Below are 117881 nucleotides of genomic sequence, written 5' to 3'. Positions count from 1 at the left end.
GAGAACCAGTCGTGGAAATTTTGAGTAGTCCGAAGAACCAGCAAATACCCCTGATTGGAGATTTTACAGTATCCTTCTTCCCCTGTCATACCCATCAAGCCAGAACTGGTAATAAAAATTTTTGAATCCCACCACTGGCTTGCTCCCTCAATTAATTGGCTTCTCTCAGTTTGTAGAAGGACTGTGCATGAAGCAAGGGTTTTGCCTGCATCTTCTTTCAAACGAATCTTAATCTGAAACCTTGTTTGATTTGCAGTATTGTTCAACATGTTACTAAACAGTAAATCCTAAGCGGATACTGTGCTGCCCAGAGTTTTGCACTCATACATTTCAAATAAATCCTGCCATTCAACAGGATAACATTCAGGTGCAAAAGATGGTAATAACAGACATACCATTACACTTTTGTAAGAGAGAGATCCTTAAGAACCAATGTCGTTTTTTAAAAGTATTTTTTCTTTCCCTTTTCAAAAAAGAAAAAGAAGGAAAAAGAAAGAAAGAAAGCTTGCAAAGTTGGGCCAGAAGACGCGTATTCCAAAAAGCTCAGAACTAGTTCTATGGCTGTCCTTCTGACATCTGCACTTTGTCCAGTTTTTATTTCTCTAACCAAGAACTACAGTTCCCAGCGGGGAGGATTCTTACACTATTCTAACCATTCAAAAATACTTTCCTCTCTTTTCTGTTTAACTATTATTTTTATTAGCAACAATCCTATGGTCCTATTTTAGGGTTCCCTAATTCTGGGGCCCCGTGATTGGCTCCAAAGCAACTTAGTTCTGATTAGTCAAGGAGTAATTAAGGAGAGGAGCAACTTAGAACTAAGGAGAAATTTCTTGACAGAACAATTAATCAGTGGAACAACTTGCCTCCAGAGTTGTGAATGCTCCAACACTGGAAATTTTTAAAAAAGATGTTGGATAACCATTTGTCTGAAGCGGGTGTAGGGTTTCCTGCCTAGGCAGTGGGTTGGACAAGAAGACCTTCCAACTCTGTTATTCTATTTCTCGTGAGTAGTTTTGGGGGAGCATTTTCAGTACCAACTTTAGAAATGAAGCTTTATTATATGTATTGTTCTTCAACTATCTTTTCAAAACAAAAAAGACGTGCTGAAAAAAATTATATCAATATTTCACTTCGCTAAACAATTATTTCAAAGGCAGTGGTGTCAACTTTACCTCCAAGAAAAAATACCGCTGCACACTTTCTATCCAACCAAATTGTGAGAACCACTTATTATTTATTCATAATGTTATCCTTCTGTTCCAATGTGCCTAAGGTAGCATGTTTATTTTTTAAAAAATAACAGGGGCATTGAATGTTAAACAAATTGAAAATATGCAAACAAGATTTAGGAAGGCTGCATTCTCCCTTTACAAAAATTGCATGGATTTTAAGAGTAAGAATTATCTACTTGTAGGTTTTCAGCCAGTTTAGAAAAGATGTTTGAAATATTAAATAGCATGTCCATTCTTAAAACAGATTTTGGAAAGGACAGAAATCCTTCACAAATGAGGAGACAATAGTTAGGAGAAATGAAAGTTGCAATGGGCAGGTTAATGATGATGATGGGCAGGTAAAAATGATGGTGCCAGGATTTCTCGTTTTCTTCATTTTTGGTGGTGGGATATTCCAGAAGTGAATTAGGATTTTTGGCTGAAAGTTCCCTGCTCTAAAGTGAACGCTATTGTGCAGTGTTGGGGAAAAAAGTCTGCAATTAGAGTAACTACTGGAAATGTGCAATATGCATTAACACTGGTTTAAAAACATCTCTCTGATGTAACAGATTACTCCGAAAGACAAAATCTAGCTTTCTACATAAGAGCCAATTTGGTTCTATTCCTGCCTTAGACACAAAGTCAGCTGGATAACCTTGAGCGACTATCTGTCTCTAAGCAGGAAGAAGCAGACAATGACAAACTATTTCTGAAAAACCTTGCCAAGAAAACTGTAGGATTTTGCTTGTCCAGACAGTTATCACAAATCGACTCATACCTCCTCCAAACTTATTAATTCCACCCCCCCTAGAATATCGGTCTTATTTTCCTAGCCCCGAAAATATGTTCAGGCTTTTTGCTCCTGGTATGTAACCAGTATCCCACGCAGAATGTTTCACAGCCAAGGTAAATAAGACTTTCTTCCATGGTGGATGTATGAGAGATAATATGTTGTTTGGTGACTCAGCTGCAGCAGCTGTCACAAAACTGCCAGCCAGCTCACTTGTAGCTGCCATTTAAAAAAAAAATGTTTACATGGCAGAGTTATTTTTATACAATGTTTTCCTCCACTGTGAACTTTTAGAATGATCAGGGTTTACTATGGTCCAACAGCTCAGGCAGCAAACTTATTTAAGATGACCTAGATTAAAGGAAAGCTTGTTCTATGATTAAACTATGATTTATTACATAAATCTTAACCCAAACTGTGCCAAATGTTTAAAATTTAAACATACTTCAAAAGGTACATAAGAAAGACATAACACAAACATGAAAAAAGCATTATTTATTTTTCAGTACAACTCAAAAGTTGTATTGGTAAAAAAGCACAAGGAATCTTGTGTCATCCACAAGTATTGGCTATGCACATTTCAGTTCAACATAAAAATGCATTCAGGTTTACAAATGTACAAACAGACACATAAAATGTATAGTTTGAACAGAATGCTCTTAGATTCAGCCATTTTTGCTCCTAATATTTTTACATTCATAGAGTCTTTTAACAAAGCTTTGTTTTTTTTAAAAAAAATACTCTGCATTTTTAGCACGAGATGCTCCTTAAAATTAGGTTTGGGGCATAATACTGGAAAAAAATTAAATCTTGCTTGGTAGATGAAAATCATTGTATTTTTTTTAAACCTAGCAAATGTTTAAAAATTTAAACAGTAGATGGTAAAAAGCCAGAACCACAATCCTAGCGCAGTAGATGACTGCACATAAAGATTCGCCAATCAGATCAGCAATTTCACACTACCATAATTGTGAGACAGACTTTTAGAGGAGTAAATAATGAATGTATGATTAGACTTTAATGGTTTTGTTGGGAGGAACAAAGAGAAAGAATAGGAACAAATGGCTTGTGAGTTATGTTTCAGGCATGTTACAGAATTTACCATGATCGCATCTGAATAATTACAGTCATTTTATTTTGCTTAATTTCAATTTTCAGATGGGTAATGCACATTAGGCCAAGGATCTGAGCTTCTTCTCCCAATTGCAGGACTCCAAATTAGCCAAGGATTATACGGTTGTCCCAACTCTTCCGAACTGTTTACTGTGGATGCAGTAACAGGGGAGGATGGGGTGTTTTCACTCCCAAGGTCGATCCCTGGCAAATGGTGAGCTGGAGTGTTGAAAGGAAGGGAATTGTTCAAATTGCTTGACCAAATGGAACTGCTGAATGGAGTGGTAGACCACAGGCCATTTGGGTTGCCAAGGATAGTCTGAATTATTTAAAAAAGAAACACAATATATTTATCATACACATCATCATAACTACCAGGTTAAAAAATGTTATTTTTTCAGATTTTATTGAATATTTTTTAATATATTGAATGTTAAGATGCAGGACTCATCTGCTTACTCAACAGTTTGAACCATAGAATTGACTTGGAGAAGAAATGCAAAGGCTATTAGAAAAACACAAATTAAGTCTGAGAGCATAAGAAATAAACTTGCCTTGGCTATCTTTGCTATAAGAAATTGGAAAGGAAAATGGTGCTGGGCATTCAAAATCCGGTTATTATAGTCTATCAGTAAGGTGGAGTTCCAGCATTTCTTATGGAGTCTATTTCCTGACCTGGCCTGTCTCAAAGGACTGACATCATTACTGAGTGCCTGACATCTTAATTCATGTTTTGCTAATACCTTTTGCATTTCTTCTCTACTTACCGTAAGAAATATTATAGCATACAATAGAAAAGAAAGAGATTTTTTTAAAAAAACTGCAATCAATCCAAGGTATACCTAGATAGTTTTTAGTTCAAATATGCTATTGGTTAATGCAACTGTCCATAGAGGACATAGAACTTACTTCAAAAAATCTATTACTTTAACCCTGACAATCAGAATCATCCCCTGGAATACTTCCGTATCACTAGACTGATATCAAGATATTGCCCACTGATATAGGTCATTCTGAGTTGGCAGTAGCCAAGGATCATTAATCCTGCTCAATAAACTTAACTACATAGCACTTCAGAATAGGTCAGGTTTCACATCAATCCCCTGTCGCTCATAATGACCCTTGCCTCTCTGGAAGTGTACCAAGATCTTCCAGTGCTATTTAATTTCAAAACTGTCATCTGACTCTGAATAAACATGATGCATAAAGCCCACTAGAATTACTTATATCTACATCTATATTCAATATCTACATACAAGCAGATTCAAGCTCTCAAACATTTAGGTGAATTCTTGAGCAGACTCCACTGAATCTGTATTTTATCCAGCTTTTCCTTTTTTCAGTGGAGTGCAAAAATCTCTGTAATCTGGGAAAACTTAGACTACTCTTCTTGCTAAAATGAAACATGAATATCAGCAAGCAGTGTCTGTCTTGGGCGAACTACAGTGAAGGTTTATTCTTTTTTTACATTTTTTACTCCATTATAGCCCATCCAAGTCTTCAAATTGGGCAGGGTATAAAAACTGTAAGATAAATGCGTATATAAATGAAATAGTCCAAATTTATTTTGCCCAGTACTGTATGCAAAAGGTCAGCAGAAACCTGAGGCTTCTCTTGAAAAACAATTCCACTATCCAAGTGTCGCGAAGCAGAGTTGCAAGCTAAGAAAGACAGTCTATGTGGATGCATAGTATTATAACTAAATCTTACTTGCTGATATTCAGAATGAAGTTTTGAAGAATCTAATTCTGAGCGTTCAATTTGCACTTTATCAGACATGAATGACATGGCTTGTAATTGAAAGATAAACAGGAGCTGTGCCTATATTTTACCCATCTTAGGTGGATTAACCTTGAACCCAGATTTCCAGGGTTCAGTCCAGTTTTTCCTTTATTATCTAAGAACTTATTGAGATTACTGTAGAGTCAAAATTTAGTATTATTGAAAATAGAACAATTAAGTCCAGGTCCCAAAATTGTCAAATAAATATGTCCCCAGCAGTCCACATTATTGAAGAAATCATCTTAGACACTTAAAGACAGTAGTGTGAGTAACATATACTTACTGAAGTTGTGTGAGTTGGGGATCCTGAACTTGTGGGCCAGGAAGGTGCAAAATCTGTAACTGAAGAATCCCAGATGGATGAGGGAACATTGGTAATCTCACTCCAGTTTCGCTGAGCATCCTGACCATAAACAGACTGTGACACTCCAAGTTTGCTGAAAACTTCTAAGAGATGGCAAGAAAAGTAAGGCAGATGTAATTTCTATTTTAAATACAAGGCCTTGAATTTGAATAAATTAACAAACACTGGCATCCTGAAAGCAAAATAGAAGCCTTCACCATCAAGGCTAAATCTAATCAGATATCAGCTATATAAGTGTACTGCAGATACTGTTGGAGAAGATCAAAATGTTTTTGCTATAATTTATATGCTGCCATAGAGCAATTCAATGTAAACATCCTTATTTTTTTTATTTTTATGATGGTTTTAGAAGTCAGCCTTTTGCTACCATTTATACTTTACTTATTAAATTATGTTTTTTTTTAAATGTCTTAATTACTGAAATTTTGCTAAACACCTTAACAGAGAGAAAGATTACCCTGGATTTAAAATGATTCCCCCCAAACAAAACAAAACAAAACAAATAACTATTTATAAACTTAAAGAGAAAAATATTATGAATGCTTATCTTTTCGCTTTACCAATCTATGGTTGTCAAGTCTAAATAAACATAATCCTGGAATTTCTCTACAAAATGTGTACATGTCTCACATTTGGGTTAACCCTAACCCTAACCCTAACCCATACACCTCAGAAGCCATGCTGCAATAAAGGGAAGGGCCAGGATAATAAAACCTACTACTAAGAGATTGATTGGTTATAAAATGTACATAGGTAGTCCTTGTTTAGTGACTGCCTCATTTAGCAACTGTTCACAGTTATGAAAGGAATGAAAAAGTAACTTTGTGATTAACACTCACATTATGACCTTTGCAGGTTTCACTTAGCAACTGCTTCTCTTAACAATTGAGTTGCCACTCCTACTTTTGCCACTCCTCATGCACAGGATTACCTGTGCATCATTATTAAATAAACTTATTTTCTAACTGTTGTCTCATACATAGGAACACACAAGAGAAACACCTACATATTCTATTCTCTCCTCCTAGCAGAAACAGCCATTTCTCTCCCCCTCACCCCATGCAATATAAGTAAAAAATCTTAATATTTCCATTAGCATATAAATGCAAAACTTGAAAACATCAGTAGTCAGAATAATTAACTACTGTCTGAAGCAGTGTTGATTAAAAATAAGTATATTAGATTATTTTTGGATTTTTTTATCCCTATCTTTATTATTTCCACAAATAATTCAAGGCAGCAAGCATACCGAATACTCTTTCCTCCTCTTATTTTTATCACAACAACTCTGTTAGGTAAGTTGGGCTGAGAGAGTTACTCAGCTGGCTTTCAGCTTTCAAACAGAACTAGGAATCTGTCTCCTGGCTTCTAGCTTACTGACTTATTTTCTGAGTTATGTTTTACTCGCATCCCTTACCTCCAGTTAAATTAAAAGAGTTTCCAAATGCTGAGAAAGAGTTCAAAGGTGTAAAATCTGGGCTGCTAGGATCACTAAGAGGACTCCACAAACCAGAACTAAGAGAAAAGAGGGGCATTTTTTGTTAAGAAAAACCATTTCTGTAAGATAACCCCCAAAATACAATTAAACATTATACGGATTATCAATTTCAGCATCTCAAAATCATATTTAGTGAACATACTAATAGAAAAATTCCTACTCTGAGTTATTGATATATACCATGAGAACTGCACTTTAAAAATTAGATAATTAACAAAATCATTAGATAACTGAATTAAGTCATTTTTGGTTTAGTCATAAAAGTCAGAATTATCATTCAATATCATGTTGGATTTTTGAACTAATAAAACCCTGTAGACATGCAATACTATGCTAATTGGCTTGCCCTACAGATTCAGAAAATTTAAATAAGGAAAATTTTTAAACTTAGAAAAGCAGAGATGGAAGCTTCTGAAACTTATCTTAATAGGTTTAAGTTTTTCTGTTTCAAAAAGATTACCTGTCAGAGCCATCGCTGTCCACAGCTGTGTGTGAAATGCTCATACAGCCAGAAGGCTCAGCTTTAATTGGTGAAGATTTTGCTAGGCCACTGCCACCTGGAAGTTTTAATTAGCAAATAAGATGATATTGGAATTGCAGGCTACCACAAAAATTGCTTCTCCAAGTTTCTGTGTTACCTGGGCTTTTATCATAACCAGCAGCTACAGCAGCAAAAGTAGGATTTCCATTCCTGCCAGGCAGAGAGGCTGCCTTTGTCACCTTATGCTTGCCACCGCTAAGTAGTTTGCTTTTCGAGTCTCTACAAAGGATGGAAAGACATTTATTATTCCTCATAATGTACTAATATGGGGATTCGTAGTGACAATTTATATCCTGAATAGAGAGCAAAACAATACGAACTGTTAATATGATTATAAAAGCTAACTCTTACAAGTACAGGCAGTCCTTGTTTATTGACAGGAATTGGGACTGGGACCTCTGTTGCTAAATGACATGGGTAAGGCACAATATCACATACCAGAGCAGTTTTGGCACTCCTAGTACAGGGTATTGTCATCCAAATCCACGCCTTTCATATTTTCTGTTAATTAACGGTTACTAACTCTTGTCAAATTATTTAGAAATCTGGCTTGATTGCTGAGAATGTAAATATATCTCAATCTTCTATGGAAGTTTATCTTAAAAGAATCTCTGAATAAATTGCTTCATACATTTGGAAAAGAAGATAAATTTTCAGAACTTTCAGCCACAAAGAAAAGGCATACACTAAAATGTATTTGACAAGGGTACAAAACTCTTGTGTTTAGTTTTTATCTGAACATACTTGCAGTTGTTCACAATACTGCTGTAACTATTCCGTGTGGCATAGGCCAATGACGCAGGTGGTGGAGATGGAGAGGCAGATGTTGGTGAGGTCTGTCTTTGCTTCAGAAAAGCATCTGCACTAATTGTTTGCAGAGACAACTTATAAAGGTTGTCAGAAGCTGGAATAAGAACACAGCTGTTAAAGTCCCTCACATTCATTTTCCTAACAAACATTTAGTAGAGCACCAAACTCAGTGTCCTTTAAGCCAGATAGATATACTACTTAAAATTGCATGCTGTTCAAGACAAACTAAGGAGGACAGTGAAGCCCAATACATCTAATTTGCAAAAAAAGTTTCAAACTCCCAACAACCTCCCCTTCTCTTTTTATAGTAGTTTTTCCTAAGACAGTTCAGGGTGGTGGTGGTTAAAAAAGATACACTGAAAGATACTCTTTCAAGGTATCTTAGTTTCAGTGTATCTTACTAAAGGACTGTGTGAATACCCTTTTACATTCATTTTAAAGAAAAATCTGTCTGAATATTGAGATATAAAGTGCTAATTTAAAAGTTTGAACATTTTAGCAATTTTCCTTATTCAGTGAAAAACTGAAATGGGTGTTGGTCTAGAACTGCACAAAAGAAATTCCGATTATTTCTTCCACTAACAAAAGAATGAAAGTCTGATTTCTGAGCTTCAGAAATTCTGTCAAGCTCTCACTGCAGAAGAGTTTACTAAAGAGATGAGGCAAGGTTTGAAAAACAGTATTTCTCATGTAAGTACCTTTTGTGTTAAATTAGACAACCCTGTGACTCCTTGGATGCTGGTTTCAGAGAAAAGCAGTGTGAATGGGAACAACTTCCAACTTCCTGCCAGCTCCTCCACAGACTTTGCTTGCAGGAAGCTGGCAGGGAGCATTGGAAATCACAATCATGTGACCATGGAAATACTGCAATGGTCACAATCTTGCAAATAAAATTAGTCTAGGTATTCTGGAAATTTCAATTCTGCTGAAGTAATGAGTTCCAGATTTTTATACATTTATACAAGAGTGGATTTTAGGCACCTTGATTAAAAAAAACTGTAGCAGTGTAATGCACAGTTTAGCTTGAGGGTACAAACAGATGAGCACAATGAGAATTTTAGAAGTATGTAGATAACTTTCAAAATAGGTAGGTTTCACTTTAACTTTCCCTAGATCGTTTTGTTGAAGAAAAAAAAAAGAATTCTATTTGAAACAATAATTAGGCTGTATCCATCATAAAGTTGAACTGACACATGGTAAAAATAAGATGGAAAATATCCATTTAAAAAAAAACCTGAAACAAAAAGTAGCATTTTGGAAAGTTTTGCTGTATTGTTATAGACTGGTTACAGTCTTGCAGAAATGTAACCTGAAATAATTTGGTTGTTCTGTGCTTTAAATGAAACAAAATACAGAGGGGTTCTGTAGTGATTTTACCAGGGGAGGAGGAAGTTAAGGCTGGGGAGATACCTCCTCTTCCTCCCCATGGCCTCTGTGCTGACTCAGCCAGCCTCTGAACTTTCCTCCCCGCAACTGTCACCACTGATGGTCCCCCTGCAGGGTATTAAGGGAAACCCTCAGGATTCTTCTTGTTCTAATTTTTAATCCATCCAACTCCTTGAAAAGAATTCTATTTTCATTTATACCAGCCCTTTTTATGCAGGTCAAATCTAATGTAGCACGTATTTTTCAATTTGAATGTAAGCCAGTTAAAACCAGCCGCTTTGGGTACAAAATGTTTGCATGTCCATGACTTGCTGGATACTTACAGCTGCCTTCTTTGTGAATTGGTACTGAATCCCACTCTGGTGGTGGCGAATCTTTTTCTCCTTCTGAACTGCTGGTATTGCCTAATTCTTGACCAGAGGCACTAGAGAAAAACTTCGCTAATGATGAGGGCCTGCTATCCATCATTTTCATGCTTGTACCTACAGAGAAATAAAAGTTAAGCTGTAATTACTAAGATAGAAACTTCTTTAGCCTCACGTGTAAGGTCAATAGAGAATAAAAGAGAACTGAAGCCCTTTTCAAATTATTTCAAAAATCCCCATTTAAGTAGTGTTAAACCATACCTTTCATTTTCTGGAAGTTTCTTGATTTGAATCCATTTGTGCATGTATGCGGAGCAGATAGCTTTGATGAAAAGTTTTTGTGCTGCTTACTTTCCAGTGATGAACATGATCCCTCGAAGGAACTAAAGCAAAATTACAAACACACACACACACAAAGTCTTTGCAACAGACTGACTGGTGAAAAAAAATATTATGTTCCTAAAATGCAGAACAGATTATCAGCTTCTCTCATCTTAATCAATATGATATTCTTAGATGTAATTGTTTTAAGACCAGAAAACTAAACTGTTTCCATTTTATTTATAAAAAGACTTCTGTTGAGCAAAATACTTCATTAATTATAATTCTCCTTTTCGCAGTTTGTATTAGAAACTTGTTTCACATTTTCCAGAGCTTCCCTAGCATAGAAGATATCACATCAATATTCACTGATTTATTTCTCTAAATCATGTAACAATTGAGACCAAGGGCCACATCATTTTCCATATACTTAGTAAAGAATGTAAAACTATTTGGATTATACTATGATGGTATGTAGTTACCTTGGCCTTAAACCTGTTGGAGTATCCTTCTTGCTCATTGATAATTTTTTGCTTTTCTGCTTCACATGTATTTCATTTTCCTGTTTCTCCGGTATCAACTGTTTTCCCTTTTGCTTTTCTGGCTCCTGAAAGTAGAAATGGCATGATTGAAACCTTTAAATATATTCAAGTTGTGAATTAGGTTCTAGAAGGCAGCAAAAATCAAGAACATGGGGTGAGGGGTGGGGGCATAATCTCAGATTGACAAAAGCAAAGTTCAAAAGTAATGTTAGAAAGTATTATTTCAAAAAAAAAAGAGTAGTGGAAGATTGGAACCAAGTTCCACTGGAGGTAGTGGGTCAATAATTAGTAACTGAGCTTAAACATGCTTGGTATAAATACATGTCTATCATCTGACAAAATTAAAAATAAAATAAAATTTAAGAAAATATAAAATATTTAAAAATAATAAATACATTAAAAAGGAAAAAACAAATTCAAAGGGCAGACTTGATGGGACTATTACTGTGTTTCCTTGAGAATAAGACCCGGTCTTATATTTTTTTGGACTCTAAAATAAGGGCTTATTTTGGGGAAAACACGATTTCAGGGCGATCAGCCTGGTTGGGCGCCCCACTCCGGCACGTGCACAAGAGGTGGCAAGCACGCCGAGACTGATGGTATCTGGCAGCAACTGCAGACCACCGGTCCCTTGCTAGGCGCATTGTGGGGCTGCACAGCCTGCAGAGGAGTTGATTTTCTGTCCAAGCAGCAGATGGAGGGAGAGGCGCAGAGGAGGGCAGGGAGGCAGGCGATTCAGACACACCACATGGGCTGCGGGAAAGCCAAGAGTCGGTGGGCTGGAGTGGGAGAGCCCTGTGGGAGGCTTGTCTTCACGTGGTGGCACTGGCAGCAGAGGGAGGCATAAGCGTGGGTCGGCAGGCAGGTGATCCCACAGCGCCACTCAGGCAAGCTGGGAAACACAAAGAAAGCCTCCTGCAGCTGCGTGCCCACTCTGGCACACTAAGTCTTGGCTTTTCTGCAGCACATCCAGATTGCATGCTGCTTGGACAGGGAATCAACTCAGCTGTGCTGCAGCTGCTGTTGGACACCATCAGCCCGTGTGTGCTTGCCACCTCCTGTGCTGGCCATGCTCACCCCCCTTCAGGGTTTATTTTTGGGGTAGGGCTTATATTAGGCACACACTTAAAACTGGGCTAGGGCTTATTTTTGGAGAAACATGGTAGGCCTTTTTATGCCATCAGTTTTCTATGTTTCTAAATCAAAAACACAAGAAAATTTTAATTGGTTTTCATATTTTTTAAAGGAAATAATTTTATTATACACCAATTTTTTTCTCCAGGCCATTTCACAAAAATAACCACATACTTATTAAACATTATGAACTTATATGACTTCATTCTCATCTAAAAAGTTGGATTAATATAATTCTACCCTCCAGAAAGAGCCTTTTAATCATATAATCTAGTTTTTCAGTCTAAAATTAGCATTTAGACATTTGAAACCTGCTTATATCTGATTTCTGAGTATTCTTCTTAAAATCTATTTCAAACTTTAAACACCACTTGGACAGATTTTTAACTAAATAATCACTTTTCTATAATGCTATACCTTATAGCTATGGATCGTTTGTCCACAGAACATGCTGTATCTCTCTAAAAACTCTGGATATTTACTGTTGCCTACACTGTCAATTGGCCCTAATCCCACTCTAGCAGTGGTAAAACTATTTTTCCTTCCAAACGGATGGTTTTGTGAATTAACTGTGAATCAGGACACAGGAAGGAACTTTGCTAAAGGTTCAGCACTAGACTGCCTCATATTTTAACACCATAAAATATAGCAACTACAGATGGAAGAGGACCACCATATCAAATAATATACCTGCTTGTTTATTTCTGAAACAGATTAATATAAAACTTAAAAACTGCAGTGATGTTGATAATTTAAAAAAAAAATCTACTGAAGGCATCGAATAGACAAGATTCTATTTTAAAAATACTATCCAAGCTATTCCTATTAAAATTCTGTACCTCTTTCAGAACGGCTTCTGTATCTGGATTTGACGTTTCTGTTGTGGTTGAAGAACTGTCATCATCTGCTAGAGCATCTCTTAATTCATCCTCTTGTTGCCTACCCTTTCCCCTGTGTTCCTTGTCTTCACGCTTCTTTGGGGGCTTAGATTTTCGCTGAAATGGTTTTCCTTTCCCTAGGATGATAAAGGTAGTTACATTGTTTCAAGATTTATTAAATGTCACAGACCAACATTCTTTATAAAATATTAAACAAACAGATGTCAAACTAAAATAGTAAAAGAGAAAACCATAGCTAGATGCGTTCTGACATGACACATTCTGATATAAACTAATTTCTGCTTTGGATTGTTCTTATAGTGGTCTATATATTGTTCTACATTTCTAAGGAATTATAACTAATAGAAAAAATGTATTCTCTTTCATGGTAATTTAGTCTGGTGAACGTGGTTTAAAAAAAATGATAATATGAATTCAGAATGCCATGCATGATACAGTAGATAACTCAGCAGTACATATGATGATGATTCAATGATGACTTCCCTGCGGGAACAGATTTGGTGATAAAGCACAGCCTAGAGCCCGGGTGGGCTCAACAGCTGATTGTCAGAGCAAACCGAACTGGTTCACTACCAGCTGATCCTTGGAGCTACCGATTTGCCTGAACTGGGCCAACCCTGGTAGAATCCCACCCCTGAACCAATGGTATAAAAATGTAACTACACCAAAGAAAGTTTGTGATGTGGATCTAGAGACACTGTCAACTGCAAACTCTTTTAGTGCCATGAGATTTCTCCTCATTTATATTGGGTGGGGTATAGTTTGCATAAACAATGCATTGTAAACCCTAGTTGACTAAATCTTGAACAGCGATATCCAGCCAGGAGCTGCCAAGTTACTCTCAGCATGTCAGCTGTCTCATTAGAAGTTAGAATATTTTATATCACTGCTACCCAACATTAAAAGATGCCTATTGCTCTCTATCAAGAGCAGTTGTGGAACACTGATCATTGTAGGATTCACCTTGTATACATGTTTAGAGAAAAGACTAAAAAGCATAAAACTGATAGTTAAAACAGTGAAGTCATGGACCAATCAGGCAAAGTTAAAGCTATAGGCTTGCCTTGACTGACAAGACTGGAGTGTTTTTGAAGCTGCCTCAGCAGACTTGGATGAAATCACTAATAGTGTGACATCATATGTTAGTTTTTATGAGGAGTTATATGTACAGACCAAATGTTTATGCATATATAGTAACAATAAATCTTGATTCATAGCTAAGTTCAAGAAGCTACCTCGTGCCAAAGAGGAAGCCTACAGGAAAGGTGATAGAATGCTGTAGAATCAGGCTAAGAATATATTAACAAGGGAGATCAGGGCAGCAAAGAAAAGCTACTCTGAAAAGCTCAAGAATCAGCTCTCAGCAAATGAACCAGCAAATGTGTGGAAAAGCCAGACAAATATCATTGGCTACAGCAGACCTCCCTCTCTTACTGAAGGGAATTCGCAACTGGCAGATCACCTGAATATGTTTTACTATAGGTTTGAGAGGAGACCCCAGTCAACTATTGCTACACTTCCCATCTCAAATACACCAACAACAGTCAAGTCTCCTACACCTGACTCCAACCTTTCGGGGCCCCCATCTCTGGTGATCTAGAAAAAGAGGTGTGAGGTCTATTTCACAGACAAAATCAATAGGCCCAGAGGGAATAATTCCTTCTTGCTATAATGATTTGGGCGCTTGGCAATCAGTTCACACTTTGCAATGTCCCACAATCATGTGTTCACCATTTGTAATTCTTCTTGCTGGATTCCCAAAAGCAAAGTCAATAGGGAAACCAGCAGGAAAGACAGCAACTTAGTCTGGCAAGTTTCCCCCACATTTACAGCAGCCACCCCCCCCAGTCCCCATGCTGTCCATACACACACACCCTTGCAGTCCTCTCCTACTTGGTAGTAGCCACCCTCAGCCCCAATAGCACCAAGCTGGCCACTGCATACCTTCCCCTTTCCTGGCAGCAGCCATTTGTCTGTCCACCAACCACTTGTCAGCTGGCTGGGACTTGCTGCTTCTTGCTAGTTTTGCCACTCTGGATATTGAAAACCAGCAAGTAGGGTCACAAATGGTGAAGTGGTTGCAATGAGGTTCTTGCTTAACGAAAAGCAATGGGGACTGCTGGAATTGCCATTGCCAAGCAGTATGACCATGTGATATTCTGCTTTATAACTGCATTGCTTAGCAATGGAAATTTCAGTTCCAATAAACATCATTGCCCAAGGACTATTTTATATATAAATTACTTCATGGAAGTTAGAATAGAATAGAATTTTGTATTGGCCAAGTGTGATTGGACACACAAGGAATTTGTCTTGGTGCAAGTGCAGTATACATAAAAGAAAAGATACATTCGTCAAGAGTCATAAGATACAATACTTAATGATAGTCATAGGGTAATGTTAGTTAGCCCTAACATTAAATTTTAAAATAGATAGCAAGGATGCCAAACCTTGAGATGTAACCTTATGTAAATGTGAATAAAATAATTTAGTGATAAAAACTATGTCAGGCAGGGATACCATGGAAATAAAGAACCTGAAACATGGTTATATCATGTGGGATTTGAATGCACTCTTGTATTTCTCTTTATATTTACATTTTTTAATGATCAATGGCTTGGTTTGAATTTTGTGTGCCATCCAGAGTCATATATATGAGATGGCTATATAAATTTTGTAAATAAATAAATTTCACCAAAATTTTCATTTTCAGGTTAACTGTATCCTGACACCTCAAAGTTGCTTTATTTAACTTACCAAAATCAATCAAAATGTTACTCTAAAATTCTACCAACAAGCAAATCCAACCATAACATGAAAATAACAGTTTATGTTAAAATTATTGGTAAATACTGTATTTTATTGATTTTATGCCATTATTATTATGTTGTTTTCGACTCCTAGTGACCACATAGATTGACTTTCTCCATGATAATCTATTCCTATCCTGTTCTTTCCAGTGTCCCAATGGAATGTCTATCACCACTTTGCTGCTGGACATCCCCTTCTTCCCTTCCCTTCCACTCGTCCTGCATTAGAACCTTTTCTAGGTTCTAGAGAGCTGTGTCTTTGCAGAATGTCTCCAAAGTACAAGAATTGGGGCCTGGCCATTTGTGCCTTTAGTGAGAGTTTCGGATTAGTTTGAATTATCAAATTTCAAAGGTGCAAATACTCTTCCTATTCTGCTTCTTTTAAAGTCCAACTTTTGTTTCGTATCATAATCTCCTGGGTCATTTACCCACCAATCCACACATTCCAGTAGCCAAACATCTAAGTCACTTTGATGACTCAGTGACTATCACCATCTCCATGATCTGATGTTTCACTTTGGATGGGATTGTAGGATAATGCCAAGATATTTCTGCTAGATAACTGTTCCAGGGTTGTGTATCTAATGCTTTAGTCTGAAATCCCTCTGGAACAAAGAATAAAAATGGATGATGGTAGGCCATGCATGTGAAGTAAAGTTTACTTGTCAGCCATATGAACTGATCAGCTCTATTTCTGCATATTAGGGACTTAAAGTAGGAAAGTCCCATTTGTAGGGAAAGAATATATGGAGCAGGTCTGTCCCAAATATGTAAACTAACTTTAGAACAATTACACTCAGTTTGCAAAAGTAGCCGGGAGTGAATTAAATAAGTTCAAATGCGCTAAGAAGGATTGTAGCTAGAAAGAAAAATGGCACAAAGGCAGCTGGAGGATCAAGTCAGTTTTTAGAAGTTTTAGGACCTGAAAAAAATATCAAGGATGAATTGAAGACCTCTGGGTCCATTTTTGGGTGGAGCGATCAATGTCCCTGGAGAGGGACAATTTCCAGAGGAGAGGTCCCAAGAAGAAGACCCAATTAGAAAACGAACATTGTGCTACCCACAGAAGTTTGCTAGTTAAGTTTTTGTTTACAACCCTTAAGCTAAGAATGGGAATGCATTTAATTGAAGATAAAACCTGGGTTTAAGATACATACACTGGTCCCTGACGAAGACCACAATGTTGCAGGCAATGCTGAAAAGCAGAGCAATTAAAATCATAGATGACTTGTTTCCTTTACTACATTCCAAACTTTTAATGGCAAACATGCAGGGCAGAGTAGCGCAGAACAGAACAGGGTTAAGGCAGGGCAACATAGGTGTTAACTGCATGCAGTTTATAGAGTTACCAAGATATAAAGACCAGGTTCAGAAGTATTTATCTTCCAATGTTACAAATATAAAGGAGAAAACTGGACTGATTTAGAAAAAGAATCTTGTGTGCTATGCTTTCTCTCTTTAGAATACCTACATTCTCCCCTGACAATGCAAATAAAAAGTATTATAATGGAAAGCACATTCTCTGGATTTCTCAGGCTGGGGAAAATGGCCCTATCTTTGAGGCAAATAAAAAAAGACCTACGGGCAACGTATTTTGATGGACAATACGGTAATACTGTAGTTTCAAAACCTTGTACAGTGTTGACCCTTTGATCTGTACTGTATCCAAAAATCATAGAGAAAATGTGTGCGTATGTGTGTGCAAGCAATCATTTGTGCATGCTCACATTTTTTAAAGCTTGAAAACACATCACTAAAGTTTGTTTTGGTTCCCAGGATTCTTCTGCAGAGAGACACATGTACACATATTAAAAATGTTAGACCAACTGCCAAATTCTTCTTGACCTCTAAAAACAATTCTGGCCCATTTCCAAAATATGCAATAGGGCATATGCATTTCCTAAAGATAGTGGAAATACAGAAGAAAGTGGTTCGCTTGCTTCCCCGTCCCTCCCCATTATGGAAGGAGTATAAACAGCTACCATTGTAAGTTATTGCTTCTTCTGTCATCTTCATTATCTGGCAATATTTCTCCAAATCACCAATACAGAGATACAGGTAGTTTTCAATTTTCAACCATTTGAAGTTACAACGGCAATGAAAAAAGTGACATGACCATTTTTCATGACTGCTGTAGCATCCCCATGGTCATGTGATCAAAATCCAAGTGCTTGGCAACAGGTTCATATCTGTAATGGTCTGGGGTCATGAGACCACCTTTTGTGAGTCAAGAATTACCTGTACATTAGTGGTTGCTGACTTGGATCAGTAAACCTTGTACTGTGCTTGCTCATAAAGAAGAAATGCATGATACAGGCTTGTTTTGTTTAGAAATATTTTCTTTCAACAACCCAATTTAACTTCATATACTTACTTCTATACTACTTAAAAGTACAGTTAATCAATAATTTATTACCTTTATTTTTTGCTACTGGAGAGGGTGGTTGTTCTGTAAATACCTCTGGAGAAGGTGACTCTGGGTGATCAAAGTCTTTATCCATGGTTTCCATTAGAGTGGCAATATCAGAATCTTCTGAACTATGCCTTGTATTGTTAGCACATTCTGAATGTGAAGGTGTAGGATGCTGCATTTGTAATGAGGAATTTTCATTCTGCTGCTCTTGTTGCTGAGATACCACTGGTAGCTCTGGTAAATGTTGATCTAGTAAAACTGATGCATGCTGCTGGTTTGATTGCAAATTTTGTTTTGTACTTCTAGATTTCCTGCCTGCTGTATGACTTTGAGTTACAGCATTAGAATCCAAGCAGACAGAACCTGCTCTGTTCACAGACTGTGCAAAACCTGCCTGCACAGAAGTTCTGTTTGCAATATTAGAACTGTTTTTAAATCTCATATTATCAACTTCAACTGAATTTCTATTGCTGTGTAGATTCACTGATGAGTTACATTGCTTATGACTTCCTGCACTCGATCGTGATGAGGAATTTCCTGGTCCATAGATTCCTCTGGAAGAGCTGTGATTTGATTCTGATCCAAGGGGATTCAAGCTGAAATAAAAATAACCGCCTTTAAATCATACAATACAAATATTTAAAATATGGGGATCAACCTACTTACTAAAATGCCTGAGATGTTAATGACTAGGTATTAAATTTAATTTTAATGCAGTGAAGACATATGTGAATTAATGCTTAATTTAGATCTTAAAGCTCAATATATTAAATAAGTTTCCATTCCGTAATCACTGCTATCCCCTTTTAAGATTCCATTCCATTTCATGTACATATTTTCTATATAACAGTTTCATCATATATTATCCTTAGAATTCTATAAATAACTAAAGGCTGGTCTCATGCATCACTTATAATATAGTCAAGAATATGATAGAATCATACCAAAGGATCTGTATATTAGGATAAGGATAAAGCTGTTCATTATTAATTATTTTTGCATTTTGATTTATTTTCTACTTTTATTGCTACAAAATATAAGATTTATACCACGGATTTATGAATTGGACATACATCCAGGATTAAAATAATATTTAACATTGTTTTCCTTAAAATTGATAATCCAATTTTGGGAAAGTAATGTATTAATTGGCATTTATTAGGCAAGATAATATAACCTAAACAACACATTTGTGATTGTTTAGTGATTTTTGCCCAGTGATTTTCAGTTCCATAATTATTCTTTATGTACACAGATTTGCTCAAATATTGCAAGTCCAGGCCAAATCCATTCTGAGGGCAACATACATTAATGAAACTGTCACTTTGAAAGCATTAAATTTCCAAGTAAAGCCATACTTTCCATCGGATGAAATTCCAAGTATTCTCCTGAGATCAAATGGCCTTCCCATATCAAAGGGAGGATTGGATGCTTCAAAGGAAAGGCGCCTTCTAAATGGTTCCCAAATTCCTTGAGCTTCTAAATAGGCTGTTCCAATTACCAAAAGGAAGAGCACACTGCGAGAGAATTGTAAGTGCTTTTATTATTTTGATACTTAAAAATCAAAAGATACAACGGTAGTCCATTTGTACAGATACTAATTATAAAATTTCTTGATTTACTAAACTATAAGCTATACAAAATAATCTTAAATATTGATTCATCCAATAGGACAGGATTTGTTTTAATTTTTCCTGCTTCAATTTATAAAAAAATAGATAAATGGCAACCAGTGCAAGTATTTCAGAGCAATCCTTTTATGACTGATTGCAACATTTCAGTCACTTGATTACAATTTGTGATTTCCCAGTCAGTTTCCAACCAATACACAATTGGGGAAGCTGGATTCACTTAACAACAATGTGATCACTTAATGACCGAGATAGTAAAATGGTTGTAAAATTGGGTCTGGTTACATGATGATTCAACTTATTACCACATTTACTTATGATGGAAATTCTGGTCCCAACTGCATAGGTTGAGGACAATCTGCATGAAGACTTATTTTCTTAACAAGTAGAGAACACCAATAAACAAAATACTAAAAAAAAAAGATGCTTAATACCTCATTATTCCTGAGACTACTATGTACAGCACCAACTCCCAATTTGGTCTTGGCAAAGCTTCTGCACAAGTTGCTAACATATGATAGGGCAGAGATGCATTTAATACAAATATAAATTCTGAGCCTCCTGCTGTAGTTAATTTCAGTTCACGAATGACTCTGGAAGTAGTGAAATCTGGTGTAAACCTGTTGGAATAAAGAAAGACTTTCTACTTATCCAGGTTATATCGTGTCAAACTCAAGGCCTGTGGGCTGAATTTAGCCCCTGGGGTGCTTAGATCTGGTCCATGAGGCCACCCTGGAAACAGCAAACAGCTGGCCTGTGGTGCCTCTGCCAGTGAAAACAGAGCTCAGGAGGGCCGTGCATGGCCTTCCCAAGCTCCGTTTTCTCTGGCAGAGCACTCAGGCCACCATAAACACTCCCAATATGAGTGATGTTGAGCTGGCTATGCCCATCCGGTCGACCAAGGTCAAACACAATCCTGATGCAGCCCTCAATGAAAATGAGTTTGACACCCCTGATTTACAACAATAACAGAAAAACAATTTTGCACATTCAAATTAAGTTAGAGCCATTCTAAAAGTCAATGTCATTTTTGATAGTCCAACAATACTTCTGTCAATTCTTGTTAAAACCACCATGCAACAATTTTGAAAAGGTGAAGCATGTGAATGTTCTATTTTAAATAGGAGAAAATCCTTTCACATTTGGGCCCTGCTTGAATTTTGCTTTATTTCTTTCACTATGCAATCATGCCATTTTTTATTATGAAACATTTTGGGTGTACATGGCAAGGTATATATAAGTAAAATAACATGGGAGCGTACAAAACTATTGAAAAATCTAAGAAACTTAACAGAACATCCACTATAATTTGTTCCTGTCCCAACTGTAGATAAAGGAAAGGAATAGTGAGGATACGTCTAACGAACTTTCTATAATCCACAAGGCTCTTGGATATTTAGGCTATTTAAGAATAGGCTATCCTCTATCTTGGTCTGAGATAGAATACTGAGTCCAAGATTGCTACGTTCTGTCATGCACATACAGTATCCAAAAAGACCCCAGAGTAAGGCATTATGATACATGAACCACTGTAAATGAAGACTCAGTTATCCAGGCCAAAAGTATCTAAAAAGTTATATCATGGCAACTGGGCCAAAGTTTATTAAACTGAGACATTTCATTATTCATCTATTTATTTTGGATGAGTAATGAAACATCTCAATTTATTAAACTGGTCCAATCGTCATGATTTAACTTTTTTATATACTTTTGGCCTGGATGATTGAGTCTTTATTTATATATTGCATTTCATTTTGGAGAGAAACCATTTGCAGTCAATTTGGAGGAGTTAGTACTTTCCAACAGCTCTCTGTCTCTATGCCTAATCAAAAATTTTCATTTTGACTGAAGAAGTTACTTGAATGAGTAATGAAACATCTCAGTTCAATAAACTTTGGTCCAGTTGCCATGATTTAACCTTTTTAGATATTCTGGAATAGTCTGATAAAAATCACATCAGAGTGCGATTTCTATTTAATGTTCTTTTGGACAAGGACTCAAAAATAATTTCTCACATCACTTAGATTTCTGTTACCACTTGTATGAATCGCCACTTAGATTTGCAACTTTCTATAATACTATTTTATTTGGATTTATTTTAGTATCTTTGTTCATATTTATTTTTGGAATCTATTATACATTTTTCTGTTAAACATATATTTATAGAAGGATGTAATACTTCTTTTATTAGATATTTTGCTTGTATCTGGCCTTAGGGCTGTAATAAATTTGATGTGATTTGACTATGGAGTATCTGGTTATTAAAAATGTTATACAGCCTACAAAAACAGGAAGGCATCAGGGCTTTTAGTATGGACCCATATGCTATTCCAGTGAAACACAAATACTTTAGTATTGGATGCAGATGCAGCAAACCTAAAAAGGGGACAAGGATGCAATTTCTTTATATAGGGTTGTAAGAATTAGAATATGCATGATTGGATTCAGCATGTGATGGTAAGTGATGATAAGGTCAGTGAAGTAATTAGGATGAAATCTTTGAGGTAATGAGCTGGAACTAAGAACAATAGTGCACACAGAAGCAGGATTTCATGAAAATAATTACTTTCTAGGAAGTCATTTTCAAGGATTTATCTTATATTTCTCCTGTTTCCTAGAGCATTTTGCTTGCCTCCTAGTATTTTCTCCCAGCTTTATCAACATTCTTTGCCCTTTTTAAGTGCTTTCTGGCTAAGCTGACCAGACATTATTCTTGGCCAAGTTCCTGGGAAGATAATTTAGGGGATGGAACATTACTTGTCCTAACCAACATCCTATTTTCTGCTGATCTACACGTAGGTTTCTTTATATAATAAAAGGTAGCGATGTACAAAGCATTTTATTCCTGAAATGTTCCATGTATGGATCAGCTGCTTTGTTCTAGATAAGAACTGAAATGGAGTTCAATCTGGGAAGAAAGGATTAGAGGGACGAGGGAAGACTGGGGAAAAAGACCCAAGAAATTTCCTTGGCAACTACGTTTATGTACATTAGCAGCAAAGGTTTATGGCCACATAGACCAATGCACTAGCAGCAGCTGCAAACGAAAAGCCTGGGAGAGACTGAGGGAAGACAACAATGATATAGAATTCAGAAGGATGGGCAGGCCAGTCAGACAGATCTGTTGGGATGCTAGGGGAGTCTGTGGAAGTGAGAAGGAAAAACTGGGGAGAAGTAGGGGCAGGCCATGCAAAAGAAGAGGGAAGGAATGAGTGATGGGCACTAGCTTTGCCCTACATCCCCTGGATTTTGTTACAAGCTGAAACATTGCAGGTTTTATTTCTGTTGAAGTGCAGCCAATCTAAAATGGTGTGGCAGAACACCCGGTATACAACAAGTTCATTTCAGGTCTGAAGCAAAATGTATGTCTGGATTTGTGTAAATCCCTAGAAAAGAGATTATTTATAAGCAAACCAAAGAACACATACTTTAGGGTAATCCTGTAAACTGAAATTGATGCCAGTATTCAGCACAAGAACACTTACAATACGACAATGTCTTTAGAGGCATTGGCACTTAGTGCAAACTCTTGGCAATTGACTATTTTAAATCCATATCCTTCACATAAATATCCACTGATTTCCATGGATTTTATGTTAAGTTGAAGCTGTCCTGTATTTTCCACTTTGAATGTTCTTTTCAGAGTAAAATTTGGCTCCTTTAACTTTGTTTCTGTAAGAAACAGAACAAAATAGTTAATATTATAATCCATAAGTTGTTTCATAAAAAAAGATATGTCCATATCTGTTTTCTTTATTTTTTTAATAAAAACATCATTGGGCGTTGTTTCACTTAGTCATTTTTTAAAGAGAAAAACGTAATGCTCTATTGACTATCTTTCTTGAGCACTTTTTCATGGAATGGACTGGTTTAACTCGTAATTAAAATACTCACTTTCTGTGCAATCTTTTAGTAACGCTTCAGTGATTTTGAATCTCAATGAACTGGCTACTCCGGGTGCTTTTCCTGCAATCTTCATGCTTTCTGTTGTTCCTTGTCCTTTAACCATTACAACATCTATTACTGTTAAATTATTTCTACAAAACAAAAGCAACAGAATCACCATAAAATTAACCACATAACAATGTTTAATTATTTTAAAGCTATTCCACAATTTCGATTTCAATCAGAATACAGCTGGAAGGGACCTTGGAGGTCTTCTAGTCCAATTCCCTGCTCAAGACCCTACACCAGAGCTGTCAAACTCATGTCCCACGGGTCGGATGCGGCATTTGCTGGCCACGGTCACGCCCGGTTTTAGTGAAGGGAAAAAAAGTTGTGATGTGTCACGTGATGACGTGAGTTTGGCAATCCTACCCTATACCATTTCAGACTGGCTGTCCAGTCTCTTCTTAAACACATCCAGTGATGAAGCACCTACAACTTCTGAAGGCAGGCTGTTCCACTAGTTAATTGTTCTTACTGTTAGGCAGTTTCTCCTTAATTCCAGGTTGCTTCTCTCCTTGATTAGTTTCCATCCATTGTATCTTGTCTTTGCTTTCTAGTGCTTTGGTAGTAATATTTCACATGTTTTTGATTCTATGCCTCTAACCTAACCCTAACCCTTGCAAGGACTGTATTAGCTTTTTTGGCTGCTGTCGCATGCTGCTGGCTCATGTTTAAGTGATTGTCCACTAGGATTCCAAGGTCCCTCCCAAATTATTAGTCTTTGAATTACGATGGCAGTTGTGCCTGGGATTTCACTAATGTTCAGCAATGTGATCATATAGTGAAAAATTACGTGATCACATTGCTTAGTGAGGGCAATCCCGGCAGTCCTGGCTACCATTATAACCCTAGGACAGGGGTGGGCAATTTTTTTGGCTCGGGGGCCTCACTGACTTTTAAAATTTGACAGATGGGCCGCCACCTGATGTCGAAATGCCTGTCATTACAAATCAAAATCAAATGAATGCAATCATTCAATCATTCACATCAAACCTTAATTCTGTACCAATCTTCGGCGGGCCGGATTAAAAAGACCAACAGGCCGGATGTGGCCCGCGGGCCATAGTTTGCCCACCCCTGCCCTAGGACCATGCGGATCATTAAGCAGGAACAGAGTCCCAGACAAGCAAGTTGGAGAGTTCACAGGAGCCACAGGAATGCCACAGAAAAGCACACTGGAGTATGGATGGGTACTCAGGAGTGCTGCAGGACATGCCATGGGCAGACGCTGCAGAAAGCAACAGGCAAAAAAGCAGAGGTAACAAATGCAATTTTGAATTTCCTACTGGCTTCTCTATTGACTTTGCTTGTGGAAAACTGGCAAGGAACACTGGAAATTGCAGTCATGTGACCACAGCTCACTGCAGTGTCACAATTGCAAGCCAGGTACTGGGTTTCTAAGTCACAAATACATGACTGTTCTGCTGGCTGGAACTCTGAGGACTGGTTGTAAGCACCCCTCATTCAACATTGTTGCACAACATTGTTTGAACAACATTGTTTAAAAGTGGTAGTAAGCATATGACTATCTCCTACAACACTAATTAACGGTTAATTTAACACTAGACAGGACAGAACCTAAGTGAATTAAATTTAAGTCCATTGCAGGCTAGTTGCTTTCTATGGTGTTCTTTCTATGGTGTTCTGACTGCCTCACTGAGCAAATAAACGTGTCAACTGGACAAAGAGCGTGCCATGATTGCTTATCATTGGATCAAATGTCTGGTTAAAATGCAGCTGTGTCTCTTCATGCAAATATGTCTTAGCTTAAAGGCAATCTTAGCTAATCATCTTTCCTCTTATGCAAAGTATTTATGAAAAAGAAGTATATAATTGATTTGATGGCATCTATCTATTTATCTATTTACATTAAAGATATTTTAGGAGGACAAGCTCTATAAGTTGGATCAGGTATATATACAATACTTGTAACAAAACAAAACCTAATTTCTTATATAACTACAAAATAATTGCAAGTTATCTTGAATAATATAAAAAAGTGTAGTCAAAATTCAGAAGTAATATTTGTGTTACTTATATTCAGAAAACATACTGTACCTGATAATTATTAGGGATGAAACAGTTTTATTAAGGATTGGAGTGAATTTTATTTTAACAGATTTTCTCTCACCAGGTTTTAAAATTACATTTAAAACTGACTGGCGAGACAATCCTTCTATAAATCCTGTGGAGCTCTGCAATGTCTGACCCTTTGAAAAGAGAATAAAATTCAGAAGTTAAGAGAATTGTATAAAATGCACTATATATTAGAAATCTTAAGTTTCAATACATAAAAAGTAAATCCATACATTTAGGTAAATACATGACAGTCCCAATGACCAAAGCACACTTTGTAGATGTGAATAATCAGATAGAATTCAATATTATTTTTGGTTTGTCACTGGCTTCTTCCAGCAGCAAGACTAATTTTGACATAGATTTATATTTTTAAAAAATAAATAAAATCTCTTTGATTTCTGAGAGATGTATAGAACATGACATCAATACAGTGATTTAGCAGAATAGAAATTTTGTTTTGTAAACTTGTTGGGCAACTTAAGACAGCAGGCAGAGGAATGGGTCCATGTTCCAAGAGCTGCTCATTCTGTTTTGGGATATTCATTAAACGCATAGTGGAAATACAATTTGAACCAGGAATTCTAAATATATAGTTCTTATTTTTAATTACTATATTATACCAAAATTGACATCTGAAGAAAATCAAGAAGTAAGGGTTACTTACACAATTTCTAGAAACTTGAAATTCTAATGTCTTCAAATTGATGTCTCCCATCTTACTTAAATTAAATCTAAAAGAAAAATATTTCATTTAGTTGCATTTTATCTATTTAGAAAAATATAAATTTATTTGAAGAAATAAGCCCTTTGAAAAGATATATTAAAATATATACATTTGAATAGTATCCTAAGTTAATTACACTCTATATTCAGTAAAACTGTGAAATATTTTTGCTTAAAGAAGCTTGTTTCAAAGTTGCAGGTGCAGCTGCAATCAAAGATCCATCCCTTTTTATGCATATACAATGCATATCAAGCAGAAGCAGAACTTTGATCCCATGGTCACCCCTCTCGTTTTGAAACCAGTGACCATCACTAAGGATTGTTAGGCAACGATCAGACAGAAAAACACACAAGGAACTTATAATTAAAGTATAAATGACATCAAGGCAATAGAGCATACAGATAATCTCCTTATCAACCCTGTTAATATCAACCCTTACCTGTCAAGTAGCTTATCTATAAAGACTGATGGATTAGAGTATAGTGCTATGGGAAGAAGCTGAGCAAAAACGGGAACATCCGCAGGATTTTCTAGAACAACTTCTTCTTCCTAATGGAACAAATTTAGATTCAGATTTATTGTATAAAAGAGATAAAAATATTAAGCTTTACTCTATTAACAGTGCCAAGACTTACAGATGAACCATTTGTATTGGTAAGTGAAAAATCCAATTGGTGCTGTGAACCAAGTAAAGAGGGCCAAGCCAATTCTGCTGTGATTTTGGATGTCACGGCCTTTTGAAGATCTGTGTCCACTTCAAATACAGCACTCAGCCTAGACATTAAAAAACGTTAAACAAACAAAAAATAACAGTAGTTCATGGAATTCGTGTACTAGAAAAACCATAATTTCACAATTCTGCATTACACTTTTGAATTAAAAAAGGATATTTGATTAAAACATATTATCAACTCTAGTTATAGAAATATAATCATACAAAGGAGAAGAAATATAATACTGAGAAATACATAAAACATTTTCCATGGTAAAATGATGAAATAATTCGATATATAATTGGCATATGTCCCTCTCTGAGGGAGATGGGAGTTTAAAAATGTGAAAAATAAATGAAAACAAATAAATGTGGAAATTAGAAGATTTGTTTAAAATGGCTGCTGGGCATAGAGTTAAGCTATTGCTCACACATTTAATGAACAGAACCATTATTAATAAAGGTCTCTATTAGTGACACATGCTTTTACAGTACGGAATCAAGAGAGTTTATGAACCACAATATGGCTAAATAGAAGCATTCACAAGATGCTAAAATCAACTATCTGATGAACACAAACTCTGATTCTCTGAACTGTTTAAAAGACTAATAGAATCAGAATTGTGCCTTTGTACATGTGCACATTTCTGTGTGTCAAAAAGATCAAGACAGCAAGTATGAATATACAATCAAAACCCCACCTATTTTTTGCATTAAGCACTCATTTATAAAGGTGAAGCATTGTTGCTCACTTATTTCTATCTTGACTTGTGGCCTTCTCTATGGGCATGCCTAGTATAACTGAGGTAAAACAATTGTTACTGTTTAATCTGATAACCTCTTCAGCATATTTGTTGAATGGTTTATCTTAAGTTTCTAGTTTCTAAATTGATTCTTGTGATTTCATTAGAAACTAATTTCTTTTATGTTTCTTATTTGCTTAACACATATCATGTACAACATTTTAACAAGCAGTTAACCCAAATGTGACTATATTTTAAAATAAACTCACTGATTGTTTGAATAATCTCTTATTCCAATCCATTCTCTGAATAAATTATCATGCAACTCCCAATCTGAATCCCATGCATCTTCTTGCATTGATACACTGTGCAGTACTTTTGATTCAGCTAGGAAAAACAACAACAAACAATAAATAATTTAATCCAAAATGCCTTCAATAATAACAGCACTTTTAATAGGTTATATAAATTATTACTTACATTTACTCAGAAAAGGCAAACCTACGTAACAGTGGTTTCCACACTGTAAACCAGGATCAAAATAAATATTAGCTATCTGAAAAATATAAGCAAGAACACCCTCAATAACAACAACATATCTTGGGATAGCAAATATAAAATGTTTTAGTTACTCCCAATACCGGCAGAAAGCTACTTGAAATTATAAGGTAAAACTGAGAAATACTTCCCATTTGTATATCTGAGAAACCCAGAATTCAGTTAGTGGTTTTATATATGGAATAGGAGATTTCAAAGATGTGTGAGAGGGTTTGTAATCTACAGAAGCCCTGTTCTTACATGATCCCCAATAAATACACTCAAAGTATTCAGCCTTTTAACCAATGCAATAATGTCTTTCTTACTGATTCTAGTAAAAAGAGACAAAAAAAACCTCCCATATAGACAGAAAACTAAAGAAAAAAACCACCACCCTTTCCTTTCCCTATCTCCCTTCATGCCTATAGCAGTCTTGATAAATGATGACAATTCCAAAGATAACTCTGTTCATATGAATCATATTCAAATGCTCAAACCTTTGATTTTTTCCCTGGTTCTAGATCTTCTTTGTTACTTCGTATTCTCTTGTAATAAAACCGAACATCTTCTGATAATGATCGGATCTGCTGTATTTTTACCTTCTGTGAGAAATAATTCATAAGACTCAAACTTTGATGAACTGCCTTGCCCTAGAAGAAGAAATGTAAATGTTTTCCTTTTAATGCTTTTGTGCCTATGGTAATAACATTCTGACACATTTATTAAAGCAGACAAAACATTTAAATTGTTTGAAGTGTTCAAAGACCACTATAAAAACATTCTCTATAACATTTCATTTAGGCTATTTAAACCACACCAGTTGAATGATTTTCTATATAGTACATGATCACAAGTTAAGAAATGCTTTAACGCAAATGTTTCAAAGTCTGCCAATTTATTAAAACATTTAAGATTGAACTGTTCAGTCAGAAGATAATGAACTGTAAAAGTAGATAAACACTCCGAAAATCTTTCAACATTACAGCTAAGCTGTTTCCTTTCTGTATATCTCTCCAAATACAGTATGTAATGGAGGCTCAGAAATCTTCCAGCAAAGACACGACAAATACAAAGATGTTCAAAGAAGTTAAATAAGGTAAGTTACTGATATAAAACTGAATTTAGCTTATTCTCTCTTTTCTCCATTTTACAAATTATTCTACAATGGAACTTTGACAACATCATTAAGAAAAATTCCGCTGTAATAGAATAAGAACAACAACTTGTCATACATATGGCAGGTTCCTTTCTGTTTAGCTCTGTGTGTGTGTGTGTGTGTGTCTGTATCTGTGTTTCCTATTGAACAGGCATTGTACACATATTAAAATTCAAGTTTATAAATGCTACTCATGCGAAAATTAAAGTTACAGAGCATAAGCATTTATATTTTTGAATGTGCAATAGCACAGGTATAAAAAGAAATTGTCTTTAATAAAAAATAAGGCCAAAAAAGTAGCCTTTAACAATAGATGCTTATTAAGTCAGAAATGTAATTGAAACACTTAATATTAGCTTCTTAGTGATTAGATAGATTCAGATACTCAGCATACCTTTATAATTATGAGCAAGTTAGGAAAGCACTCCAAGTTTGCTCAAAAATTAAAACAATCCAATATCTAAATGCCTCATAGTGCAAAGCATTCAATGAATTCCTGCAGTATAGCACACCATTTATTTAGCAAAACTTTCCTCTAACCCATCATAAAAACCAAAAATGAAGAAGAATCTTTTGAAAATTCCAAATAAAAGCTTACTGGAAAAGAAGGTGGAAGCAGAATGTGTTTTGGAGAGCAAGTCAAGGACCCTACAGCAATGACAGCCTTCACAGGAATTGTTAGAATCTATAGAAAAGAGAGGAAGAAATATAAATGTACTAATCTGAATCTTAGATTAATTTTTGTATCAACACATTTCCAATATTTTATGCACTATGCAACACAACACCAATAGTTTATGCACTATGAAAATCTATGTTATAAAACATATGGATGCTTATGTTTATTTTAAAAACTGAATTAATATCCACCATTATTTTTAAAGATCCATTATCCCAGAATTGAAAATCAGAAATAAAAGAAGTTCATGATGCCATCCTGTATCAGATTTGTGATTAAGAAGGCAGTGCTTTTAAAGAAATCAAACTGCCCCATGCTTTGCATTTTTTTGGTCTGGGTCAGTTTTGTTGTGGCAATTTAGCACTTTTCCTTTGTACTTGAATAAAGTAACAGAAATATCAAATTAATGTAACATATTTTCAGAAAACAAACTTACAAAAAGAAGTAACGCTTCTGCTTTTGACATCCAAAAAGTTGTTCATACAGGCAGTTCCCAACGTACAAAATGTCAGCCACTGAACAACACAATCATTAAGCAAGATGCCCACATAATTGCTTCACTCAACAACTGCAATTCTGGCGCTTCCAGTTACAGTCATTAAATGATCTCCTAGAAGTGGAACTCAAATCCTTGCCACAGATAGCCCTTTCACTCTCAAATGTTCCTGCAGCCCGGCAAAGGATTTCATCTAATTTCTGTACAAGTTTCATGTAGGATGTACAGCAGACTGCAGATACAGAGCTGGAACCCTCATGATTTCTCTTCTTTTCCTGCAGCCTACTGAACAATTTCAGCTCCCCTCCATCTGTAACCCTCCTTACTGGCTTCCCCATTGGAAGCTGGCAGAAAAGATTGCAAATGTTCCTCCCATGATCATGGGGATCTTGGCAACCAGTTGTAAATATGAGCTGGTTGCCCAGCACTCAAAATGCAGTCAGTAACAGTGATGGAAGGGATGTTTTAGGGACTATGAAGCACTCTTTTCAAGGCAATTATAACTTTGAACAGTGGTTAAATGACCATTCATAAGTCTAGGGTTACCTGTAAATGAGTAATCAAGGATTATAACAAATAATGAATATACTGGCAAGCAAAAAAAGATCAGTAGTTGCAAATCAAAATAGCTACCTGCAAGTATATGGGTTTTTCCTTTTTAAATTTGTTTAGTTCAGTTTCTAACTTTCATACATAATACTTTCAGGATCAATATAATTTATATAATATAATTTATAATTTAGAAGTACCTCATAATCTGTTGTGATTTGTATAGCTCCATCATGGATCCCTTCAAGTTCTTTCGGTAATAATCTTACTCTGAATACAGTATATGAACCAGGCATCAATGTTACCTGAAAAATAAAAGTAATTATGTACTCCAACTTAGTCTCCTATTCCGCCCCCCCAAAATTAACAGTCATTTGAGTGATCTGTATGTTGAAAGAACTATGATTTATTCTTTGTTTTAAGTCTAAATTGCCCATCAATGTTATTTGTATCAGACAATATATTTTAGAACAGCTGTGTTTAGCTCAAATTATCTGGAAAGCTGCATGGAAGATTTATTATTATCGCAATGGACACAGCACTGAAATCTGGTAAGAAAGACTCTGAATTCTTGTAATTAAAACCAATGCTGCAAAGAAGTGTACAATTTCTCCTATTTCCTTCTGTAGTTTTGTGGCAACAAGGCATTTCTTAATACTGCAGCAGCAATAAAATTAACCGAGATCTATAATCAGCACAATGCCAGCATAACTGCTTATTTTTTCTGAGAATGACTGAACATCCACATAGTGAACCTAAATGGCCTGATGGATGCACAGGGTTGGCAGATTCTATTATTGCTTCTCTCTACATGAGTTTTTTTTAATCTAAGATACCAGAAAAAGCCTTAGACCAATGCAGGAACTTGACCCACCTGTCATTACCACAGTTCTTACTGCTATAGCTGTAAGATGAGAAGTGTGGTTCTGTACCTGTGTGGGTTAAGCTGAGGGGTGACTGCACTTTTAGTTTCATATAAGGAAATGCCTGCTCCCTGCTCCCACTGACATTGTCACATTTCTCTTTGTTTTAAGTTAAGAAATGTGGTGATGAACTTGGAGTGGCCCTAGCAATGGTGTGAAGAGGTCTTGATATAGAGTTAGGAGTGCAGCAGTGGTGGTATTCAGCCAGTTTGCACTGGATCAGGTGAACTGGTAGCAAGAATTTGGAGTGGGTCGCCGAACCAGTAGTAAGTTCTGGCTGGCCACGCCCCCTACCCGGTCGCCCTCCTGCCCGATGCTTGCTCACCCCGTGTGCCTCCCTGACATTTGCCTAAGGTATTTCTTTTATTTCCCTCCTGACAATCAGATGTAGATAAGATCAGCTGTGCTGGGATTTCCCTTGCTGAAGCCCAGGAAGGCAAAAAATGGAGGAGGAAGAAGCTCGCCCCCCCTCCATTTTTTGCCTTCCAGAGCCCCAGAGGAGCCTTCGAGGAGCAAAAACGCCGCCCCAGAGGCTCTCTGAGGCTAGGAAGCTCCCAAAACAGAGCTTGGAGGGGTGCTGCGTGCTTCTTGCTCTTTTCCTTTTCTTCCAGAGCCCTAGAGGAGCCTTAGGGGAGCAAAAACGCCCCCCCAGAGGCTCTCTGAGGCTAGGAAGCTCCCAAAACAGAGCTTGGAGGGGTGCTGCGTGCTTCTTGCTCTTTTCCTTTTCTTCCAGAGCCCCAGAGGAGCTTTAGGGGAGCAAAAACGACCCCCCAGGGGCTCCTCTGTGGCTAGGAAGCTCCCCAAAACAGATGGGGGCTGCAAAAAAGCCATGCCCACCCAGCCACACCCACCAAGCCACGCCCACAGAACCAGTAGTAAAAGTTTTTGAATCCCACCACTGGAGTGCAGGCGTTCCTGAGCTTACCTGGTCCAGGAAGAAAGCAGTGCTTGCTACTCTAATGTCATAGGAAGGTGGCAGTTTAACAGTTGTGGTAGAAACTAGCTGCCCCTAGTCCGTTCCATAACAAGCTGCAGTTTGAGATCCCTGCATGGCACACTTTATACTCAAACTAATAAAAATTGGAAATGTGCTGCATTATTGCTTTCTGTCATTTTTTTCTAGGAGTGACATCAAGGCTCACAAAATTATTTTGAGGTTGGATGCAGCATGCAGTCTCTGTTTTAGACATATTCCTGCACTTTTGTTGGGGACATTATGGAATTGGTTTGCCATTAACTTATTTCAGGATATTTTTTTATCTCCCTCATCAAGCCAACAGCTCTGGAATCCACAGAAACTCTCCCTTCACAATATTATCAAACAACCTTGCTTATCTTCCAAGATTAGCCAAGATTAGATTGACAAATTAGAGTCTCTTTATTTTTATCATTTTGAAATAAATTTCTATTTTTTTTGAACAGATGGGAGAGCCAAGGCTACCAGGAATTACTTCTTACATTGTGAACATCAGGCACAGTAAATATACTGGGATCAATTATGTTATTTATTAAAAATGTAAATCACAATACATGTGTTTTTAATCAAGAGAATACAAGAGGTAATGAACATCAAGAAGTATGTAACTTACCGAACTTTGATCCAATATACTGGCCTTTTCCAAGTCTGGAAGACTAGCAATGATTGTTGTTCTATTGCCTTTTTCAGCAGCTAGGAGTTCTATGGTCAAACCATCACCTATAACATTCCAGCTTTTTAGGAAAAGCTTAGAAAAATAGGATAGTATTAGCATAAATAATGAAATTGATGGGAAGGAAGAAAGGAAAGAAGGATGATTCTTACCTGAATTGGATTACTGTTAAGAACTGCAAACATAATGGTGCTAGTTTCCGTGGCACTTAATATACCAAAATCAATTATTTGTTCATCAGGTTTTTGGGGCAATATAAAATACTAAAAAGAATAACAATATTAATTGTATTAAAAGGAGGATACCTCATATATCTCTTTACACTAACATAAATCTTCTTGTCTACACACAAAAAAATTATTCACTAGAATCTTTAGGTATGTATAAATAATTGTAATAACACTGTATTTGCCTTTCAGCTATCTAGCCTGAGATCACACCTCTACAGAAAAGCCAGTATCTGAATTCACTAATGTGCCAAGACAAGATGAATGCAGTAAAAGTAACTAAACTTATGATCTAAAACCATTATGTAGGTTCATTTCTATCCCACTCACTTTGAATACAATTATATATACATATTAGTATGAAACTTTTATGCACTGTACAGATGGTCCTTGATTTATAACTGTAATGCAGTCTGCCATTATGATCGCAAGTGGTGACAACCATTAAGTGAGACAGCCTTGCTCAACAATTCCCACCCCGTTCTCCCTGATGCACCATTAAACAAGTGCACAAGTTGTTAAGTGAGCATGCTGTACCTCATGCATAGGGAGGCCCTGGGAGGCCCACCACCTAGCTGGGTTCATAAAGGAACAGACAAACAGCAAAAAGGTTTGTAAATGAAAAAATAGCCCAGGAGGAGGGAAAACCCCATTTAGATTAGGACCTAGCACTGCATTTCGATCTCAGAGAGGCTTCCAAACAAACTTCTACACTTAGCCAATGAAGCTATGGCTTCTGCCTTGATTAGCTAACTGTCAGGAGACTACAAACCTCTCTTAGGCTTTGGGGAAGTCTCCTTTGCCTGCATGAAAAGAAAGCTTCCCAAAATCTTTCTCTTGCTTAATCCCCTCCCTTCCCCAGAAACTCAGATTTCTTCAATAAAGAAAAGAAAAACAAAAAAGCTGGGAGGGAAAGACTTGTTAATTTCACCCCATCCCCAAAATAGGCGCTGAAACAAAACTCCATGCCTCTCCATAGCATTTCATTTGCTTTTTACATAAAATGGGGGAGAGATAGAAGGGCGAAGAATGAGGTTGAAAAAAATGGGTAAATCCACAGTGTGGCTGGTAAATCTATGATGAAAGAACAAATCAAAATATTACATTAGTCACATACTTTCTTAAATTATGGAACGGTTTACTTACAGAGCAAGTAATAAAATAGCTGCAAGTATCTGATTTCCTCTAGAAACATTCTTTTAAAAACGGAATTTAAAAAGGAATAAAGGACCTGTTTCTTTTTTTCCCTTTTTTAAAATAATGCTTTATAGGGTTTTTTTCTGAGGACCTGTTTCTATGAAACCATAGTTGTCTTGCAAAAGGATGCTCAGTGATGCCTGCATATTTTCAATCTCTCCTTTCCATGTGGCCAATTAATCGAGGTTTTTTCCCATTTCAAATTTGCACTTTGCATGAGACGTATTTCAAGTATTTACTTGAAAATTAAAAATATTTAAAGCCTAGATCCAAGCATGTCTCTTTCTGTGAAACAGGTGAATTTTTTAAAAAAAAGTCTAGTCTGCTTGCACATTTAATTATATTCTGCTAAAAATCTAGCAGTAAAAAAGTTGTGTATACCTGCGTTATTTCTGACAATAGCCAATAGGAGAAGGAGCTTCTCTTTGGATTTAGATTCCTCCTAAATTTGGCAACTTCTGATTTCATCAGGCTATTTTCCAAAGCACTAAATTAGGGCAGAAGTGAATTGTGCAGCTAGTGCATATCCTTTAATTTGGATTTAAGTAAACAGAAAGACTAAATTTTAAAGTTTCATTTTCGGTTTAGATAAAAAACACTTCACTACATATAAAATTACAATGAAACTCTGTGGTTTTCAAAACAAGGAAGGAAAAAAAAGTCAAAGAATATAGTACTCACATCTAAAAACCCCGTATATGCTCTCACAGGTAGATGAAATTTAGAGGCATTGGTAATGAGCAGAATATTGTTATCAATGTGGAAAGATGATAAAGAAGCCACAAAATAAAGAGTGAAAATATATCTGGATTCATTTGATGGAATTAAAACTGGTTTGCTGAAGTTGTGAACCTAGTTTAATAAATAAAACAACAGTTAACTTTAAAACAATTTGTGTAACACTGAATAGTTATAAAATAATGCCATATATAATAGAATTTACTTTAAATGTTGCTTTGATTTCTTCTGGAAGTATTATATCATGAATGAAGACTGCAAAATGGAATGTGTTTGTTAAAAAGATTGATCTTTCCATAGAGTCTGTTGGACTGTCACGAATATGAAACAATGTTGCTGCATGATCAAATCCCAAATATCTATTTCAAAAGAAGAACATTGAGGGGAAGAATAGTAGTTATTATACATTTTTTTCTAACAAGATTGAATTAACATTGTTTTGGTAAGTTTAATAGAGTACTTCCTCAAAAGGTTTTAAACGTATTCTTCATTTCCAAATTAATATCCCTATCAATATATTCTGCCAAAATTAGGCATACAAATCATTCAAATAAACAAAGAGTGGGCAACTTCCACCAAGGCTTTATAGCAATGGTCCCCAACCTTTGTGGCTTGGCAGCCTGGAAGGAGGGGGGGGGGGAGGAACTGCCCTTCCAACTGGTGGGTTGGTGCACACAGGCCCATCGCTTGCTCATGTGAGTCAAGTTGCGTGCGTTGGTTTGCCACTTATATGGCTCACTTCCAAACCAGCCACAGCCCAGTACTGGGCCACAGCCCAAGAGTGCCCCACTGCTATACAGACATACCCTCTATTTGAATTTCAATAATATGATTCTGATAAATTATTTCATGCTACCCAGTTCAATTACATTGGATTTAATGGAACTCAGTTGTGAAGGATATACCACTCTTTTCCCAAATCCAGGAAAACATAATGGAAAATCATAATCTTGCCTTCACACTATTCAAATAAACTATATCCCACAATCCTGAAGTCATTTCACATTACTATCAGGAGCTATGCAATTGTTTAACTACCTGTCTATAAAATGTTGTGCAAAGTCTAAAATACAAAGCAATTTTCAAAAACATATGCTAATGTAACCTTACCCATCCAGTACTTCTGCCTGATATGGAATTTCAAGTTTTGAATAGGTCTTCTCTTTCGCTTTCACAGTTATTTTTCCAGAAAATTGTGGAGGTCGTTTTGCTTTTGATGCTATATGTACACATTTGCATACACATACATGGATAAAAAGAATCAATGTTACTTTACGTATATTTTTAACTACACACATGTGTTACAATGTAACTATTTTGATATTTAAGCATAATACTGTAAGACATTAACTACTAACTAAAAGTGAAGTACTCCTTTATTTTTTTAGTCAAAAGGAGAAGATGGAGTCTTCAACAAATTCTTCACTTTGAATTGTTTTGTGTAGCTAGAACAGGATCTGAGATTTTATTTGGTCTGACAAATTCAAAGTAGAAAAACAATTACTTTTATTGATCTTGACATTACACTTCTACACAGCCTAGAATTGCATTTATACTGTAGCTGTATCACATTGTTGTCTTGTGTTTAGATATTCAAAAATATATCCAGATACTTTTTACGTGTATTATTATTCAATGTGATCTCTCCCATCCTAAGCTTTTGTCTTTTTTCTATTCAAATGTGGGACTTGTCTGTCCTTGCTGAAAACCAACTTGTTTGTTACTATCAATTTGTGATAATATTCCTGAATCGTGATAGGGTTTGCCAATACCCTGTTTTCATTTTGTCTGCAATTCCTCATCAATTTCATGCATAGATAGATATGTTGAATGGCACAGAATGGAACTCAATGTTACACCCGATATAAGTCACTGATGAACACTCCTGAATACAATAATTAAGCTGAAACCCAATCAATCATGTTGAATCACATGAAGTATTGATTGTAATTAGTTATGTCCCCTAGACAAAGATTTGCTAAAGTATAGCATGACATACTGTACAAATTGACTTTTTGCATATGTATTGAATGGCAAGATGCTTATATAGCACTTCAAATACTCTGAGTGACAAAATATATACATTCCTATCTCTATTATATTAAATAATGACTATTTTCACACTAAAAGCAAATAGTATATTTATTTATAATCATTAAAATATTCTTAGCTTTGAATAAAAACTAAAATTTAAAAATATATATTAAAACATATACTTTAACATTATCACATACCATCAAAACTAATAGTTGCAACTTTGGTATATTTATTTTCAGAAGCTCGCAATGTAATTGGCTTGAAATGGATTGTGATAGCTTCATTTTGTGGTGTGGGTCTAACACTCTGAAAAAGAACCAAAATTGTTTTTGCAAACTAATAAACACTACTATTATTTTTACTTATAATTATTTCAGATCTTCCATTCATTATTGAAAATATTCGTTAGAACATTATGTTAAAAAAACTCCACAGTTCACAGTAATTTTAATTCCCAAACACTTACTTATTTCATTGTATCTTTTCAGCTTTTATTTCTTAGGTTAGAAAATATGATGGCTAGAAGTGTATGCTATCACCAAAATATATTAGAATGACAACAATCCATAATAATTTTGATTCCAAAGAAACCTAAAGCCCTTACATTTTAGATTTTTATAAAAGTAATACTTGGTAGCCTCCTACATTACATTAGAAAGAAAATAAACTCTTAGGCATATTGCACATGATGGAAGAAAACATACAACATACATAATTTTAATTTGCTTTAATCTTCAATATCTGTTTTTATATGATTGAAATTAAAAATGTATTAAGTTATAGCATACAAAATGACAATAAAACCACCTTCCATCCTGCCTTTTTAGCATTGTTTTGAATGTGGTTGAAGTGCTTTAATAAACTTCTTCTAAAAATAATAAAATTTATTGGTTAAATAATAGGATAGGATCCTACCACAGATATAGTTTTATCCTTTTCCTATTTTTGGTGTTGCCATACAATAGGAATTTAAAATATTATGGTAACAACCAATAGAGTTGGTCCAAAAATGTAATGAGCATTGTTGGTGGACTTGGTTGCTCCTTTTACCTGTGCTTCCTTACCTCCACATAAACTGGTATACTGGCATATCTGAAAAGAGGTTCAGGATATCCCATATCACTACAAGAATGCATGTGGCATAACAGATCTTGTTATGAGAGATGGTTGTCTGCATATAAAAGAGCTAAGTCACGGAAGCCTAACTAGCACTTGGAATTGGATTCAGAAACTGAACAATATCCAGGGCAGTGATGGTAGCATAGGCTGAAATACTATGCTCAGTTTTAGCAAATGGGTTATTCGACTAGATTAATGGAAGCTTCTAGGCCTGGGTATCTTAAAAGGCAGCTCATGTGGAATGTGTTATAGTAACCTGACTGATGGATATACCATTTTCCTCCTTGCACGGCAACTGAAACTTCCTACTAATGAAGAAATGGAACCACTGCAGAAAAATTATTTTAATCACAAACCCTCACCGGCTGCAGTCTACCTTGTTCCTAAGGCCTAAGGGCACTTACATCCAATCACCTGTGGGACAATTCTTCTGGTGCAACTAAGATCTCACAAACAATAATCACCACCTGTTTCCCCAGCACGGAGCTATTGGAAGAAGCATAAATCTGGTGGACAAGTTTTTGGTTGGGTTATATGGACAGTTTTGACACACCAATTAACTCAAATATAAAACCAAACTGCTAGTATAAATGTAAATATAAGGCAAAAAAAGGCATTATTATAGCATTCATCAAATGTTTTGAACTTTCATTAAGCTCAGCCAAAGAAATCACTGGCAGAAATAAACTTGTAGTGCAAAATATTTGGAGGTTCCTGAGTTACTTATTCTTGATTTATTGTTTTTGGCATAGAAACCAAATAATTACAACTTTTTGGCTACTTCAGTATTAACATTTCCTTTTTTCTGAAATGCATACGCTTTGAGATAAATGATTATAAAAGAATAAACACTTTAGTGGCTATAGAAATTGGCTATAGTGTCAGAAAGTACTGAAAGAATTTAATCCTAGGACTTATCTAGATTAGATTTCAGCTAAATATAGTGTTGGCCTTTCTCATGACATTCAAATGAAGTTTGAAATAGACTTCTTTGCTCTCAAACAGTGCTGAAACAATGTCCACAATACAAAAAGTTGTGCTTCCCTACTTATATGAAAAATATTTTAGCCTTTAAGGGTAAGTTTAAATATATATACCAATTTTGCTGTAAAGTGTCAGAGATTAAACTGTTAGGATTTTACAGGATATTACTATCATTATTATATTTTTATCTCACTTTATAGCCAAAAGTAAAATACCAGTGAATAAGATTATCAAATAATTACAACAAGAGAATTGGCTAAATAATTTAACAACAAACATGAAAACAGATTCTGTCAAGCAGGATTATCTGTATTTTTCTACTATTATGATTAACAACAGCAGCTTTGTATTCAATTACTGTAGATTTATTTCTGGAACTCAATAGTGTATTGTTTATAAAGTATCCACAGATAATTCTGTATTTTTATTGATACCGTTTAAACTACACGATGGGAAACAGATCAGATCCAGAGATTCATGAAATGTTTCTTAGGCTACAACTTGTGTCAAATTTATTTAAGCATCTTCTATAACATTAATGTGATTATGCATATTTTATCTTATTTAGAGAATTGCTACAATGCTGGATGTTAAGAAATACATTTCTCAGACTTCTAAACCTGAGTCTAGCAATTGCTTTTGTATTTCTTTTTGACAACGTTATTATCAATTTAGAGAGGCCAAAAACAGTGAACTGCTGGCTATGCAAGCTACTAATCATAACCCAATGATATAATTTTCTGTGTAGAAGATAGGAAAAAAGAAAGCTACATTAGATTTAAAAGAGCAATTCAAGAATGTGTATAAGCAAATGTACAAACAATCATTCTGCTCAACCACTATACTCTGCTAATTAAAACAATAAATGAGAAAACTGATTAGGATACTATAAAAAACACTGCTACATTGCAAATGTGCCAACACTATTTTTTGCACTCTGGTAAATTTAGACCGAATGCACACCTATATCACCTCCAGAACTATGATCTAAAAGTGAATACAGGTAGTCCTAAACTTACAATAGTTCATTTAGTGACTGCTCAAAGTTACAACATCATGAAAAAAGTGACTTATGACTGTTTTTAACAGTTAAAACCGTTGCAGCATTCCTATGAACACATGATCAAAATTCAGACAGGCTGCAACTGTGTCATATTTATGATGATTTGCAGTGTCCCTGGGTCATGTGATCTCCTTTTGCAACCTCCTGATAAGCCACATCAATGGGGAAGCCAGATTCACTTAATCCTGTTACTAACTCAACAACTGCAATGATTCACCTAATTGCTTTGGCAAGAAAGGTCATAAAATGGGACAAATAACTGTCTTGTTTAGCAACAGAAATTTTGGGCTGAATTGTGGTCCTAAGTTGAGGACTACCTGTATTTTGTATTTTGATTGGCTATAGTTTGAGCAAAAATAATTTGGGACATGATTCTTTAGGAGCCAAGCAAAATTCTGTGAGATATTAATCACTTCCTAGATACATGAGCCTTCTCTTATTAAATGTAATAAATCAGAGAGACAAAGAAATATTAAGTCAAATGAGGCATATTCTCAAAAACAAATTTTTAACCTTCAACAATCAGACTTCTCTGCAACCATTACCCAAACTCAAATAATATTATATACAAATTTAGACTTAAAATGCTTAGTAAACAAGAAACTTTCATGGTCTAGAAACTTGCTAGGTCCGTCTGCCTGCAAGGTAACCCTAATTATATAAAGTACTGTAAATTTGTATTATAAACAGGTAGCACGAATCTCTGGCAAGATGTGGTGCCAAAAGTGGATAATCTTGCAAAGGTTGATACTGGCTTGGTAAAAGTAAATACTATGTATAAAGGATAGGTGACAATGCAAAAGGTGTGTCAGGTCTCAAGAAATAAAAAGGGCATCTGGAGTTACCCTAGAGCAATTTCCCTTATTGATCCTCACCTAGAGACAAAAAACTTGCAAACTAAAGCAACTATTTGCATCACTATAAGTATTCACTGGGAACAGTTAAGGATGATCCTTCTTAACTGTCTTCTTCCCAAAGACCAAAACTTCAATGGCTTCAATGCCTCTTTGCGCTCTGGAATGTAGCCCCTCCTTCCTGGGAATCCAGATTACATTGCACCACATGCCATAGAAAAAGTGGAGCCAAACTTTCAGAATCCAAGCTTTGACTTACTTACTTATTTTTTCTTTCTTTCTTTCTTTCTTTCTTTCTTTCTTTCTTTCTTTCTTTCTTTCTTTCTTTCTTTCTTTCTTTCTTCCTTCCTTCCTTCCTTCCTTCCTTCCTTCCTTCCTTCCTTCCTTCCTCTCCCTTTATCTCTCTCTCTTTTCTTTCACCCTTGTTATTTTTATAAATAACTCAAAGCAGCAAACATTCCTAATACTACTTCCTGTTTTCTACACAACAACTGGAGGGGTGGGGTTGCGGATTGGGCAGAGAGAGTTATTGGCCCAAAGTCATGAATAGAAATTTAAGCGTACAAAACAAAGGAAAGTTATAATGAACTGTGAAATTACACAGGCAGTACTTACAGTTATTGGTACATCTTTTGTTCCTGAATTTAACAAATGTAGATTTAAAATTTTTGGCAAATCTGTTGAGACACATAGAAGGTATTATAAGTACTTTAGTACCCAAAGTCAGAACTTAATTAATATTTTTATTTTTATTTTTATTTTTATTTTTATTTATATATGTATGTATGTATGTATGTATGTATGTATGTTTGTTTTCCAAGGACAATAGTATTTAATTGTCCTAATTAAAAAACTGTAATTTTAATTGGTAAACAGATTATTTAAAATGCTCCTTTTTTCTTTAACATAGCAATTAATATTAACCAAGGGCATAACTACAGGTTGAAAAGTCAAATGCAAATCCCTTTCCTATATATTTGAATGGGAAATTATAACGAACTGAAAGCTTTTGAAGTAAAATATACAAGTCTTCAAATCTTTTTAAAATGCTTTGCAAACAGTATAGCACTGTTAATCCAGAAAACAAAATGCAACTGAAGTTTTAACTCACAGTGTATAATCATAGAGTCACATGGTTGGAAGAGACCTTGAAGATTTTATAGTCCAACTCCTGCCCAAGGCAGGAAGTTATTGCTGGTATATTCAAATACAGTGTACAGGCAGCCAAATGAATTTGTACATTAATCTGGAGATACTTGGTTTCGTTTACTTAATTTTACTTTATCTGTACCACAAACATATTATACATAACTAAATAAAGCATGCATATAGATAAATATCTGTACCCTATATCTATAGACTATCTATCTGAGAGATGATTATTACATAAAAAATCTAAAGAACAGAGCAAAAATGATGCATTAATTCAATAAGGCTGCATAAGAGGGTTGGGAGTGGAAAGCATTTGTTTGCATTAATGACAGATATGTAATCTTTTAAATTATCATTTTTGTAGTATATGTAGGTGCCATCATAAATATGTGAAATCAGATAGGATGTAAATCATGTAATTAATCAGTAATAATTATAAGAAATATTCAAATATAGGATTTACCTTGTGTTCTTAAAATACCAAAATCTAGCATTTCTGTTGATGAATAAATTCCTGGAGCTTTAAAAGAAAATAAACAAAATTAGCTTTTTTTACGTGGGAGAAGAAAAATACATGGAACTGATTAAAAAATACATCACAAACCTGTTGTAACTTCTACTTCTACTGGAAGAATAATGAACTCTGTAGTATCTGAGGCATTTGTTTTTATTCGAATAAATGCTGTGTAATTATCTGCTTCTCTTGAAGAAAAACTTGCTCTCATTACTCCTTTAGTTTCATAGGGAGGGATTTCCTGTTGAATAGACAATAGTGGAAAATGTGAGTCAAAAAAATTAAGGGTTCAGAAATCCATTTAGTATAATATTGAGTATATTTTGATCTTTTGATTATATATTTAGTAGAAAGTCACCATTAGTGATTATTATCACTACATAAAAATCCATAACCATGCTTCTAATCATAACAACAAAGAAACCTAAAGAGGTTTCAATTTGTACTACAGGTGGGCTGTGACTTACAACCATCTGTTTAGTGACAGTTTGAAGTTACAATGGCACCGAACAATTGCTTATGCCCAGTTTTCACACTTACAACTATTGCAGCATCCATAGGATCACACGATCAAAATCTGGCAACTGTCATTATTTATGACAGTTGCAATTTTCCAGAGTCATGTGATCACCATCTGTAACCTTCCTAACTGGCTTCTGACAAGCAAAACCTATGGAGGAAGTCAGTTTCGCTTAACAAATGCATGACTCACTTAACAACTGGAGTGATTCACTTAGCAACTGTGGCAAAAAGGTCATAAAATAGGGCACAGCTCACTTTCATTGCATAGCAATGAAAATATTAGACTAAATTGTGGCCATAATTTGAAAATGTATCTGTATTTCCTCTTCTCTATGCTTTTCACATTTCTAAAAACTGTACACTTCATTCATACAAACAAAAGCAATAATAAAACACAAAAAAAACCACATATGGTGTTTTGATAGTAAAGTAATACCAAATTTCAAAGTTGCATTAAATGTTGGCAGTTCATTTTATGTTACAATGCCATTTTCTTTTATACTATCTAATCATTGCAAAAATCCAATATCGCTTAAGAGAAATAGAACAAAGGTGATTTAGCGGGCTGGGGGCTAAAATTTATGAAGAACGGTTGCAGGAATTGGGTATGTCTAGTCTGGTGAAAAGAAGGACTAGGGGAGACATGAATAGCAGTGTTTCCATATTTGAGGGGCTAAATATGAGGGGATCAACCTATTTTCCAAAGCATTACATGGCAAAACAAGAAACAATGAATGGAAACTAACCAAGGAGAGAAGCCTAGAACTAAGGAGAAATTTCCTAACAGTGAGAACAATTAACCAATGGAATGCTTTGCCTTCAGAATTGTGGGTGTCCTGGAGCCTTTAAGAAGAGACTGCACAGCCACTTGTCTGAAATGGTACCTGGTCTCCTGCTTGAGCAGGGGGTTGGACTAGAAGACCTCCAAAGTCCCTTCCAATTCTATTATTCTGTGTTCTATTTAACTATCCTACCCCTTGCTTTAGAGTAGGCATGTCCAGTCTTTTGCTTGCCTGAGTCACACTAAGTGAAGAGGAAATGTCTTGGACCACATATAAATATATATATAATATAGTTAATGCATACATTTACATATGTTATCAATAATGTTAAAAGTTTACAATCTTGTGGGGCCTCATTACTAGTTGCATGAGGCCCATGGACTGTAGTTTGGACACCTGCTCTAGAGTAGCACTCCTCAACCTTTCTGGCTTGGGGGAGGGTGGTTTTATGTTTATTGGGGGGGTGCAGCTTCATTTGCATAAATGGAGGATGTGTGTGCCCATTTGCACAAATGGAGCTTCATGCAACAGTGTCCACGGCCCTGTAGTGATCACAACTCAGGGATTGGGGACCCTTACTCTAGGACCCTTACTCTAGGGTATCTCATCAACAGCAGATAAGTTATTTGGGTAAAGGAAATAATCTTTGGTCCTTCTAGTAGAACTATTTTGGCATACAATTCCATTAGCAGGAATAACACCCATTCCTATTTTGAACATATGCATACACTACCATTTCATCCATCTAAAGATCCAGTGCTTTGGTCCATAAAAGCTTCTGCCATATTTAATTTTGCTTGTCATCAAAAGCAGATAATAACATCAATGAATTATCACGTACCCACAGTTTTTTTGTTCCTCCTTGTTGGCCAGTTGGAAGCTCTAGATGAAGATCACCCCCACTTGAATACATTTCTACTACCTGAGAAAAAAAGGCAAAAAAGGGGGAAAAATAGAAGAAAAAAAGTTGTTAAAAGTATTAATAAAACTTGAATCCAAATTCAAACTGTATGTTTCAAGGTGGCTAATAGCTTAGATACAATATTTGTGAGATAACTCTTTTAAAAATACCCAATTTTGAAGTGAGAAATCACCAGTAATTACAGTCTTACACAGTATTTCCTTGTTACTCTTTAAAGAATAAAAAAATCTAATTAATCCATAATTTAGTGAGAGTTCTATCTATAATATTAGATTCTCCTTTTACTTTCTAGTTAATTTCCAAGTTTACCTTTCCAGATATCAAGAAATCCTAAGCTTAGAAAAGTAGAGGGAACCATGTAAAATTTGGGAATGGGAACATTAGAAGGACCTGTCAAAAGTTCCCAAATCCTAGCAACCTTCCATTATATCATGCCAGGAAAAAATAAACTAGCTCATAGTAGGATAGAATGTGCTTCAATTTTTTGTACTCTCAGGCAATTGCCAGCAGAGCACTGGATCTGTCAGAACACCCTGATGTCAGAACACTAGCGTAGAGATAATAACCTAGCCTGAAAATAAATAAATAAAACCAAATATTTCAAGAACTGCATAAAATGCAGGTCTCACATAACAACCATTAAGTGACTGAAGTTATGATGTGCTGAAAAAAATGATTTACAATCAGCTCTAGCACTTACAATCATTGCAGCATTCTCACAGTCACAACTGTGATTTAGGGCCTTGGCAACTGTCATGCATTTATGAGAATTATAGCATTCTGCAGTCACATTATTACCATTTGGAACCTTCCCAGCTGACTTTTGACAAGCCAAGATAATGGGGAAGTTGGAAGGAGGTTCCAAGTCATGGTCATGATGTCTCATTTAACAATCACTTAATAATGGTGGTAAAAAAGCTCGTAAAATCGGGTGTGGTCATGTGATACCTCACTAATGAATGCGTTGAATATTGATAAATGTTCCAGCCCTTATTTTGGTCATAAGTCAAAGACTACTTGTATGTAATATATTACAAGTCTTTAACATACCTATAAATATGAAAATGCTATTACTTGCCTGCAAAGGTTCACTATGGGGATTGTGTATATTTATAATAGGAGAAAAACTGCTGTTCACTGGAACTTTTGCTCCTATAAAAGGCCGCAGTCTGTAAGGGTTTGGTACTCCTACTCCAAACACCTGTTTAGGAAGAAACATTTTTTTAGTAATCAATATGGTTATTTTGTTTTTCCTAGTTTTAAAATTCACCCAATTCTCAGCACTAAAGAAACTCCCACATCTGTTTCTGAATCTGAAGTTCATCACTGCAAGGTTTAAAAGCCACAGGCATTACTTAATTTCCTAATCATATAAAATTCAAGTATATAATTTTACTGCCTTTCACTCTCAGAAGTAATGAGAGTTTTATGTTATTCTCTATCATCATCTAATTCAGTAATAGTAAAAATGTTTGATTTGTTGATATATATTAACTCCCGATTCCATAATTTAGAATACTGAAGTGTGTGTGTGTGTGTATGTGTGTGTGTGTGTATGCAGGTCTTGGCATGTTCGGGTCTTTTCCCATGTAAGATTGAGAGTATCTTGGCAACGTTTTGACGAGGTCCCACTCGCCATCTTCAGGCTAGTGCTTTCGGCTTCGTGCTTGTGTGAGCAAAGCGTGATCAGAGCTGCCGTCTCCCTATATATACTGGTGGGGAGGTTGGCTGTGTTGTCATTTCTTGATTGGTTGATGGACACAACCAACCTCCCCACCAATATACATAGGGAGACGGCAGCTCCGATCACGCTTTGCTCGCACAAGCACGAAACTGAAAGCACCAGCCTGAAGATGGCAAGTGGGACCTCGTCTAAATGTTGCCAAGATACTCCCAATCTTACACGGGAAAAGACCCGAACATACCAAGACCTGCATACCTATACCCATGAAAATCTACGAGAATGAATACACACACACACACACACACACACACACACACTGAATTTTAAGACTTTTTGATAATTTCTTTTCATACACTGAAAAATATTTTTGAAACACCTATGTTAACATTCAAAATGATTGCAGAAGTTGATGGAGTTGGCTGAAATGGCAAAACTGACTACTTTGATTAAGGAAAAGAAAAGTACTTTTGTTTGCACATGGAGACAGCTTCTGAACTGCATGCTTGATGTGGAAAAGAATAAAACTCTGACTTTGGGTTTTACTGATTAGACTGATAGATCTTTATAGAAATGGCTTGTTCATACAATTATGGAAAATCAAAAAGTTGTGATTTTATGTTATTGCCTTATTTTATTGTAACAGAGTCGGAAGTCTATGCTTCTTTTGCTCCCCCCGCATCTTTCCTCACTTCTCTATTCCCTCTTCCCTCCCTGCTCTTCTATTTACTTTTGTATTTTGTATTTTATAATACTCTAACTCAGTAAAAATGTTAAAAAGAAAAAGAAAAACTTACTTTGACATTCAAGTATCTTTCTCTTATATTTTTAACATCATGATTAGAATCATAAGGGCCACAGAATGTTCAACAATAACCACACTTTTTAAATCAAGTTTTTATATTGTTAAGTGCACAAACTTTGTTGTTCTGTTGCATTGCACTATTGAGCATATTTCCAGCCATCCTCATCTAATGTGTTGGAAGTACAAATCCCAGTACCCTTAGGCAAAATAATTATTTGCTACACTGGCTGAGATATATTTGTAGTTCAAAATCTCTAGACATTACATGTTGGAATATTTTTCCCCCCATGGATAATTTTTATTTGAGAAAAAATGATCACTAAGGAATCACAAATTACAGCTATCCAGTAGAATTCAATAAGAGGATGACCATAAGTATTTCTGTCTTCTGAGGGCTATGTGTTCAGGTGTAAAGGAGAAAAGAAATCTTCCCCCACAGACTGAACATTTGTTGATTGCTCATTGGGAATGATTGAGTAATTGCATAAGCAAAGACTATAAGAGATACATAAAGCGGTAATTTTCCAGGGAACAAGATCACTGAATGAGCAAACAGAAGTTTAACAATGGACTTAGCAAGAGTATTTAAGGAGGAATCCCTAACCATTTTTCCTCTAAGACCTTGTTTCTGAGAGCCTAAGAAGTGAACAACAACAACAAAACCTTCTGTCAGTAATGCACTAGAAATAAAAGTATACATGTATAGAAAACATTAACTATAAGCAGCGTTTCTTCTAACGTGTTTCCATTTCTACCCACCAACAATCTGGCAAATATTTTCAGTAAGTACAACGCTGTAACAGTGCTTGAAGGAAAAGTCATAGACTGGGAGCAATAAGTGCCTCCTTTAATTCAAAGTATGAAATAAAGATTTACCCAATTTTTAAAAATGAGACATTTCAAGATGACTGACAGAGGAATGAATTCTATTTAATGAAGAAAGAAAATCAACCAAAGGAACAAGCTTCTGGATAAGAATGACAACCAAAAACAAGACATATTGTGTGGGGTGGGGGGGAGACAACTATTTCTACAGATTTCAAGCTCTTACAAAACAAACAGGCTTTGAATTATAGGGGAAGAAAAAGAGATACTGCAGAACAGAACAAATAGTGATGGATTCCTGAAGAAGACAGGACTATAAAATGAATACTGTATAACCTAGAGATGAAAATTCAGAAGTTAAAGGCTTATTCTTAAATAGGATGGTACAAAAGTTGCTAAAATGGGATCTTTCACATCTCTTAATAAAATAAATAAAGAAGAATACCAAAGTCAATATTCATAGACTTTGTTATCTATTCTTCTATAATAATAATTACTGGGAATAACAAAAAGAAATAGAATTCTGTCTTATAACTGGTGACATGACTCCTGCGATTGTATTGAAGAATACAATTTGTTCAAAAGAAACTAGGTAATAGAAAAGAATAGGGACTTGAACTCCTAAAAGAATTTATTCCCAAGAATATCTAGTTAATATAAAGGAAGGAATAAATAAAACAAGAATTGTTGTTTACTTGCACCCTAATCCTAACCCTAACCCTAACCAAGCAGAAGACATGTATTTTCAAAAAACAAAGTACTAGTTTTTTTTTCTTCAAAAAACAAAGTACTAGTGATGGATGGCTTTAATTATTTTGATATCTACAGGCAGGCAAGCCTGCCAAACCTCAGCTTTCCAAGAAATATATTAGAATAGTGTATATCAATGTATCCTTATAAAACTGGAGGGAAGTATCAAGTAGGATGCCATAGTCTTAGAGGCCTGTATTCTTCAACATGTTTATTATTGACTTGGATGAAGAGACAAGAGAATGCATATTAAATCTACAGATAAGGGAATCCAGAGTAATACAGCTAATATCCTAGAATAAATTCAAAACAATCCTGATGTGCATCACCATAAACTGAAAATATAATAAAATTCCAGTGAAACACATTAGGAAACAACGCCCAGAATGAGGGATAACATATACTGTAATAATTCCTATCAAAAAGACTGTAGAATAGTTAACATATTGAAAAATTGTTCAACATCATGATGTGGCTGGAAAAGAAAACAGGAAAAAAAGTTGTGTGGGAGAGCAATCATGGGAAATAATTATTTTACTTTAGTCAGTCAATTTCCAATGTAAGTAGGGTTTTTATTTCTGGAGCCTGTACTTTAGGAAAGATTCAAAACACAGCAACATGGAAAACTGGTATCTCTCAAATACCAGTTAGATAGTGAAACCTATTCTCAGAAAGACAGAATAAGTGTTCAACCTATTCAAGGAAAGCCTAAGCAGCAACTTGCCAAAGTTGCTTTACTTTGGATTTGGGCAAATGGTTTGGACTCTCTGACCAAAATGCCTGCTTTCAAGACTCCAATTCAATGAAAAAGGACTTCAAATAATATAAACTGTTCTTAGTTTCAACTGTACAGTGTTAATTTAATGTATACTATACTGGAAAGAAATGTCATGTTGTTCTTACCTGGTAAGTAAACACCCCATGATTAGATGTGTTAATAAATAATGTGTTTTCTACATTTCCCACAACTCTTGCAAGAAAAACTACATCAAATGATGTATTTCCTCCTGGGATAATTTTCTGAAAAAGAAAAAAAGCCAGAAGATTATGCCATGCTGTTGATTCAAAAGCAGTATATTAAATATGCAAAAGAAGAACTGATATATGCAAGCTATCTGTTAAGATCTCTGAACTAAGATTGCAAAAATCCAGATTGAAGTCCACCCTTAGTCGTGGAAGTTCACTGGGTGACTTTAGACCAATCACTTCTCTCATCCCAATCTACAGGTGAAACTTGAAAAATTAGAATATTGTGCAAAAGTTCATTTATTTCAGTAATGCAACTTAAAAGGTGAAACTAATATATGAGATAGACTCATTACATGCAAAGCAAGATAGTTCAAGCCATGATTTGTCATAATTGTGATGATTATGGCTTACAGCTCATGAAAATCCCAAATCCACAATCTCAGAAAATTAGAATATTACATGCAATCAATAAAACAAGGATTGTACATAGAATAATATCGGATATCTGAAAAGTATAAGCATGCATCTGTACTAAGTAATTGGTTTGGGCCCCTTTTGCAGCAATTACTGCCTCAATGTGGCGTGACCTGGAAGCTATCAGCCTGTGGCACTGCTGAGGTGCTATGGAAGACCAGGATACTTCAATAGCAGCCTTCAGCTCTTCTGCATTGTTCGGTCTCATGTCTCTCATCTTTCTCTTGGCAATGCCCCATAGATTCTCTATGGGGTTCAGGTCAGGCGAGTTTGCTGGCCAATCAAGCGTAGTAATTCCATGGTCACTGAACCTGATTTTGGTGCTTTTGGCAGTGTGGGCAGGTGCCAAGTCCTGCTGGAAAATGAAGTCAGCATCCCCATAAAGCTTGTCTGCAGAAGGAAGCATGAAGTGCTCCAAAATCTCCTGGTAGACGGCTGCATTGACCCTGGACTTAATGAAGCACAGTAGACCAACACCAGCAGATGACATGGCTCCCCAAATCAAAACAGACTATGGAAATTTCACACTGGACTTCAACCATCTTGCAGTGTGTTCTCCATTCTTCCTCCAGACTCTGGGTTTCCAAATGAGGTGCAAAAGTTGCTCTCATGTCAGAAAAGAGGACTTTTGGACCACTGAGCAACAGACCAGTTCTGTTTTTCTTTAGCCCAGATAAGACGCTTCTGGTGTTGTTTGTTGTTCAGGAGCGCTTGACAAGAGGAATATGACATTTGAAGCCCATGTCCAGGATCTGTCTATGTGTGGTGGCTCTTGATGCACTGACTCCAGTCTCAGTCCATTCCTTGTGAAAGTCCCCAACACTTTTGAATGGTCTTTTCCTGACAATCCTTTCCAGGCTGTGGTCATCCCTGCTGCTTGTGCACCTTTTTCTTCCACACTTTTCCCTTCCACATAACTTTCTATTAATGTGCTTTTATACAGCACTTTGGGAACATCCAACTTCTTTTGCACCTTTCACACCTTTTGAGGCTTTCCCTCCTTATGGAGGGTGTCAATGATGGTTTTCTGCACAACTGTCAGGTCAGCAGTTTTTCCCATGATTGTGATTCCTACTGAACCAGACTGAGAGACCATTTAAAGGCTCAGGAACCCTTTGCAGGTGTTATGGCTTAATTAGGTGATTAGAGTGGGACACTTAGAGCCTAGAATATTGAACCTTTTCACAATATTCTAATTTTCTGAGATTGTGGATATGGGGTTTTCATGAGCTGTAAGCCATGATCATCTCAATTATGACAAATCACGGCTTGAACTATCTTGCTTTGCATGTAATGAGTCTATCTCATATATTAGGTTCACCTTTTAAGTTGCATTACTGAAATAAATGAACTTTTGCACAATATTCTAATTTTTTGAGTTTCACCTGTACCTCCCAGTCTAGTTGTGCAGAAAAATGGAAGGACGAAGTAGCATACCTTAGATCCTGAGGGAAAAAGCCAGAATATAAATCTAACCCCCTCCTCCACCAAAAAGAAGTCCTTCCTCAATTATCAGAATTAGAACTACAGTAGCATAATAAAACTGAAGTCATTCAGTTTTTCCTTTGCAATATTTAATTAATGAATGTAATCCCTAGAGAAACTGATCTCTAATTTTTTTTACTGAACTGTTCCTCATTGGAGGAATGATATAAACACATTTCATCACAGCACAGCAGCTACTAAACGTATCCCGAAAAGAACTGAAATGGCTCTACTCAGGAACGAGCTCCACAGAAAGAGATTCCAACTCGATCAGTTAAACAAAGATTTGCTAGCACTACACCTGGAATTGAGCAGCCAAATTCACCCTCTATTTGGGACAAGATAAAACAACTTACAACTTGGAGAGCTGAAACTGAAACCACTTACAAAAATGACAAACTCTTGAAGAAACTAAAGAAATTAGAACATGACAAGAAAGCCCCCAACAACTCACAACAACACCTGAAACTATTAGTATATAACGTTTCCAACAGAGAACTCACCAAAACAGATGTCCTAACCAAAGGATTCAATTATGCTATAGCAACCCCAAAAATCCCCACAGAATCCATCATATGTGCAGTAGAATCCCTCCTAACCAAATTAAATACAGATGAAGCTGATAGAATAAGACACCAAGTTACTAACATCCTATGCACAAGCAAAACCACCCAAAAGCAACTTGCACAAAAAACTAAAAGCGCTGCAAGCCCTAAAAAAGGATAGCAGCATAATCATACTTCCAGCAGACAAAGGGAATGCCACAATAGTAATGGATAGAAAAGACTATGAAACAAAATTGACAGACCTACTCCAAGACTCCACATACAAACCCATAAACACGGACCCAACCACATATCTGGAAAAATTAACCAAGAAGAAAATTATAACCAGCCACATGAGCAAAGAGATCCAACAGATGATCATCCCAAGAGAAAAACCTTCCAAACTATACGGCCTCCCAAAAATACACAAAGAAGGCATACCTCTCAGTTCCATAATTAGCTCCAGAGAAGCACCACTACAAAACCTAGCCAAATACCTAGCAAAGCAGCTACAGCCCCATGCTGAAGCAGCAGCTTCACATGTACAAAACTCATACCACCTCTTGGAAATGATCAAAGATCTACATGTGGAACAAGAAGATCTGCTTGTAAGTTTCGACGTGGTTTCACTATTCACTCAAGTCCCGATAAAAGAAACTCTAGAAATCATCAAAAATAAATACCAACCACCTGTTCATGGAAGAATTTGAATCCAGAGCCCTAGCCAATGCCACCCACAAACCCAAACTATGGTTAAGATACAGCGATGACACATTTGTGATTTGGCCCCATGGAAAAGAAAACCTAAACAATTTCCTAACACACCTAAACAGCACACACCCCAAAATCAAGTTCACCATGGAAACGGAAACAAACAACTACCATTCCTAGATGTACTAATCTACAAAAAAAAAACAGATGGCACACTAGGACACACCATATACCAGAAGAAAACACACACCAAACGCTACCTCAACGCCCAATCCCACCACCACCCAGCACAGATAAACTCCGTGGCCAAAACACTACTTGCCAGAACCCAATGCCTGGCAAACAAGTCACACATAAAGACTGAACTAAAGTACTGACAGCCAATGGCTTCCACAAAAGCAAAATCACTGGCTTGATCCACAAAAACACACTGAGACATAATGGAGACCTAGAAGATGAACAGACCTATGGAACAGCTGTCCTGCCCTACATAAGAGGTACTACAGACAAAATCAGTAAGATATTACACAGGCATCACATCAAGACTGCCTTCAAAACAGACAGAAAAATAGCAGCCATCCTTAGAAACCCCAAAGATAAAATTGACCTGGAAAACCAAGGCATATACGAAGTCCCCTGTGCATCATGCCCTGCCACATACATTGGACAGACCAATAGAAGATAAGTACCTGCCTGGATGAACACAAAATGCAGTAAAAAAGCTGGAACAAACTTCTTCACTAATCCAACACATGAAAGCCACAGGTCATAGCATCAACTTCAATGGCACCAAAACCCTGGCCACTATATAAAACCCCAGCCACAGAATTATCAGAGAAGCCATAGAGATTGAAAAAAGACCTGAAAGCATGAATAGAAGAGATGACTCCACCAGACTGTCAATTATCTGGAAGCCTGCACTCTCAAACAAAAAAATCTCCACACCACAAGCCAGCCGTTAAACACCTGGGCACAAACAAACTCCCCCTGATACCTCCAGCTCAAACACACCCCAACCAGGCACCCAGATGAAACCTAGCTTCCTAATAAATGATAGCTGTCCATTTACTCAGAGCCAAGCCACACTAAAAGCCTCCAATAGAGGAAACACAATGTTGCCAGCCAATCAAGACAAAAAAAGCTACAAAACAGACAGAAGATATTAGAAACACCAATCAAGCAGAACATAGCAAACGGCCGAAACTTTGCTGCAACTTTAAAAGTACAACTATAATGATGTGGGAAAATACCCGAACAAAGCTGAATACCAAACATATTTTAGTTTATAGTTTACAGTATCCCATATTTGGGATTTTGTTTAAAGTACTGTTTATTATGAAGGGGTAAAAAGATTCCACAATAACAGCAATTTCATAAAGCAAAGCTAGCTCACCCTATTTTGAAAAAAAGAAGCATGAAAGTGTGACGTCGTTGCAGATATTGAAACTAATATAATAGTCTCTTCTGAACTGGGATTATGCAAGTAAACTTTTTCCATTTTCGGCATCCCAACTGGCCTGTAGAAAAAGAAAGACCAGAAAAAGCATTTAGAATTTTTTTATCTTTTATCTTACCACAGTAAATTTATATTTGCAGGTCATAATGTATTTGATACATTGTGAAAAAAGATTCTGGTATACATATTATCATTATGAATATCTGTCTTATTCATTTCTATAGGTGGTATATTTAGTATTAAATTAACAAAACAAAGAAATGCAAATGTACAAGCAGTATTTAGCTCTTTGTCCTAAACCAAACAAGAATTTGCATGATGCAGCAACACTGAATGGCATGTTAAAGAATTACTAACTTTAACATGTGCAAAGAAATAAAAATGAAAGTTTTTACATGAGAGACAAGCTTTATATAAAGGAAATTATACCAATAAAGTTATTATTCCATAATAATCATAGGTTATCACTATGTTAATTCTACAATGTGAGTTACAGCAGTAAGCAAGTAAGATTATTTAAGCAGGCATTTATGCTAGGGACTATAAATTTATTTATAAAATTGTTGGCATGCTGCTTTGAAGCGTCAGTTGAAAATGGAGTCAACTAATATTCCAATTAAATATTATTTCTTCTATTAATAATTAAGAGAACAAGCATATACGCTGCTTTAAAGTACTGATATATTTTTGATCTGAAAAGAATACAGCACTGCAATTACAATTCTCAAAAATAAGTTTCTAGAGTTCATGTTTAGGATTAGAGACAGTCTTCGGAACTATCAGCCCTTTGAAGAAAGCTAGGTCAGAAAACAGACTCCAAAAGTACTATAACAATCCTTTTTTATTGTAATCCTTTTATTTATGTAGGCCACCATAACAGAAATTTGAAAGTCATTTAAAAGCATTTCCCCTTCTTCCCTCATACTCAACAGCGTTAAATTAAGGTGGAACAAGCTTGCATTCCAATGTTTTTTTCTATCCTGGACTTAAATCATGTTTTGTTAACTAGGGTCACATGGTATCTCCAAGTCATCTTGGTTTTTCTTAAATAAAAACTAAACTAAAAGCTGTAGAAAAGAATGAACAATATTAATTTAGTTAACAAGGTTAACTAAATTAATATTCAATAGCCAGTCACAGTTTGATTACTATACAATCTTGATTTCAAGCAACTAATTGTGATGAATACCTTCACTGAAATAACAAACTTCATTTGTTCACCCTCCCCTGGATCCTCAGGACTGCTGGCATAACCAGAGGGACCTTCTAATCCTCAGAAATGATGAAGCTGACTTCACCTTAGGAGCGGGAAAGGGGAAAAAGATTCTGCTATAATAGAAAAGGCCCACTGCCTGGGGACTCCCAGATATAGCTCCCTAAATCAGGGAACGAAAAACATGCCCATTTTGTTAGATCTAATGGATGAGCGGGGTAATCTCTCAAATAACCTGATCCCATGCCAAACAGGGCTTTAAAGTTCAACACCAGCATCCTGAACTGGACCTGCAAGCAAACTGGTAACCAATGCAACTTACAAAAAATTTGTAGTCACATCCTGTGTACTAACTGCAACTTCCGTGGATCAGGAAATCCTGTTCACAGCCAATCACTTAAGTCACCTCCCTCACGGATTATTGTAAGCTCTGGATGAAAATAGCCCTGGAAAGCATTCAGAAGCTATGGCTGGTAACAAGCCTGGACAATGACGGTTTACCCACTGCTTTGGGAGCTGCAATGATTGCCAGTAGGCCTCTGGATGTAATTCAAGGGCTTGTTGCCACCTTTAAGATCATATATGGATTATCTGGGGGCATCTTCTCCATTATTCATCTAATGCTAGGGACTATCTAATCAAATTGAACAGGGTCAATTACCTCCAGGTCCTGTCTACACAAGAATGACACTTGTTTTGGGCCTCATAATTTTTCCCATACCTCTCTAGGAAATTCCCTTCTCTAAAGAAACCAGTCTACTAATCCCCTTTTGGGTCTCAGGAGAGTAGTCATGACTAAATAATTTATCAAGTGCAGGAAAAGAGCATGGTATGATTGAAGATTTGAACATGTAGTTGCATGCTGTTGTACATTTATTTATTTTATTTGTCAATCGCTTACAAGATAATAGGTATAAGTATATACATAGTTATGAATACATGAAATGGGTACATATAAGAAAAATAAAAGAAACAATAGGACAGGGACGGTAGACACATTGTTGCGCTTATGCACGCCCTCTACAGACCTCTTAGGAAAGGGGTGAGGTCAACAGTAGACAGTCTAAGGTTAAAGTTTTTGGGGTTTGGGGAAGAAACCCCAGAGTCAGGTAGAGTATTCCAGACATTGATTACTCTGTTGCTGAAGTCGTATTTCCTGCAATCAAGTTTGGTGCGGTTAATCTTGAATTTGTATCTATTGTTTGCTCTTGTGTTGTTATGGTTGAAGCTGAAGTATTCGTTGACAGGTAGGACAGTGCAATGTATGATTTTATATACTATACTTAAATCAGACTGAAGATGGCGTAATTCAAGGTTTTCTAGGTCTAGAATTTCAAGTCTGGTGGCATAAGGTATTCTACAATGAGTAGAGGAGTGGAGAACTCTTCTTGTGAAATATTTCTGGACTTTCTCAACTGTGCTAATATCAGATACGTAATGTGGGTTCCAGACTGATGAGCTGTATTCAAGTATTGGTCTAGCAAATGTTTTGTATGCTCTAGTTAGTAGTGTGATATTACTAGAGAAAAAGCTATGTAGGATTAGTTAACAACTCTTAATGCCTTTTTGGCTATGGAGACACAGTGGGCTTTAGCACTTAGATAATTAGAGAGGAGTATTCCAAGGTTCTTTACAGAGCTTGGATCATCAACAAGATCTTGACTATTCAGCTTGTATTTTATTTTCTGATTTTTTTTGCCAATATGTAAGACAGAGCATTTATTTGTTGAGATTTGAAGTTGCCATTTGTTTGACCATTCTGATACATAGTCAAGATCTTTTTGAAAGGTAACAGTATTGTCTGTGGTATTGAACAGGTTTACATCATCAGCGAAGAGAACGCAGTTGCTCTTAATATGATCACAGAGGTCATTTATGTAGAGTATGAAGAGAGTTGGTCCTAGAACACTGCCTTGGGGGACACCACTATTGACAGGTACAGAATTTGATAGGACGCTCCCATTTTTGACCATTTGTTGTCTGTTTGACAGGAATGCTTCTATCCAGTTATGCAGGTGTCCAGAGATACCATAAGATTTTAATTTTAGGAGTAGTTTGTCGTGTACCACTGAATCAAAGGCTTTACAGAAGTCTATGTAGATTGCATCTATTGCTCTGCCCTGATCGAGTTGTGTAGTCCATATATTTTTGCAGTGTTAGAGTTGCAAATTACAGGATAGTTTTTTCCTGAAACCAAATTGTTTATTGGAGAGTAGGTTGTTTGTCTCTAAGTGGAGGATAATGGATTGGTTAATAATTGATTCCATGACTTTACAGGTGATGCAGCATAAAGAGATTGGTCTGTAATTTTCAACTAGGCTGGGGTCTCCCTTTTTGAAGATGGGGATGACCGTGGCTTGTGACCATAGTTTTGGCAAGGAGCTTGTCCTGAAAGATTTTTCAAAGATTATGCTTAAAGATTCGGCTATGGAAGTGGATAGCGTTTTTAAGAAGTAGGCACATATTCCGTCCAGTCCAATAGATAGAGATGGTTTTAGATTGCGTAGTGCTTTTTCAACATTGTATTTTGTAAAATCGATATGTATTAGATCATTGTAGTTGTCTGTGGTTCGGCTAGGAAATACTGGGCATGATCCATTGCTGTTTACAAATACTGAGCCGAACAATGTGTTAAAGATGTTGGCTTTAATGGTGTCGTCGTTGCAGTCTTTACCATTAGGTCCTATTAGGGGTGGGATGGACCTTGAGTCTTTTAGTTTGTTGTTTACAAAATTGTAAAAAGCACGGGTGGAATTGGTGCATAGAAGGTTTTCTTCTTGTTTAATGTGATAATTGGTGCATTCGGTCTTTATCTGGTGGCATAATTTTTTGTATCGGCTTTTGAAATTGGCAGATTTGTTTTTCCGCCAGAGTGATCTCTTTTTGGATTGAAGTTTCCTTATTGTTATAGGTAATCTATTTTTTTTGTTTTGTTTTCGGAGTTGTTCTTGGTACATATAGTTTGATGACTCTTTTGACTTCAAGTAAAAATATGTTGTAATGGTCTTCAACAGTATTGCATCCAGTGAATAGAGATTGCCAATCAAGGGATGAGAGATCGTTGTCTATAAGATCATAGTTACATAGTGATGATTTTTGTGTGGGCGTATGTTGAGACAAAAGTCAATCATATTGTGGTCACTGCTGGAAAAGGGTTCTTTTAGTTTGTATTCCGTAAATTAAATTCAAACTATTGCAGAAGATGAGATCGAGGCAGTTGTTTAGCCTAGTGTTGTTGGTTACTAGTTGTTCCAGTCCCAGATTTGTAACAGCATTGTAGAAGGTTGTGTGTATGGGCTCAGTTGTACATTCATTTAGTCAATATGAGGTAGATTGAAGTCACCAAGAAAGATAAAAGCGTGTGGGCAGGATGCTGCCCATGTTAGTAGTGTATTTAGCTTGTTTACATGTTCGATGTCATAATCAGGTGCTCTGTAACATAGTAAGAATCGAAATGTGATATTTAAGGATAGTTCACAGATGATGGTCTCAGGAAGAGCAAGCTCCTGGGTAACTTGGATGTTTTTTAGATGTAAGGACTTTTTATAGAAGATAGCAACACCACCTCCCCTACGAATTTCACGATCTGATCGGTAAACATGATAGTCTCTTACTGTGGTAATGGAGTCAGGGAGAGATGCATTAAGCCATGTTTCACAGACAAATATGATGTCGAATTTAGCCATATTTAGGAAGAGGAGAAATTCAGGTATTTTATTCGCAAGGTTTCTTACATTGAGTAGCTTGCATTTAAGGCCAGTTGTGGTTGGAACAGAGGTAGTTAGGGGTAGGCGTGCCTAGTTTTGAGTGATGTTGGATTGGATGGGGTGGGGTTGGATGCGGAGTTGTGGGTTGTGTGACTTTCTTTTGATGCAATAGGGTTGGAATTGAGGTAGTTAGGGGCGTGCATGCCTAGTCTTGGGTGATGGAGGATTAGTTGAGGTAGGGTTGTGGTTGAAGGTTAAAGCTGAGTTGCAGGTTGCGTGACTTACTTTTGATACAGTCTAATGTACAGGTCCTTCTCTCCATTGTCTAGATGTTTTTTGAATTCAGTGCGGAGTACACAGGAGCGGGCACATTGCTGTATGGTTAGGTCAGGGCGACAACGGAGGTTCTTATGGTTGGTGTTGGTTTTGGCGAGTGAATTTATAGTGTAAATGAATTTACATTTGCTTGATTCATTTTTGCAATTGACCCTGCAGAAGCGTGGGGCCACAGAGCCGTCTCTGTTTTTGAGCTCTCGGCCAATGTGGGTAATGTCAAGTATTTCATCAGGGGTGGTGGTTGATGCTTGATAATCACTGATGATGTTTCGGACAGTTGTGATATCATCATTATCACTGATGTCCTTTAGATCAAATAAGATGGTGTTTGGATGTTTCTGTTCACGCTCAACAGCTTCTCTGATGAGGATTGGGATATCATTATTTGTCTGGCTTATGTTTTTTTGTGGATGTGGTTGTTGGGTAGAGATGTGGTTTGTAGCTATTGGATGTTCAGGTTTTTGCGTTGTGTCTTTTTTTTCAAGGTTGGATAATCTTTCTTTTAAGGCGTCCAGGGATGCTACTATGGTGTCAAGGGATGTTATTCGTGTTTCTATGGTATCAACTCTTTCAAACAGATCCAGTTTGGGTCTGCATGATTTGCAGAGATATGGAAACTCATTGGATGATTCTAGGTATTGAATCATTTGCTTGGGTAATCCTAAGCAGTCATGATGAGCATATTTGTTACATAGAGAACATTTGATGGAGTTTTCATTATCCTTTAGAGTTTTGTAGCATTTAAGACATGTGCAGGAATCTTGTGGTTCATTGGTGGGGATTACTTTCTCTTTAGGTTGTGGTTTGGCATTGGATTCTTTTCTTGGCATGGTAGGTTTGTTAAGATGGTACATTGATTAAATTAATTAATGGAACAATTTTGGGTAATCAATATAGCCAATATCACACCGATCAATCAATTGCAGTAATCTCTCTAGTCAAATAATTTTCCTAAGCAACAATCAGCCTCATCAATTAATTACACTAATTGCTAATCAATTAATTACACTAATCATTAATCACACTGTTCAATTAAATTCACTAAATCACTGATTTTACTAATCAATTAAATTACATGAATCATGATCTTTTAAACTAATCAGTAATCACACTATTTGCACTAAACACACTAATCAATTAAAACAATAAATCAATTAAACCATTAATGAAATATTTTATAGAAATTGATTATCTAATCATTGATATAGGTGATGAGGTACAAAAGTTGTAAGTTTTGAGGTAATGAATTAATCAGTGTTTGATTAAAGTAATGAGGTGGTATTGAGAGTCTGCAAGGAAAGGGTTAATTGTTTTACTAGCAGCTGTGATTTACTAGGTCGGAGGAATTTATTGCTCTGATTGCTGCTGCTATTACTCTGTAAACAATAGGCTATAACAAGATGTTCAAAGCACGCTGGATTTTTGAAAGAGAGCAAAACTCGCTGAATTAAAACACTTTAACTACAATCAATATGTCTTTGAATAAGATTGTTTTCCAATAGTTTCCTAAAGTTCACATTTGTGTGCGTGTGTGTGTGTGTGTAATATTTTGATATTGCATTTGGTTTATTTTATGATTCATTATTTCAGACATATTTTTTACTGAGGTGCTGCCCAGATGCTTTCCAGAATTGGGTGGTATGCAAATAAAGGAAAGGAGTTGTAAGCAACTATACATCTCCATTTCAAGAGCTATGAGCCAGTGCTATCCAAAGATATTTCCGTGGTCATATGGCGAGCATGATATCATGGAATGCTGTTTCCTCCCGACCAAAGTGGTACCTATTCATATTTGCATACTTTCAAACTGCTAGGTGGGCAGGAGCTAGGTGAAGATGGGAGCTCACCCTATCATGTGATGCTTGGGGTTCGAACCCAGACTGTCAGCTTTCCAGCCAACAAATCCAGCATCTTAACCACTGAGCCATCATGCTGCCCATGCAAACAAAGTAACTATACTGTATAATTAAACAACACCAAAGTAGAGCATTAATAAAACTCTTTCCTCATTTCCTTATTTAATTAGGGGTCTCATAATCTTAATTAAGAATTTACCCGCTTAATGCACTCCCCTCCTTTGGGGTGAATCTGATGAATCCTCCTTTGGGGTGGATCCTTTGGGAGAATCCTCTGGGAAGCTTGGTGCTAAGGGTCTGTAGGATGATTCCCTTTCTCTTCTGTTTGGATTGGAAGGTTTGCCTCTGCTCGAAGGGCAAAGTGGATAGATGATTCCCGTTTTAAAACTACCGGGAGGGGTGGAGAGGAAGCTGCCTGGCCAGTCTGCATTCTTAGGGGACTGACGGAGGGAATGAGAGTAAAAAAAACTTAAAGAGGTGGAAAAGGTCCAGGGGGCGTCGGGGGGGCTGGAGCAAGAGGAGAGTTCCTGACTATACAGGGGACAAAACCATGACCCAAAGCTCTGGGTCGGGAAGCAAAGTGAGGTGTGGAGTGGGGAGAAATGATGGCATCACCCTCCTGCCGGCGCTTCCACCCACCGAAGTCCAAAAGACTCACTGACTTCCAGGATGTTGTCGATGCAGCTGTCGTCAATCAAAGTGATGCCCCGTGGGAGGGTAGGCAATTCTCATCAGCAGCGGGGTCTGTCCCACTGATGCTGCTGTTGTTGGAGACGGCACTGGTGAGAGAGGCGCCAGCGCCGGCAGGAACTGTGGAAGCTACGGAGGTCACTTCCCACCTGAGAAGTGACTGAAATGAGGCGCCAGCGCTGGCAGGAACTGTGGAAGCTACGGAGGTCACTTCCCACCTGAGAAGTGACTGAAATGCTGCTGGCGGAGGAATTCACAGCACTCCAAACACGGCAGCAGTACAGGCAAAAGGGAAAGCAACGGCGGTGGAGGAAGCAGCAGTGGTGGGCACGATGCAAAGTGCCCCACCGCCGCTGAGGCCAACATCCATGCTGCCGCCCACCCGCTGACCCGGCCTGCAAGCAGCACCATACCCGGGTCTGCAGCAAAGGCACTTGGCAGGGGTAGGGAGCCCTCCGTGCTCCGCCATGATCAGCTGTTAGGAGCGGCTGGTGGCGAGGCGTGGCTGCCCACGGGGTGCTCTAGGTGGGGGTGCGCAGGGGGGGAGAAATTAAGTCATCCCCAAAAGACGGCCTAGCCATTTTTTCGGGGGTCAAAAGAAAATAAGGTCTGGCCTTATTTTCTGAGAAACACAGTAACATCATGTTATTATCATTTTTGCTCTTTTAACATCAATGCTGCTGCTACTACAACTATTTGATTTATTACCTTCTATTTTATGCAACTTAGAGTATGCACATAATGCTTCCTCCTCCAATTTTCCACACAACAACCTGATAAGATGGGTTAGGCTGGCCCAAAGTCATCAAGTTGACCTTTATGCCAAAGGAAGAATTAGATATCATGGTCACCTGGCTTATAGTTCAACATCTTAACACTTTACGTTTATATAACCCCTGATTTATTTCACACCTTCTATTCAAGGGATGTAAAAATGGCAGCTGTTGCTTTGCACCATGTGCACAAAGTGCAATCTGACATAATAAAAAATAAGTTTATGCAATAGTTTCTAGAACTGAAACCTTGTACTTTTTTTTTTTTCTGAAGGCATTGTTTAGTACATTAACTAAAATATTTCCAACTTACTGTTCATGAAAATCCAACATTGGTGGTTCAAACCGAATAGGTCTGCAATTTCCTCGATACATAGATACACTGTTATACAAAAAGAAAAGACATTCAGTTTTAACTAATGCTCAGATATATAGCTAAAAATTTTATAATCTAACTTTAACAATAGCTAAACATTTTGTGTTATAGTGGAGCCATTTTTTACATAAAAATACATCTTTTTCCTACAAATATAGGCAGTGTCTTAGACCATACAGACAACTTACATTCAGAAATCTGGTTGAAAAAAGGCTATGGCTCACATTATGAAGTACTTCAAAAAAAACTTTTGAGTGGCAGCAAGCAGTGCAGGAGCACTGAAGCAACCAATAACCTATTTACCAAATTTCAACTCCATGAAAGTCATTGGTCCCAGATTTTGGATGTATTTTGTAAATTAGCTCATTTGAGGTATTGTGGTTCAAAAAAACCTTTTGAATAGCAGCAAACAGTGCAGGAGCATTGAAGCAACCAATCACCTATTTACCAAATTTCAACTCCTTGAAAGTCATTGGTCCCAGATTTTGGATGTATTTTGTAAATTAGTTCATTTGAGGTATTGTGGTTCAAAAGCTGTTGCCCTGCGATGCCTATTTCATCTAGTTAAAGGTTATAGATATGAGAGTTTTATGAGTATACAGATTATGGATAATTTAAGATATTACTTATAATATAATATGTTGTATTAATGGGACCAGTGTGGACCTTTGAGTATTCTGTGCATATATATATATATATATATATATATATATATATATATATATATATATATATATATATATGTGTGTGTGTGTGTGTGTGTGTGTGTGTGTGTGTGTGTGTGTGTGTGTTTTCTGAGGTTCTCGCGGTATTTGTATGTGGATCTTTGGTTGTTGGGTTTTCTCCGCGTAAGATTCGAAGTATCTAGGCAACGTTTCGATGAAGTCTCATTCATCATCTTCAGGCTTCTGTCCTCGGCTCTTGCTTCTCTGAGAAGCAAGAGCTGAGGACAGAAGCCTGAAGATGAATGAAACTTCATCGAAACATTGCCTAGATACTTCGAATCTTACGCGGGAGAAAACCCGAACAACCAAAGATCCGTATATATATATTCTTAAGTTTTCGCGGGTACTTAAATGTATGGCGTTCAGCTTTGTTCGGGTATTTTCCCACGTCATTGTAGTTGTGCTTTTAAAGTTGTAGCAATGTTTCGGCAGAATCTCATCTGCCATCATCAGGCTTCTGTATAGTGTTCATCTGTGAGTCAGACTGATGATGGCAGATGAGATTCTGCCAAAACGTTGCTACAACTTTAAAAGCACAACTACAATGACGTGGGAAAATACCCGAACAAAGTTGAATGTCATTTTGGGAAAAAGAATGGTTATTTTTCACTTCCAGGTAGTTTTAGATGACACAAATTATTTCTATCAATTTTAGTTTAGCTAATATCATGATTTGGAGATGGAAATAGTCTTGGTTGGACTTCTAATTACAGATATAAGAAGAACAGACTTCTTTCAGTGGCTATTATTAACTATGATATCTGACTGGGTCAACTTGCCACAGTAGTATTTAAGGGTGGTAAATCAACTCCTGGAATCTGCAGGAATGTTCATGAATGTAATGCTGAGAAACAAGAACAATGGTATTTGTTCTTTAAGGTAAAATGGTTCCATTCATAATTTCCAACCAACTTTTAAATTAGCAAAAAGAACCATTGGGGAATTTAGCTTAAGTATCATAAAGGCACAAATCTTATTATAATTATATATTATACTATCTATTCAGACAACTTCCAACAAGACATTCATTACAAAAGCTGTAATAAAATAATATGAAAATGAACTTTATTTTATTTAATATAATATAATATAATATAAGACTGGATGTAATTCTTATTCACGGCCAAGTGAAATTGCAATGGCGGGGGATGCTAAAGTCCGTCGGCATGAGCCTAGGCTCTTGCGCCAGGATCACTTACTCTTGTTGATCCGATCGTGGCCTCAGCGTCGGGAGCCCCTGACACTGGAATTAACAGTAGGCAGGGCCGAAGCCCTACCTCCACAAATGGTGGCGGCTCAACCGATGCCTCAGGAGTGCACCTCTTCAACGTTTGAGTTGTTTTTCCTCTCCAATCCTGCTGATTTTAGCTTTCTTTAGAAGTACTCTGAGAGCTAAGCTGACGCACGTCCAGCTGAGAAGGGAACGGAGTCAAAAGCTGGGTAACCATGGCAACAGAGGCAGGTCTAAACAGTTTGGCAGACTCAGTCCCAAGATGAAGGAGGTGGAGTTTACCCTGTCCTGGACTCTTGCAGCATTATAATGGAGAAATGTAGGTATATACTGTGTATCTTTATTATGGTCAGTATAACACCAGTACAGATAAAACAATAAAAGTAGTAACAGCGGTAAAAGCAATAGATTTCATTTGTTCATTAAGTCAAAGCTAAAATAGAGATGATGCAGGGGCTATTGCCTTCTAATAGAAATTGGACACAGGCTTAATCTAGTTTATAAGGATCTCAGCCAAGCAAGGAAACCTTTTATCTCTACAGAAAGGGCAACAGAGGATGGCATGTCTCCAAGTTTTTACCTCTCCTGTATTAGAGGACCAAAGCTATTATACTACTGGGTGCTGTTTATACTTGCCCTTCAGTACAGTAGAGGGGAGGATTTAGCATTTTATCAGCATAAAAGGTTTTCTGTGGCTTGGTGTTTCTAATTATGAAAGTATCCTTGCAGGAATCACTAAATATTTGAACCACTCTAAGGCTAAACAAACCTGGTATCTTTTCAATTTTCCTGGCATTCTATGCCAAAGATTCTTTATTTAGCCCTGTCATAATCCAATTTTAGAGGAGAAATCCAGAAGGGAATAATTTCAGTTGGACTGATTTGATCCAGAAAGATTGATAGGCATTGTGGAGGAGTGGGGTGTCTGTGCAATCCTCTAGGGCCATAATTTTAAAGATACAATATACACCCTTGCCTCTACCTTAATTGATATTTGTCTCCAGCCAAAGGATAACTTTTGGGGCACTTCAAGAGAGCTATAAAGTTGCTCTAAGAGACTGCACTTGTTCCAGAAGGGCGAAATGAGGAGGCAGAGCCTGCCTGCATCTCATAAAATAATTCTGCCTTTGATTTTGCCTGAGAGATTTATCACTGCTGCTATGAAGTATTCTCATCCCTTGTATAGAAACTTAAGGATGGCATCTGAGGCTTTCTGTACTATTGTGGTTGTATACCAACTATGGGTCTTTTTAAGCCAAGGCATGCAATACCACTTTAAAATATTTAAAACTAATAACCTGTTTAATTTGCCAGCATCTATGTGCCATATGACTCTTGGAAAAAAAACCAAGACTTTCTTTGTTTGCTTGTTTGTTTTTAATAACTGATAAGATTGTCTTGCTTACAGTATTCTGCCAGTTCCTCCAGAGACCTTCTGACTAGATTAGTGAAAAGAAATAACCACTGCATGGTCTGCATAAAATAAAAGGAGATCTGGCAGCCTTCCAGTTGAGGAGTGTGAAACGCTGCCTTACTGAGGCAGAGATGTTACTGCTGTCTTCTAAATTTTGAGATAACACACTGTTTCCAATATTAGTGGCCACCATATCATTCCTGTTCATGATTCATGAATAATATAAATGGACAGGTGCATTTTTTACCAAGGTTTACTGATTTGGCTGTAAAATAAGGATCACTAGTTATATGCAAGCATGAAAATTATTTTGAAGGTTTAAAACAGTTTCATTTTAAAGCAGGTAATAATTGATCTATAAAATCCAAATAACCTAATATATGGATAATTGTATATGCCAATATTGAATACTAAGATTGATTTACTTAAAAAAAGATTGGCAGATATATGAGACATGGCATTTTCAAAGGGTCCCATGGTTATGGCATTTTCTCCTGGAAAAAATGAAGAAATCCAGTACTCTGTCTTCTTGATCTCTTGACTATATTTTATATTTACCTAAGATTTTATCATTCATATTCTAAAACTGAGAAGTTTTTTCTTAAAAGACAAAAATATGAGTTTACATCAGAATTCATCAGAAAATTTGAGATGGGAGATCAAAAAAGTTTAATTTTTTTAAATTAAAAAACTTTTTAAAGTTGGATTCATTAGAACTTCATATGCACAATTATGCAATTTCCTTGGCAATTATACAAAAGTGGGCTCTACTGTTTATTTCTGGGATCTTTTTAAGACTTTCACCTTTAAAGTCTGCAGCCCTGGATTTTCAGGTAGACTCTCATACTCATATGTTCTAAGTTTGTTTAACTTTTCTGAAATCAATGAAAATTAGCTTAGAAGCTGCCACCTCCTGAAGATTCAATTTATAGCTGTAGAAAAGAGTATCTTAAGATATAATTTTTAAAAGGACATATTACATTAATAATTCTTCAATAATCTTCCCCACACCCACACTACAATTAATATCACTGCTTCATCTGTGTGGTAACTGGCTAGTAAAATGAAATAAAACAAAGATCAGTCATTAAAATGAAATAAAAGATCAGCCACTGAAATGAAATAAAACAAAGGTCAGCCTCAGGCTACAAAAAGGGTTTCCCACCCATAGCCTAGATGGCTCTGGGTGATTCAGCATTTTCCATGAGCAGCCAGCCACCTGTTGGTTAAATCAGATTACTGAACATAAAAGCAAAATTGCTTTATGTGTTGTGAAAGAAATAACCACTCTTGAGAGAAATTGGTTGCAGATGAACAAGAGCAAAATGTTAGAATGTGGGCAAGTCTAAGATGCTATCCAAGGCTGATAACTGTTCTAGAAATTAAAGGCCAAGTAGGACAGAAAGAATCAACATGATCAAAATGATGGAATCAGGGGAAATTAAACCTAAGATATTAACTGGACAGTAATGTTAAACAACTGAGATTTCTGAAGACCAAGAATTTTCATTTAGTTAGGATTTAGCATGGGTAAATCCAGAAATTAATTTACTGTAGTTATCAAATATGCACTTAAGGGGCTCTCATTGTAATTCAATACCCAATAAATTGATCTGTTTCCTCCCCTGAATCTTTAAGAACTTCCACATGTATTTGCCTTGATTAACAATAACTTGGATGGTTGCTATCAATTCCAGAAGATCCCCATCTAAATCAGATAAAGATTAGCTCGTGCACTGCTCAGCTATGTGGTGATTAGAATAAACCCAGCCTGGAACAGCCATCAGTACTTTGGTTTTAACTGAATCTAGGGAGATCCAGATTCAAAGATTCCACTTTTAGCAATGGAAAGTTATTGGGGCAATCCTTTAATCCTACTTATCTTACAAGAGGGTTGTTTTGTGAAAAATAAGGATTTTAGGTTTGCCACTTTGAGACTTTGAGAAAAATTATATGCATCAATTAAATACATAAAAGAGATAAATAATAATCTCACACATTTTCCTGTTTCACCTGGACAGTAATTTTTGCTTATCCTTTGCTAGTTCTTTGAAACAGCAATGCTTCCTGAACAATCATGCAAGAAGGTTATATAACATTTTAAGGCCAAGAGCCACAACTGGCCAAGAGTACATTCCATACTATCAAATAGTACTAAGGGCCAAGACAAAAATAAAATCTAAACATCAGACTGGCAGCTTTTGCAGAGGTTTACATGAAGAACTGCACATGATCTTAAATCTGCAGATTATGCATTCCTGTTACAAGGAAAAGACTGCAAGGGATCTTGTATTCAGATAACACAACTCTAAATTGCCCTGATGAATCTAGACTGAAGTAATGTTAGTACTTTTAATACTCACTAAATATTAAACAGTGAATGCAGGATTTCTTCACAGATAAAAAGCCTACACAGTTTCTATCCTGGATAACTGGCTGGGGAATTCTGAATTTCTGCTAGTTATATCTGCCTTGGCCCTCCCTGAAATGGCAAGCAAAAGCTAGAGGATATAATATTAAGAGAGAAGTAATCTGCTGTAACTGTATTCTCTTCATCCAGTGTAAAAGAAGAAAAGGCTGAAAAGATCTGGTATTTGAAAAGGTCATGTATAATGCAAAAAGAGATACAACAAAATATGGGTAAAATATTGAGAAGCATGTTTGGGAAGCCAAGTGTAAAATAATAATTTGATTATCAGCAAACCCTGAGAGTCATTTTTATTGCAGTAAGATATAAATGCAGCAAACACATACATTATGTAAATTTAATAAATAAAGTCAAATTTGGTTATGCTGCCAGGCCTGGAGATTCCAAGAAACTGGAGATTTATCTGATGATTCCATTGCTGAGTCAGGGGTAGGATTCCAATTTTTAAACAACCGGTTCTGTGGGTGTGGCTAGGTGGGCGGGCCACGTGACTAGGTGGGCGTGGCCTCTACTTTTTTTTGCAGGCCCTGGGGGGGGGCGTTATGGCTCCCAGGCTTCCCTGGGGCCCAGGAAGGCAAAAAACAGAGGGGGGGGGCAAAGCACCTCCTGGGGGAAGCATAAGACAGTGAGGGGGATCCTTGTACAGCTGATCATCGGAACACCTGATTGTCGGGAGGGGAAAAGAAAGAAATACCTTAAGGAGTGACGGTGGGGGAGAACACAGTTAGTGATGTCGGGCATGCATGCAATGTCACGCATGTGTGATAAGGACTAACTGGGAGGGGAGGGCAGAGAGTGGTGGGCCAGCCAGGACACAATTTGCCAGTTCTCCGAACTGCACAGAATCATAACAACCAGTTCTACAGAACCGGTCCGAACCGGTAGAATCTCACCCCTGCTGAGAGGGTCATTTTTGTCTTCCCTCTGCCCAGGATCAGTATTTTGGTTTTTATGTTATTTATTACTGTAGCTTTTAGATTTTTTTATCTACTTTATATTGGCTGCCTTTATGTATTGTTGTGCACTCTCCAGAGTCCTCTTTGGGGGGAGATGGGCAATTATATAAATTGGATTAGTAAATTATTTTATTTACTAAGTATACTTGAAATAAAAAAGCTGAGCAGAAACACCTCCAGTCAATGTTGTTAGTTAATTTAGGAAAACTGAAGTATGGAAACTCTTGCTATGAGGAAATCTCTACAGTGAAGAATTTACTAATTTCAAAAAAGATTGTGTACTAATATAAAATAGTACCTAAGTATTTAATAGTATTAAATAATAACTATCTGAGGACCATACAAAATATGTCTAGTGCCATTTTGTGACTGGCTCCTTTGTTGTACTGCCATCCCATAGTTATGATCAATTCTCTCAAAAGCTATAAAATTTAAAAACTTCTCATAAAGGGGATTAGTAGCCATTGAAGAGATTTACATATCCCACTTTTTCTTTACCCATGCTAATTATATCTGAAAGCAGGTGGGATTCAAAATGTAACTATAATTAAAAATTTGAATCCTAGATCTGTGCAAACTGTTGAAATGGTTCTTTTGCAGATTCATATATAAAGAAGACACTTCTAAAATATAGTACATATAGTAATATAGTACACGACTATCTTGGAAAATCCTCAAAGTAGTTACTTGATATGGCTATTTGAGTGCTTTGCATAGCCCTATTAAATCACATCTTACATTATGTAACAGGAGTTATTGGCATGTTCATTAGAGCCTATGAATTAGTTTTACTGAAACACTGATAGTGTATTTATATTGATAGTTGCTTTTTCTTGTGGGTTTCTTTTTAAAAAAATTGATTACCAATTGTATTTATTTTGTATGGAGGTGATGTGTGATGATTTTTGAATTACTTTCTACCAACCAGTCATTTGTTCAGATGGGCATCCATATAAATTAAATAAATGTTATACTAGACCAGTGTTGGTGAACCTTTTCGGCACTGAGTGCCAAAACGGAAACATGCGTGAGCGGGTGGGAGAGTGCCGGAAACCAGAAGAGCAGCTCCCTGGTGTGGGAGCACCAGAAACCGGAAGAGCAGTTCCCCTGCATGCATGTATGCGCCGGGAAACTGAGCTTCCAGTTTCCAGCATGCACATGCGCACCAGCCACCTGGTCTTCTGGTTTCTGGCACACATGTGCATGTGAAGACCAGCTGGCCAGCGCACATGCGCACGCTGGAACCCAAAAGCACAACAGGCAACGACTGGTGTGCCCGGAGAAATAGCTCTGCGTGTCACTTCCAGCATGTGTGCCATAGGTTTGCCATCACGGTACTAAACCATAGTTATCTCTCAGCATTCAGAAATAAGCCCCACTATACTCCCTGGTATGACAGTAATAGGAATGCAGATGTAAAATCTTATATCAATTACAATTATAATTAAATATCTAAATCTAAAGCATTTCCCTACAAATGCACTTAAGTAACAATTCGCTTAAAAAGGAGTTCCATCCATTCTATCATCTGATTTTATTTACACTTTTATACTTTGTGATTATGACGTGGACATAACCGAAGACAAATGCAATCTGTAAAATATTATTTGTTGCAAAAGGCCAACTTTAGACTCCACTAAAACCAAGTAGTTGAACATAGTTGATTTTTTTTTATTGCAACTGTTCATATGACTTTTTGAAAATTGCAGGACATTTCAAAAATAAATAGGAAGTGAAATTACCAAGCACCTGTATGTCTATTAAGAGACTTTGTTTAAACTTCATTTTTTGTGGTTTTAGTTTTTGTTCAACTTTTTAAATATAAGCTTCATAAATAGCTTTTTAAAAACATATTTTAATGGACTGGTAAATTATTTTAACCACAATGTATACATGTTTATACACAGTGCACTTTTTTTCCTATTTGAAAGTCTTGTATTTTGTTGATCTGAATTTTTTTATAGCACAAACATGTTTTTATAGCATTACAGCTGCAAAATATTACGGGAGTACTATCAGATTTCTCTCTGTATGACCAAACCACTCTAATAGATTTTATACCAACTGCACATTTCTACATGCAACACTGAATATACTATTGTTACATTATTCATTTGTACTAATTAATCATCCATTCATTCTTGTCCCCATCTCCACTTACATATCTTGAATAATCCCTACCAGATTCCTGAATCCACTTCTTTTGATATACCCTCCTTTGTATGCACCAAAATGAACAGAATTATACTTTTCACTATTTCTGCCCCTTTTAACAAATTACAGGCCACATAATATTCACTACTTTCCTAGCAATATTTGCACAATTTAATATTTCTCCAGCTTTAGTAAACACTTCCACAATAGGACACAAATTCTTTCATTTCTTCTACATTGTCCCCAAACAGCTTTGGAAAATACAACTTCCAAACACCCATACTCCATTCTCCCAAGAATGATGAGCCAATGTCATGGCCAGGAGGGCCTTTGCACAACTGTGAGTTGTGCACCAGTTATGCCCTTTCCTGGACCAACCGTCCCTACTCACAGTCACTTCTGCCCTAGTCACTTCCTGTCTTGATTATTGCAACGCGCTCTACATGGGGCTGCCCTTAAAGAGCATCCAGAAGTTCCAGTTGGTGCAAAATTCAGCAGCCCGCATGGTTTTGTACAGACCCCGGTGTGCATCTGTTTCACCTCTCCTGCGGGAGCTGCATCGGTTGCTGATTTGCTTCTTGATGCAATTCAAGGTACTAGTTGTCATCTTTAAAGCCCTTCATGGCTTTGGGCCAGGTTATCTGAGGGACTGTCTCTTGACGGTCTACATCTATCCAACCCATCAGAGCAGGGAGGCAGGGAATGTTGTGGGTCCCATCCCTGAGGGAGATACAGCTGGTGGGATCCAGAAGAAGGGCATTCTTCGTGGTGGCTCCCTCTCTCTGAAACATCATTTCCCCCAGAGTTTAGGATAGCCCCCTCTCTAATACTCTTCCAGAAGGCAGTGAAGACCTGGTTCTGCCAGTGGGCCTGGGGAACCAAGAGCGGGATGGAGCCCATAAAATGGCTTGTGTGATCTGCTGTCGTCAGGGTGGAGGTTAGGAGTTGGAGGGTGATTTTTTTCCCCAGATTTTGTTCTATTGTACTTTATTATTTGTTGCAAAAGGCCAAGTATTAGACTCGGTTAGTTACTTTATTGTTTGTTTGGTTTTTTTTTTTAAACTATGGTTTTACATTCTGTAAGCCGCCTCGAGTAGCCATGGGTGAATAGGCAATATAAATTAAATAAATAAATAATATCCTTATTTCAGGTTATTTTTTATTTCGTTATCATGAGGGGAAGTCTGTTATGAGTTTTAAGACCTTAATATGGGAGGTGAAGGTAGGCAAGGAATTCAAACACTTCTGTTTTTACTCATATTTGATAAGGACCATTGTCAAGCTGCTATTTACTACTTCATTATTAATTACATGAATTGGGGAAATATAATCTTGCACTTAGTTCCATTTGCTAAAATTTCTTTTCTGTATGACTTGTTGCCATTGTTAAATCTTGTTCATGAGCTCTTCCTTTGAACAAGCCAAATATTCTATTAATTCAATTCAATTTTACTGTGTAATTAATGCTCTAGGTTTTTACCATTTATGTATGTGTGTGTGTGTATGTATGTATGTATGTATGTATACACACACACACACACACACACACACACACATTAATACATACATATACGCATATATACACATATATACACATATACGTATACATACATATATATAAGCAGGTCTTGGAGTGTTCGGGTCTCTTCCCATGTGTGTGTAGAAAATATTTTGCCATATTTAATCTGAAGTCATTTAATTATAATTTGTTACTTTTTTCTTTGTATCTTGCTCTTTAGCTAGTTCAACAAGTCACTGAACACATAACTTTAAAGAAATGAAAACCTTGCTTGCTATTAGGTAAAATTTTAATTGCTAATAAAACATAATTCATTTTATAATTTCTGTGATTCTGAGAAGAAATGCACTTGTTTGGGAAATGTTGCACAATATAAAACCATGTTCTCAGTTCCTTAATTCAAATATGTATTTTCCTGGCACTATGGTGCCTGTAGTGAGAGCTGAAAAAGGGGAAATGTTTGTTAAGGAGGAATGCTCACAGACCCTTCAAAGCAGCTCTTCCCCTTCTGAATAGTTGCACATCCCTAGCTGTAAGCCATTCAGAACTTTAAAAATTAGTCTCCAAATCCTTTCTTAGGCCCTAGAAATAGATTATTTATTGGCAGCTAATTCAACTAACAAAAAACAAGTGTAATATGATTAAATTAGCTAATCCCATTACAAACTTTGAAACTTTCTTTTTGATGGACTTAAGTATAAAAACTACATTGAATAGTAGTCCATCTTACTCTGATTGCAGTAATTCAAGTGAATGGTTACCAAGGCACTTAAAAACAATGTTGCAGTATTTCTGCGTAGAATCATCAATTTAAAACTTACAAAGGTATTCTTAGACACCACTGTCATAGATTTAGAAAAGTACTAATTAGAGACAATGTGGTAGATTTATCAAACTATCAAAATAATTCAAAATACAAAAGTTCTTGAAAAAACTGCTTACCTAAATCAAATATTCTATTATAGCAAACCACTTACCTTTTCTGTTGATATGAATTGAGGCCAATAGCTGTCTCAGTCTAAAAAAAAAACAGAGAACTTCAATTGTAAAGCATTTTAAAAAGAAATCACTTCTAAATATTCAAATTATTTAGAACTGAATATCAGCTGTCTATCCCATTAGAAGAAGTCTCCAACGTACGACTGTAATAGAACCCAAATGATTGCCTCACTTGTTGACTATAATCCCCACTCTCCATGTTGTGATTGTTAAGTGAAGCATGGGATGGGCAAGGCCCTTAAAAGGCTTGATGCAGGTCCAGGGCCACACTGCAGTTCTCCAACTCATATGTGGTCTGAGAATTGTGATTACTCCCAAAATGGCCTGAATTTTGCTCATGTGACCCCGGGGACACTGCAGTGGCTATAATTTTGGATACATAAGTCCCTTGGTTCAGTCCTGTCACAATTTCAAATGGTCACTGAACAAACAATTGTAAATTGAGGACTACTTGTAACTAGAGAACATATAATCTCATAAACATACTAATAATCTTGTAGATAAACAATAAATGCTGCATATTTTTACTTTTAAAAATCTTTTGACAAAATTTCTCATCAAAGCTATTTATTTAATAGATTTTTATCCTGCCTTTATTACCTTGTAAGTAACTCCATGTGGTGAAAGTACATAATACTCCTTTCTCCTCTTTTTCCTCAAACAACAGTCCTATGAGGTGGGTTAAGCTGCCAAAGAGTGACTGGCCCAAAGTTACCCAGCTAGCTTTCCTGCTTAAGACAGGACCATTATACGCTAACTCAGCAGCACTGGGATAAAAATACAAGTTTTTGGCTAGAAAATGGGGAAAAGAAAGTAGGAAAAAAACCCAGTGCTCATCCTACATATAAGGGTGTCATAGGAGTATGTATTAGGAACAAGCATAGACTAAACTTTACACAAGAAATTGTTTCACATACAAAAAAAATTCAGATTTTGGAGGTTTTTTTAAACTTGACATATGATATACATATAATTTACATTATTGCTTATGCACTGTTTATCAGTAATAGTATCACTGTTTTCTTTTTTATACTGACTTGATTATTTTAATCAAGTATATTTAAAGTTTAATAAGCATGTCAATTACAGCGTGGATGTGAAATGTCCATGAAATAAGTATAATTTTTAATGATATAACATTAAAACCCACTTATGGGTTAGACTGTTAGATATCCATCCACATTGATCAGAAGCAATTTTCCTTCCTCCTCCTAGCAGAAAATGGGGAGGGAATTCTAAAGGAGAGTTGCACTAAGGAGAAAGAGAACTGATTAAATAAAAATGAGGTAACTGAAAGAGGAAGTAAAGTCCTTATCAAGAATTATAAAAAGAGTTAATATTTTACTAGGGTGGGACAGAACTTATCTTCAATATTAGAGTTACAGTAGTGAGGTTTAACTTTGAATAAGGTTATGCTATTTAAAAGATGTAAGAGATAAACAGAAGAAAGAGGGAAACCATTTAAATTGTTTTTGCCCTATTGAGAATGAAGATTTTTAAAAAAGTGCAGATGCATGGATAGAAACTCAATCACTGGATTTCCTAACCCTTTTTTTAGAATCCTCACTCATGGTCAGAAAAAAGCAAACCCCTTTCAATATCTGCCAGTATTCTGAGAAGGGAAGACAATCAAACTTTTTTCAAAGGTCATGCTTTACAGCAGGCTTGTCCAACCCGCGGCCCACGGGCCGCATGCGGCCCAGGTTGCCTCGTAATGCGGCCCAGTGCCCACCCCAACCTTCGTGTCAGAGCCAGCGAGGAGGAGGAGGAGAGGCAGGCGTGAGGCGGGGTGAGGCGAGAGCCAGGCCAAGCAGCAACAGAAGAGGCAGGCGCCGTCCGAGTGCCACCTCCTGCTGTTGCCGCCGCCGCCACTGCCGCTGCTTCTGCCCCCGGCAGAATAGAGGCCTACCTAAAGTACCGCAAAATCATGTGAGATTAGTAGAACGAGATTGCATAGTACTTTAGGCCTCTGTTCTTTCCAAATGGAGGCCTGGATGAAATCTGCGGTAAAAGGCTTTGTAAACAGAGGGAAGCCCTGAAACACTAAAGCCTTTCCTCCATTTGCAAAGCCTTTTGCTGCCATTGCAAAAAGCCTCTGCTGCCAAGAATGGAGGCTGGGAGGGGTGCCTGTATACCAAAGGCCACTGGAAATGGCGACACGGAGGGAGGTGTGCATCCCTCCCAGCCTCCATTCTTGGCGGCAAAGGCCTTGAGGTCAACCCTTTGCCGTTGTAAATGGAAGCCCAGAAAGATGTTCGCGCCACTCCCAGGCTCCATTCTTGGCAGCAAAGGCCTTGTGGAAAGCCCTTTGCTGCCATAAACAGAGGTCTGAAAGGATGTGTGCGCACCTCCTGGACTCCGTTCTTGGCAGCAAAGTCTTTTTGCACAGATGAATGGAGCCTATAGAGATGTAATCTCTCATCCCTGCAGGTTTTGCCAAGCCTTTGCTCAAGGCAAAATTGTGGCAGAGAAGCTGGAAAGGAGACAGCGCTCATCAAGATCTATGTAAGGTAAATGACCCGGTCAGGCAGGATTGGGGTGGGGTGGGGGAAACCATGAGATATCTCAGTGGGTCAGAGACAGTCTTGGATGGTTGGAAGCACTAGGCCTTCCCCACCCAGAGTTACCTCGTGCACTTAACGACCCACACATTTGATTAGTGAAAGCAGGGAACGATCATGTTCAATTTACTCCTATGAATCCTTAGGTTATGAATGTAATTGGCAGGCTCCATTACATTTGTAACTTGAGAATTACCTGTATTGAAAGATTTGAAATTTAAATTCAAGATATAATTTCCGCATGTCATATGATGATTTACAAATACAGGTAGTCTTAGATTTATGACAACTGAGCTCAAAATTTCTGTTGCCAAGCAAGACAATTGTTAAATGAGTTTTACCCCATTTTATGACCTTCTTACCACTGTTGTTAAGTAAATACTGCAATTATTAAGTTAGTAACAGTTGTTAAATGAATCTGGCTGACTTTGTCAGAAGTTCACAAAAAGTGATCGCTTGATCTTGGGACACTGCAACCATTATAAATATGAGTCAGTTGCCAAGCGTCTGAATTTTGATGACAAGATCATGGGGATGCTGCAATCGGTCATTCATGTTAAAAACAGACATACGTCACTTTTTTCAGTGCTGTTGTAACTTTAAACAGTCACTAAATTAACTGTTCCAACTTGAGGACTACCTGTATACTGTGAGACACGTTTCTCCCCTCCCCCACTTCTCCCTCATGCGCATTCAAGCCTCTTTCACCCATCATAATGCTAGTTTTCTGACAGGAGAAAAGACATAGCTGGCAGCCTGAAAGGGAAAGTGGAAAATAACAGCCCAGAAAGATGGTAAATGAAGAATGAAGAAGCTCAACGAGGAACACAGCTATATAAAGTCTTGCCCAAAATGCACTCATTAAATATAAAAAACGATCAACTGCTTTTCATGAGCCAAGATGAATAAAATAATTTTAAAAACTATTTTGAAATCAAATACAGGTAGTCCTCAAATACAGGTAGTCCTCAATTGAGCCCAAAGTTTCTGTTGCTAAGTGAGACATTTGTTAAGTGAGTTTTGCCCCATTTTATGTCTTTTCTTGCCACTGTTAAATGAATCACTACAGTTCTTAAGTTAGTAACATGGTGAAGTGGATCTGGCTTCTCCATTGACTTTGCTTGCCAGAAGGTCACATAACCCCAGGATGCAACCGTCATAAAAATGAGTCATAGGCCAAGCAAATGATCACGTGAGCATGCTGCAACGGTTGTGAAAAACGGTCATAACTCATTTTTTCAGTGCTGTTGTAACTTCAAATGACCACTAAAAGAGCTGTTGTAAGCAAAGGACTATCTGTAAATCTTTTTATACTAACATCATTTGAAATGAAAAGTGAAATACAAATTTTTGAAACAATTCTCTCTGAAAACAAACTAACAAATATCAGGTAACTTCACATATCTTGCTATAGTTTAGTTTTAACCGTGGTTAGCTGAGTAATAAGTCAACATAAACAAGCTATATAAGTTGTAGCTCAATTCAACACTGTAAATAATTTAAAAAAATATTTCATAAAATTATTCAGGAATTGGCCAGTTCACCCAAAAGTTCCTTGTGCCAAAAATCCAGCTAGTCACTTAAAATTTTATCTCGGCATCAAAAAAGACACTTGCTGAAATATGCTTACCGGTAAAATAACACAAGGGACTTGCAAGAGACCGTTTGAAAAGGAAATCATGTCTGACCAGTTGTCCCACCATTATTTTTTCTTTATTAAAGAAAATAATGCAACTAGTAAAGCAGGCTATTTAAAGAAATGTTACTATACAATTCTATTTAACAATAAATATTTACCTGTAATAAGCCTCCTTCATCAAAGCGTAAGACTTCTATTATGCTATCTGACTGGATAAAAGCTGTAAGAAAAAGAAACAAAAATTTCATTCAAGTGAACTTTATAACCTATTTATTTTATAATATTTAAAAATTGCCCAATTCTGATAATTATGGGTACAGTACAACAAAGGCAAAACAAAAATGAAGCGATTGTAACCAGCCTTTCTGCTGCGTAGCAACCTCTCTGCTTGAACTGCTGGAGACTATATCCGGGTTGGTAGTGGAGTTCCCCAGGCTTGTTGTTCTGGGAGACTTCAATCTGCCATTTCTAGGTTTGGCCTCAGAAGTGGCCCAGATGTTCATGACTATCATGGCAGCCATGGGCCTATCTCAGATCATCTCATGTCCATCTCAGGATAATGGTCACACACCAAATACAATTTACTTATCAGAGCAATGGCAACGTTAGCTGGGGTGTGTGTGAAACTTGTTGGTTTCTCCCTTGTTATGTTCAGATCACGCCTTAGTGTCCCTGAGATTCCCTTATACTGCTTCCCTCCGCAGGGAGACTGTATTCATTTGAGTGCTCTGTCCCCAGTGACTAATGACCCTGAATGGGTTCCAGAGGGAACTAGGGGATATCCTGGGGGCTTCACTGCACAAACCTGCCAAAGCTCTGATAAAGTCCTGGAATCAAAGAGTAGTCAAGGCTTTGAACAAGACTGCGCCTGTGCAACCTCTCTTGACTATTCACACCCACCCCATCCTATGATTCATAGAGGAGCTGTGGGTCTTGAAAAGGGTTAAGAGCCACCTAGAGCGAGCAGCACTGGGGGAAGACAATGGATAACTCCCACTGGAAATGACTTAGAACTGCCATTAAGGCTATCTTGTTGTAGTCAGAGTAGCAAGACATCATTATTTCTCCACCATTATTGCATCCACAGAATATTGCCCGGAAGCCCAGTTCGGGATCACCTAGTCCCTCCTGGGACAGGAGGGTTCAGGTGAACATCTTTAGGATTGCCCAAAGGAATTTGTTCAACACCTTGTTCAGATTCATTCCCAGTTGGAACCTATGTGTGGCACTGCTACATGGGAGATGCCGGGAGATGGGCCTTACCCAATTATATGGGAACAGTTTGATGTTGATGAAGTGGACAGGGTCCTCAATGCTATCAGTGCAACCACCTCTCAATTAGATCTTTAGCCCTCCTCGCTGGTGAAATTGATTCATTTTTCACTGCAGAAAGGGTCATTCCTGAGGTCTTTTAAGGAGGTCTGGTTTGCCCACTTCTAGAAAACCCCAGCTCCTCACCCCACTTGTCCAGACAATTTTTGTGTAGTTTCCAACCTTCCCATTATAGGGGCTTTCTCCAAGGGTTTCGAAGATCCCGGTCAGCAAATTGCTCACGTCTAGCTTGAACGACAGTTAAGTTAAACTGGGGACAAATGACAAGGGGAGTGTCCTCAGAACTTTGGTCAGCCTACTGGACGACAGACAGAAGCACTTCCCAGACCTGGATGCTTGGAACAGCTCCATGGAGAAAAGGTGGTTGCTTGGCAATTTCAGAGGAAGAAACTGATTATTTGGACCCCTTTCTGTCAGGATTAAGAATTTGGAAGCTACAACTAGTGCAGAATGCAGCAACATGGGCAGTTCTTGGGGCCCCTAGGTTGGCCCATGTTACACTACTGTTCTGCAAGCTGCACTGGCTACTGGTTTGTTTCCGGCTACAACTCAAGGCATGGGACCAGGTTAGCTTAAGAACCATCTCAACTCTTTGGGATTGGCCAACCTGTGTCAATAAAAGGAGAATGCTCCTGATCCCATCAGTCAAGAATTTTCCACTTTTCAGGAAAAGAGATTTCTCTGCCACCTCACCACGTATCCTTTGTGTTCCACTTCTCTCCATCTTTTAATGGTATTATTTTTTGTTTTTTGTTTTATTATTTTAATGTGTACTAGTTTTAATGTTTATAAACTGCCCAGAGTTATCTCTTATGAGATGGGTGGCACAAATTTAATAAAGTAGTAAATTTTATGTGAAAATAAAAAAAAATACTAGAAACCTGTCAGTAAACTTTATAAATCCTTTAATCTAAAGGCTGAACAAATGCTTAAACCAATTATTTTGCTTGTTTAAGAAATGCCAGCAGATTGGGGTTTTCTGTTCTACTGGAAGAAGAGTATTCCATAAAGTGGGGGATGCCACTGAGAAGGTTTGCTACCTGATCATGCATATCATATGGAGAAGAGACTGCAATATATTCTCTCTTAATGACTGAATCAGACAGTTCTGCCAAGACATTTCCTAATATATTCTGATGCTGCACTAGAAATGCCTCTGAAGGTAATAACCTGCACTTTGTTTTAAGCCTAGAAACTACTGGCAACTAATGCAGCAATTTCAAAATAGGTATTATTCCTGCCTGTCCAGCTTATCTAGTTAGCAATCTAGTCATTGTATTTTATACCAGCTGCAATCCTCAATATCTCCAAAGGCAGTCCTTTTGAGCATGTTGTAACAATCCAACCAAGTGGTGATTACAGCATGAGTTACTATCATCAAGGCATTTTAGTTAAAGTAGGCCATAGTTTCCATTTGCTGTTTAAGCAGATCAGCTTGTCTTAAAAGACCTGCCCAAACCATCATCCATTCAAGTTCTACCAAACCATGCTTAAAATAACAACTATTCACGTTTTAACGCCCTGTTGTTAGTGCCAGTATCTTATTCTATTGCTCATAATTAATTCTTTATTTTGTACTGTAGAAAAAGAAATCCTATAAACCATTATTGAAAGCGTGAGGAAATACTATTTGTTTGGAAAAACTGTGCATAAGGAAGACTAACATATTTTAGAGCTGAAGAATGGCAAGAAATGTTAGGATTGGGGTGGACTTTAAACAATTATGCAAAGAGAATAATTTTTTCTCAGGCAATGCAAAAAACTTCAGTATAATAGCTAGATACAGTATCACAGGGAGACAAGGTCTCAACCAACCAAAAAGCATATTTTAATATATATGAGCCAGTTCCCACCTGTTAATAACAAAGAAACACATTAAGGTACTGGGATAACGGAGTATCTCTGGGATCACAGAGTACCTGAAGCACTAATTGACTGGGTCAAAATGTTATGTAAGAACACCAGCAGTCAAGTGTGATGCCCAGCTGGTCTCTCCAACAGATTCCAGGTGATGTTTGGAGTGCACCAAGGCTCTGAACCGTGATAACCTGGGGCGTGGCACAAAGGCAACACAATCAAATAAGCAAGAAGAGTCCCTTAATTATCTCCAACTTTTCCCCCAATGTCCAGGTTACCCTCGGCTGGAGAAAAACTCTTCCAGGAACAGTCTTTAAGTGGAGGAAATTCAGTATGAAAAAAAAAGTACATACGAACTGTAAAAATCCAAACAAACCACGCTGCAATAATTAACTTGACAGGGCAGGAGAAGGAATCGCAGACTTGAAAGCACAGCAAAACACACACAGTTGGGAAGACACCAGGAACACAGATAAGCCTCCACGAAACCAGATAATTCACAATTTGCTCCCAACAACTTGCTGTGCGCAGCTTCCCTTTTTAAACACTGTGTTCCCAGCTGCAGCTAATGAAGGGAATCAGGGCCCTTTCCTCCCCTGTAAGCCATGCAACTCACATTACTCCCTTCTCTGTTCCTCCCTGCATGCCCTAGGATGAAGAGGGGATGGGCCTGGGTCTTCCACCGAATTCCCTCTCCCTTGCTCTACCTCTTCCTGCTCTGCTCAGCCGGACTTTGCCCTTCCCCAGTTTCTTCCACAGCTAATGGAGTCACACTCCCACTCCCTGTCAGCTGCTCAGCCTCCCCTTCTGAATCAGATTCTGACAGGGGCATGGCATGAACTGTCACCACTTCTGTTTATATTGGTCATGGATACCATCACACATGACCTGCAACAGAACGCACCCTGGATTATGCTTGTTTCCACCACCAGAGGCAAACTACAGCAGCAAGTCCAAATATGGAAGGGTAAACCATTTCGGACTCTGCCTCAACACCAAGAAAACTGAGTACTTAGAGACTGTTACCATCTCTGGAATGATTCAAATCAATGGCGAAAACCTAAAGAAGGTGGACATTTTTCAGTATCTGGGATCCCATCTCCAGGGCAATGATGACATCAATGGTGAGGTGTGAGCAAGGGTGACTCTACCTGGATGCATTGGCGATAATTCACTGGTGTATTATGTGAGAGACAAATGCCAACTCATCTTAAATCTAAGATTTACAAGACAACTGTTAGGAATGATAGTGACCTAACAATTGGGTTAGAAATATATAACCCAGGATAGTCATTTAATACTGTATCTTTTAAGAGAATACTGTAATTGTGATTGGGTGAGGTTCCTCCAAAGGTCATAAGATAGAGCCAGAAACCCGGTTTCTTTCTCCTTGCATTTCCTGTTTTGCCATATTGCCTGATCATCGTTCTGCTTGGATTGTTGTGAGTCTTGCAACTGTTTGCAAACTCCCTTTACTGAACTCTGTTTATGATACTTGACTTCGTTTTTGGATTATCCCTGGACTGATACTAACTGCTTTAACCGTGTATGATTTGGACTGTTTGTTGGACTTTGTTTACCCGTTTACTGGAAGTAAAACCTACATTTTACTATTCAGTGTATCTGTGTGCTGGTTGCATGTTATTCAACATCACTCTCACTACATTTTCCTGAGTGCACTCATTCTCCTAACTGGGAATACCTCAACACTGGTTATGGGCCCAGCAAATACCAGGATCAGATAACTGAGTGTCAGCTTTGAAATTCAGATGCAACATTTTTTTTTAGAGAGTTAGAGGAGTTGAAAAGTTCAAGGTTATTCTGTGTGTCGTATTAAGAATTTCCAGTTGCAGTTAATTGGTTCTCATGATTTATGAAGTGTAGAAGTGGGAGGAGAGAAGGTGGGTTCTGTGTAACGCACCAAAAAACTTTCACTTGGGAAATTGCTTTTGAACATGCCAGATCTGTTCCTAATAAATCAACTGGAGACATAATGTCTCGGAGTGATTGATATTATGGATACTTTCTAGATGCTTGACACCGAGAGTTAGTGTGAATACACAATACCATATACAGACAGCTGTTTACTGTTTAATTGTGGGTTACTGTCCTGGTAAAGATGGCACAAGACCCATCAACAAGTCTATCAATGATAACCCGGTTGGATGGAACAAGCTATGTTTCCTGGTCTATGAAGTGCAGTCTACTTCTGTGTAGGGAAGGGTTATGGGATGCAGTTCAGGATGCTTAGGATCCAAATAATGAGGATGATGCTAAAAAATTAGCTGACTTTAAACAGAACAACGAACGAGCTCTTTGTATAATTGGACTAACACTGAGTGACCAGCAGCTAGTCCATATTCATGGAGAAGAGTCTGCTGCTAGGTGTTGGGAGCATTTGAAGAGGATTTATGTTCGTGACAGTGTAGGTGCACACATACATCTTACACATAAACTGTTTAGAGCACGTCTTCTGAAAGGTGGAGAGATGTTAGCTCATTTGAACTTCATGAAAAGAACTTTTCAAGAGCTACATGAAAAGGAACAGATTTTTTTCAGAGCTGCATCAGGTTTACATCATTCTTTCCTCACTGGATGAAAGTTATTATGATTACGTATCTTCACTAGAAGTCCTGACCAGAAATGAGCTGACATTGACTGACATAACTGGACGATTGTTAGAAGAGGCAAGAAGAAGACTGGATAGAAACCAACTGAGAGAGAAACAACCACAAGAAGAGGATTTGTTTTCAACTGTCTGTACTGTTAGGAAATGTTTTTCTTGTGGGGCTAGGGGACATATAGCTAGATTCTGTAAGAAGGGAAAACGACAGAATACTAGTAATCACCAGAAGGCTAATAAGAATGTTAATTTAGCTATGTCTAGCAATTCAACTGTAAACCATGACTTGTGGGTAGTTGATAGTGGAGCATCGCAGTGCATTACTAGAAATAGAGAGAGTTTTGTAAAGATGTCCATGAGTAAGTAACATGTATCACTGGCAAATGGATGGAAGATGAAAGCAACTGGTGAAGGTACTGCATATTGTTCTTGTGTAAATGAGCATTTATCTATGTTATACGTACCTAAACTGAAATTTAATTTGTTATCAGTAAGGGCTTTAGTTAATCTTGGTTATGTAGTAACCTTTAGGGGAGATAACTGTAAATGTGTTACTGCTACTTTAGAGAATGATTTATATGTTATACATGACGACCAGTTGCAGATGGCTAACTCGGTTTATAACAATGTTAAGCCACATGACGAATGTATACATTTACTGCATAGACGTCTGGGGCACATTAATTTCAAGATGCTGAAACAAACTGTTGAATTGTCAGAGGAAGTAAAATTAAAACCCTGTAGCAAGTACTTAAACTGTAATGCCTGTAATCAGGAGAAAAGCAAGGTTATTCCAGCAAACAGACCGAATGGGTTTTAGAGGTTTTATTTGCTGACATAATTGGTCCTAAGAAACCCAGTTTGGGAGGTGCCTGCTATGTTTTGAGTATAATGGACCATTACTCACGGTACTGTTTCTGCTATCTAATGAAAAACAAAACAAACGTTCCAACATTTCTTTAACTGGCTAAGATTTGCTGAGAGAAAAATGAGACATAAGGTAATTAGTTACAGATAACAGGACTGAGTTTATTAACAATAGATTCCAAACGATGTTAAAATTGGCTGGTATCGAGCATAAGCGTTCTGCACCTTACAGGCCACAACGTAATTCATTTATAGAACGAAGAGGGCAAACGTTACAAGCCATGGCTCGCACTATGTTATCTGATTCAGATTTGCCTGAAACACTGTGGACTGATGCCATAATGTGTAGCAATCATGTGTTAAACAATGCGGCGAACACAACAACTGGTGAACTGCCATTCATTCGTTGGCATGGCAGAAAAACAGATTTAAGTTATCTACACACATTTGGAGCTCCAGCATGGGTGCATATTCCCTCACAAGTAAGACTGAAAGGGCAACATAGAGCTAGGAAATTATTTTTCATAGGTTACAAGGCCAACCATAGATCGTTTAGATTCTGGGATCCAGGCACAGCTAATATTTACTGTAGCTCTAGTGCTAAATTTCTTGAGCACGTTGGGTGGCATAAACTAGAACAGGAATCCAATGGTGATGTTGCTATCGACACCCAAGTAGTCCCTAATGATGAGATTATTAAACCATAATAGCCATTAAAGAGGAAGAACAGGCACAGGAGGAGGTAGAAGAACAGGAGCAGGTAGAACATGAGAGTCCACCAGTAAGCCCTGAGTTACCTAGATGACCACCAGATAGCTATCAGGCTAGTATAGTATGCCAAGTAAATATAGTTCCTACTAACTATAATGAACTGAAACTGTATCCTGCTAAGGTTCAGGCTGCTTGGCAGGAAGCAATGGATAAGGAACTGAAATCCTTACAAAGGTTGGAGGTACATGAAAATGTCAGGTTACCACCAGGTGAGCATGCCATAGGGTGTAAGTGGATTTATAAAATTAAGACAGGTGTGGATGGGACTGTTACGCATAAAGCCAGGTTAGCAGCACAAGGGTTCGATTAGTCAACCAACAACTACGATGAGGTGTTTTCACCTAGTCTGAAAGCTACCACATTACGAGCAGCATTAGTGTGGGCAACTAAGAATACATACACAATAAACCATTTGGATGTGGAGACAGCATATCTTCATGCACTGTTGCAACATACTATATATTTAAAGAAGCCTTTGGGATAAAAACTGATAAAACTGATCGTTGGAGATTAAAAAAGAGTCTTTATGGCTTAAAGCAATCAGGCTATGAATGGAACCAGTAGATAGTAAAGGAATTAACAAAAATAGGATTTGTAGCTGGCATGGCTGATCCATGTTTATTCAAAAGGGAAAGTGATGGTGTAGTTTCATTATTGCTACTGTTTACTGATTACAAAGCATTGATCACGAAGACTGAGCAAGAAGCTACTGAGATTATTTCACTGTTAGAGAAGAAATTTAACATAAAACATTTAGGAGAGATTAAATAGTATCTTGGTTTAAAAATAGATAAAACTAGGGGAGGATACAAAATCTCACAAGCAGATAAAAGTAACCATTTACTAAAGAATTTTAAAGTGGAACTTTGTAAACTGTTTAAAACACCAATGAGCCAGGAGTTTAGCCACAGTGATGTGCAAAAGTCCTGTTTTTGATAAAGATATTTATCAGTCATTAATTGGTAGCTTATCTTATCTTACTAATTGGTCAAGGCCAAATATAGCATATACTGTTAACCAATTAGCCAGGTTTAACACTGAGCCTACTGAAAGCCACTGGCACGCTCCTAAGCGTGTGTTGAGATATGCATTATATTTGGAGCCTAAGGATGAACTAAGTTTAACTGCATATGCCGATGCAAGTTTCGCTACAGACATTCCTACACATAAATCAACGTCAGGTACTGTAGTATTATTAGAAAAGGTGTTAATTGGATGGCAGTCTATTCAACAAAAACATCTAAGTTTATCAACAATGGAGGCTGATTTCTCATGTTTTTCTCTATTATGTACAGATTTCGTTTGTTATAAAAAAATATTGATAGATATGGGATGTAATGTAAAGGAACCTATTGTTGTGTATGAAGACAACCAATCAGCAATACAGATGGCTTCCAATCTTGCTGTAAAGACAAGATCAAAACACACCGATCTAAGATATCTAAATATGAGACAATGTGTTCAAAGTAAAATGATTACACTGGAGTACTGCATATCAGATAATAACATTGCTGATCATTTTACAAAAGCCCAAGGCACTGTAAAACATAAGGCTTGCTGTGAGGAATATGGACTTAAATTGTAAGGCTTTGTCCTACCCAAAGGGGAGAATGTTAGGAATGATAGTTACCTAACAGTTGAGTTGGAAATATATAAACCAGGATAGTCATTTAATACTGTATCTTTAAGAGAATACTGTAATTGTGATTGGGTGAGGTTCCTCCAACGGCCATAAAATGGAGCCAGAAACCTGGTTTCTTTCTCCTTGCATTTCCTGTTTTGCCATATTGCCTGATCGTTGTTCTGCTTGGATTGTTGTGAGTCTTGCAACTGTTTGCAAACTCCCTTTACTGAACTCTGTTTATGATACTTGACTTCGTTTTTGGATTATCCCTGGACTGATACTAACTGCTTTAACCGTGTATGATTTGGACTGTTTGTTGGACTTTGTTTACCCGTTTACTGGAAGTAAAACCTACATTTTACTATTCAGTGTATCTGTGTGCTGGTTGCGTGTTATTCAACATCACTCTCACTATGTTTCCCTGGGTGCACTCATTCTCCTAACGGGGAATACCTCAACAACAACTGTCTGCCTTGTTATTCTGTATGGCACTGAATAATGGGCAGCAACAACGGGGACAGAAAGCTATCTCCATGCAATGAAAATGAAAATGCTCCATTGGATATTGGGCATCTCCCTTCTTGACCACATCACAAATGATACAATTCAACAGCATTTTGGTGTGGCACCAATTACAGAGATGATGAGAGAAGGCCGGCTCCACTAATATGGACATGTCCAGAGTGCAGCACCTTCCACCATTGCTAAGAGAGCCTATCAACTAGAAGTTAATGACCAGTGACCTGGTGGGTGTCCAAAACAGAGATGGCGAGACACCATCAACAAAGACATGCAAAAGGCGTGCGTGCGCCCTGGAGATGCAGCTGATTGCACAAAATGGCATTCACTGATCCGAAAAGTGTACTCTTCATCTGCAGAATATGCTAGGAAGAAGATGATGAAAGTACTGGGATAGGATGAGAAATCTACAGTAATTGCATTACATTATTTTTGCTATATTTCTTCATTCTGTAAATTAGCATGGACACAACAGTCTTCCCATTTTTCTGTTATCTTATTAACAATTCATAGAGAAATGGATTTTTTAAAAAACAATTATATCAAATATTATTTTAATCATAAAAAGAGTACTTCTATACAATCCAAAATAATATTGTATATTATTTGATCTATAATTTAAAACAATGAATTGTTTAAAAGACAAAATTTGGATACAGTCCTTGAATATAGATATGATTTAAAATTTTAACAGTGCTTTAAAAGGAGCCAGAAGTTAATTGCAGGGATGTACAGCAAAATAATTTTTATTTATTTATATCTCACCCTTAGTATTTTTATAAAGTGGGATATAAATTGGGGAGCATACCAAATACTCCTTTCTTTTCCTATTTTCCCATAACCCCCTGTAAGATTGGACTGAGAGAGAATGACTGGCCCAAAGTCACTCAGCTGGCTCTCATGCCTAAAACAGGACTAGAAATCACAGTCACCTGGTTTCTATTCTGATGCCTTAACTCAAGAGTCTTCAAACTTGGCAAGTTTAGGACTTGTGGACTTCAACTCCCAGAATTCCTGAGCTAACATGACTGGAGGGGGAATTCTGGGAGTTGAAGTCCATAAGTCTTAAAGCTGTCCAATTTGAAGACCCCTGCCTTGACTACTAGACCAGTTATAAAAGAAATAGTAGTTATACTGTAATACCATACCCAGCAATGGCAAGAAAACATTAACAGTTTGATAAGGAAGATCAACTACAAAACTATACACAATCATCAAGTACTGCATGCTGAATGAGCAGTATTGTTGAAAGGATAAAACAGGAAACAGAGAAGAAACGTGAACAAATTAACATGCAATCCATACTGGAATTTTAACCTAATCTGGATTCAGTTTCATAATCACAGTTTAAAATACAATTATATCCAGAATGACTTCTGAATCTGTATCATGAGTTAAATTATGGCAAGCCCGAGAGTGAACCATAGGGATAAATTAATAGAATCTTAATAATTGGAAGTGGCCATGTAGGAGCTCACCTAGCTCTTCAATTCTGGAATCCAAATTAAAGTATTTTCTCTACCACCACCACCCTGGCCCACCCACTAACTCAGTTTTTTTTCCAAACTTTTTCAAGTTTCACAATTTGTTTTTTTTTAAAAAAAAAAAAATCCTGGACCACTTATTAAATGATAAAGCTATAATGAAGAAAATTGGGTTAACGCTATCATTCCAAGAAATCTGAGCGGGTTCTTGTGAAACCCTAGGATTTTGACTTTGCCCAAAATGAGGGCAAGATAATATTCCATTCTGGGCAGAGACATCTAAAAAAATCATCAATAAACCAGATCTTATTCAGATGGCCCCCAAGATTATCAGGCTCTTGGAAGCTAAATCCTCTGAGGAAGTTAAAGAAACTGGGTATAGATATGCTGCATTAGAGAAGACTACAGGCAACTCCAAATACTTAAAGGTTACTTATCAGGACAGCAGGCTACATACAGCCGGACCCATAGTCAATTTATGTACAAGGTATGCACCAGAATGAATATTAGTGTCAGAATGCAACTACGATAGTAATAGTGAACTCTTCCCACATAGGAGCAATATGGCATCTCCAAAAAATGACACTTGCCTTCTATACCAACTGCAATTTTTGGGCCACCTTTGAAAACTGTTGCATGAAATAATACATTGCAGTAGTCTAGCCTTGAGATTACCAACACATGTATTATCACTGAATCAGATTTTTTCCCCTCCAAGTACAATACAACCTGTTACTCAGAGAAAGCAGGTGCCCATCTTGCCACTGTTGTCTTAATGCTGTTAGCAGTTCAATCAATAAAGGTAAATGAAATCTACAAAGTATGTTTTAAAGATATGTTTGAAACAGTGATGAGCTTTCAGACTGTACAGTTGTGATCTAGTTTACTTTTGTCCTAATGTCTTGCCAGCTTGCATCTTCAGAGGTACAGTGGTGAGCTGCTTTGTGCTGCACCTCTTGTTAGATCACAGACAATACCAGTATACTTTTAAATTTGTCTATCTACATTAAAAGAAGTGGGTGCGATGGCTCACCAGTTAAAGATGCTGAGCTGAAAAGCTGACAGCATGGATATGAAACCTGTGAGCCATGCAGTAGGATGACTCTCATTCCTGCCCCAGCTCCTGTCTGCCTAGCAGTTCAAAAGCATGCAAACACGAGTAGTTTAATAGGTACCAATTATGTAACAGCACTCCCTGCACCTCTGACGTATAGCCGTGCTGGTCACATGACCACAGAAAATGTCTTCAGACAATGCTGGCTCCCTCGGCCAAGTAACAGAGATTAGCAACATGCCCCAGAGTCAGTCACGACTGGACAGGGAATCTTTTACTTTTATATTAAAATAATTCAGATTCAAAATATATAATTATAAGTAAGTTTTCCCATTTTTACTAAAATTGTATTTAAAATTTGATTTAAAAATCTAAATCACCCTGCAAATAATTGTCTGTCTATAATTTATCAACAATAGCAGACATTACAACTCAAAGTTAAAAGTAACGAATTGCCAAGTCACAAGACCAAAATAGATTCTGATAAGTAAACCATCCAGTTAAAGTCAGATAGCTTGAAAGAGTGTATTAGCTTCTGTACCCTTTTAAAATAAATAAGCCAACTGATGGATATGCCTGATAAATTTAATTAAAGAATGGAGATTAGAGGATCCAAAATGCCTCAAATAAAAAGCTTGTTTCAATATCAGAATATACTGGAAGCATAGACTTATTCAAGTGGATATGGGGAAGTAGAAATATTTGTTCTCAGTAGCTATGAAATATCAAGTATTATGTCAAGACCTCTGAACAATAATATGCCAGCTTTATCAATACAATGAAGTATCAATTTCAAATAGCATGCCTGAAAACTACTAAACTACCAGTCATTTTCACAACTTTATCTTGTACACCAACATGCTAAAGTTCCACTTGCAGTCACTCATACCTTCATCTCCTCACTGGTCTACTGCAATTAGTTCTATATAGGATTGCCCAGAAAACTATCCAGAAGCTACAATTAATTAAAAATATAAGCTTCCTATAGGCTTCTGGGAGGGATTTAAGAAGCTGGTTATCACCCATAAGACTCTATGTGGCACAGGGCCTGATTATTTGTAGCACCATTTTCTCCCAATGGCATCTACCCATTCCAAATGCTCCCATTTGGAAAGCACACTCTTGGGTAGGCACATTCTTAAAATAATGTCATTTGATGAGACCTAAGGGGGATACCATTCCCAGGACAGTGTCTGCCCTCAAGAGTTATTTCCACTCAACCATTTGATAGGCCCCAGTTCTTTAGGCCTTTACAAAGGCAGTGAAAACCTGGTCTTTCCTTGAGCATTTGGGTAAAAATGATTAGAGCTCTTACAAAAAAAGAAGGCAATAAATCTGAGTTCCTGGCTACTAGTTGTTAATATCTGATTGTATATATTATTTGATATTTTTGTTTATCTATTTATTGTACGCCTCCCAAAATTTCATATTTGAATTGGGCACCAATATAAATGCTTTACATAAATAAATAAATTCAGAAGGGAGGAAATTAAAAATGAGCTAACTGCTGACTTTGCAGATTCCAGGCAACGCATGAAGGCAGGCATGAGGGCATATTATTAAGACAGAACGAAGCAACAACTTATTCAAATAGAATCTATACAAGCCATTCACAAGATAAGGACCATTCTGCAAAATCAGTCATAGAATCAAAGAAATATAATTGACACATTTTATTTTTCTGACAATTTTTAATCAATAGTTAATGCCGGTTCTAGTTCCTTGATCAAAGTTTCCCTAAGTTAAAATGTTGAAATATAGACTACTCAACTAGATTTTAAAATATTTTATCTTGATTCATCTTCATAATGTGATTAAACATTGTTATCAAATAGAATTAGTAGAAAAATAGCTCACATGTAGCAATTTGTTTTATATGCTCCTTCTCTAAGAAATTCTGCTACGATTTACTTTCTGTGGCTAAAACACCTGGCTTAAAGTCACTTCTCTGGTTGATACAAAAATCAGCTAACAACTCACTGATAACAGGCCCAAAACTCTGAGTTGTGATAAAGCCTTAAATAATAATTTCCATTTTATGAATAAGCAGCTAGAAAATATAAGCATTAAAACAAATTAGAAGTCCCAACTTACAAATGTCCAAATATGTGCCTATGGAAAACCAAATGGAAGCCTGAGGGGATATTTCCCTCATTTCATGTTTCTCTTGGATTGATATCAACCACTAAAGCCAAGACCAAGTGTGTATGATAAGACTCTTTCTATACCCTCTAGAAATTTCTTCACAATCTGAATACATGCTTCATTACAATAACCAGGTATCACTCCCATCTATCATAAACCAAGCAGCAAAGGTAGCATTACGCTATTTATACTTTCACAAACATCTCTTGATTGGAGGGGGGGGGGGGCTGGAAGGAGAGCTAACCAGTGAGGTAAAGAAATGAACTTAGGGTGCCTGAAGAAATAATTTGGAGTAATTTTAAAAAGCAAGCCAAGGCTAACTTGATTGTAAATGGTGCAATAACTATTTCAGCTTTTAGAATTCAGTCGAGAGGCTAAGAGCAACTCGTCTTCCATTCCCATACAGAGAATAAACAGAGAAACTTCATTTTTATTACCAAACAAGCACAGCTTCAGCTATTACGGCCCGGGTTACAAAGTGGGGGAAAGTCAAGCCTAGGGGAGGCAGGTCCCAAGCCGGGTGGAGCAACTAACAGGGCCGGGCAGTGAGTTGGCAGCTCGGCTGGGAGGGGACGACAGAGAACTACAGCACCGAGGAATAGGAAAATGTAGTGAATGATTTCCGAGAAGAAATCGCAAGGGACCTTCTAGAAAGGGGGAAAAGCAGAGGCAAGTGGTTTATAGGGAACGGCCCCCAAGATGCAGAAACTTTGGGAGGGGAAGGGAAGGGGCGTAGAAACAATATTACTAACAACGTCGACGCGATGTTAAGGAAATCATTGGGGAGGACCCGTAGATAATAACTGCACAGGACCGTCCAACCAGAGGGGCGGCCAGGCAATAAAAAGGAAGAAAACGCTGAAATCCTGGGTGTTTAACCACCTGGGGAAGAAGGAGGGAGAGACACTAGGAAGGCATCGCCCGCGTCCCTCGGATCCCCCCCCACCCCCCTCCGGGCCACTCTAGCTAAGGGGACGATGCTTCGGTTAATACACGCTCCCGAAGGAGATATATCCATCGCCAGCTCACCTTCTTTGTCGGCCCGGGCCGCGTTGAGAAGCAGCGCGACCAATAACCGCAGCGCTACTCCTAGCCAAGGGACGGTCGTCGTCGCCGCTAGGCTCTCGGTCACCACGGGAAGAGAGGAAGACCCGGTGGAGCGCGGAGCCGCTTCCCATTTCAGTCTTGTTGCCGCCGTCGTTGCCGTCGCCGCCATCACGCTCGTTGCCGTCTCAGCGCCTGAGAATTCCGCGTCTGTCTACGGGCCCCTCTTTGGCCCGTAGGGTGCGCGAGGCGGTTCTTGCCCGCGTCTCGCTCGCTCGCTCACTCCTCCCTCTGTCGTTTGGGCGCGTGCCGGAGGCAGCCGCGGCCGGGGCGCGAGCATTCGGCGCGCGCACATGACACACGCAGACACACCCTCGGCTCCGCGCGCATCAATAAGCAGGAGGGCCGGAGGGCGTGGTTTGAGAGCGGCTCCGCCTCTCGGGGGGACGGACAAAACAAACAAACAAACAAACAAACCAAAGGAACGGAAGAGCTGCCATCTTGGAGAAGGGCAAGGGACTACTAACCCCGTACAGTATTTCAGAGGTGCGCAAGCCAAGAACGGGCTGGGGCCATTCTATCACCTTTAGAAAGGGCGGATGGCTACAACTGGATGCCTCTAAAACCATGAGGAAAAAAAAAATAAAAGGTTGTGCCCCGGAAGTAAATTTCCCTCATGTTTCGTAAAGCGCGTGGATTTTCTATTTAAAGATAGCGTTTCCAATTGGCTAAGCTTCCTTAAAACACATCTGCCCGTAACATTCCTTTCGAGTTCTCATAAAGTGAGCGATGTTTGCAAGGATGGAAGTTCAGAAATTTGGGAGTTTTAAGTCTTCAAGTTGCCACGTTTGGGGACCCCTGATTTTATCCATCGTGCCGGGCATAGTCGCTTTATTTCTAATTCAGATGCTCACTCTGCAGTCGTTGTGCATTTGGGCAAATACTTGAACTTTCCCTAACGCCCCACCTCCCGCACTGATGCCTTTGCTGTACGGAAGAACCGAGCATCGCTCGCCTCGAAAGGAAAAGCATATACATACAATTAATTGTACAGCAGTCTCACTCGTTGCCCTTGAATTGAAATGGATTACAACTGCCATTGTCCCCATTCTGGATAATAATAGACTGGTTGCGAAGGCTGCTGAATATATGTATTTGGAAAAATAAGTACAAGGAGTTCACTGGAATTATCTTTCATGACTGAGTAAGACCCCATAAAAGTAAATGGATTTCCACAAATTAAGGCATAAACTTTAGACCCTTTTAAAGCCCTTAAAATCCACAATGACTGAGTTTAGAGAACTACCAAGCTAAAATCAAACAAGGTATTTTGTGTGAGATGCTTGTGGGTTGTGGTGTACATTACAATTGATGAAGAGAAATTGGAATAGATAAGGGAAGAACATTAAAGCACATTAATGAAAGCAGAAACAAAGGTAGAGAATTCGGCTGAAAGACATCAACAGCTCTATTATTTCCTATTTAACATTAAATAAATACAGTAGTGTAATCAGAACAGATACATAGATTGTAAATGCAGAAATCCTTTCATGTTCTCTCACACATCAACAAAGTTTTAAAAATATTATCTGTAATGGAAAGGCAGGCAGACCCAAATTAAAGAGGCCAGAAACTGGAATAGAAAGTTTGTACAAGAAAGGGAAAGGGAAACAAAACATGTACAGTTCTTGCTTTTTAAAAATTCTTCCACCTTTCTTTAAAAAGATAATGGACAAGGCAACTGTATCTGGACAACTGGAATGACTTGCATTTCTCTATCAAAAATATTTTTAAACAGAAAAGTAGCTTTGGGACAAACATACAAAATATGCTTATTTTGATGCAGCAACCTGCTATTGCAGTTAAGTATCTTTGTTTTATACGTGAGTTATGTACAAAATCAGCCAGATGCTTAGATTGTATTTGGCATTTTTATCCACCTATTGAGTCCTTCCTAAGGATTTGGGATAGGCAGATGCTTTTTTTTTTTTTTTTGGATGGTGCTGTTCCAAGTAAAACTGCCTTTTGCAATTGACTGATGGTGATTTTGTCGAAGTCAATGATGTTCAAATGTCCTTCAGATGTTTTGGGATTGCACCCAAGGCACTTACTGTTTTTATTATTACTGTTACTGGTATATTTTTATGCTCTGTATGTATGTCTGTGTGTATAGCAACTGGTTGGATAGCCAGTGGTGTAAGAATGTACCTTTGTCAGGAGAGACCAAATTCAAATTGTGGCTGATACTTACCTTATCATTAACAAAATCCACATCAAATATTGGGCAATCAGAACAATCTGATGATACGTAAGCTACTGTAACAAATCATACATGAATGAGACGAGAGAGGCTAGAATTGATGGATATGGAATTGATGGAACAGGATACCTAGTGAGAGGAGATAGATGAAACTTATGAGGGAACTACGGATGGACTGAAGACCTACATTCACATAGATTGAGGATTAGCTAGTTACCAAACACTTCAACATAGTGAAGAGGAAGGTGCTCTCACAACTTGAGACTGACCAATTACACATTACATTCTGGACTCAAGAAGACCCAGAAAAACAACTGGATATTCAGCCAACACCTAAGGATGGAATGTTTCTGCCACGTCCTCCATCACAGAGCCCAGCAGTTGATGTGAGGTATAAGATCATAGATAATCTAGTTACCAAGACCAATTACCAAGGTCAGTGGACAAATATAATCAGATTATATGCTAGAAAATGCCAATAGAGCCTTCATGACAATCCCTCTAAGCACCATAACTCAAATCAATGAACATATATGCTACAGCTGCTCTAGCCCTGGAAATGCTTAGTTATATGATCAAGAACAGTAGTACATCAGTATGCGTGCACGCACACACCTGGAAAATGAAATTAGAAGCTATTATCAAGGAAACTTAGAGGTTAGTAAGATGGTAAAATTACATAAGGATGTGAAAATTAAAAATAAGACTTGGCTACTGAAGAATCTATGGTGGTGCAATGGTTAGAATACATTATTGCAGGCCTCAGCCAGTTTGATCCTGACCAATTCAAGGTTAACTCAGCCTTCCATCCTTTTAAGGTCAGTAAAATGAGGACCCAATATGCTGACTCTGTAAACTGCTTAGAATGGGCTGTAAAACACTATAAAGCAATATATAAGTCTAAGTGCTATTGTTAATGCCATTGCTACTGAAAAAAAAAATACAAAGGCCTGACTCCATCTGAAGCTCTTGACTGCTAAACAAAGGCTCACAGAACTGGCTACCAGGCTAAGGAGATACCCTAGAGAAGCAGAGGCCAAGAAGATAATTGCCCTGTCCTCTTAAAAAAAACAAACATCCAAAGTACATTCCAACTGCAGCACAATAAGACAGTAACTGCAGAGTTACCAACAGCAGGAAGAACACAAGGGAAAAAGGGAGCATATAACACCAGTGCAAAGTGGCTGCAAGACCTGAAAACAGACTAAAGCAATCTTCCAGAAGAGGAACCAGTTACCATCACAGTACATGTATGTTCCATCATTCTCTGCCAGGCACAAGTATATGGATAAGTGGTGCTAGGAAACCTTGTATCAATTGTAACTTTTTCTGGCTTCAAATTTCCATTTTCTTACAAAGATCTATCAGCTTCAGAAATGAGGTTTTCCTTCAGACTGCATCTGTAAGAGAAATACAGATAATCCTCAATTTACCACCATAACGCAGCCCAATATTTCTGTTGCTTCGTGAGACAGTTGTTAAATGAGCTTTTGAGCTTTCTTGCCAAGATTGTTAAGTGAATCACTGCAGTTGTTAAGTGAGTAACATGGTTGTTAAGTGAATTTGGGTTCCCCATTGACTTTGTTTTGTGAGAAGGTCATAAGAGGTGATCACATGACCCAGGGACACTGCAACCATCATAAATATGAAGTGGTCGCCAAGTGTCCAAATTCTGATCACATGACTGTGGGTTGTAAGTGCAATGGTTATAAGTGTGAAAAATGGTCATAAGTCACTTTTTTCAGTGTCGTTGAAGGGTTGTAAGTCAAGGAATATCTTAATTTTCCTCCCTCTACATCTGTTCCAGTGTAGATCTTCCCTCATGCTATTTACATTAAAAAGAAGAAACGCTACAAATTGTATGTGAAAACATACGTTATCTGACATTTTAAGTATAATTTTTAAGTACGGTATATCTAGGGCAAGTCCATTTTTAATGGAAATCAAGAGCAGTTCACACCAGTTCTTCATCGGAGCTTCATCTGAATCATTGCAGAGCTAACAAGTAGAGCGCTATGGGAGAAGAACATAAAAGCATATTGAGAGATCTCCTAAATGGGACCAAACCCTGTGTATGACTAAGCCCAAACTGCTCTGGGCAAAATGTCTAAGGGAAGGGCACTTACTACTGCATGCTTTATAATGCTGATGAGGAACTTTTCAGTGCATTGCTCTTTAAAATTGATCTCTGGTGAAAAGAAAGCTCACAATTGGGCGATACTTTAAACAGAACCAGTCAAAGAGACACACACACAAATATGAGCTTTTAGATTGTATTTTTTGGTAGGTTGGGAAAATAAAGCAGGGTTTGATTTTAGAACCATGGCTACATTACATCAGGATGTTTCCTCAAATGGCAAGAAGCTGACAGACATGCAGATGGAACGTTGTCTGTTACCCATGGTTGCAGCATCCTATCTGTGAGGAGATTGGCAGTGAGGTTAAGAAGGGAACTGGAGCCAGAGCAGCTCTTGGGAGAAACAGAAAAGACAACATGTCTTTTGTCACCAGTAACTTAATTGTCCATGATGTATACTTACATTATCTTTGGCAAGCTGCATAGGTGGCTGGTATCTACTCACTCTGCAAAATAGGTGTGCTATCTATTTTCAAAGTCCTTAATCTTCTTTCTCAGTGTTCTTTATCTTTGAAACCAGACCAATAGAAGATACTTTCTAATAAACAACTGTAGTGAGTGTAGAAATGCATTCCATCCTTATGTGTGACATTCTTTTAGCTTTTTAAACAGTGGAACCAGGTCCCCCTATCAACTCTTTCAATGTTTCCTCATATTTGCATATTCCCTGAATTCTTCCAAGATCATCCCATTTGCACTTCAAATTTTTACAGTTTGTCTAAATCCTTCTTAAAGGATGTCGCCCATTACCAAACACAGTATTCAAGGCGTGGTGTGATCAAAGAGAAAAACAACTTGCTATGATTCAGAAATTAGGCTTCTATTAATAAGGTCTAAAATTACATTTAATGGTTTTTTTCAGCCAGATCCTGTCAACTCATATTCAGTCTTTTATTATTATGCATCATTTTCTAAGATCTTTAATCAGAAGTACTAATAGAAAGAGTAATATGATTTTTGTTTAGAAACCAAAGAAGTTTATAATTTTGTGTTAAATTTCATTCTGCTTTTTGAGCCCATTTCTCTATCCTGTGAAAATGATTTTGAATATTCTTTTTATCTTCTAGGATATTAGTTTCTTTCAGATGCATCATCTGAAAATTCTGATAATCATTGCCTCCTTTCTTCTTGATCATTATGGAAATATTAAAGAATGAAGACCCAAGGACTGAACCTTTAGCAAGTCACTTGATACATTTTCTGGTTTTAATAAGGAATCACTCATCAAGTGCGATTTTTTGAGCTGTCATAGATTCACTTAATTAGTATTTCTCCAACTCAAACCTTGATAATCACAGAACCATGTGGTACTTGTCATATGCCTTACTGAAATCAAGATATATTACATCTACTGCATTCCCTTAATCTTTTAAAGTAATTACATTATTTGGAATCCTGTGCAGCATCTTGACTTTAATGTGATATGAACCTGAAACACTTTGCTTGGGCTTCCCACTCCAAAAGGGCAGCAACTGACACATCAGCTGAGGTTTGGTAAAGGCCTCCCTACCTATGGCCTCTACTTGCTTATTAAACACAAGGTGTGGATTCAAGAGGATTCTCGAGTCATGGACTTATTTCTTTGGGAGATGATTGCTTCATCCACATCCAATATAGAGGTTGTTGCAATGAAGCCAGATTATGCATAAACAAACCTCTGTTTGTCCAGAATTCAATTTTAACTCCCCCCTCCTTGCAATCTGTCATAGCCTCCAGACATGGAATAAAATCTGTTCCAACTCTAGCTCAGCCCAAGGTGGATATAAAACCTCCAAACAATTTCATGTAGGTGTTAAATATTACAGGGAACATGCCACACATACTTTGACTGCTTCTGCCCCATAACTATTTTTTTGGAGCAGCCCACTCAGGAAGAAATGAAGCAACAATGAATCAGTGACATACACTCCTAACCCTCACAAGTGGTCAAGGGGGGATATCATTGTCAAAAGTAGCAAATGCCATCAAGAGGTCTAGTTGATTCATGGGGTTTGCATTGTCTCCATTCAGGTCCTGACAGTCTTCTACTAATATGGTTTTCATCCAATCTTCAGATATTCTGAGAAAGGAATCCAGATAAGCTGCTTGAACTAGGAGTGTCTGCAACTGTCACTATACCACCTTCTCCTAAATCCTCCCCCAAAATGGAAGATTGGAAGAGATAACTTCTTCAGGAGCAGGTGCACTTCTCTGTTCTTCAAGCGGCATGCCATGATATTTCACAACATTTAAACATTTTATTGGAATATGAAATAAATCTGGTATAGTGACATGTACTGTATATGGATTTTAGCCTTTTAAGATTTGATATCTCTAGTATCCTGTCTACCATGAAAAATAAATCACAGAAATTATTGAGAATAGGCCATTTCAGACTCGGAGAGACTGTGTCATGGAATCTCTTACAACAATTAGTTGAAGTCCAGTGGTGCTACAAAATGTTTATAAACTTCCTGCAATAAAATGGCCATACTATATACTGGGATTTTGGGAGGAGAAGCTCCTTTTTGTTTGATTTTTCTTTATTTGCTCTTTCCTACCATCATATCTTCTTGAGTTTATGCATAATAGCCCCTTGTATATGTCCAGCTTATTTTTACTCCTTTCTGTTCCATTTCCGGTGACTTTCTGGACTGGTTGATTCTGTCCTTAACATGAAAAAGTAGATCTCTGTTTTACACATGACTAGTGTTATGTGCTATGCAGTGAGTTGACTGTTTATCAGACAAGCAAGTTTAAACTTGCTGATCAAAGCCACAGTTGATTCTGTTGCTTGAGAGCAGTTTGCATGCTGAAGTTATGTCAATTCTCTACATCGCTGTGAGTAGCATTCTTAGGCTAGGGCTCATGCCTTTTAAAACAATTTGCTTATATTTATTTCATCAGACGAGATGCGGAAGTAGATATTGTTTAATGCCGTTGTGTTAAAAGGGAATAATCCTCTTTCCCTAAATAAGAGACTGCAAAAATTGGAAATTTCTTTTAAACACAAAAGTCTGAAAGCTCATCATGCTTCCAAAATTGCTCTCATTGGTTAGAAAAAAACCCATACATGTTTTCTGTACAAACATGAACAGCAATATTTACATGGGTGAAGGCAAATAAGCAAATACTTTGAGGGATTGTTAAAAAGGAAAGATTACTGTAAGGCTCTTCTTATTTCCAATGTCAATTCTTTCTTCTCTTTCTTTCTTTTTGAAATTTATGGGGGGAAAAATAAAAAAAAATACAATTTGCAAATACCTAACATGTCATCATAAGAAGATAAGACAATTTCTTGGCACTTGTATAATGTTCATATATACTGCCCACTTTCTCTCATCCCATATAATGTTACTTGTTTGGAAAGAAGTCCTTTTTTGAAACTTTAATGTAAATTTAATTAATAAACAAAACATAAAGAATTGCAAATAAAACTGAAGTGCATATGATTTTAAACTGTAAGAAGGTTTACATGATTGTTTTTGATTGGTAATCTTTGACATAATCTAATCTAAACGTGAACGGTTTGTCAGAGAATAATCAATAAAGTGATTCATCTGACAACCATCCATATTTAGTCACGCTCCAAAGCACATGCTGTGGATTAGACATTTGGTAGTCACCAGACAGTATTACCATATAATTTACATACTTATGTTCAGAAAGCTTACTATAAAACTGTTGACACTTGTGAGCCAAACAAACAACAAAGTGTACACAGTTTTTTAAAGAAACATCTGTACAGTTATCTCAACATTTATACAGCGAATGTCATATACCCTGACATTTTTCTATGCACCTAATACAGTGCAATCCTAAAGCAAGTTAATTCCAAAATAAATGCTACTTCCTCAGTGTAATTCATTTTCAAGGAAAGCTGAGATGCTTTTAGATGCTTTTTCAAATAGTAAAAACAGTCTGACTGGAAGCTGATAAACTCCACTTCAACTATAGTCAAACTGAAGCTGCAGCCATCTCTCTACAATGCTGTAATTTGGATTCCTTCATTGAGCGGGAATCTCCATAGCTTCAGGCAGCTTTGGAAATGTGAAAGACTGACATCATCATCATTGTCATCATCGTTATCATCACCATCATCGTTATCTTTACATTAGTATATCACCTTTCCTTCAAGGGCTCAAGATGGTTTATGGAGCAGAATTGTCCTATACTTTATGCACATTAAACAGTTAGTCTACCACTAATAAGGTATTTTATTCAACAGGAACAGTGGTGGCATTCAAATTTTTTTACTAACAATTCTGTGCATGTGGCTTGGTGGGCGTGGCAGGGGAAGGATACTGTAAAATCTCCAGTCATAGGTGGTATTTGCCAGTTCTCTGAGAACCACTATCAGTTCTCCAGAACTGGTCAGAACCTGCTGAATACCACCTCAGAACAAGAGATATAATTTTATTTGTTTGTTTATTTGATTTCTACAGCTACCCATCTCAACAAGTGACTCTGACCAGCATATGTCATAATATGATGACCATATTAACACATTAAGCTTGTCAAAACAACTATGACAGAGGATATAATGTTTTTTTCATCTAAAGAACTCAATGAATGATAGCACTCACGCAGAAAAAAGATTTCACCCATTGTGCCAAACCATTAAGCCATTCACTTAGATATGGTTTGTTGAATGTGTCATAGAAGGCTGTTTATGAAGGGTGAGAAACCAAACTATAATTTTCAAACTACAATGACAAAAAGTTACATCTTATGCTGAACCAAAATTACATTTCAGTTTAATGTATTACATGGACATGTATATCTGTAGTATTCGGGAATGCAGGCCACCTTTTCAAAGGAGGAAGAAGGCGGCAACTTTATAGATAAAATTATTCATTTAGCCCCATTAGTTAGAGAATGTACCATAGTTTCTTTGGCATATTTTACAGGCTGCTGTATAATATGACATATAATGACACTTTTAAAAAAAGTAACAATTGCAACTTCACTGTGATTTTATGTGTGCTGAAGTCAAGTGTGAAAGTTTAAATGATTTGTGTTTAATGTTTACTGATTCAAAGATCACATTCTGAAGGATTTTATATTCTCATTTTTTTTTTAATCTTTAGAATGCTCTCCTCGGAGAACATGGACTCTTCAGAATTCACTCTCAGGTGATTGGATATCAAGCCTCTAAGGCAAGAGTGGACAATCTGGGTAGAAAAATGACATGATGTATGTTAGGATGGTGGTGATGACCATCATTATCATTGTTGTCATTCCTTCATCTCTGCAACTGACAAATCCACACTTTAGTTAAGAATGATTTGTTCTTGGCAATGTACTAAGTAGAAACAACAGAGGAAAGGAGACAGAATATGAAGTGGAAACAGGATGGCATCTGAAATATTAAAAAAAAACTTCCTTAGGTACTGTTGAAAGGTGTCAAAATGCCTTTCCTTCGAGGATTCGATTTTCCCGCTGGGAGAGCTCCAGTGCAAGGATACGGACAACTGGCTTGAAAGCTGGATCTTTTTATTTTTCAGGAAGGCGAGGGACAGCGAGAAGTCTGCGTTCCTGGGCTAGCTGGCTTCCTATGGTAAGTTCCTTGTTTTTTATACCCTTTTCTCCCTTTGTAAGGTGATTTCATGTGAATGTTTGTATTTGTGCTTAATGTTTCAAATCCTGTTTGAGTTTGTCTTTATTCCCGCCGGAGGGCAAACTCCGTGGGGTGCGGAAGGCAAACTCTGTGGGGTGGTTAGATTGTATTATTGGTTTTTTTTTCTTAATCTCTTTTAGCTTTATAATGTTTTTTTCCATATTTGTTTTGTGGAAATCTCCTGTCTTTCTCTTTTGTAATTTATACTTTTTTGTGTCTTTTGTCTGTTTGTTTTGCTTATTTGGTATGTCCTGTGTTTGTAAGGGTTTCCTTTTCTTATTTGTCTAGTTTTCTTAATTACTTAGGCTTTTGTCTATAGGGATTCTTTAATATCTTTTATTTGATTCCTTTTCCTATGTAAGTCTGTTTTATGGCTGGCCTGATGTTCCCCTTGGGCTTTTCCTGTTTGAGTGACACTACTGTCTTCGTGAAGTTCCCTTTCCACAGTACCATAGATTATCTTATTGTACATCCAGAATGTGAAATAAAGTATATGGCATTACAGTGTTAATCCTTTAAAACCTAAAATCTAAATACATGCTGTAACTGCATTTATTCCCAGCTATCTTTTCATTTGCCTCTCTTACGTCTTGCTGCTGTATTCATACAGTAAGAACTCTCATTTAGAATTTTTATTTGTTACCCATGTGTGAGTTTTTAAATGGAGATTTTTAGATTTACTGTATCATTTGCATCAGAATTGGTCATAATCATGGTTTAACACCTTACCTGATTAAATATTCTGGAAACTGGATTAAATTATTCTGGATTAAATATTCCGGAAACTCTTATCTCTTTTATTTACAACAACTATTGTCAGATCAGTATGATTCAATTTCTCTGAGTGTACTTAAGTTTTGTTACACTGTCTGTAAAATTAGGCATCCACTGATCATTTCATTCTCAATTGTACCATGTTACTATGCTTTGTTCTGTTTGGTTCTATTCAGTTTTACTTTATTTTTAATGTTTATTTTTTTGTTCTGGTCCGTGACTATAATAAAGATTGAAGGAATGTAGTTATCCATTTGTATTTATTTTGGTGTTTGGATTTTTAGGGAAGAGCATGTACATTAAGATTATATTAACGGGAGGTGGGATCGCAAATATTTTTAGGAACCCCCATTTTAATTAGAAGCTATAGGATACTACTGCCTATATTAAAACGGAACTTCTAGATTAAAAATGTCCAAGATTGCAGCTATTTGGGATTCAAAATACTCAGTAAGTTCAAAGTCTCAATAAAAGAAAATATTTTTGACATTGTGATTATACTCAATAAACAAGATGTAAACTCTCATTTGTTACCAACATTCCTGCTAAACCAAGCCTAAGCTTGAGAAAGAGAATCTTCTTTAAGGATAATTGGTATTGTACAAGTAGGAACTACCATTGCAAGAACTACTAATTTATTTATTTATTTATGTATGTATGTATGTCAATTGCTTACAAGATAATAGGTATAAGTAAAAACATAGTTATGAATACCTGGATACATATACGAAAAATAAAAAATTAAAAGAAACAATAGGACAAGGATGGTAGGCACGTTGGTGCACTTATGCACACCCCCTAAGACCTCTTAGGAAAGGGGTGAGGTCAATAGTAGACAGTCTAAGGTTAAAGTTTTGGGGGTTTGGGGAAGAAACCACAGAATCAGGTAGAGTATTCCAGACATTGACCACTCTGTTGCTGAACTCGTATTTCCTGCAATCAAGTTTGGTGTGGGTAACCTTGAGTTTGTATCTATTGTTTACTCTTGTGTTGTTATGGTTGAAGCTGAAGTATTCATTGACAGGTAGGACATTGCAATGTATGATTTTATATACTATACTTAGATCGGACTGAAGGCAGCATAGTTCTAGGTTTTCTAGGTCTAGAATTTCAAGTCTGGTGGCATAAGGTATTCTGCAATGAGTAGAAGAGTGGAAAACTCTTCTTGTGAAATATTTCTGGACTTTCTCAACTGTACTAATATCAGATACATAATGTGGATTCCAGACTGATGAGCTGTATTCAAGTATTGGTCAAGCAAATGTTTTGTATGCTCTAGTTATTAGTGTAACATTACCAGAGAAAAAGCTATGTAAGATTAGGTTAACAACTCTTAATGCCTTTTTGGCTATGTAGTTACAGTGGGCTCTAGCGCTTAGGTCATTAGAGATGAGTACTCCAAGATTCTTGACAGAGCTTTGATCATCAACAAGGTCTTGACTATTCAGCCTGTATTTTATTTTTTGATTTTTTTTTAGCCAATATGTAAGACAGAGCATTTATTTGTTGAGATTTGAAGTTGCCATTTGTTTGACCATTCTGATACATAGTCAAGGTTTTTTTTGAAGGGTAGCAGTATTGTCTGTGGTGTTGAATAGCTTTACATTGTCAGCGAAGAGAACGCAGTTGCTCTTAATATGATCACAGAGGTCATTTCTGTAGAATATGAAGAGAGTTGGTCCTAAAACACTGCCTTGGGGTACACCACTATTGACAGGTACAGAATTTGATAGGACGCTCCCAATTTTGACCATTTGTTGTCTGTTTGACAGGAATGCTTCTATCCAGTTATGCAGGTGTCCAGAGATACTGTAAGATTTTAGTCTTAGGAGTAGTTTGTCGTGTACCACAGAATCAAAGGCTTTACAGAAATCTATGTAGATTGCGCCTATTGCTTTGCCCTGATTGAGTTGTGTGGTCCATATGTTTTTGCAGTGTAAGAGTTGCAGATTACAGGATAGTTTTTTCCTGAAACCAAATTGTTTATTTGAGAGTGGGTTGTTTCTCTCTAAGTGGAGGATAATGGATTGGTTAATAATTGATTCCATGACTTTACAGGTGATGCAGCATAAAGAGATTGGTCTGTAATTTTCAACTAGGCTGGGGTCTCCCTTTTTGAAGATGGGGATGACCATGGCTTGTGACCATAGTTTTGGCAAGGAGCTTGTCCTGAAAGATTTTTCAAAGATTATGCTTAAAGGTTCGGCTATGGCAGTGGATAGCTTTTTTAAGAAGTAGGCACATATTCCGTCCGGTCCAATAGATAGAGATGGTTTTAGATTGCGCAGTGCTTTTTCAACAATGTCTTCTGTAAAATCATTATGTATTAGATCATTGTAGTTGTCTGTGGTTTGCTAGGAAATACTGGGCATGATCCATTGCTGTTTACAAATACTGAGCCAAAGAATGTGTTAAAGAGGTTGGCTTTAATAGTGTTGTTATCGCAGTCTTTACCATTAGGTCCTTTCAGGGGTGGGATGGACCTTGAGTCTTTTAATTTGTGTTTACAAAATTGTAGAAAGCACGGGTGGAATTGGTGCATAGAAGGTTTTCTTCTTGTTTAATGTGATAATCGGTGCATTCAGTTTTTATCTGGTGGGATAAATTTTTTTATTGGCTTTTGAAGTTGGCAAGGTGACCAGATTTGTTTTTCCGTCAGAGTGATTTCTTTTGGATTGAAGCTTCCTTTTTGTTATGGGTAATTTGTTTTTTTCTGGTTTTGGAAGTTGTTAATGATACATATAGTTTGATGACTCTTTCGACTTCAAGTAAAAATATGTTTTAATGGTCTTCTACAGATTGCATCCAGAGAATAGAAATTGCCAATCAAGGGACGAGAGATCGTTGTTTATAAAATCATAGTTGCCTTTTTTGAATTTATAATTGGGGATTCCATCGTGATGATTTTTGTGTGGACGTATATTCAGACAAAAGTCAATCATGTTGTGGTCACTGTTGGAAAAGGGTTCTTTAATTTCTATTCCATAAATTGAATTCAAACTATTGCAGAAGATGAGATCGAGGCAGTTGTTAAATCTAGTGTTGTTGGTTACTAGTTGTTCTAGTCCCAGATTTGTTATTGCATTGTAGAAGGTTGCATGTGTGGGTTCAATTGTACATTCGTTAAGGGTCCAGTTAATATGAGGTTGATTGAAGTCACCAAGAAAGATAAAAGCGTGTGGGCAGGATTCTGCCCATGTTAGTAGTGTATTTAGCTTGTTTGCATATTCGATGTCATTATCAGGGGCTCTGTAACATAGTAAGAACCGAAATGTGATATTTAAGGACAGTTCACAGACAATGGTCTCAGGAATAGCAAGCTCCTGAGTAACTTGGGTTTTTTTTAGATGTAGGGACTTTTTATAGAAGATAGCAACACCACCTCCTCTACGGATTTCATGATCTGATCGGTAAACATGATAGTCTCTTACTGTGGTAATGGAATCAGGGAGAGATGCGTTGAGCCATGTTTCACAGACAAATATGATGTCGAATTTAGCCATATTTAGTAAGAGGAGAAATTCAGGTATTTTATTCGCAAGGTTTCTTACATTGAGTAGCTTGCATTTAAGGCCAGTTGTGGTTGGAACAGAGGTAGTTAGGGGCAGGCATGCCTAGTTTTGAGTGATGTTGGATTGGATGGGGTGGGGTTGGATGCGGAGTTGTGGGTTGTGTGACTTTCTTTTGATGCAATCAGCTCAGTAGTCAATGTATAGATCCCTTTCTCCATTGTCTAGACAGTTTTTGAGTTCAACGCGGAGTTCACGGGAGCGGATTCTTTGCAGTATGGATAAGTCTAGTCTTTTGTGGTTGGGATTGGTTTTTGCAATGGCATTTATTGTATGAATGAATATGCGTTTGCTGGACTCATTTTTGCATACAACTCTACAAAATCTTGGGGCCATAGAGCCGTCATTGTATTTGAACCAGGGCCATCTCTGGTTATTTCAATGATATCTTCAGGAGAGATGTTTGTTGTATTTTAGTTGCTTATGACATCACGAACTTTGGTGATGTTGTCTGATTCGTTGGTGTCTTCGAGATCAAATAAGATGGCATTTGGACGTTTCTGTTCATGTTCCACGGTGTCTCTGATGAGTAAGGAGATATTATTTGTGGAATTATTTGAAGAGATAGAAATTGTTTGTGGCTGTGATTTGGTGGTTATTTTTGGTTATAGTTGTGATTGTAGTTGAGGTAGTGGTTGTGGTTGTTATGAGATTTGATTTTGAGCTGATAGGTACTCATTTATCTGTGCTGTATTTTTTTTTTCAAGAGAGATTAGGCTTGCTTGTATAGTTGTTTCAAAACGTGTTGCTAAGCATTCTTCTATTGAGTGAATGAGTGATTCTATCCTTTCAACTCTCTCAGGTAGGGTACTCAGTTCGTTTAGCTTAGGAGAACATGATGGACATAGATAAAAGAATGTATCTGAATTTTTAACCATATCAGCTAGGCTTTTGTTTGTGTTTAAGCAGGCAGGGTGGGCTAGATTATTGCATAGGCAGCATTTGATGTAAAGTTCACTTTCATTGATGGTTTCAAGACATCTGAAACATGTGCAGGAGTCTGGGAGGTCATTGGTAGAGATATTTTTCTTTCTATGGTAAGAATGGTGATTATAAAATACTTCATCACTTAATTTGAATATATTTTAGTATACAAAATGATAAAAATAAGCATTTGAACCTTAATTCTCATTTCTGTTCTTCTCCCCTCCCTCTAGATACATGCCTCTCTACATGTACCATAGGAGAACATATATAGAGTATTAGCCTATGATGGCAAAAGATCAGAAAGAGTCCATTAATATCCTGTAAATGTTATTAAAAAGCAAAATCTATTGTGAATTATCTAGTAACTCTTCTGTAATTCCAATTTAGTCTTCCACTGGTCTACTAGCTGTGAGGTGTATTTCCAACGTCATTGTTTATTGCAAGGGTGATTCATTTAGCATTCATGCAGGAAGATGCTATAGAACCAGAGTTGCAACATCTGACTCTGAGACATTAGCTTTGAGCATGTGTTTGGGCAAATGCTTCTTTAATTCCAGAAGTAATTATGTAATGCATAAGCATACAGTTAGACATAACTTAATCTATACGATATCATCTTATTGGGACAAGCAAAAAAAAAAAAAGATATAGGATGGGGAAAATGTTTTCAAATGACTATGATAATGCTTATGATCTTCCTTCTTCCAATTTTCAAGTTGAAAAACATCACTGTACAGCCATTCTTTGGTGAAATGATTATATAGTTTGTTGAGTCTGATCCCCTAAACTGTCAGCTATAACATCATATAATTTTCCATGATTACAGAAATTCAGTTGTTGTTAATAACCACAACAGATTGTCCTGGATGGGATGAGGGCCCTGGAAAGAACGCTAACCATTCCTAAAGTAATTAGACAAATTTGGTGTAATGATAATTATAACAGATAAGCTTTTTCCTACCTGGGGCATAGTAGTTATGGATGACATCATAAGATCAAGGCCTGCTTTCAGCTGTGAAATATGCGTCCTTTTTTTGGTAAAAAGACAATTATGGAGGAGAGAGAATACAAAAACAATTACAGCATGAAGCTGTTAATGTTCAGGCATTTGGGCATCAGAATTAGCGGAGTTTACACATTACAGTAATAATTATTTGTTGTAACCACAATAGGTAACCAATTTTAACACTATTTCCTTTGCATTGCAGACTTCAATACTATTTCCTCTATATTCAAATCTAATGATAGTAATCCCAATAAATAGATTAGTATTTTAGTATTTTTATCTTAACTGAACTTGTATAGAGCACTAACGTAATTTGTACAAGTCATAAATAAATAAGTATGTGCTGGATCCACTCCTTCAAAGAGTTTACCCTTTGAATGTGAATAGATAGAAAACTATGTTCAACAGAAGTAGGGACAGTGCTGTGTGCATAGCTTACTTCTGTTGAATATTGTTTTCTAGTCACATCCAAAGGGTAAACTCTGGCACCCAGCTGAACAGAAATCCCTGGAAAATTACAGTGAATGTTTCTGCTTCTACAGTGAAATTATTCGGCAAATCCATAGCTCTTTTATATGACCCCTCTGAGAGTGTGAAAGGGTACTGGTTTCTTTTTTAAAATGAACATCCTACTGCTTTTCCAGCATTAAAGCCTGTGCTTGGAAGTTGATAGGACAGAAGGATAGTTTTGACTATTATTCACATGAATACAACCTTCTGTCAGTTGATGCTTATGCTGATCTGTACATGGAAAGTTACTCACATTTAGTGAATTATAATGCTTTCATATATGGAGTCTCTGGGTGGCAGCTCTGTGTTCTTTTGCTTATTTTCTGGTTTCATACACAGCTGCTGCTTCTGCTGCTACTGTGTGCTTTGTGATTGCTCTATACAAAAATCTTGCTTGTGTGTGTATTAAACTACTTGCTCTCTCATTAGCCGCTACAGAATGTTAAGAGTCAAATAAAGACATTAATGAAAACAAAAATATTAAGCTAAGACAAGTTATGTAAGAGGGAAAGATGCAACTGGAAACAATTTAAGACAAATTTCAGAATTAAAGGAGGTGTTTTGCCCATTCTCTGAATAAGTTTAAAAATGTGAAACAAGCATTTCTTTACAGTAACATAATTTTTCATGAAACAAACTAAAAAGTAAAATTCAGCAAGATTTGCCTTCCCCAGAAATTGGCCTTGTATCAGAAAAATGAAAGTATAAATGGGATGCTAGAAGATGCTATTATAAATTATTCAAAGTTATAAGCTGATTTGCTGAAGATGCTATTATCAATTATTAAAATTTATAGAGACTTGTCTGACATAATTGCTGCTTTAGCTTCATATCTAAAGTAAATGAGGTGATAACATTAATTATTTTACCAGGTTATTTGGGCGGGTTTTTTGTTTTTTTTTTGCTTCAGTTCAATTGTATCCAATTCTTGGAGACTGCCTGAAGAAGTCCTTGCCATTTTTTGGGCACAATTTTACAAAAGTGATTTGTCACTGTCTCATTCCTAGAACTGAAAAAAAGTGACCTGTCTAAGATCACCCAACTGGCTCCATGCCCAAGACAGGAATAAGACTCATGGTCTCTCCGTTTCTAGCCTCATGCCTTAACCCAAGTGGTTCCCAAACTTTCCAGCTCGGTGGCGGTAATGAGGGTGGGGAGAAGGGATGGTTTCACACGCTTAAGACAATGGAGCGTCACACATTTGTGTACTTGCCTGCCGCTTGCATGGACCAGTATTGGGTCATGGACTGGAAGTTGGGGACCCCTGCTGTTATGTCCCTGGAACTTGCCAAAGTCCCCACCCAGGTCCGTTCATGCTGCGGGGGCGTTTGCTGCCCCTCATTGGCTGGCCTCCCTCGACAGCCGGCTATAAAAGCCAGCTGCAGGGTTCGGCCAGCCGCTGTTCGCTGTGAGCCTGCTCCAGGCAGGGCTAACACGTTCAGTCCTTTATTACTATAATAAAGTCTTGTTGCATCCATGCCCTGGTCTAGCCTCTCATTGCTCAATCTACAACACTGGCGACGAGGATGGGATGGCTACCAGAGGCAATCCGCAACAGCTGAAATCACTCAATTGCTGAGCCACAGCCGCGCCGCCGGAGAGCTCGGTCAGCAAAAGCGAAAGGAAGAGCGTCTGTAACCGCTCAGTTAGCAAGCTACAGGGAAAGTGAAGCGCTGCGAGCCGCAGCCGCTCAGCTCAAAAAGAGCGCGGAATTCAAACGGCTGTCGTTTGAATTTGAGTCGGAATACAGCGCGGTGCTGCCATTCCGGGAGTCTCTGACGCCAGCACAGGGCGCGAGATTCAAATCACTGTTAGCTGCGGTCAGCCACTACCGCCTACGCTCTCCAGGAGCGCGAAATTCAAATAACGCTGCCAACGACCGTTGCAGCCTGAGCCATAGCGTAACCCAGAGAGAACAGAGAGATTCTGTGTAACCTCTCGAGAGCTGAAGTCACTAGCCTGACAAGAGCACGAAGGGCCATTTGTCATCCCAGAGAGATCTCACAGCAGTGTAACCTGCAGAAGTTCTCAACATGAACTCCAACCCAGCCTTCCCACCGTTCAAGCCTGATGAAGAAAAGTGGGAATCATACAAAAATCGTTTTAACCACTACATTGACGCCATTGGTCTGGCTGATGCTGGGGAGCACAAAAAGAAGTCATTCTTCCTCAGTTATTGCGGAGCCATCGTTTTTGATACCGCCACAGCACTCGTTGCTCCACGTGAGTTAAAGAATGTCCCCTGGGCAGAATTGCTGGAGATCCTCACCAATCATTACTCCCCCAGGCCCTCACGGATCGCGAGGCGTTTCACCTTCCGGATGAGGAAGCAAGCGGAAAAGGAAACCATCAACCAGTATATGGCCGCCTTGAGGACTGCAGCTCTCCACTGCGGGTTCGGGAACTATTTAGATGACATGCTCCTCGACCAGCTCGTCTGCGGGGTCAAAGACCTTCACCTCCAAAGGTGACTACTTGCCAGGAAGGATCTCAACCTCTCCCAGGCCGTCGAGGAAGCCTTGGCTGCAGAACTGGCAACCCAGTCAGCCACCGAAATTCAAGGTCCCGTTCCCAAACAAAGCTGTGCCACCATTCACTCAAAAGAGGTAGTCAACGAAGATGATCTCAATGATCAAACAGACATCCACTGCCTCGCTCATGCCAAACAACCACAGGCAGGAACCAGGCAAGAAAGCAACAGTGCACCCAAACACATCATCCTGTGCCTATCCTGTGGTGGACTTCACTTGAGAGCTTCGTGCAAATTCAAGGGTGCCATCTGCAACAATTGCCACAAAAAAGGCCACATCGCCAGAGTCTGCCAGGCTGCGCACAACTCAGCACAAAAGGTTCCTTCCTTTTCCATTCTGGACCCCAAAGGCAAGTACTAAATTGTCACACTTGCTACCATGCTAACCACACCTGTCACTCTATTAGTAAAATCACACTCTCCATTTTATTAGAAGGTAAACCATGTCGTATGGAGGTTGACACGGGGTCAGCGCTCTCAATCATCTCTTGGAGCACCCTCAAGAAAATCCAGCCCAGACTATCCAGAAACCAGCTCCAGAAGTGCCAGATCACCTTGAGGGACTATCAGGGAAAGGACATTCCAGTACTCGGCAAAGGCAAGTTCCTTGTTAATTTTAAAGCTTTCAAAGGCCACCTGCCTCTAGTGGTAGTTAACGGCAACCTCCCTAGTCTCTTGGGGCTTGATTGGTTCCCCTACCTCGGCCTAGGGTTAACAGGAGTCCATGCTGTCTCAGCTTCTGACACTGACTCCTTATTCACTGACTACTCAGACGTATTCAGCGATGAGTTGGGGTGTTATAATGGTACCCCCATCTCATTTGCAGTTGACCCCCAAGCGGTTCCAGTCCGGCTGAAACCGCGTAGAGTCCCATTCGCCATTTGGCCTAAACTGGACGCAGAGCTGGATAAATTATTAAAGCAAGGGGTCATTGAGCCGACAGACTTCGCCAAATGGGAGACGCCAATTGTCACACCCCTTAAAAAGGATGGCAGTCTGAGAATTTGTTCGGATTACAAAACAACAATTAACCGCTTTCTACAAGTTAGCGCTTACCCAGTCCCGGTCATTCAACATTTATTGCATACCTTTGAGCCTGGCAACATTTTTGCCAAATTGGACATGTCACAAGCGTATCAACAGTTCCCTGTTGACAACCAAACGGCCGAACTGCAAACTATTGTGACCCACAGGGGTGCCTTCCGGTGCAGGCGTCTCCAGTTTGGCGTAAGTGTTGCCCCGGGCATCTTCCAATCCCTCATGGAGCGTATACTTCAGGGCCTCCCAGGCGTAGTGCCCTACTTCGACGACATATTGGTCTCGGCCAGGGACAGGCCCCAACTCTTCCAGAGAGTCAGAGCAGTGTTAGACAGGTTCAGACAGCATGGCCTCAAATTAAAAAGGGAGAAATGTGCCATTGCCACTAGACAGGTGGACTTTCTGGGCTATAGAATTGACGCCTCAGGCATTCACCCCCTAGAATCCAAGGTCAAGGCAATCCATGAGGCACCCACGCCAACCACTAAAGCCGAGCTACAAGCCTTTTTGGGATTATTGAACTTTTATGCGTCATTCCTACCTCACAAAGCATCAGTAGCAGAGCCTTTACACAGGCTCTTAGATAAAAAATCACCTTGGCACTGGGGACACAAGGAAGACACCGCTTTTCGCGCAGTCAAATCACTGCTCACGTCAGACGCGGTCCTTATTCAATTTGACCCACACCTCCCATTGGTACTAGCAGCGGATGCATCCCCTTTTGGGATTGGAGCCGTATTAAGCCATAGACTACCCAACGGCTCCGAGGCACCAATCGCTTTCTTTTCCAGAACGCTCTCAGCAACAGAGCGTAACTATAGTCAAATCGACAAGGAGGCTTTAGCCGCAGTGGCAGCGGTAAAGAAATTTCATGAATTCCTTTTTGGCCACAACTTCGAACTAATCGCGGATCACAAGCCTCTCCTGGGTCTTCTATCTGGAGACAAGCAGACTCCCCAAGTGTTGTCTCCCAGAATGACGAGGTGGACCTTGTTCCTGGCGGCTTACTCGTACAAGCTCATCCACCGCCCAGGAAAAATGTTAAGCCACGCAGACGCCCTCAGCCGCTGCCACCTGCCAGCTCCAGCTGAGGACCCGGCCCTGGTCCATGCCATCTTCGATGTCACCGAGCTCGACCTTCCTGTCACCGCCCTCGACATCGCCACCAAATCCAAGATGGACAAAACAATCGCCCAGGTACTGGACTGGGTGAGGAGGGGGTGGCCGGGCTCTAACTTCGCAGCCGAATTCACACCTTTTAAGACCCGTCAACAGGAACTATCTAGCTTACAGGGCTGCCTGTTGTGGGGCACCTGAGTTGTCATTCCGGCCTCGCTTCGCACACCAGTCTTAGAGGCACTACACGAGGGCCACCCGGGCATCGTCCGGATGAAGGCGTTGGCTTGGAGTTACGTCTGGTGGCCTGGCTTGGACGACGACATCGTCAAGTGGGTAAGCTCTTGCCAACCCTGTCAGGAATCCAGACCATCCCCTCCAGTCACCACCCCCACAAAGTGGGAGAGCGCCAACGCGCCTTGGTCAAGGCTACACATTGACTTAGCGGGTTCAATACACGGCAGAACCTTCTTGGTGGTCATAGATTCATACTCTAAGTGGATCGATGTGGCCCAACTATCCACGACCACCACGCAAGCGGTTACCAAGGCCCTGACCCGCCTATTCGTAACACACGGGCTACCAGATACCATAGTTTTGGATAATGGCCCCCAGTTTGCCTCAACAGAATTTAGCCGCTTTGCCACCAACCTTGGCATCCGACACATCTTCACGGCCCCCTTTCATCCTGCCAGCAACGGACTGGCAGAGAGAGCCGTTAGATCCACAAAAGAAGCGTTAGCCAGATTCAGCAAAGAAGATTGGCATCACAGACTCTCCCGCTTCTTGCTAAGCCAACACTCAACCCCTTGCATGGTCACCAACAAATCCCCAGCTGAACTTCTGATGGGTAGACGCCTAAGAACTGTGTTGGATAGGCTCCACCCTCACTATTGCC

The 117881-nt window shown here is 37.7% G+C and overlaps 1 protein-coding gene across 1 annotated transcript; it reads right to left on the bottom strand.

Moving 5' to 3' along the window:
* Positions 1-2484: 2484 nt before the first annotated feature.
* On the bottom strand, positions 2485-95908 carry TMEM131 (transmembrane protein 131). The gene is made up of 41 exons (XM_087938456.1): positions 95503-95908; positions 80356-80417; positions 75976-76016; positions 64509-64577; positions 55558-55681; positions 50884-51000; positions 46994-47120; positions 45839-45915; positions 43784-43934; positions 43643-43699; positions 42643-42704; positions 38205-38313; positions 37081-37189; positions 36176-36329; positions 35914-36084; positions 33961-34071; positions 33749-33883; positions 31437-31541; positions 30111-30197; positions 28854-29006; positions 28300-28375; positions 28089-28206; positions 27000-27138; positions 26804-26913; positions 26305-26371; positions 25620-25771; positions 23508-23650; positions 23099-23285; positions 20048-20233; positions 19341-19499; positions 17986-18578; positions 12700-12875; positions 10667-10791; positions 10125-10246; positions 9822-9980; positions 8047-8206; positions 7400-7521; positions 7222-7318; positions 6681-6778; positions 5183-5346; positions 2485-3436 (listed from the first exon to the last, which is right to left on the bottom strand). Exons 1-41 carry the CDS (start codon positions 95687-95689, stop codon positions 3152-3154), a joined length of 5646 nt encoding a protein of 1881 aa, XP_087794582.1. The 5' UTR covers positions 95690-95908; the 3' UTR covers positions 2485-3151.
* Positions 95909-117881: the final 21973 nt, after the last annotated feature.

The sequence above is a fragment of the Pseudonaja textilis genome, chromosome 8 (genome assembly GCF_049901715.1).
Source record: "Pseudonaja textilis isolate UNSWEBS1 chromosome 8, rPseTex1.2, whole genome shotgun sequence".
In the NCBI taxonomy this organism is placed as follows: Eukaryota; Metazoa; Chordata; class Lepidosauria; order Squamata; family Elapidae; genus Pseudonaja; species Pseudonaja textilis.
This window is presented reverse-complemented; position numbering and strand designations above follow the sequence as displayed.

Coding starts and splice junctions, on each gene's coding strand:
- TMEM131 (XM_087938456.1), bottom strand. CDS start 95,689: ATGGCGGCGACGGCAACGACGGCGGCAACAAGACTGAAATGGGAAGCG. Junction 47,121..50,883: donor ATGGGGTGTTTACTTACCAG/GTAAGAACAACA, acceptor CTTCCTAAACAG/GTGTTTGGAGTAGGAGTACC. Junction 27,139..28,088: donor AGAGATTATTCAAACAATCA/GTGAGTTTATTT, acceptor TTTAATGTCTAG/GCTGAGTGCTGTATTTGAAG.